At 31.1% G+C, this 123,084-nt stretch overlaps 9 long non-coding RNA genes and 5 pseudogenes across 9 annotated transcripts; 8 read left to right on the forward strand and 6 right to left on the reverse strand.

The window, feature by feature from the left end:
- The window catches only part of LOC132932517 (cholesterol 7-desaturase nvd-like), a 16,426-nt pseudogene extending 15,330 nt beyond the window's left edge, over nucleotides 1-1,096 (forward strand).
- Nucleotides 1,097-2,640: 1,544 nt separating this feature from the next.
- LOC132937373 (uncharacterized) lies at nucleotides 2,641-5,226 on the reverse strand. Its single transcript, XR_009663664.1, has 7 exons — nucleotides 5,173-5,226; nucleotides 4,263-4,391; nucleotides 4,118-4,195; nucleotides 3,829-3,909; nucleotides 3,253-3,757; nucleotides 3,069-3,182; nucleotides 2,641-2,999 (listed from the first exon to the last, which is right to left on the reverse strand). It is a non-coding gene; the product is annotated as an uncharacterized LOC132937373 (long non-coding RNA).
- Nucleotides 5,227-8,919: 3,693 nt separating this feature from the next.
- On the reverse strand, nucleotides 8,920-10,286 carry LOC132941168 (uncharacterized). Its single transcript, XR_009664141.1, has 5 exons — nucleotides 10,121-10,286; nucleotides 9,677-9,813; nucleotides 9,358-9,451; nucleotides 9,155-9,291; nucleotides 8,920-9,090 (listed from the first exon to the last, which is right to left on the reverse strand). It is a non-coding gene; the product is annotated as an uncharacterized LOC132941168 (long non-coding RNA).
- A 14,980-nt stretch (nucleotides 10,287-25,266) lies between these two features.
- LOC132934098 (uncharacterized) lies at nucleotides 25,267-25,945 on the forward strand (annotated as a pseudogene).
- A 2,493-nt stretch (nucleotides 25,946-28,438) lies between these two features.
- LOC132936094 (cholesterol 7-desaturase nvd-like) lies at nucleotides 28,439-70,703 on the forward strand (annotated as a pseudogene).
- Nucleotides 70,704-70,939: 236 nt separating this feature from the next.
- On the reverse strand, nucleotides 70,940-76,646 carry LOC132935266 (uncharacterized). Its single transcript, XR_009663200.1, has 9 exons — nucleotides 76,477-76,646; nucleotides 76,351-76,392; nucleotides 75,901-76,080; nucleotides 75,371-75,561; nucleotides 73,679-74,934; nucleotides 73,103-73,607; nucleotides 72,895-73,031; nucleotides 72,707-72,804; nucleotides 70,940-72,641 (listed from the first exon to the last, which is right to left on the reverse strand). It is a non-coding gene; the product is annotated as an uncharacterized LOC132935266 (long non-coding RNA).
- Nucleotides 76,647-83,201: 6,555 nt separating this feature from the next.
- On the reverse strand, nucleotides 83,202-85,816 carry LOC132936857 (uncharacterized). Its single transcript, XR_009663549.1, has 7 exons — nucleotides 85,641-85,816; nucleotides 85,442-85,563; nucleotides 85,301-85,359; nucleotides 84,929-85,021; nucleotides 84,726-84,862; nucleotides 83,996-84,234; nucleotides 83,202-83,931 (listed from the first exon to the last, which is right to left on the reverse strand). It is a non-coding gene; the product is annotated as an uncharacterized LOC132936857 (long non-coding RNA).
- A 650-nt stretch (nucleotides 85,817-86,466) lies between these two features.
- Nucleotides 86,467-91,569, forward strand: LOC132951684 (uncharacterized; annotated as a pseudogene).
- Nucleotides 91,570-92,619: 1,050 nt separating this feature from the next.
- Nucleotides 92,620-93,237, forward strand: LOC132933946 (uncharacterized). Its single transcript, XR_009662962.1, has 3 exons — nucleotides 92,620-92,730; nucleotides 92,811-92,915; nucleotides 92,976-93,237. It is a non-coding gene; the product is annotated as an uncharacterized LOC132933946 (long non-coding RNA).
- Nucleotides 93,238-94,073: 836 nt separating this feature from the next.
- Nucleotides 94,074-95,595, forward strand: LOC132933544 (uncharacterized). Its single transcript, XR_009662900.1, has 3 exons — nucleotides 94,074-94,178; nucleotides 94,266-94,366; nucleotides 95,497-95,595. It is a non-coding gene; the product is annotated as an uncharacterized LOC132933544 (long non-coding RNA).
- Nucleotides 95,596-96,433: 838 nt separating this feature from the next.
- On the forward strand, nucleotides 96,434-97,099 carry LOC132934294 (uncharacterized; annotated as a pseudogene).
- A 6,053-nt stretch (nucleotides 97,100-103,152) lies between these two features.
- On the forward strand, nucleotides 103,153-104,113 carry LOC132933571 (uncharacterized). The gene is made up of 4 exons (XR_009662903.1): nucleotides 103,153-103,275; nucleotides 103,340-103,590; nucleotides 103,679-103,901; nucleotides 103,966-104,113. It is a non-coding gene; the product is annotated as an uncharacterized LOC132933571 (long non-coding RNA).
- Nucleotides 104,114-106,523: 2,410 nt separating this feature from the next.
- On the reverse strand, nucleotides 106,524-114,078 carry LOC132935265 (uncharacterized). The gene is made up of 14 exons (XR_009663199.1): nucleotides 113,926-114,078; nucleotides 113,590-113,841; nucleotides 113,383-113,535; nucleotides 113,130-113,307; nucleotides 112,548-112,685; nucleotides 110,923-111,159; nucleotides 110,165-110,284; nucleotides 109,848-110,080; nucleotides 109,420-109,781; nucleotides 108,015-108,174; nucleotides 107,762-107,944; nucleotides 107,307-107,540; nucleotides 107,096-107,235; nucleotides 106,524-106,907 (listed from the first exon to the last, which is right to left on the reverse strand). It is a non-coding gene; the product is annotated as an uncharacterized LOC132935265 (long non-coding RNA).
- A 5,956-nt stretch (nucleotides 114,079-120,034) lies between these two features.
- LOC132933564 (uncharacterized) lies at nucleotides 120,035-121,236 on the reverse strand. Its single transcript, XR_009662901.1, has 3 exons — nucleotides 121,171-121,236; nucleotides 120,612-121,086; nucleotides 120,035-120,090 (listed from the first exon to the last, which is right to left on the reverse strand). It is a non-coding gene; the product is annotated as an uncharacterized LOC132933564 (long non-coding RNA).
- Between the last annotated feature and the right edge of the window lie 1,848 nt (nucleotides 121,237-123,084).

Below are 123,084 nucleotides of genomic sequence, written 5' to 3' on the forward strand. Positions count from 1 at the left end.
TGTTTTTCAGAACAAAAATCGGACAATGTAAACTAACTTCAAATTTGTTAAAACCTAAGGTATTTTGATCTAAAATTAACGGCAGTAGCGAGGCCTCTCAACTGTGGTACATTATTGTGGGTAGGTATGTTTGATCCACTCATTATAATAATATATTGTTGTATATTCTGTACAAAAATAAAATATTATGATAGTATAATTATTATTGTACACGTCGTATAAACCTAACACTATGAATTGTTTTGTAACTTTAAAGTTCTATTTAGATATAATATAAAAAATTCAACTAATGTAGGTGTCAATAAAATTAGGGCTAATTCAATAAATGGTATATTTTTCCAAATAATTAATAACCAATTTATATATTGACCATTATGTAGGTAAGTATCTAATTATTAGGTAATCAATAAAAATTATGAATCCTTATATTTTTAAAAATTCATCATAAAGATGGTTAGGGAAAAGTATTTTTCATCCAATGAGCAACTTATTTGCGGGCGTGCTTGACCAGTTATGGTATTATATTAATATGTTTATTACATTTGTACATCTATAATACACAACATGTTTATTGTTTATTTATTTCAGTAATACACATATTTGTTTTGCGCTTGAAAAAAAATGTACAATGGCAATACTAAAATATTGAAGTATAAATTGTTATTGCCTTATAGATTGGTCCTGGATTAGTGATTTTAAATTTTAAAACCAGTTTTGGGCCCATAAAATTGGTACAAGTTGTCACACCAGTCGAGCCATTGATTCAAAAAGTTGTACATCGTATCTACTGTCCAGTGTATTTGTCACTGTATGCTTCAATAGTTTTATTTATGAAAGCTCCGATGGTTGGTTTAGTCAGTTTAGTGTTAATTACTATTGTTTTATAATTTTCACTAATGAATACTAAATTATTATGTATTTTGTGTTGTTACAGTTCGATAGAGATGTAGTCATTTGGAACCACAAGAGTTACATTGAAAAGCCTTTAGTTTCAGAACAAGAATCAACACTCTTGGCACATAGAAAATGGTACAAACAATTTTATAGTGCCAATAGTATACAATTTAGTAACAGAGAGGAAACAATGGATTGGTAAATTAATATATTAATTTTGATTTAACATAACTGAAAAGTATTACTAAATACATATTATATAATATAGTATTATAGGTATAAAATTATAATAATAACTTTCACTTTAAAAATTTTGTCAAATGAAAAAAAAAATTATTATATAATGGAAATATTTAAATATACATAATATAATATTTATCACTTGAAAGGTTATGTTACCTTTTTTAGCCATGTTAATACTCTCATTGTCATCTAAATTTTCTAATAATGGTGTCAGAACTTCCAAACACTTAAGATGGTGTTCATTTAAAAGAATCAATCTAATCAGTTTTAAAACAATTAGCTACAATATTACTAGCGCATTACTCCCAAAGTCCTGAAGTCCCGAACACTGGTCGTACTACACACAATTTTAGCCCTGCTTTAGAGTATAGACAGTATAATTTTACTAAACCAATTTGACTAATATTAAATTAATCATTACAAATTACAATACCAATAAAATTATATTATATTTTATTTTCCTGTCAATTGCTTTTGAACTATATATTCCATAGCATATTTTATTTCTATGAAAATAAAAACTAAAAAGTGGGTAAGCGGATGTCGCTCTGCTGTACAGTAGGTTAAAAGTGGGTCAATGTATAATGGATTGTATTTAACTAGAATTCAATGATAAAATATCATTGTATAAGAAAAACGATTCTGAGCGGTGACGGTTTGTCAGTCTGGATATTTGATATTATTATTATTTATTATAGCCTGTTAGTTAATTAATATTTATTTTTATTTATATTTTATTTATATTTTATTTGTTTCTATGGTGATAAACAAAACGCAAGAAATTAAAATTCCATTTTTAGCGGTCTTTCGTAATTTGTTGATGGTTTTTCTCGTGGCATAATTAATATCACTCAACGTTTGCGAAGATTAACATAGGCAAACATTGTGTTTACAACAATATGACATAATATTTAGAGGCAAGTGCCAACCCTGTAGGAAAAAAATAATATTAAATTAAAAGGTGGGCAAGTAGCTGTCACTCTTCTATACAGTAGATTACAAGTCAGTCACCATAACGAATGGTGTTAAATTTGAATTCAATGATATAATATCATTGTATAAGAAAAACAATTCTGAGCGGAGAAAAGTTGGAAACTGAGTATATCTGTAAACAGTTCGAAACAAGTCAACAATAAACATATTCAAAATTAAAATTCCACAACTGAAACAATTGCATAAAAGCAATACAAAATTGATTTACAATACAAACAAATGAGTTAGTTGTCGAAATATGCAGCCCAAAAGTTCACAGTTCAAATCGTTATGGTCATGAAAAAATTCTGTGCTCACTCAGCATATCATACTATCACCCAGAACAAATATGTAAAAGCATACAAATTTGCGCTCTAATCATAATAAAATGTAAATAAAAAACTTAAAACTTAAGTTAAAAAGTTTAAAGCAACATATTGATCATAAGATTACTTTTAAAGTTTTTTGATATCCATAGATGACTACAGTCATATCTTGTATTATATTCAAATTTATTTCTTCTCACTCACTTAAAATTTCTTATTTAGTATGTACAAAAAACTACTACAAGTATAACAATAAATTACAGCACATTAGTCATATATCTCTAAATTTTGAATTACAATTAAGCTATAAATACGACAAGTATGAAAACTATGATGGTATAACTAATAAAGATTTTAAATACTTTTTTCTGTAACTATAAAATTTAAAAATAAAGTTTTCTTATAATTATAAATAAGTCTTAGACATATAGTTTTATTCAAAAAGATGATTCAGAGTGCAATTGAAGGTAATTGGTGTTTGCTTAGCCTTCTTCCAAAGAAGTTTGTCTTTTCTTGTTGAGAAGTAAATTCCATAAATGGGAACGGGTTTGACGACCAGTAAACCTATAATTTACATATCCAATAGTTACAATATCACAAATTTAAAATTGGATACTCGAGTGATAAACTTACATAAGTGTGTGTGAATTAGACATTATTAAGTATCTAAGGCTTTTCTGGGTGAATTAAAATCATCAACTGCAAGGTCTCCATATCCTTTACACATCGTCGGAAAAACACAATATTCTGAAAATGTCAAGTTATAAAAATTATATAAACACAACAGAAATGCATGATAATGTTAAATTAATTTTACTTCTTAGATAAGATTTACTAGTCGTGCTAAGAGCAGTACTACCAGTGTTGCTGTAAAAATGATTACCGCCATTATTTCCTACTATTTTCGTTTTTTGGAAATCTATATTTGTGAACAAATTAGCAAATTAGACTGACCATATATTATTAAGAAATATAAACAGTACAACTAAAAATGAAAATGAAAATGAAGGTAATGTGACAAAGCGATATATTGGATGTTTTACTAAAAAGAATACACTTATGAATGATGATTTTGTTCGAAGACATATGATTACAACTCTATACGAATGTAGTCGGTAATTCTGTTCAAATTTTAAATATCTAATCGAATGATTCAAATGTCGGTGAAAAATAAAATAATATTATGTTGTTGTGGTTAAGTTAGGTTATCACCACAATACAGGAAGTGTATATCTATGGTCCCCTTGCTGCGGTTGGTGATACCAAATTCTTTATAAGTCTGTTCATTTTCTTCTAACTCATCGTTGGAGAAACATTATTTTCTGAAAATGTCAAATTGTATAAAATATATAAATACAACAGAAATTCATGAATTATGTTAAGTTAATTTTACCTCTTGGATATAATTTATTAGTCTATGCTGCACCTGAAGTAAAATCTGGGGACCTCCCATGCACATCACCAGTGAGAAGTTCTAAAATAATTTAAATTACAATTAAACTATAAATACGACAAGTATGAAAACTATGATAGTATAATTATTAAAGATTTTAAATACTTTTTTCTCTAATTATAAAATTTAAAAATAAAGTTTTCTTGTAATTAGAAATGAGTCTTTGTCAAATAGTTTTATTCACAAAGATGATTCAGAGTTCAACTGAAGGTAATTGGTGTTCACTTACTCTTCTTCCAAAGAAGTTTGTCTTTCCTTGTTGAAAAGTAAGTTCCATGAATGGGAACAGGTTTGACGACCAGTAAATCTATAATTTACATATTTAATAAAATTTGATATTTCATATTGACATGATCAATAATTAATATTCATACTTTGTATGCATGTAGGACACCTCGATTTTTTTAAAAGCCACATCTTTATCAGCAACATCTTCTTTATCATATATCATTATATGCTCATGCCAACCACTCTGACAGGTGAAGCCAGGTTTGACAAAAAATCTAGTACAATAGTTACAATATTACAAATGATAGGTGTGATAACAGCTGAATGTGGTTTTTGATACAATTGATTAGAACAAGACACATGCAAAATATGTGTGTAAACTCTAAAAACATTATAATGAAAAAATATGAGACACTGTTATTAGTAGGTATTTGGAAAGTAAATGTTTAAATTTTTGAACAGAGTATTTATTAATTAAGATTTAATTTTACTATTAACATTGAAATCTAGTAATAACCATTGCATGAAAACAACCGTTAAGTGTAAGTCACATCTACTAAACAACAATACATAGACGATGGACCTGAATGATAATAAATGAATGAAATAAACAATTCATATTAACCTGTACCAATAATTAAGGTGTACAACTTAATAGTTTGTATCTATATGAAAGTTTAGATGTTCATATTGTTCACATGATTGCACACTTCAATAGAACTTTATTTTGTATCAAGTTGCCACTTACTGGCAATGTCCCAAAATACGGTTCAATTGTCATAACAAACAGATCAATAGTTACAAGTTCTAAAATAATTTTTTGTTTCTAAAAATAAATGCAGTTGATATATTATCAACATTATTATCAATTAGGTATGGAATTCGTTAAAATGACAGTAAACAAAAAAAACTTATACTTTTAATGAGATTTCATTAAAATATCTTATCTTCTATAGTTAGCTCAAAAGAATAAAATTGTATGGTGTATAGAAAATGCTAAAAGAACTGTTTTATACCCAATGTATTTAAAAACACCTATGAATTTTCAATTTTTACCTGTCATCCAACTATATATACGTTCCTTACAAAAATGATCAAACTAGTTACGTGTTTCTTTGCAATTTAGATATGTTGAGGCCATCATCTGTGTTATTTAAATTGGGTTCTTGCTCAGCAAAATTGTATTGCCTAAAAAATTAAAACTTTGTTAAAAAATATGTCAATGCATCATTTGTTTTCTCTCTTTGAATAACAAGCAACATGAAAATGTGAGTACAGTAGATCCAATTTTGTATTGTTAGTTTTAATATTATAGGTGATATGACATGATATTATAATCAAACTTAAAGACAAAAATATTTTTTAAGGAACCTTATAGAGAACCACTAAGCACTTATTTGTATTTTATTTTTGAAACAAGTTATGAATATATTAAGATATTAATAAATAATTATTTATTTATCAATTTATTTTGACTAAACAGGCTGAGGCTTTTCTATATCCAAATATATGTCCACTCACACAGTTATTGATATTATACAATGTCTATTTTATATAATATCAATTATCTCGTGAACTGGTAGGTATGAGAGTTTAAAGCACACTAAAATAGCTTTAAAATAAAAACCTATTAACAATATTCTTACCCTTAAGTTTCATAATTCGCTCCAATATTGTATGGCTTCATAGAAGTCGGTAGAATTATCTTCATGAAAGTCAACGTCTGAAAAATTGTCAGGATATTTGATCGACTTCCTAGTTGCTTGTATGTGGTGCATCGTATATTTCAGTTTGGAAAATATAAGTATAATCCACTGAATGAACTAAAAACGATTATCTATTAAGTAACTTTCGGTTTTGGCAAACATTTAAAATTGGATACTAGAGTGATATACTTACATAAGTGTATGTGAATTAGACATTATTAAGTTTCTAAGAATTAAATTCATCAACTATATGTCTCCAAATCCTTTATTTGTCTGTTCATTTTCTTCAACCTCATCGTTGGAGATACCCAATATTCTGAAAATGTCGAGTTGTAAAAAATATATAAATACAACAGAAAATCATGAATTATGTTAAATTAATTTTACCTCTTAGATATAATTTACTAGTTGTGCTCAGAGTAGTACCAATGTTTCTGTGAATTACTAAAATGTATTTTACTTCTCTAGAAATTAGCCATCTATGCTGCAGCTGAAGTAAAATCTGGAAACCGCCTCTATACACAACAATCAGATCACCAGTGAGGAATTCCAAAATAATTTAAATAACAATAACTATAAACACAAAAAGTATGAATTTAAAAATAAAGTTTTCTTATAATTATAAATAAGTCTTTGACAAATAATTTTATTCACAAATACGATTCAGAGTGCAATTGAAGGTAATTGGTGTTTGCTTAGCCTTCTTCCAAAGAAGTTTGTCTTTTCTTCTTGAGAAGTAAATTCCATGAATGGGAACGTGTTTGACAAAAAGTAAACCTATAATTTACAAATTTAATAAAATTTGATAGTTAATATTACTTTGATCAATAAATGTACATACTTTGTATGTATGTATGTATGTATGTAGGACACCCCGATTTTTTAAAAACAGCCTATCAGCAACATCTTCTTTATAATATATCATTATATGCTCATGCCAACCATTCTGACAGGTGAAGCCAGTTTTGTCAAAAAATCTTGTACAATAGTTACAATATCACAAATGATAGGTGTGATAACAGCTGAATGTGGCTTTTGATACAATTGTTTAGAACAAGACTCATGCAAAATATGTGTGTAAACTCTAAAAACATTATAATGAAAAAATATGAGACACTGTTATTAGTAGGTATTTGGAAAGTAAATGTTTAAATTTTTGAACAGAGTATTTATTAATTAAGATTTAATTTTACTATTAACATTGAAATCTAGTAATAACCATTGCATGAAAACAACCGTTAAGTGTAAGTCACATCTACTAAACAACAACAGATGGACGATGGACCTGAGAGATATAAGTTATAAATAAATATGATATTATGATATTACATTTACTAAACAATTATATTAACTAAACAAAAATGTGTGTAGATTAGACCTCTGGGAAGAAGATGGGCTAATTTAAAAAGTGTTAAATTTGTTTTTTTTTTATTCATCGGATTTTAGTATGGTTGCGTTAGGCTTTTGTATTAATTGATTAAATTAATCCTTCGTAGGTGGAATTATAGTTTATAAATTATAATTTAGCCTACCTGATAATATACCGCTGCGGACAACAGAAAAGTTAAGATACATTTTGAACACCATACACCATACATCGAATATTAAATAACAAATTGAACGAAGTTTGAGTCATATAGAATAGGTACATTTAACGGGCAACGAATTGCCAGCAGGATCAGCTATTTTTTATAAAATAAACAGTCCAAATATAATATAATTAACCAGTACCAATAATTAAGGTGTACAACTAATTAGTTATATGAAAGTTTAGATGTTCATATTGTTCACATGATTGCACACTACAATAGAACTTAATTTTGTATCAAGTTGCCACTTACTCACAATGTCCCAAAATACAGTTCAATTGTCATATCAATAAAATTAATAGTGATGAGTTCTAAAACAATTTTTTGTTTCAAAAAATAAATGTAGTTGATAACCGTATATTATCAACATTATTATTGTAACGTACCAACTACTTCAGCTCAATAATGGAAGTATTTTGAAATAATTAAGAAGTTGAATGTATGAGTTATGTATATTTATTTGTATTTTAACGTAAATATTCTAAGTCCAAAATAATTAACTAATAACTTTGGTAAACGAGATGTGACTTAATAATTGACTTAGTGGTTTCTCTGCTGGTGCTCGTCTGATGGACACTTGTCCATCGACGTACTTCGTCGGTTATTCCTAATAGCTCCCTCCTATGGCATTTTAGTATAAAAACAGTATATCTCTGCGTACTCCTGAGGTCACCTTTAGACGTCATTCGTATAATTATTATTTTTATTATTTTAGGAGTATATATTTTGTACAAAGTCATGATCTTTTACGCTTATTAAATTATTCGTTTTTCCTAGAATATGGATAATGCGTGCATATACTTATCACGTGTTGTGCGGTACCGTTGATGTTATTACTATTAGTCCTGTACTCCTATCGATGTAGGCTTTCCGGGATTACTGATATTACTACTATTAGTTTTATCGATGTATCCCGCCCGGAATTACGTGCTCCCTGCAGCATTTATGTCTATTATTGAATATATCATTATTATTATTAAATACGTAGTCACAGCTCGTTACATTATCAATTAGGTATGGGATTTGTGAAAATGACAGTAAACAAAGATAACTTATAATTTTAATGTGATTCCATTAAAATGTCTTATCTCCTATAGTTAGCTCAAAAGAATAAAATTGTTTTAAAAATTGTATGGTGTATAGAAAATGCTAAAAGAACTGTTTTGCCCAATGTATTTGAAAACACCTATAAATTTTAAATTTTTACCTGTCATCCAACTATATTTACGTTCCTTACAAAAAAGATACTGAAGGCCAAAGAAAAGCACTAAGCATTTATTTTTATTTTAGTTTTAAAACAAGTTATGGATATTTTGAAATATTAACATATAATTATTTATTTATCAATTTATTTTGACAAAAACAGGCATTTCTATATTCAAATATATGTTCAATCACACAATTATAGATATTATACAATGTGTCCCGTGAACTGGTGAGTATAAGAGTTAAAAGCACAGTAAAATAGCTTTAAAATAAAAACCTATTAACAATATTCTTACCCTTAAGTTTCATAATTCGCTCCAATATTGTATGGCTTCATCGAAGTCGGTAGAATTATCTTCATGAAAGTCAACGTCTGAAAAATTGTCAGGATATTTGATCGACTTCCTAGTTGCTTGTATGTGGTACATCGTATATTTCAGTTTGGAAAATATAAGTATAATCCACTGAATGAACTAAAAACGATAAACTATTAAGTAACTTTTGGTTTTGGCAGACAGTAATATGTAATATACTTACATAAGTGTATGTGAATTAGGCATTATTAAGTTTTTAAGGATTGTCTGGGTGAATTAAATTAATCAACTGTAACGTCTCCAAATCCTTTATTTGTCTGTTCATTTTCTTCAAACTCATCGTTGGAGAAATATAATTTTCTGAAAATGTCAAGTTGTATAAAATATCTAAATACCTAATTCATGAAATATATTAAAAAACCTTACCTCTTAGATGCGATTTACTAGTCGTGCAATTTAAATATGTTGAGGCCCTCTGTGTTATAGAAATTAGATTCTTGCTTAGCAAAATTGTATCGAACTAAAAATGAAAACTTTGTTAAAAATATGTCAGTGCACCATTTGTTTTCTCCCTTTGAATAACGAGCAACATGCAAATATGAGTACAGACAGTACAGTAGATAAAATTGTCTTCATGTTAGCTCTAATATTAGAGTGATAAGACATAATATTATAATCAAACTTAAAAGCAAAATTATTTTTTAAGCATCACATCTAAAATTGGATACTTGAGTGATATACTTACTTAAGTGTATGTAAATTAGACATTATTAAGTTTCTAAGGATTTTCTGGTTGAATTAAAATCATCAACTGTAAGGTCTCCATATCCTTTATTCGTCTGTTCATTTTCTTCTCACTCATCGTCGGAAAAACACAATATTCTGAAAATGTCAAGTTATAAAAAATATATAAACACAACAGAAATGCATGAATAATGTTATATGAAATTTACTTCTTAGATAAGATTTACTAGTCGTTCTCAGAGTAATAGCAGTGTTGCTGTAAATTATTAAAATTTATTTTATATTTTTATTTTACTTCTATATCCCAGACAAGTGGTTTGGATTATGTTTCATGACAGCCTCTAACCATAATAACTACTTATAATCACTGATTGTAAAATGATAACGATAACCCATCACCCTGTATACTCTCTCCCATAACGAATCTCCTGACTGAAACACTTACCTGGCCGTCATGCATGTCTTGAGCATTTGTGCAATTTTTTGTCTGCTAACGACCGGTAACGAGTAGCAACATCACGCTCCACCCTCGCAGACATTGTTCGGTTCTGGAGACAACACAGTCGTCTACCACCGCAGCGGCACAGCACAGCACGACCGACACCATCATTCGAAACACAATTTTCTGAAAATGTCAAGTTGTAAAAAACATATAAATACCTAATTCATGAATTATGTTAAATGATTTTACATAGAAGCTATTAGTCATGCTCAGAGTAGTACCAATGTCGCTGTACATTACTAAAATTTAGTTTACTTCTCTAATCAGACAAATGGTTTGGATTTTGAGAGCATTGTTTACAATCAGTAATTGTGAAATAATCCGCAGATACTATGCCAGATAGAAATTGGGATAATCATTTAATTTGAAGATGTTTAGCCATTATTTCCTTCTATTTTCATTGTTTGGAAATTTATAGGTGTGAACAAATTAGCTAATTAGACTGACTGCATATTATTAAGAAATATAATCAGGACAACTAGAAAATAATACTTACAAATTAAAACTAACATAATGTGGCTAGGCGATACTTCGGATGTTTTACTAAAAACAATACACTTAGGCATGGCGATTATGTAATAATATGTATGAATAGAACTATTAGAATTCTGTACGACTGTGGTCTGTATTTTTGTTCAAATTTCAAATAATTGCGATTCGCGAGTTCTTCAAACGTCGACAAACGAAAAAATAATAATATTATGTTTTTTTTTTATTTGATAACAATTATTACTATCATAGTTCGTGGTACATAGTGATAAGTCACAATGATTATCAATTGGTGGTTACTTCTCGCCGGTCATTGGCGGACATTACATTTTACCAAGGTTACTGCCTGCTCCACGACCCACGATTTAAGAGTTAACACGGGCGTATTATCGTCGCAGTCTTATATAGCAAAATTACGCTCTGTGTAATAGGTTTTTATTTTTTGTGTCTTTGAGCACGATAAGTAGTCGAAATAACTATTCGCTTTTCATCTTTTCCGGAATTATTACGTAAAATCGGTTTCGGTTTTTCGTGTAAGTGGCAGTCAGAGCCGTACTGAGCCATTTTTTTTTATCGTGAGGCAGATTTGAAGCAATGTGCCCCATGGGTTTTGAGATTTACACACTCATAGCTTTTAATATATTTAATACGATTCGGAAAAATCATAGTTAATAATAATTAAATTAAAATACAATAAATTATTATTTACAAATTAATTTTCCTTGCTTTTGTGTCAGCAAATTTGTTAATAACTTCATCATAATCTTCTTTACTAGCGGTTTATGTTTCTATAGAAAGTATGGTCATGCTTGACAATCTCTCCTGAACCATTGTAGATCTTAAGTATGTTTTTATCAATTTAAGTTTACTGAAGCTCCTTTCACATGAAGCTGTTGTGACGGGCATTGAGAGAAAAATCCTTATAGCAATTATTTCAATATTTGGATACGATTCTTTTAGTTTATAATCGTGAATCATTTGTAATAAATCCAAAAACGTTACTGATTCGATACTTGGCAAAATATTGATAAAGCTGCTTGTTTAAAATCTTTAATTTCTTCAACTATTCCCGTAGTATTTATATCTTCATTATATTTTAATCCTCGATCAGCAGCTGCTTTTTGCAAATTGAAAGTACACAAAATTAGTTCACTATTTATAAATAAATGATGTATTGTTCGTACATTACCTGATATGATGTAGATATTAAGCGGGTACCGACCGGGCGAAATGGAAAATAAAGTCATAACTCATAAATATAACATAATAAATACTACCAACACAAATTAGAAAACTATAATAATAATAATAATTCAATAATTGTAATGTAATAAAGGAGAAATGTGTAATCAATGAAGAAATACATTTTATATTGAAAATATAATATAACGTTAACGTATCAGTATTATACAAAAATTAATAATTTTTCTTAAATTAATCAATTAATATTATTGCGCCCCCCAGCACCAGGCACCCAAGGCAAGTACCTCGCTCGCCTCACCCTAGTTCGCCTCTGGTGACAGTACTCTTAGATAAATTGCTGTACCTAGATACTTGCAATTTTCGTTGATTGTTTATAAAAGAATTTAAAACCATAACATTTTCAAGAAATTTTGATTCATGTTGAGCTGTTTATATAGGCATATTTTTCTGAATTGTCGATAAAATTTTTTTTGCTCTGAAGAAAAATTGAGGAAAAACGGGAATTTTTACGCAAAATCTGTTTTCGAGAAAATTGATTTTGGTTTTTGGAGCAACTCAAATACATGACATTTTAACTGAATGTTTATATTAACATTTTCTATACACCATAACATTTTCCAAATATTTTGATTTTTTTTTAGCTGTTTACCAGTGGCGCCGAAGTACAAAATTAAATGTATGGCAAGGATCTCCGACAACCACCCACCCCACCACACATAACCCACTAAGAAAATTTGAAACCCCCTCACAGTCTCACAAACAATTTGCCATCCACTTTTGTTTTATTTTTGATCAGATTTCTCTTCTTTTTTTCAACCAATACGTATGTAATAATATTAAAATAATAATTAATTACCTGCAACGGCTGCAACGATAGTACAAAATACAAAAATATAAACAAAATGCAACCTTTTACATTATATTATAATAGTATACAATACCAATATTGTTATTACTCTCAATGGGCAATATTACTTAATAATTTGTGATCCTATTCCTATAAATTTTCATAATTTTATCCTCCTATAAACCCCCCCCCCCCCCTATCTAAATGTTTTTATGTATGGCAGCTGCCATACATAAACATGGACTTCGGCGCCACTGCTGTTTACGGACATTTACAGTTTCCATTTTTTTTAGTTTTTTTTTCTATAAATATCAATAAAATTTTATTTGTTGGGTAAAAAAGCGTGACATTTTAATATAAGGCTCCTGATATATCGTTCTAATAGCAGTTGAAGAATATTAAAAATACATCGGCACAATTTTTTTTTATAAGCATTATTTTAAAGTTCAAATTTTGACAAATTTTATCAAATTTAAAATTTAAGAATTATTTTGTTGTTAAAAATTTATAAAATGTTCAACTTTTATGGCTAAATAGGTTAAATATAAAGTAAATTATTCACAATAATATCATCAATAATAATTAGTAAATATGCTGTCTGACCGTTTTCGCTCAGAATCGTTTTTCTTACACAATGATATTATGAACTTACTAAACACCCATTATACAGTGACCCACTTGTAACCTACTGTACAGCAGAGCGACATCCACTTACCCACCTTTTTTTATTTCTATTTCACAATAAATATTATATACAAAATTTAAATGCACAACTCAAGTAAATGCAAAAAACCAATAAAAAATTGATTTATTTAGGTTGTTATCTTGGTTGTTTAATCTGTAATTTCCTCCAAATTTGGGCATAAAATAACATAGAATATATAAAAATACTGATTAATATTTTTTGATTTTTGTTTAGAGACTAACTTACTTACCTATAACCTTGTTTTAAGTTTTAAATCCATAGCTATAAATTTGAAAATTTTATGCATTTTTAACAACAAAATAATTTTTAATCTTAAATTTGATATATGTCAAAATTTGAACTTTAAATGCTTATGTAAGAAAAACTGTGACTATGGATTTTCAATATCTTTCAAATGTTATTGTAACAATACATTAAGATCCTTGTATAACATTTTTTAGAGATTTTTTACCCAACGAATAAAATTTTATCAACATTTATAAAATAAAAACCTAAAAAAACTGGAAACTGAAACTTTTATTCGAAAATTGAATATATAAATACGACTCCAGAGGTACTACCCTTGACCAAAATAAAATATTTAAGAGCTGTAACTACTGTCATGCATTACTAGTAATCGTGTTTTTAATTTTTTATTAATTAAATTACATTTTTAAATAAATAAAATCTTAAAAAAGTTGTGAAAATTAAAAATAATGAGTGAATTGTCGACAAATACAACCCAAAAGTTTCATAGTTCAAATCATATGGTCATGAAACAAATTCTGTGATCACTGGGGGGCATATTATCATACCATGAATATGCGAACGCATAGAAATCCACGCTCTAATCACAATAAAATTCAAATAAAAGTGGTAAAACTTAAGTTAAAAAGTTTAAAGCCACATATTGATCATAAGATTACGTTTAAAGTTCTGTTATATCCATAGATATAAAAACAAAATGTGCTCATTGTTTTATATGCCTATAGTTATATCTTGTATTATATTCAAATTTATTTGTTCTTACTCACTAAGAATTTCTTATTTAGTATGTACAAAAAAAAACTGTCACATAACAATAAATTACAACACATTAGTCATATATTCATAAATTTTACTTTACAATTTAACTATAAATACGAAGAATATGAAAAGTATGATAACCTAACCTGTGATAGAATATAAATACATTACATTTTTATAATAAAATTAAAAACTAAAGTTTTCTTATAATGATAAATACCTATGTCATTGACAAAAAATTGTATTCACAAATACGATTCAGAGTGCAATTCCAGGTAATTAGTGTTCACTTAGTCTTCTCTCATAGAAGTTTGTTGTTCCTGGTTGAGAAGTAAGTTCAGTGTGTGGGAACGGGTTTGACAACCAGTAAACCTATAATTTACATATTAAATAAAATTTGATAGTTAATATTACTTTGATCAATAAATGTACATACTTTGTATGTATGCATGTATATTTTGCTACTGAACACCTAATTCCACAACAAAATATTTTTAAATAAATAACATAGACCTACTAGTTCACATACCACATATTACTTCATTGCATAATTGTTTTTGCTATTTATTAATAATTAGTTATAATATATACAATCTAAGAAAAGGATAAGTGGATGTGGCTCTGCTGTACAGTAGGTTACAAGTGGATCACTGTAATGGATGGTGTTAAATTTGAATTCAATGATATAATATCATTGTATAAGAAAAACTATTCTGAGCGAAAACGGTCAGTCAGCCTATGATATTACTAAGTATATTTGATATGATATTAAGATGAACAAAGTAATTTATATATGATCAATTTACGTGGAATCTTGTTTTAAATTTTCAACCCTTAGCTATAAAAGTAATTATTAATTTTGATAAAAGTTATCAACATTTGAACGTTAAATGCTTATAAAAAAAATTGTGCCTATATATTTTTAATATTGTTCAACCGCTATGCAAATATGCAATATATCAGGAGCATTGCATTAAATGATTACGCTTTATTACCCAACAAATAAAATTTTATTGATAACTATTGAAAAAAAACTAAAAAAATTGAAAACAAACAATGTCCATAAACAGCTCAAAAAGAGTCGAATTATTATCAACATTTTATGGTGTATAGAAAATAAAAATATAAAAATTCAGTGAAATTTTCAAGTATCTACAGTCATTCGTTTTTTTTACAATAAAATAAGAAAATCGTTACATGAAATCTAGTGAAAATCAAATGTTGTAATAATATGAATTTCAAACGTTCATAAAAATTTAATTTGACTTTCTTGTATACATATTTGTTTGATAAATATCAAAACTTATGAGGAACCTTGTATTACATTTTCAAATCTTAGATTTAAAAAGGAAATTTTTTATAAATTTATAACTGAAAATACGTTTTTTTTACGAAAAACTGTAACAATGGCTTTTTAATTTTTTTCATCTGCCTTTGAAACAATAACCTAGGAGCCTTCTATAAAATTTTCAAGCTTTTTTACTCAACAGATACAATTTTATTGTTATTTATAGAAAAAAAAAAACTAAAAAAAATGGAAACTGAAAATGTCTGTTAACAGCTCAAAATAAGTCAAAATATTTGGAAAATGTTATGATGTATAGAAAATGCTAATATCAAGATTCAGTCAAAATTGCATATTTGCATGTACCTACTTACAGTCATTTGTTTAAGAGTTGCACTTAAAACGAAAATCGATTTTTTCGAAAACAGATTTTGCGTCCAAATTCCCGTTTTTTCTTAATTTTTCTTTTGTTTTCCATGGCGATTTTGAAAACACCTGGGTAATTTTACTTTTGACATATTTCTTTGTCGGCGCACCGTCAATAATAGCTTAAGAGATGGTACCTAGTATACCTAATATATTTATACTTAAATTATAACGCGATTTCAAGAAACTATATTATCGTAAATAGTATAGGTAGATACAACACACAATGTGTAGTAAGAATTAATGCTAAGCGTGGAATACGAAATTAAAAAGTGTGTACTTAATGGCCTGTATTAACTAGTAACTTTTTTTACAGTTTTTTCTTCATTAATTGAAAAGATATTTGATGTAACATTGGGATATAGATAGAAAAGAATTTTAAATTTACTTATAGATACAATATTTAAAATATTATAAAATAAAAAAAAGGTGGATAAGTGGATGTCGCTCTGCTGTACAGTAGGTTACAAGTGGGTCACTGTAATGGATGGTGTTGAATTTGAATTCAATGATATAATATCATTGTATAAGAAAAACGATTATGAGCAAAAACGGTCAGTCATCCTAAGATGATATTACCAAGTATATTTGATGATATTATTGTGAATAAAGTAATTTATATATAACATATTTACGTGGAGCCTTGTCTTAAATTTTCAATCCTTAGCCATAAAAGATAAACATTTTATACATTTTTAACTACAAAATAATTAATAAATTATAAATTTGATAAATGTTGTCAAAATTTGAACTTTAAATGCTTATAAAAAAAAAATTGTGCCTATGTATTTTTAATATTTTTCAACTGCTATTAGAACGATATATCAGGAGCCTTATATTAAAATTCCACGCTTTTCACCCATCAAATAAAATTTTAATGATATTTATAGAAAAAAAAACTAAAAAAATTGAAAACTGACAATGTCCGTAAACAGCTCAAGAAGTCAAAATATTTGGAAAATGTTATGGTGTATATGAAATGCAATTATAAACATTCAGTCAAAATTTCATGTTCCTACGGTCATTTGTTTTAGAGTTACACCAAAAACCAAAATCGATTTTCTCGAAAACAGATTTTGCGTCCAAATTCCCGTTTTTTCTTAATTTTTCTTTTGTTTTCCATGGCGATTTTGAAAACACCTGGGTAATTTTACTTTTGACCCCCACCCCTCAAAGTACCAACTTAATTCACTTTCCTATCAGAAAAGATACTGTTGAAGAAAATCAAAAGTATTTTTACTGTCCTAAAAGGTAATTGCAAACACAAAAAAAAAAGACCCATCATTGTTGGTGCATTGGGGAGGTCCCAATTCCCAGTATCTAGTTTCCAAAAGAACTCGGAAAAAAAAAAAAGAAATTAAGGAAAAACTGGAATTTTTACGTAAAATTAGATTTTCGACAAAATCAATTATGGTTCTTGAGGTAACTCTAAATCTAAAATAAATTACTTCCGTAACCTAGATACATGAAATTTTAAAACTATTTTGATTCGTGTTGAGGTATTTATTGGCCTATGAAATAGTTGACTATTTTAGAGTTTTCTTAATTTATGTCGATAAAAAATTTTTCGATCCGTCAAATATCTTGAAAATGTAAATACCTACCTACCTACAATACCTTCCTAGTGAGTTTTTGTTAGTGGAAATTAAAAAAAATTCGAGCTTAGTCCACATTAGTTTTTTATAAGCGTCTAAAGTTAGAATTTTGACAAAATTCGTAAAAATCACGAAAATGTGCAAACTATTTTGAATCAGAAATTCATAAAAATGTATATTTTTATTCGAAAAATGAATATATACGATTCCAATTACCAGTTGCTTTACCCTTGACCCTTTTAAAACATTTCAGAAATGTTATATATTACTAGTGTCCAAGCCAACGAATAAAATATTCATAATTATTATATTACCTCGTACCACCACTCCGCCACAGACCGGCTACACACGACATATTAATTTTATTGTCTAATTGAATTATTATATTATTATATTTACCTGCTGTACTAACGCGAAAGCAGCGCAAATTGTTCTTTTTATTATATTATGCGTTGCAGGCGTGAATCGCCTTGTAAGTTGTAAATATCAAATTATATTGTTTCATATATCGTGATCTGGCTCGAACAGCCGGTTATTTTATTATTAGTTTAGATAATATTAAATTAAATTGTTAGCGCCGGCTCTAATGGCCGTTTGCATATTATTATTATTATTATTATTATTATTCATTGTTTTTTTTATATTGTCGGTACAAGAGTGCAGTGTTGTTTATATTCTATATACATATACTATGATTGTGTTGCTGTCCATATTATAATTTTGTTACCAATAATACAACAGGACTTATTTCTCAAAACCGTGTTATTTCTTATTATTATTTTAATTGTAGCACACACACACACACACACACACATACACACACCTATATACACAGATTTACACACCTACCACACTCTAGCACTCACAGGATTTGCTCGGCGACCCTGTCCACTTTCTGTTGAGTGCTATACATAAATACACATCATAGTACAGGTCGGTCGGTGTGTACAGAGTGCGTGGGAAGCATCTGGTGACCGGGCACCACGGACTATTTTTCTACGTACCCGGCCCAATCAACTAGGAATAAATTAATTTCTTATTAATTATATTACATTTTTTTATAGTTATTTCACAATAAACATATTCAAAATTAAAATACCACAACTGAAATTATTGCAAGAAAGGAAGAAAGCAATTAAATATTGATTTATTTAAAATCAGAATGACATGAAAAAAATGTATTCATAGAAATTAGATTTCTTTATCTCATATAGAAAAAAGGTGGGTAAGTTTGGTTAGTGTTGGGTAAGTGGTTTATTTGTTCAAACACTTAACAATATAGCCAATATAGTCATACTGTGTTATTATTTTTATGTTTAGTTAAGAAACAAAATCGATATCTGTGAATCAATCATTTTTCTGAAGCTAGACGTACAAAAATATAACAATATGTATTTTCCCACATGGCGATAAAATTTATTGCATTTCATTCTGTCGAGAATTATCTTTATTACCTATTGGCTATAATATTAGTATGGACAGTCCATTTTATTGATTTCAGTACCCGTCCATTACTAACAGAGTTAACATAGAGTAAACAGTTTACATTACAATTTATAAAAATGGACGTAATTATTTATTACATGTTAAGTGAAAAGGGAAAAATTCTTATAGTCCATAATAATTATAAATGTTATAAGAAACACACCATGACAACAAATACAATTCGCACCCTTGGTACAAGACTGCCACAACTCAAAAAACATAGTTCTGAGAAAATTAAATTGGTTACTTTTAAAGCTTTAGTTTTAATACTTTGCAGTTGTCCATATTACCTGAAGCTTATTATTTTTTATATTAATCTAATTATTTAAATCTCAATCAGACAAAGTAAAATGAGGTTGTGGCAGTTAAGCAATAGGAATTTCGAGTTGTAACGGTATTGTACCGAGGGTGCCATTATTTTTATTATCATAATATGTTTTCGTGTGGGAACTTACGTACGGGTGTAATTTATTTTGTGTGGGGACTTATGTATGTACACCCAGGGATGATTTTTACCTGCCATATCTCGTGTAGGAACTTACATTCGCCCGTATAGTGGAGTGGTATTAAATTTAAACTTATGATATATCATTGTATACGAAAAACGATTCGGAGCGGTGATGGTTTGTCAGCGTGGATATTTTATATATTTTATAAAGTTTCACAATTCAAATCGTTATGGTCATCAAACAAATTCTATGCTCACTCAGCATATCAAACTATAACCCAGAACAAATATGCAAACGCATACAAATTTGCGCTCTAATCGTAATAAAATATAAATAAAAACGTTTGCAAAGTCAGGGATCGGCATGTAAACTTTCTTGATTTTTAATTTTTAGAAATTTATTAACAGATATCACACACAAGCGGTATAACAATTTGAATACAGAAAAATGTCGATTTGAACAGCCCCAAAAAAACCATTTTCATTTTCATTTAGTAAGATAGATCTCCGAAACCAGAGAGCGGATTTCGTTGTTTGGGGTCTTGTTACATTCACATTGGATAGGAGAAGTGAAGTAAGGATTTTCAGAATTTTATCTTTAATAATTAATTCATTAAAGAACAATAATTTTTTTCTTTTTAAATTTAAGATTCCTCATAAGTTAAACAACTTTTCTCAAAAAAAAAATGTCTACAAGAAAGTCAAATTAAATTTTTATGAGCCTTTGAAATTTATATTTTTACAACATTTGATATTCTTTCAACGAGCAACTTGCAAATGTGAGGAGTACAGTTGATCCAATTTTGTATTGTTAGCTTTAATATTACAGTGATATGATATAATATTATAATCAAACTTAAAGAGAAAAATATTTTTTAAAGAACCTTAAAGAGAAGCAGTAATCATTTATTTGTATTTAATTTTTAAAACAAGTTATGGATATTTTAAGATATTAACATATAATTATTTATTTATCAATTTATTTTGACTAAACAGGCTGAGGCCTTTCTATATTCAAATATATGTCCAATCACACAATTATAGATATTATACAATGTGCCCATGAACTGGTGAGTACGAGAGTTGAAAGCACAATAAAATAGCTTTAAAATAAAAACCTATCAACAATATTCTCACACTTAAATATCATTACCTAACCTATGAAACTATTTTTTTTTGTGTCTGTGCACACGATATGTAAGCGAAACAGTTGTTACGTCCCAACCGACGTCGATATATACATCAACGCAGAAATGAAATACGTGATGTACTATGTTTTGATGAATGTTTATTAACCAAGTACAAAATTACAATGTTATAATTTATGGTGTAGAAGAGTGGAGTTACGACTCTATTATAGAATTTAAACTGTGAGTGGTGTTACGGCCTGACTCTGAATGTCCCTAAACCGTCTAATGGTTAGCTCAACCCATACTGTATAACCGAAATTTTATGAAAAATGATTCTGAGCGAAAACGGTCAGTCAGCCTATAATATTAGTATATTACTAAGTATATTTGATATGATATTTAGATGAACAAAGTAATTTATATATGACCAATTTACGTGGAATCTTGTTTTAAAATTTCAATCCTTAGCTATAAAAGTAGGTAATTATTAAATTTGATAAATGTTGTCAACATTTGAACTTTAAATGCTTATAAAAAAAAATTGTGACAATGGATTTTTAATTTTTTTCATCTGTTTTTGAAACAATATAAAAAGTGCATTTTATTAAATATTCAAGCTTTTTTAACAAACAAATACAATTTAATTGATATTTATAGGAAAAAAACTAAAAAAAATTGAAACTGAAAATTTCTGTTAACAGCTCAAAATAAGTCAAAATATTTGGAGAATGTTATGATGTATAGAAAATGCTTATATAAACATTCAGTCAAAATTGCATGTACTTACGGTCATTTGTTTAAGAGTTGCAACTAAAACCAAAATCTTTGCGTAATTTTATTTTTCATGGCGCTTTTGAAAACAACTTACTAGGACATTTTACTTTTGACCCTCCCAAAGTATCAACTAGATTCACTTTCCTATCAAAAAAGACACTGTTGAAGAATATCTAAGTATTTTTACTGTCCTAAAAGGTAATGACCGACACAAAAAAAAAAACAAACATCATTGTAAAATCAATACATTCATCGCTCCTCTCAGAATCTAAATCTTCTATAAAAGTCCTTGATGTCTATATATCTATATGACTAAACATTTTAAAATTAACAACGAAATAGCTTGGATCATATAAAATAAAAATTTATAAAAGCCGAAAATAGGTACCGCACACTTCTAAATTTGCTACTGCACACAATTTTAGGCCCTGGGCTGAGCTCGGTCATGAACTCATGAGACATATTTCGGGTCTCGTATTTGGTATGCTGGGCCACTCGCATCCTTTTGTTGGCTTTACAGGAAATATACGTATGACGAAACCTTCTATACTTCAATTTAGTTTAGGTTTTTCTTATTTTATGTCGATAAATAATTTTTGGATCCGTCAAATAACTTGAAAATGTAAATACTTACCTACCTACAATACCTTCCTAGTTAGTTTTTGTTAGTGGAAATTAAAAAAAAGTTGAGCTTAGTCCACAATAGTTTTTTATGAGCGTCTGAAGTTAGGTTAGGTTAGGTTTTTTTCACAATAACAAATAAAATTTTATTGACATTCATAGAAAAAAACATAAAAAAGTTAAAAAAAATTGAGTATATCCGAATTGTAAATTCACCACAGAACATAACATAAAATTAAAACAAATATTATCGGGCATTTTTTGATATTTTTCAGCTTTACAGCTTTGTAATGAACAATCGATTAGAGATAAAGTTCTGAAAATCTTCACTGCAATTCTCCTATCCAATTAGAATCTAAAAAGACCCCAAACAACGAAATCTGTTCTCCAATTTCAGAATTCTACCTATATAATCCCTTTTTAATGAGTTAGCAACCAACATTCTAGCTATTCTCCTCTCATTAATATTTTATATTATAGCTAGATAAATTACCCACCTACTTATCATTACTGAGTAACATATTTATTATTTTCCTGTTTAACACAGATTCTTGACGTTTTCAAAATTCAGACTTTTTTCATTTCAATTACAATACTCATTTGATTAAAAATCAAGAAAGTGAAATGTTGGTAAGGGGTGTCGCTGCATCGTAGGTTTCAAGTGGGTCTTTAGCTGTATAATGGATTGTCTAAAATTTGAATTCAATATCATTTTTTGGTTAGAGAATAATCTACTTACCTGGAACCTTGTTGACATCATTTTAATTTTAAATATAATAAATGTTGTCAAAATCGAAATTTTAATGCTTATGAAAAAAAATTGTAAATGTGTATTATTAATATTTTTCAACTGATATTTAACCAATATATCAGGAGCCTTATTTTAAATTTTTACGCTTTTTGACCCAACCAATAAAATTTTATATATATTTATAGAAAAAAAAAACTAATTAATTAAAATTTTAAATTGTCCATTAAAACCCCAAAACAATTCAAAATATTTTGAAATATAGGAATTGATAAAATAAACATATGGCATAAATCTCAAGTGTCTATGGTTATTCGTTTTTGAATTATAACAAAATAAGAAAATCGGTACATGAGAAATCGAGTGAATATATCCAATGTTGTAAAAATTTGAATTTCAAACGCTAATAAAAAAATAATTTGACATTCTTATAAATATTTTTATTTTAATAAATCTAGATAACCTTATAAAAAATCTTGTATTACATTTGAAAATCTTAGATTTAAAAATAAAAATTTTTCGAAATTTCATATTCAAAATAATTTGCACATTTTCTTGATTTTTACACTTTTAGTCAAAATTTGAACTTTAAATGCTTATAAAAGAAAAATTGTGACTTTGGATTTTTAATATCTTTCAAATGTCATTGTAACAATACATTAAGATCCTTGTAATAAATTTTTTATTCGACAAATAAAATTTTATCGACATTCATAAAAAAAAACCCAAAAAAAGCTGGAAACTAAGTTATTTTTTATTCGAAAATATATACGATTCTAATTTCCAGTTTTTCTACACTCAACCCAAATGAAATTTTTGAGAGCTGTAACTACTGTCATGGATTACTAGGAATGGTGTTTTTAATTTTTCATTAATTAAATTACGTATTTTTTTTTATTACTATTTCGCAATAAGCATATTCAAAATGAAAGTGCCACAACTGAAATAATTGCAGAACACCAATAAAAAATTGATTTATTTAGAATAAGAATAACATGAAACAAATGTATGTATAAAAATTACGTCGACGGCTATGTTGTGTATTGTCCAATGACGAATATTATTTCGTATTGACTTCTGGAATATATTGATATTGATGACATATTGTTTAGTAATATAGTATTTAGATTATAGACTAGTCATTATAGTATTAAATTTTTCAACATGCCCGGGCATCGTTGTATTGTTCCGGCGTGTACTTCGGGATATGACTCTTGCACTCAAAAACGCCACTTTTTTACTGTCCCTAAAGATACAATCAGACTTGCTCAATGGACAAAAGCTATACCCAGGAAGAAATTTGTAATCAAACCGAAACAATTGGTTTGTGAACTACACTTCAGAGAATCAGACATAATACGTAAAAAAATTATGACGGATAAAAACGGGAAAGTACTTGCAGAGGTTTGTAAATTTGTAATTAAAAATGATCTTATACTTATTTATTAATTTAACTCTATAACTAAATACTAATGAGTATAAAAAAAGGATTCAACTTTTGTGATTGATTTAGATCTTTAAATATTCTTATAACCAATCAATTACCTATTGCTTAATATAGTATTAAAAATAACCTAGGATTTTTAATGCATATTATTTATTGCTTATGGAAATAAATTGTATTTTTAAATTTAACTATTATAAGAGTTGTATTTATTTTTATTTTATTTTAACCTCTAGGTACCTATTTTAATTTAAAATAAATATTTTATTATTGCAATTTTAATTTGTGGTAGGCTTTGTATCAAATACCTAGATTACAAGAAGGAGCAGTACCTTCTATATTTCCAAACTTTATTTTAATTTCTACTCAAGTACTTATAGAAGTGGGAAGTTAACTGATAGTTAAAATCTTGAATTTTTTTTCTGTATTTAAACCTATTAAAGCTTGCTTACTGCTTGTAACCACTATTTACTTTTGGATTGTGAGTATTGAATTTACAATGTGTGTTTTTAAAATTTTTAACATTCAGGTCTTACAGTTTACTCTGAAATGGTTGGATGATTGGGAACAACGAGTTGTTGATAAACTCATAAAGCCTGTACACTTTCTAACAAGCAACACAGCTGGAGGATTGAGAATAACTCTGACTTCTTCAATTCAAATTTGCTGTTATTTAAAGGAGAAGTATAATATGAATTATGTTCTCACTGGCAAAATATACCAAGATTCAGCAGAAGTAAGAATCCCGCTCAGAGAATACCGCTCAGAATCTAAAATATTTAACTGTTACAATTTATATTTTTAGAGATTCTTTGGTACAGTTCGCCAGGCAGGTGGTGCTAACGATCATCCAGCTAAACCAACATTTTTGAAACTGTATAAAATGTTATCAGTGTATAGTGTATTAAAACCTCCAAAAACTGGAAACTGTATTGTTGAGAACAACGAACCTTCCCAAAGTTTAATTAGCTTGGATAGTATCAAAAACATATATAAGAATCCAGAAAAAAATCAGTGTTGGAAACCATTCCTGTAAAATTAGATTTTGCCATTGAACAAGATGACTGGACTATAGATGATGTAGTTGAAAATAGTGATCATGATAGTTTTTTGGCACCAGTAGTTGACTGTGTAATTTATTAGGTAACTGGATATTTATGCAAGCAAGTTTTACGCTACAGTAAATGTGCAGTTTGTCGTTCAGCAATAATACAGTCTAATGTTTCATTTGAACCAGTTGCTCGTCTTACAAACATGAAATCTAGAAGATTTTTATTACACCCAAACTAATATTTTTTTAATTTTATTTGTAAAATAGAAAATTAATTTTGTAAATATTGTATGATGGCTGATGTGTGTGAATTTATCTTAGCAGATTTTTTGGAGAATAATACTTTATATTTCCCTTGCTTTGAACACAGCAAACAAATAATTGCATTTAGTATTAGATATTATATTAATATGAGGATGAGGCAGTTTTCTTACAAGCACAACTCGGATGTAAAGAATTAAAGAAAGATAATATGACTAAAAGAAAAGTAGCAAAATTTACAAAAACTTAGCAATGTACCATGTTATGATTTTGATGTCGTGTTTATTTTTTTTTTTTTTATTAATATGTTTATTATAATTAATTTGATCAAAAAAGTTAATTTTTTATTATTTGTTTTAATATTTTTCTTTTTAATCTCAAGGCTCTAACAAAATTAATACATTATTGTATACAAACCTAATAGTAATAACTAGGGTTCGGATTTGAAGGCAAATGCCTTTCTTTTATTAATCATAATAGAAAAATAATTTTTATACAAAAATGTGTTTCATTTAATTTATTAAACGATGGAACCTTTTTTTTTTGCCTTTTTTTGCCTTTTTACTTATAAATGCCTTTTTGCCTTTTTTTTACCTTTTGTACTTATAAATGCCTATTTTGTGTTTAATTTTTCAGTTGATTTATAATTTTATACACAGCTTGCTTATATCGCTACAAATGGGTTTTATTATTCGCAATATTTATCGATATCGTCTTATCGAGTATTTGGTATTTACTGAAGACAGCCTATCAAAGTACATGGTAGTCAATTTTTTTTTTAATACCAACTAGTTTATTTTGCATGCAGTTTTAATTTTTAATTTGTATTTTTCTCAAAATGTGTGCAATTGAAAGTGTTTAAAAAATGTTACATCAAATATCTTTTCAATTAATGAAGAAAAAACTGTAAAAAAAGTTACTAGTTAATACAGGCCATTAAGTACACACTTTTTAATTTCGTATTCCACGCTTAGCATTAATTCTTACTACACATTGTGTGTTGTATCTACCTATACTATTTACGATAATATAGTCTCTTGAAATCGCGTTATAATTTAAGTATAAATATATTAGGTATACTAGGTACCATCTCTTAAGCTATTATTGACGGTGCGCCGACAAAGAAATATGTAATACTTCGATTTATATATTATATAAAGTGCGTAAAAATGATTGGCTGCAACTTGTTAAAATAATAATATTAATTTAATATCGTCGATAAAGCGTACGGAAATATTATTAAATTCCTTACAAACAGTACGTCTCGAGAACATATCGTGTGCGTAGGTACGTAGAATTTGTGACTCTAACCTATGTATAGTATTAAAATTATCAATTATTAACATGTATGGTAACGGCTCAACTATTCCCAAACGAGTGATAGATTTGTGCGCAAACCAGTACCGCCCAAATGATTAATTATCTTATAATTTATAATTAATATATAAAATATTGACACATTTGTTTAACCTATCTCATTCTCAAAAAACTCGTTATAGTTTTTAAATGATAGAAAATGTACTTATACAAAAAAAAAATTTTATGTTTCAGATTTACATCTAAAAATCAAAAGTTTAAATTCATACTGTATAGTAAATAATACGATACTATCAAAAATCAGTAAATAAGTATTGTAGAAAAACACCATAAACGAAAATATGGCAATTTTGATAAAAGTTTATGTGAACTATATCTCGAATATACAATAATGAAATATTAAATATTGTCATTTGTAATGTATAGTGTATGTGTATAATAATAATTATATTAATGATAATAATAATATAGAAAAAAAGGGGGTAATTGGATGTCGCTCTGCTGTACAGTAGGTTACAAGTGGCTTAATGTATAATGGATTGTATTAAACTTAAATTCAATGCAATTATAATATCATTGTATAACAAAAACGATTCTGAGCGGAGACGGTTTGTCAGTATAGATTTCTATAATGTTATTATTTAATTAATAAATTATTTTTTGTTCGTTGCTGGTTGCTATGGGGATAAACAAAGCGTTAGAAATGAAAATCGCATTTATAGCGGGTTTTTCGTAATTAGTCGGTAGTTTTTCCTGTGGCAATAAATAATTATTGAGAAAATCAAAAAATGACCTCTCTAAAGTACCATCTTGATCTAATTTGCTAAAAGATAAGTTGAAACTATATGTACTATGTGTTGAAATCGAAGCATTCCTTCTGACAGGAATTTTGTATACAGGATAAAAAAAACATAATACATATATTATTAATAATTTGATAATTTATTGCGCACAAACCATAATTTTTGAAATTGGTTATACACATTGAAGTTGTGAAAACTGCTGTAAACATTGGTTTCTGGTGGCATAGCTATGTTTTGAACAATTGAACGACTCTGTATGTCACGAATGGTCTGAATGTACAATTCATTTCTTGATTATGAATAATACGTAAAATATTCTCTTACGATAAAATATGTAATCCAATGAAAAACGTTCATGTAAAAAAAAAAAAACAAAAGGTAAGCGTCAAATAACATATTGAGGTACACCTTTTACCTATCTACCAAAACGCATTCATGCCACCCACAACCCCTGCAGGGGCCTCAGTTCGTAAACACAGGTGGTTTACGCGCGTTGTGCGTGGGTTTCGGCGTGTCTGTTATTTTTTCGTACAATATCTGAATACACAAATTCAGTGAAACATTATAATTTACGTTTAAATATTACAACAATATTCTTTATAGGTAATCAATGATTACTAATCATGGAAAAATCGATGTTTTTTTTTTGGCCGTCTGTTTGTCGGTTCAGTTGGCGCACGATTACTGCTGTAGTGACTGCTGCAAGTACGTGATCGCAGAGTTGGTGCATCATTGGGACTGTGGTACGGTTACCGATTTTTGATCAAACCATTGGACATACAAAGGGTAAACAAATATAGAATGATAATATTACACTGCGTACAGACATTTTCTATAGCATAATATAATACAAGTAGTGGGTATATATAAGTATATAACTGCAACCAGCATAGGCGGAACACTGGGCCACTTTTCCCGATCAATTCAGACATGTAGTCTTATAAATGGTACGGATGAAAATTCAAGTAATAATTATATAAGTATATCGTAATATAATATATAATATTCTATGTTGACAATAAATTATGATTATTTAATGGAATACAGTCAAGCGTAAGAATAACATATTTTATTATTAATAAACTATAATTTATACAATCCTGAGACAATAGTGAAACTGAAATAATACTACAATGTTTATAGTTTTATGTTTTATTTCAATATTTAAAATACTTAACCACAACCGTGTGTTGTAACAGCATAGTATACCTTATAATTTTTTATAAGGCCGGATATTTTTTCCATTTTAGACAGGTTTCCATTTAATACAGGTTGTAAAAAAAAAATTTTCCCCATAGATCTTTATCAAATGTAATTTATTATTTATTATTAATTTATTTATTTCATTATTTATTTATTTATTTCAAACGATTTTCTGGAGTTGAGTTTCTCTAATATGTTTTTAACCTTCGCAGTGTTGAATAAGGTTACCCGTTTACTGACTAGAAATATGAAAGTATCCATATCACACAGATATAATATAGATAAGAAACAGATTATTATCTATATCTGACATCTGTGTCATATTGTGCATAATATATTCTTTATTCAGGTAACGACAGGTTTTTAATTATTAGTATCTAGGTATGATTCCCAGTATTATCTCCCGTGGTAAAGTTTTGGCCATGAGCGAAAGGATAAGCTTACAAAATAAAAATATGAATTTAAAATTTAAGACTAGCAGCAACTTTGATAGACCATGAAAATATTTTTTAGATTTTCTTAAAATCAGCCCATTCAGCCTCCTCAGCCTCCCCTAAATACGACCCTGTATAGACGTATAGTAGTACCAGTAGTCCAGTAGGGAGGTACCTACTGACTACTCTATATATTATTATGGGGCGTGATTAGACTGGGCCGTAGTTCCACCTATGGCAACCTGCAATGTCGTAACCTCAACATTTGAGCCCGCGAGTGATATTTTTAACGTCCCACCTCCATCTGGACAAGTATCCGAGATATCTCAAGTGGGTTCCTCCGCTTGCTGAAATTATTTCATACATTGTTTAAATATTATTACATACACTGTTTATTACTTGTTTTTCTTGAAAACCAAACGAGGTGATAGAAATATAGGTATCATAGCTATGTAATACGTATTATTTTGTGCAAAACCGTCAAAAAAGTAATGGAATTTAACTAATTCAAGTGTCCCAACCTTTTTAATGCCATATAAAAAACATGCAAAAATACTTAGGGTTTTTCGTTACAATTTTGTATAATATATTTATGTAGTGTGTCAGTGTCTAATCATAAATTTCATACACTCGTCGACCGCCGCCGTACCTACTTACACCGCGCATGAACATTGCGTTAGTAAAACTCATACGTGCTACAACACAATTATAATTGTAGACACAATATGTTAAGAACATATTTTAAGAAAATGAAAATGTATGATTTAAATCTTAAAAAAAAAAATGTAATATAAAATATATAATTAAAAGAAAAAAAAGTGTGCACTCTGAGCTCCCTAATAAGCGTGCGGGCCCCGGATGGTTTTACCACTGCTGCAGGGTACTGCGACTGTAATATGATAAGAATATTAAATTGTAATATTGTCACTCTGAAAACGATTCCAATTTGTCGTGATTGATTGGCGAATGAACATTGCTTATATTATTACAGTTTAAATTTATAAAATATGTATGTACCTATATTGTAAATGTTTTAAATACCCAAATAATTTAAGTAAGTTACTTCTGTTTTAGACAAAAGAAATTGGCTGACGTGGGTTACGAACAGCACTTCACACAAGAGCAATGGGCGTCAAAGGATAAGTTACACCTGATACGATCCACGATGAGACTAAGGTAAAAAGGAACGTTGCCGCTAGTCTATCCGAATGGATGGTGTGCGCTCCTGGACTCCGATCAACTCATCGTCAATCAAGTCAAGTACGTGACAGCTCTAGGTAAGTATAATGTTCTATTTTCGGTAACATTTAATTTAAAACGCATCTACACACTATATATAGATAGTATAGACTAAAGCAGGGTATACCTAGGCAGAAATTGGACAAAAAATTTTCCTGTTATTTTACATAAAGTAAATGTTACTAAAAACACCATATTATACGTCTCTAAAAAACTATATTTTAAATTATTCATTGTTTTTATTTTAAAATTATTTTATAATATTCTAAATGGAGCGATGAACGTAATGATTTATTTTACAATGATGTGTGATTTTTTATATGTTTTTTTTTTGTGTGTCATACAGTTTGGAGCAATAAAATTGCTTCGATTTTCTTCAACAGTATCTTGTTCGATATGGGAAAGTGAATCTAGTTGGTGCATTCGGGAGGTCAAAATTTAAAGTAATAAAATAAAGCCTAATTAAAATTCCTAATAGTTTTCAAAAGCGCCGGTAAAAACAGCAATTTATACGCAAAATCGGGTTTTGACAAAATCGATTTTGGTTCTTGGTGTAACTTTGACCGTAGATACATGAAATACTCACTGAACATTTAGATTAGCATTTGCTATACACCATAAACTATACAAAATATTATATTTGTTTGATAAATGGCTATTAATACATTGTTACAATTACGTTTGAAAAATATTGTAATCCAAAGTCACGATTTTTGTTGTAAGCATGTAAAGTTCAAATTTTGACAGAAGGCGTAAATATCATGATAGTATATGTGCAGACTATCTATAGTTGGAAATTCCTAAAAATTTTTCTTACTAAATCTAAGGTTTTAAAATGTAATACAAGATTCCTTATAAAGTTAGATAACTTTATAAAAAAAAAAAAACTATAAAAAATTCAAATTTGTAGGAAATTACATAATATTAAATAGGTAACCAAAAATAACAATTTTAGTTATTTTGTTGTAATAAGTAGGCCAGTGAAGTTATTGCATTAAAAAACTCACTAAATTGATTGCATTATTGCATTAAAATATATTAAAAATTGCATCGAAAAAATTTAACTATCAACAATAATATCAAACATATTAATAAATAATAATAATAAAAATTAAATATGAATATTGTTTACATTATTGCATTACACAAAAAATGATTTTTTAAAGTTTTCTTAGCGATCTTAATGCGATAATCACTCTATAGAAATATTAATAAAATAATAAGTATTACAAAAAATATAGAAATTTACTCACTGCTACCTTTACTTGCTTTTATTTTATATATTTAGTTATATAATCTTAAATGTAAACAAAAATAAAATTATGAAAAATAATTAAAATTACAGTAAAATTAAAAAGTCGCCAAAATTGAATTTATTGCAATATTTTTTTTGTTTAAATTAAGAGTTAAACGAAACATATTTTAATCTCACTCAGCAATAAATATAAGCCTGGATCCACCACTGGTGCAGCGTAGGTTGTAGCTACAAGCTACTATAAATACTTTCGTTTGTACTAACTATACAATAATATAATAACTGGTACTATAAGTATTTGTATAATATTATGTTTATTTTACTCATTTTAGGAGAACATTTCGCAGTGTTTCGTGCATCTAACGGTGACGTCAATATATTAGATGCTTACTGTCCTCACTTGGGTGCTAATATGGCTATTGGAGGAATAGTTAGAGGAAACTGTCTTCAATGTCCTTTCATGGATGGACATTTGACGGTACCAGTGGGAAGTGCGTCAAAATTCTGAACGATTGTTTTAATGGTAAAAATTCCTATACAGATTATAATAGTCGCAACTAAACCTCTAAAATGTCCATAATTTAAAATGCCTCACAGAGCAGGAGTCTCCGGGTTTTGTGGCTCTCGCCTACCGCCGTCCGTCCGTGCCTTAGCGCTGGGCGCTACTTACGGGCGGAGGTGGAGCTAGGACGTCGACGGCTAACCGCCTACGGCCTAGGGTCATCTGTGGACCACCAGCACCGGGCCCCGGGGGGCCCGTACCTTTTCTGAGGGCCGGGATGACTCAGTTAAGTGCCACCTTGGGTACCGGACCTCCCACTAGGTGTTGTGGTTTATGTACTACTATCTGGCGCCTGTCCCACAGCCACCACGTTTCAGCCGAGGTAGGCTCCTCAACCTTGAGGGGAACCACACACAGCTCTGGCTGGCCGTATCTGTGCACGTTGGGGCTCCCCTCTCCCGTGGTACTGACTGGGTTTTTAGTTGATGTCAGTGGATCAACCCGGGGCGTTACCCCTACCACTATTTTGGCTCCCCAGCCGGCTAGTGGTGGGCCTTACGGTGGAGATTCGGGCCAGCGCTTACACGCTAACCCCGGGTCCCCACCAACCCCTCCGTCGCCTGTGACGGAGCCTACCTAGCCTGGAGAAAACCTTCTCTGTCCGAAGATCTTTTGGCCTCGATGGCCTCCCTAGCAAAGCGACGCAGTGCACAGTAGTTTGACCTAGTGTCCAGAAACACCTTGGTCTCACACGGCCATGCGTCCTCGCCTACATGCCTGATGAGCCTTGCTCTCTCAACAGAGAGCACAGGGCATCTGAAGAGCACGTGGTCCACCGTCTCGTCCTCAGTTTCACATCTGCACGAGCCCGTACCCCGCAGGGCGAAAGACTCCAACTTAGAGTTTAAGTCTCCGTGTCCCGTGAGGAACTGGCACACGTATTGATCCACCTCGAGAAGGAGAGCCAGTCTCCATCTTATGTCGGGAAAAATAGCGTGGGTCCAACGACCCTTCACACTATTATCCCACCTATCCTGCCAGATGTCTATAATCCTATCCCACTGGTTGTTCATCTCCTCCTCTGAGTTTTGACCAGTTTTCCTTTTGATCCTAACCACATACCATTGAATTTCCAGATCTAGAGGCAGCTGCCCAGCAACAACCTGCAACGCATCCGTTGAGGTTGTTCTTTATGCCCCTGTTAGAGAGAGAAGGGCCCCCCTCTGCTTGCTGCCGAGGAGTTTATCGCCTTCGTTGTGAGGACTCCTTTTGACCAGATCTCCGCAGCGTAAGTGATACGAGGCAGGAAGACTGCCTTGTATATTACGGCGGAGGAGGACTGTCGGAGACCCCAGTCCGCAGACGATGCCGCTCTAAGCCTACTGTACAGAGAGTTGGACTTTCCGGCCACGCCGCTCACGTGCACCCAGAAATTTCGCCTACTGTCCAATTCGACGCCCAGATACCTAACTGAACTCACGGCCACGATGTCCTCTGTCCCAAAAGGAACATTGAACCCCGGCCGCAGCCCTCCTTTCAGGGAATCGCTTGAGACTTACTTGCCGAGAAGGTTAGACCTCTTCGGCTCGCCCACTCGCGCAAGGCGCCGAGCGTCGCTCTCGCTTTCCCCTGAATTTCTTCAAGATCGGAGCCCGCGATAAGAACCGCCAGGTCATCCGCGTACGCGACCAGTTTGACCCTATCATCCATGTTGGTGACCAACGCCCTATCCATAGATAAATTCCAAAGACTTGGCCCTAACTGTGAGCCTTGAGGACAGCCTCTGGTGAGATCCGCGAAAGCAGTCGCTCCCTCCACCGAGAGCACCGCCCTTCTGCCCGTCAGATAGCTCTGTATGATAGATCTAGTTGCATCAGATGCCCCCAGATCCATCATGTCCCTAATCAGAACGTTCCATCTCAGGTTGTCGAAGGCTCCTGAGATATCCAGAAAGACTCCTACCACGATCTCCTCACTGTTGTCCACCCAATCCAGACACGACTTGATCGCGCTGATTGTGGACTTGCCGACCCTGAAACCATGTTGCTCTGCTGAAAGAGCGCCCCCCGTTTCCTCCTCAAGCCTGTCCACCACCAACCGTTCCAGCACTTTTGACGGTGCCGAAAGCAGGCTGACTGGTCTATATGACTTAGGAAGACTCGGGTCTCTGTCCTCTCCCTTCCTGATAATCACTACCTCTGCTGTCTTCGAACAGTCCGGAAATTCCAACTTCCTGAGGCACTCTCTCAGGACGTTGGTCAGCAGTGAGCCAATGACGCCCCACGCCTTCCTGAGTACCCCAGCGGTAATCCCGTCCAGTCCCGGAGCTTTGTTAGGGGCCATCCTCCAGACAGCCGCCTTAACCTCGGCCTCCGTGACCTCTGGTCTCACTCTTCCTACTCTCTCAGCCTCAAAGATGGGAGCAGCCTTGTCCCTAGGGATTAGGCTCTCCAACAGACACTCGGCCGTTTCCAAAGCCGTCACCGTAAAGGTTCCGTCTTTTCGAAGCACGGCGTTAGGTACCCTACTCTTAGAAGATCCATTCCTAGCCCAACGATAGACCGGGCCCCAGATGTCCGAGTTGCTGGAGGTAGCGAACTTCCTCCACGACTCCATCTTGGCCTTCCTAATCTTTTTCAGGTGCTCGTTCCTGAGCACTCTGAATTGGTCCCTATCCGAGACTTTGTAGTCCATGGTGCGTCTGAAGTTATTGAGGCGCCTTTTGGACTCTTCGAGTCCGACGTCCCACCATGGCGGTTTCATCCTGACGGATTTACGGAAGCGGGGCATGGAGGCCTCCATGGCATGCCCAAGGCACGCGTGAGAGACTCCGCTACCTGTTCGCAACCGCCCACCATGGTCTCATGTTCACCAAGAACTTTCTGGGCCAGAACCCACCTAAACCTATCCCAGTCGGCTTTCCTAACGTTGAATCGACTTTTCCCTACCACGGGTCCCTCCGACCCTGATCCGACGCGGATCTTGAATCTGATGGTCCTGTGGTCGCTGTCGGTGACATCGAGCACTTCCCATTCAGAAACTGAGTTCGTCAGTGAACCCCCTCTCGTCAGCGTAACATCTATGTTCGATGCCCCCATACCCGGCCACTCGTACGTGTCGAGGTGGCCGGGCTCGTTGTGCACCGTCAAGTGTTTCTCCGCGATCAGGGACTCGACGTGGGTCCCCCGGGCTGAACCCGAGTTGTTGCCCGGCCGACTGAACCATTGCGGCCCCGACTAAGCAGCTAGGCCACAGTTGGCGCACTTGACCGGCACGCTCTTGCAGTCCTTGGCCCTGTGGCCCTTGACCGCGCAGGGCCCGCAAGTGTCCACCGTCTGCACACACTTCAGAGCCCTGTGACCGAAGTGCTGGCACTTGAAGCACCTGACTACGTTCACGTACTCCTTCACCTTGCACTTGGTTAGCCCGATGAAAAGGCTCTTTCCTACCAGAGTCTTGAAGGCGCTTGGTCTGACGGAGCAGACCCACCAAACAAGCTCGTACGTCTTGGGCCCCTTCATGAAGAGGGGGACCACGGCCTCCTTGTCCAGACCTAACTCCGGGTTCTGATCCACGATCTGACCCGCGAGCTTCTCCATCGCAATTTCCCTATCATGCCTCACAGAGCAGTGGGAGTTAGCCCACTACAATCCCTATTACCAAATTTACATAATTTTACAAGTTATAAATCTATAATAGTCAATAGGTATTTGAAGACTTTTTAAGCACATTATAACATACTTCATATTAAGTATAAAAATTAAATTTATATGTATACCTAAAATACTCTTTTTATAAATATATAATATTATGATTTTACTGATAAAACTTATGGAGATTCGAGAGTTGCCTACCAGTTATACATAGCCTACCATCTATTTAGAGCTTTTTAATGTGACTGTAACTAGTGTAACTTATTGGTTAAATATTAATCGTAAGCAATCCTTTTTTCATAATATGTATCGTTATGCAAATATGTAATCATTTATAACAAATTAACAATGTCATGATGACCAAAATAGTTTTGATTTTTTTTTTCGGTAAATATTTCGTATTTTAAAAACATAAAATTGATGGTATTTCACTATAATAATGTTAGACCTAAAAAAACAAGGGTTGCTAAATTAGAACTCGGGAGTACTAAAGACTCTTTTGCACCTCCCAAGTTGTGCCAATGCAGATAACAATAAATAGTTTTTCATACCTATACAACTACTATTTACGTACGTACTACGTAGGTACGTGGTAAACGAACAGTATACACATTATTTATAATCTTATATTTTATTGGCAAATTGTATAAGATTTACGGAGACATGATCGATTCTGCCAGTACTTAAAATTAGTTAAAAAATTTAAAAACAACTATTGATTCCGCCAATTCGAAATGTTAAGTCTAAAAATTGCAATTTCGTAGTTTTTTTTTTTTAATTTACAAAGAGGTATTATTTAATAAAATAATTGATAATCACTTGAATAGTAATCATCATTCATAGGTATATTTCTATTCAAACTATCTATATGATAATCATTATTTTACTAAAAAAAATAATTAATAACTAATGAGTAATGAGTAATGAATAGGTATTATGATTTATGAATACAATTCGTGGCATCGATGCCTTCATACGGGCGACTAATGTTAACCCTATATTAATATTTATAAATTATAAGTAACTTCTTAATACAAGTTATTATCTTTAAGGGTCACGGTGCCAGTTTTTTAAATTTTACACAATTCTAAAAATTCAATTTTATATTTTTGTTTCCACCTCAATTATAAGACTTTTCCACTAATCTACTACCCGATTCCTATTTAGGGGTTGATAGGGTGTATTATATCGAAAGAATTACTTTACGGGAATAACTCTCAAGCTTTATAGAATTGTCGGATTTTTATGACTACTTTTTTATCTGAAAGAAGATAGATGACTTCCTATAACCCGCATCGATCTTTGATTTTATATTTTATTTCAAATAATTGTATTAAAAATATTGTATAAAAATGCTTTTTATCTTGTATTTTTTTTAGACATATTATAAAGATTGAGAATAAAATATAGAAAAACAGAGATCGATGCAGGCTGTAGAATATTTCCCTCTAGCAATTAAAAAAAAAATTATGAAATTTGGTTGATTCTACAAGGCATTATCGTTATTCTCACAGAGTGTATTTTTGAACGTACATTTCACCAGCCCCCCTCCCCCCCAAATATAATTTTTGACATTTTTTTTTGCTAAACATTAGTGTGCCATTAGTGTGAATTTGTGTGACTATTTTCAGAATTTGTGCGATACTGGTTTAACCGTAAATTCAAAAATATATATGGGGGGCTGTAGAAATGTTCTCCAGCCCCCCCTCACGAAAAATTACAATTTTCAAAATTTTCTTTTGCCAAACATAAGTGCGTCATTAGTGTGAATTTGTGCGACTACAACCAGAATTCGTGCTACACCCTATACTCGGAAAAATCGTTTTTCCATTTTGAGCATTTCCAACAAAAATAATATAAAGGAGTGATTTAGTCAGTACAATATTTGGTCGTTTTAATATTCGTGTTCTAAAGTTGTTTGGGGTGATTATCTGTGTGTAATAATAATAGTATAAGTATGTCGACAGATCAGTACCTCAAATGTTCGGCAATCTACACTACCATACACCATCAATACCTACAATTATGTATGTGCGAATGACGTAAAATAATAATAAATTATAGTTAAATTATTTAAAATGTAAACTATACCATCCTGGTATCCAGGCTACCGAAATTTCCTGATTTCAGTGACCTCAGGACACAGTGATTCAATTATGTGGAGTAAGCGGGGCGGGTAGAATACGATTGCGCGCGAACCTTATTGGTTTACATGGGAGGCGTTCAAAATCCCGACAATGATAATCCCGAATGGTCAAAAACCCGAAACCAAAATCCCGACAGTCTAAAATACCGACAGTTCAAAATACCGACAGTTCAAAATCCCGAATGGTCAAAAACCCGAAACCAAAATCCCGACAGTCTAAAATACCGACAGTTCAAAATACCGACAGTTCAAAATATCGACAAAATAAAATAATTTTATCTTATCTTATAAAAGTTTAATTTAGTACCTATATTATCTAAAACGCTCAATTACTTGTCCCAAGTCTCAGTGAACGATCGAACATTTCAACTGAACAAACGAGAAAAATTCAATCATCTGGCTTGGTGAATTTATATGGTACAAACGAAGAGTTTAGTTTAAAAATAAGACAAATGCTTGCCCTGGCTTTTATTCCATCTGAAAATATACCTGCAGCATTTGATGAACTTAAAGCGACATTTCCTCCTGAAGCTGAAGAAGTTGTCCAATGGTTTGAAGACAATTATGTACATGGCCGGATTCGTCGCCGAAACCAAAGAAATGGTAATATTATACGCACAGACCCACTTTTTCCGCCCAAACTTTGGTCTGTGTCAGAATTAATGGACCACGGAATTCCTAGGACACAAAATATTGTCGAAGCTTGGCATCGACGTTGGTCAACTTTGGTTGGTAAACCTCATGTTGGAGTCTATACAATGATAGAGGAGCATAGCAACAATGTAATGTATTGCTTGAGTTATTAAAATAAATTATTAAATAATGATTAATGAATACATAATAGTATAAATATAATGTAATAATTACATTATATTACTACAATTATTGTAGTGTAATGTATTGTTTGAGTTTTTAAATGAAATTGTTGAATAATGAACATGATAATATTATGTAAATATGTTTGGTCGGGATTTTAAACCGTCGGTATTATGATTTGTCGGGATTTTAAACAGTCGGTACTGTGACTTGTCGGGATTTGGTATGTCGGGATTTTACATGTCGGGATTATAATTGTCGGGATTTCGACCCAGACCCGGTTTACATTGCGCGTATTAAATACTAAAATACGATGTCACCATTGTACAAAGTTGCCAAATTTAATATAATTTCTAAGATAAATGTCATATTTATACTCATCTTTTATTGTAATGTTGAATTTTCTATCTATTCATTATACATACATGCACTGCAATTATTGCACTAACACGTAAGTAGTTAAGTTACCTAATTTCACTGTATCAGTAATTATAAATTTATCATTATGGATTCAATAAACATAGTACGGTCTATTTTATAAAAAAAAATCGTATTAGTAATTTTAGATATAGGTAATCAATTAATTAACAAAAGAAAATACAACTAGAAATCAGTGTTCTGCTACTTCACTGACGAAATTATATACATTTTATCAACCAATTAAAACATTTTAACTCTATTTCGAGTAACCTGGCAAGACCACATAAATTTTTACTTTCCATTGTATCTTACGCAAAATGTGTATTCTAAAAATCCCCCGTTACCGAGTGGAGCTAGTGAAACTGGCTTCCCCCATGGATCTTATAATTTACAAGCTGACCGATACCGAAAAAAATTTGATATAGTGAGTTCTTAATTAATACAATTTAAATTAAAGTTGTGTCAAATATTATCAATAATAAAAATTTGTTATCGTTTTAAAAGGAAAAATATAGAGAATACAAATACTACGCTAATATTATGTATTTATGTTTAATAAATTCAAATACCTACACAAAACCAATCCTTACAGCTTCAATATAACACTATATTTACCTATGTGTCTTGCGAAAATATTAGACAAATCCAGTATGAATAAACCTACAAACAAAAAAATGCATACCAGGCCAAGCATTGATGTTCTTAGATTTATATCGGAAAAACAATGTTGAGAGCAAGGCGCGCATAGCCGATATAAGAGGTCGCAGTGGATCGGGCACACATTAACTTACTCTGGCACAGGCCCATATAATTATTTTTACTAAGTATCAAGAAAGTATTTATGAATTCATTAGTTTAATTATAAATAACAAAATTAATTTAGCTTAAATTAGAAAGATTAATTACATAGGTACCTACATAATTTTAGAAACCTTATTTTGATTCATTGATATAATATTGTGTTGTCTATCGTTTGTACATTTACATATTTAAATTTAATAAGACCTACCACAACGATTTGTTAAAAAAAATATATATACTGAAAGTACAATAATGTGATATTATTTTCTAAACAAGCATGCAATATATAAAAGGTCTTATTTTGTATCTAAATACATTAAGTAATATTGGTGATGACTGGATATGAAAATTTTTGATTTTGATCCAATTTTAAAATTGAATATTTCGACTTACCTGGAAGACAGCGCAAAAATTTATGGTGGCAAAAGAAAAATTTGCAAATTGTAATTTTTTCCATAAGGGGGGCTGGGGAAATGCTCAAAATGGAAAAACGATTTTTCCGAGTACAACGGGTGTAGCACGAATTCTGGTTGTAGTCGCACAAATTCACACTAATGACGCACTAATGTTTGGCCAAAGAAAATTTTGAAAATTGTAATTTTTTCTATGAGGGGGGGCTGGGGAAATGCCTAAAATGGAAAAACGATTTTTCCGAGTACAACGGGTGTTGCACAAATTCTGGTTGTAGTCGCACAAATTCACACTAATGACGCACTAATGTTTGCAAAAGAAAATTTTGAAAATTGTAATTTTTTCCTTGAGGGGGGCTGCGAAAATGCTCAAAATGGAAAAACGATTTTTCCGAGTATAACGTATGTAGCACGAATTTTGGTTGTAGTCGCACAAATTCACACTAATGACGAACTAATGTTTGGCAAAAGAAAATTTTGAAAATTGTAATTTTTCGTGAGGGGGGGCTGGGGAACATTTCTACAGCCCCTCATATATATTTTTGAATTTACGGTTAGGCACAAATTCTGAAAATAGTCACACAAATTCACACTAATGGCACACTAATGTTTAGAAAAAAAAAATGTCAAAAATTATATTTGGGGGGGGGGGGGCTGGTGAAATGTACGTTATTTTTGAGGACAGAATGGCATCGGCACTGGGCGCCTTAAACATAAAAAAGATATTCTTTGTAAATATTTTTTTTTTTTATTATAATATTTTCTGTATTCTGCGAACTTATAATAATTATTATAAACTGAAAATCCGTAATAAACAAAATATTTTTCTGGATAATAGAAATACTCAAAATTAACTTATATTAGGAAAATAAATAAAAATATGAGTTGATTTTAAGTTAATGTAGAGGCAAATCAGTTAAGTTAAAGTTAAGTTAATTAAAACACTGAACTAGTAAGTTAGGTTAATAAGTAATTAAACTCGTTAATGCCCAGCCTTGATAAAAATTAACAACTATATAATTATTATTTTATGGGCATACATAAAATAAAAATGTAGGTATGTATTTAACGTAATTTATTTTTGATTAGTTAACAAAGTTAAGGAGTAGGTAGCCTGAAGGGCGGCTACACGTTAATTCGGTACTGGCGAAAGGAGGAATCGATAGGTTGTTTGACTATAGCTAGGTACCTACTGATGGAACGAAAAGTATAATTTACTAATTTATCCATTAGGATTTGTAAGGATTAAAATTTCCAAAAAAAACCTGGGCTTTTTCCCGTTTTTTTTTTGGAAAAATTGAGAAAATTTGGTTTCATTTAAAATTTTATTGTATCCCGCTAATGATATTTCTGTTACGTATTTTCCTAATAATTAATATTGTCATTACTCATTTGTCACTCGTGCGCTGCCTATATTTATCTACAACTTACAAGTAATATTAATTATGTAACATTTAAAAATGCAAGTGATTTCAACTCTTCCACATAAATACCATTTGATATGTAACTAAGTTATTTTTAAAACAAATATTGAAATATCTGTATTAATATTTTTAATAGTTTAATTTTACATTTTAATACAATGATACATATTGATAACCGTATGGGTACAGGTTTTCTTATCAATTTTTTAAGATGTTTTTTTTTTACTTGGATTATTTTAATTTTTAAGCGTAAATACAACTTTTTAAATTTCCAAAAAATTCGGTTTTTTTTTTAATTTTCCGAAAACTTAGGTTTTTTTCGGAAATTTATTATTTTCATATTCTCTAGGCCAGGGGTTTTCGAGGGCCAGTTAAAATTTAGCATTTAGTTAATAAATAATGTATTTATTTTTGTGATAAAAATACAGTTCAAGCTGTTTTAAGCTATTATTTAATATAACAGGACATAGGTATTGTTTGGACGACGACGTAGTCACACACTGTAATCACGGTTTGATAGGGCTTCCGAGTTCCGATAGTCGCCGTAACACATACTCTCTCTCGCAACTTTTCTGTACCGCGTAGTGTGTGTGTGCCGTGAACAACGGACGCGACCAAGTCCGCGATCGAATACCGAATGTACCGAATACCGACCTAATAGTAGATCCATTTTTGACCGTGGCACCGATACCAGATTTTTGTGTAGTGCGTACCGACACCGTCACCCCGTGGAAACCGTCACCCCGTGGAACACTTCACCGTCTTGTTCAACAACCCCGTTCAGCGTCCAAAACCAGCAGTCGCCATCACGGTTTTATATACAATTATTTTATACCTATTTATAAATTCCTATGTTTGTTTTATCTTATAAGTTTTTAGTATTAATTTTGTGTTAGATATTTATTATTATTTCCACTTGCTGGCCAGCACTATTTTTTGTGCCCCCATACCATACGTAACTGATTTTGTTAATAGTAGTCCGTCGACAAATATCACGGCAAACTTAAGCACCGGTTGTTATTTTATTTCGTTAAAACCTATAGAGAACATTTATACAGTCCACTTATACCAAACAAACAAAACAGGTATAATGTTAGCCAGTTTTTTTTTAATTTGGTACCTGCTCTTGGAGAACAACTAATACGCAGTGTTTTCAAGATGGAGATTGGAGACCAATTAATGTTATATCATTACCAATTAACGATATTTATTCTTTAAAAACGTCATTTTCAATAGTTCATAAAAATAAATAAAAATATATATTATGTGCAAAAAGCCAGCGTTAAAAAAAATGTTTGATGGTTCAGTTGCTTTCCCTCTGTGGGCCGGATTTGGCCCGCAGGCCGCCTATTGCCGACCCCTGCTCTGGAAAAAAACAGGTTTTCTTATCAATTTTTTAAGATGTTTTTTTTTTACTTGGATTATTTTAATTTTTAAGCGTAAATACAACTTTTTAAATTTCCAAAAAATTCGGTTTTTTTTTAATTTTCTGAAAACTTAGGTTTTTTTCGGAAATTTATTATTTTCATATTCTCTAGGCCAGGGGTTTTCGAGGGCCAGTTAAAATTTAGCATTTAGTTAATAAATAATGTATTTATTTTTGTGATAAAAATACAGTTCAAGCTGTTTTAAGCTATTATTTAATATAACAGGACATAGGTATTGTTTGGACGACGACGTAGTCACACACTGTAATCACGGTTTGATAGGGCTTCCTAGTTCCGATAGTCGCCGTAACACATACTCTCTCTCGCAACTTTTCTGTACCGCGTAGTGTGTGTGTGCCGTGAACAACGGACGCGACCAAGTCCGCGATCGAATACCGAATGTACCGAATACCGACCTAATAGTAGATCCATTTTTGACCGTGGCACCGATACCAGATTTTTGTGTAGTGCGTACCGACACCGTCACCCCGTGGAAACCGTCACCCCGTGGAACACTTCACCGTCTTGTTCAACAACCCCGTTCAGCGTCCAAAACCAGCAGTCGCCATCACGGTTTTATATACAATTATTTTATACCTATTTATAAATTCCTATGTTTGTTTTATCTTATAAGTTTTTAGTATTAATTTTGTGTTAGATATTTATTATTATTTCCACTTGCTGGCCAGCACTATTTTTTGTGCCCCCATACCATACGTAACTGATTTTGTTAATAGTAGTCCGTCGACAAATATCACGGCAAACTTAAGCACCGGTTGTTATTTTATTTCGTTAAAACCTATAGAGAACATTTATACAGTCCACTTATACCAAACAAACAAAACATTTGGTCCTTCGGGCCGGATATTATTATATTCTAAGTGATTACCACTTACCGTTAAAATTCGAAAAACCTTAATAATTAGTATAATACTATAATATAAAATTATACGGATTATTTGAGAAATAATATAGGCATTTGTGTTATTAAATTATTACGTAACACGATAACCAATTACCGAAAAAAAAAAAGTCCGTGTGAACCGAACTGCGGATGGACTTTGACCCGATGATAAAGATTAAAAATATTTACAAACATACATGCTATTATAATTAGTGATCGCAATTAATATAAGGTCAAGTTCATAAGCAATATTATTAGTAACGTAAGTAGGCCATTGAGTGTACTAATATATTCGGTACCGTATACACCGTAAATAAACCGTATACACCGTGATTAAAAAAAAAAAGAAAGGGTTTTCGGTGTAATCTATCACTGTAGATCTAAACTATATAAACCAAACTAATTCACTACCATGGGTATTTATGAAGAGGCGAAGATTCGTCTTAATGACATTCAAAACCGAATAAATAGGATACGTGCAGCTGGAGTTGCATTAGAAAATGAACCGACCAATAAGACTTCATTAACAAAGTTCCGAATGATGTATGCTACCGTCCAACGTTTGCAAGAGGAGTTCGAAGTTCAAATGTCAATTATTAATAAGCAACTCGGAAAACCTGAAAAAGAGCAAAAACCGGAAGACAAAGTATGCTCACCCGACGAGCTTCGTGAAAAATTCGAAGAGGCATATTTTAGTATCATGATCGTGGCCGATGAACACATACCTGCAAAGAAACTTTTAGGGCAAAATGCAGATGAAACATTTATTGAATTGAATAGCTCAAGGAAGAATACACCTAACTTTAAACCTTGGGAAAAATTGTCCATCCCACGTTTTACGGGCGACCCTAAGCAATATATGGGTTTTCTTAATACGTTTGATACGGTATCGTATTTAGAAGGTGAACCGCTGAATCTGATTAACAACTTAATGCTCAGTAACGACAATTACTTTTTAGCATTGAAAATACTGAATAATCGCTATTCAAATCGTCGTGTAATTGCAGAGAGTCATTTCAAGCAACTCTGGGAGATGAAAAAGGCAGTATTCAATGATGAAAAGTCTATTAGACAAATGTTAAACCATATATCAGAGTCAACCGGTGCATTAAAAAATTTAAATTATGCCACGGATCTATGGGATCCGATATTACTGCATCTGTTTCAACAAAAGTTGGATGGACAACTACGAGCACAGTGGGAACTGCTTGTAGACACCAATGAGGATCAAAGCGTTACCGAATTTTTAACATTCCTAACTAAGTTCTGTAATGCAGCATCAGCAGGAAGTCAATCTGAAGGAGGGCGGGAAAAGTCAAAAACCACATCCCAAACCAAGACTACTGCGTTACATACAGTTCAATCAAATCAAAAACCGACTACGACAATGCGAAAAGTAAAGTACGAAAAAGGAAGTAACTATTCGTGTCAGGTGTGCCAGTCGAGACCTGGACACTTGCTGATTGCGTGCCCAGTCTTCAAAGAAAAAACACCTAAGGACCGACATCAAATCATAAAAGAGCTGAACCGCTGTTACTTATGTTTTAGTGAACATAGAATTGCTCAATGTAGTAATACTAGGGTGTGTTCAGAATGTGGTGGACGTCACCATTCGTTGTTACATTTAAGAACCACGGAGAGTGAAGAGCAACCGGTGACCGCAAACACGACTATGCTTTCAGCTGCTAATGAAAGACCTGACCGCTGCCGTGTGCTTTTGTCGACCGTAGCTATTCTTGTTCAAGATGTTAATGGTGATTACCAAGAGTTTCGAGCTTTGTTAGACGGTGCCAGTGAAAGTAGTTACATGACGGAAGTTTGTGGAAGGAAACTAGGTTTAGCACGACAGAAATGTAATTTAGTGGTTCGAGGAATGTCTGACGTGCAGGTAGCATCTATTAAGTCTCACGTCAATTTAAACCTGCGCCCCATAAGAAGCAGTACTCCTGAAATAAACATCAATACTTATGTAGTTCCTCGGATAACAGGGTTATTACCATCAAGACGCGTATGGAAAGCCGAATGGCAGCATATAAAGGGACTTGAGTTGGCAGATCCCAGGTACGACGAGCCAATGCCAGTAGACATTTTACTCGGCGCTGATGTCGTTCCCTATGTTACTCGAAGTGGTCGTAGAGAAGGTATAGGGACGGAGCCGGTTGGGCTTGAAACTGTGTTTGGATGGACACTTATGGGAAACACTGGAGCTACAACCATGGAGACAGCCAACACATTCGTAACTGCATTGGAGGAGATTGATTCAACACTACGTCGTTTTTGGGACCTGGAGGAACTACTAAAAATCCAGCATCAGACCCCCGAAAACATAAAATGCGAGGAGTTATACATCGACACAACTACAAGAAAACCAGATGGTCGATACGTGGTGCATCTTCCATTCATACAAAACCCACCACATCTAGGAGAGTCCCGAGCGATGGCCACGCAGTAGTTACACAAACTCGAAATCCGACTAGAGAAGTCTGAAGAACTCCGTCAGCAGTATTATGTAGCCATGCGAGACTATCTCGATGCAGGTCATATGAAACCAGTTGACTCAACTGAGACTATGACTTCACACTCCTACTATACTCCACACCATGTAGTACTTAAGCCCGAGAGTTTAACTACAAAAGTACGGGTGGTGTATGATGCGTCTGCAGTTACTTCCAATGGAAAATCTTTAAACGATTGTCTATTTCCTGGACCCAAACTTCAACAAGACTTGTCGGGGATTTTAGTACGATTCCGATTACATTCCATAGTATTCACTGCAGATATAAGGCAAATGTTTCACCAAATCGCTATCTGTTGCCGCCGCAACATAACAACAATATTATTTTTATATAGTTAATTATCACTATTCACTGGTCATTGAAGACAGCTGTTCTCACACACACATACCACCTTATTTGTATTGTTTTATTTTCGTATTGAATGTTTTTTGTGAGTTATATAATATGTAGATTAAACGTTATCGCACGCCGCCGCGCCGTCTATGCAAATATTATTTAGCACGGCCGCCGTGAATCTGCCCGGTTTTGTACGTCTTACCGAGAACACCGACGTGTGTCAACTATTTTTTATTATATACGTATTAATTGTATTATTTTTTTCTTTATTATTGTGAGCCATAAGGGCAATACTTATTTATTATTTTTTATTGTATGTGCGTTAATCGTCGAGTATATGTCGCCGTATCGGCACAACCATACCCTTTATTATTGTGAGCCATTAGGGCAATCATTACACTATTATTTTTGTCATTTACGTGTATTGTACCCCTACTATAGCACAGGACCAGCTAGCTAGTCTGCGCTCCACAAACTGTGAGTTTTATCATTATTTTTATTATTATTTATTTATTATACACATTTAACTGTTGGGCCAAAAGGGCTATAGATATTTTTTATTATTATTAATTTGTTGGCCAGAAGGGCCGCATATTATTTTATACAAGCTTCAGCTCAAATAGCTGCGTCAATATATTATTATTATTTCGGTTGGCCATAAGGGCCGGTTATTTATTATTATTATTATATAATTTTTATACATTTGTGTTACGGTGAGTTTTAATATATAATTTGTACTGCTATTATTTCAATTTGCGTATTATACAGCAACTTAATTACCAGAAACCGTGTTACCATTTTATTATTATTTGTTTTATTGTACACATACCCACATACATACACATATTAATACACAAATACACATAATACACAACAAGCACTACATAGCCGACAGTATTTGCTAGGCGATCCCGACCACTACAGTTCGAGCTATTACAACACTACACACCAGCTAGTCCTCCATTCTATATTTTTTAGACCTAGGTGTTAGTGGCGTAAAAAAAGGGAGTTTGGTGTCCGGACTCGTATATTATTATTATATACTCCGGCCCGTACACTATCACTAGCGAACACCATGCATATCAGCGACTTCTATATCGTTTTCAGCCTACAGATCCAGTGCAAGTGTTTGAAATGACAACCGTAACGTTTGGACAGCGTTCCTCGCCCTTTTTGGCCATTCGAACCCTCCACCAATTGGCTGCAGATGAAGCCGCAAATCATCCAGAAGTTCAAAAGGTAATACATACCGATCTTTACGTGGATGATGTAGCAGCTGGAACGAAATGTGAAGAATCAGCTTTTCAACTGCAGCAAGATTTAATTAATGTGTTCAAGCGAGGAGGCTTTGATCTACGAAAATGGTCTAGCAATTCCATTGCTCTGCTTGAATCTATACCACCCGAACACCGACAAACCGAGGCAGTGACCTTTGATGAGCCAACATCAGACTATACAAAAGTACTTGAGTTAAAGTGGGAACCCAAAAATGACACGATAGCTTACCAGTATCAACCTAACCCGGTGAGGTATAGTAAACGAGCGATTTTGTCCGAGATTGCTCGCATCTATGACCCGATAGGTCTTTTGACGCCGGTAATAACCAACCTAAAACGGTTAATGAAGTATTTATGGGCACTAAGAATTGGTTGGAATGATGATCTGCCAGTAGTGGCCAAGGATGCTTGGACAAGATATCATGATGAGTTGCCTTTTATTGCCTCAGTATGTGTGGCCCGGCGGATTACCGTCGAGGATGCTAACTACGAACTCCATGGATTTTGCGATAGTTCGGAGAATGCCTACGCCGCCGCTGCTTACCTTCTAGCACGCACATCTAACGCACAGATCCAAGTTCACTTATTAATGGGGAAATCTAAAGTGTCTCCGGAGAAGAAACTGTCGATTCCTCGACTTGAACTTTGTGGGGCACTACTATTAGCACGTACGATCGATTATCCCCGTTCTAATCTGAAATCATTACCTATTAACCAGTACTATGCTTGGACCGACTCTATGGTGACTCTTGCCTGGATCAATACACCATCAGCTAATCTTAAAACTTTTGTTGGTAATCGGGTTGCAAAAATCCAAGAACTTACTTCACAAAAGATATGGAGGTACGTTCCATCGGCACAGAACCCCGTAGATTGCGCATCGCGTGGTCTTACACCCAGCGAAATTGTTGACCATCCTCTGTGGTGGAATGGTCCGACATTTCTTCGACAACCATTGGACACTTGGCCACAACAAGCAAATATGTCAGATACAGATCGTGTCGAAAATCATTCTGAAGAAAAGTTGATTACCTTACTAGCAACTGCTACACCTACACAACTAGACGAAAATTGTGTGATTCTTTACGCGTCATCCGAACTTTCTAAGGTTCTCCGTTTGGCAGCTTATTGGTTGCGACTACGTCAACGATTGGGTAGGCCGCCCAGGGTGCAATACCAAACCAATCGCCCAAGTGCGCAAGAAACGAGAGATGCGTTACAGGCGTTAATACGATGGGTCCAGCATATACACTTCACTGAAGACTGGAACTGTCTTAGGCAAAACCGGCCTTGTACACCCAAACTTCGCATGCTTGGCGCATACTTGGATCTCGACAATGATCTCATCCGCGTTGGAGGACGCTTGAAGAACTCTGACTTGCCGTATGAGGCAAAACACCCGATACTACTCCCAAAACAATCGCAATTAACCATTTTATTGATCGACTATGTACATAGTATTCATTGTCATCCCGGACCACAAACGACGCAGAATATTCTACACCAGGATTATTGGATCTTATCGGCTCGTAGCGTCATACGTAAACGACTACACCAGTGCATCCCTTGTTTTCAGGCGAAGCCAAAACCCATGAACCCTATGATGGGAGCGTTGCCTCGAGCTCGTGTTGCAAGTATCAAAGCGTTTGCACAGGTAGGAGTTGACTTTGCAGGCCCTTTTTGGGTAAAGGCCGCTTTGTTACGACGAATTCAAGCCACAAAAGGTTACCTGTGTATATTTGTCTGTATGGCAACTCGAGCAGTTCATCTCGAACTTGTAAGCGATCTAACCACGTGCCTGTTTCTATCAGCCTTTAATAGATTCAGTAGTCGACGTGGTAGCTGTGAAACTATATATAGTGACTGCGGCACTAATTTTGTGGGTGCGAAAAACTACTTGGAGGTAATACAGAAATTGATTAAGTCCGACGAAGTAGAGAGAGGTCTTGCGACCCACCAGATAAAATGGAATTTGAATCCACCCGCTGCTCCACATATGGGTGGTCTATGGGAGGCAGTAGTAAAATCCGCTAAGACCCTCTTACATTGAACGATCAAAGAACAAATTCTGACCTACGAAGAATTGAACACCATCTTTCACCGAATTGAGGCAATATTAAACTCACGTCCATTAGGTTCCATGTCATCAGATCCTAACGACCTCCAACCACTAACCGCTGGACATTTTTTAACTTTAGAACCAATCGTTACCATGCCGACGCCAGATACAATTAAAACCTTACCAAAGCTGGGACTTCACCAACGCTGGAAACTAGTCCAACAACTGCAACGACATTTTTGGGAAAGTTGGCAGCAGGAATACTTGCATACTATTCAAACCAAATCCAAATGGAATAAAATTGGAACCAACCTGGCTCTAGGGGACCTTGTAATTATTAAGGAACCAAATCCACCCCTCACATGGAAAACGGCTCGAGTGGTAGAAGTCTTCCCAGGAGAGGACAAAATAGTTCGAGTCGCCAACGTCCGGACCACAGAGGGAAAAATTGTAAAACGTCCAGCGGTGAAACTGTGTCGCTTGCCATTAACTTTTGAAGGTAACTAGGTACCTTCAATGGGGGCAGTATGTTTAGACGACGACGTAGTCACACACTGTAATCACGGTTTGATAGGGCTTCCGAGTTCCGATAGTCGCCGTAACACATACTCTCTCTCGCAACTTTTCTGTACCGCGTAGTGTGTGTGTGCCGTGAACAACGGACGCGACCAAGTCCGCGATCGAATACCGAATGTACCGAATACCGACCTAATAGTAGATCCATTTTTGACCGTGGCACCGATACCAGATTTTTGTGTAGTGCGTACCGACACCGTCACCCCGTGGAAACCGTCACCCCGTGGAACACTTCACCGTCTTGTTCAACAACCCCGTTCAGCGTCCAAAACCAGCAGTCGCCATCACGGTTTTATATACAATTATTTTATACCTATTTATAAATTCCTATGTTTGTTTTATCTTATAAGTTTTTAGTATTAATTTTGTGTTAGATATTTATTATTATTTCCACTTGCTGGCCAGCACTATTTTTTGTGCCCCCATACCATACGTAACTGATTTTGTTAATAGTAGTCCGTCGACAAATATCACGGCAAACTTAAGCACCGGTTGTTATTTTATTTCGTTAAAACCTATAGAGAACATTTATACAGTCCACTTATACCAAACAAACAAAACAGGTATAATGTTAGCCAGTTTTTTTTTAATTTGGTACCTGCTCTTGGAGAACAACTAATACGCAGTGTTTTCAAGATGGAGATTGGAGACCAATTAATGTTATATCATTACCAATTAACGATATTTATTCTTTAAAAACGTCATTTTCAATAGTTCATAAAAATAAATAAAAATATATATTATGTGCAAAAAGCCAGCGTTAAAAAAAATGTTTGATGGTTCAGTTGCTTTCCCTCTGTGGGCCGGATTTGGCCCGCAGGCCGCCTATTGCCGACCCCTGCTCTGGAAAAAAACAGGTTTTCTTATCAATTTTTTAAGATGTTTTTTTTTTACTTGGATTATTTTAATTTTTAAGCGTAAATACAACTTTTTAAATTTCCAAAAAATTCGGTTTTTTTTTAATTTTCTGAAAACTTAGGTTTTTTTCGGAAATTTATTATTTTCATATTCTCTAGGCCAGGGGTTTTCGAGGGCCAGTTAAAATTTAGCATTTAGTTAATAAATAATGTATTTATTTTTGTGATAAAAATACAGTTCAAGCTGTTTTAAGCTATTATTTAATATAACAGGACATAGGTATTGTTTGGACGACGACGTAGTCACACACTGTAATCACGGTTTGATAGGGCTTCCTAGTTCCGATAGTCGCCGTAACACATACTCTCTCTCGCAACTTTTCTGTACCGCGTAGTGTGTGTGTGCCGTGAACAACGGACGCGACCAAGTCCGCGATCGAATACCGAATGTACCGAATACCGACCTAATAGTAGATCCATTTTTGACCGTGGCACCGATACCAGATTTTTGTGTAGTGCGTACCGACACCGTCACCCCGTGGAAACCGTCACCCCGTGGAACACTTCACCGTCTTGTTCAACAACCCCGTTCAGCGTCCAAAACCAGCAGTCGCCATCACGGTTTTATATACAATTATTTTATACCTATTTATAAATTCCTATGTTTGTTTTATCTTATAAGTTTTTAGTATTAATTTTGTGTTAGATATTTATTATTATTTCCACTTGCTGGCCAGCACTATTTTTTGTGCCCCCATACCATACGTAACTGATTTTGTTAATAGTAGTCCGTCGACAAATATCACGGCAAACTTAAGCACCGGTTGTTATTTTATTTCGTTAAAACCTATAGAGAACATTTATACAGTCCACTTATACCAAACAAACAAAACATTTGGTCCTTCGGGCCGGATATTATTATATTCTAAGTGATTACCACTTACCGTTAAAATTCGAAAAACCTTAATAATTAGTATAATACTATAATATAAAATTATACGGATTATTTGAGAAATAATATAGGCATTTGTGTTATTAAATTATTACGTAACACGATAACCAATTACCGAAAAAAAAAAAGTCCGTGTGAACCGAACTGCGGATGGACTTTGACCCGATGATAAAGATTAAAAATATTTACAAACATACATGCTATTATAATTAGTGATCGCAATTAATATAAGGTCAAGTTCATAAGCAATATTATTAGTAACGTAAGTAGGCCATTGAGTGTACTAATATATTCGGTACCGTATACACCGTAAATAAACCGTATACACCGTGATTAAAAAAAAAAAGAAAGGGTTTTCGGTGTAATCTATCACTGTAGATCTAAACTATATAAACCAAACTAATTCACTACCATGGGTATTTATGAAGAGGCGAAGATTCGTCTTAATGACATTCAAAACCGAATAAATAGGATACGTGCAGCTGGAGTTGCATTAGAAAATGAACCGACCAATAAGACTTCATTAACAAAGTTCCGAATGATGTATGCTACCGTCCAACGTTTGCAAGAGGAGTTCGAAGTTCAAATGTCAATTATTAATAAGCAACTCGGAAAACCTGAAAAAGAGCAAAAACCGGAAGACAAAGTATGCTCACCCGACGAGCTTCGTGAAAAATTCGAAGAGGCATATTTTAGTATCATGATCGTGGCCGATGAACACATACCTGCAAAGAAACTTTTAGGGCAAAATGCAGATGAAACATTTATTGAATTGAATAGCTCAAGGAAGAATACACCTAACTTTAAACCTTGGGAAAAATTGTCCATCCCACGTTTTACGGGCGACCCTAAGCAATATATGGGTTTTCTTAATACGTTTGATACGGTATCGTATTTAGAAGGTGAACCGCTGAATCTGATTAACAACTTAATGCTCAGTAACGACAATTACTTTTTAGCATTGAAAATACTGAATAATCGCTATTCAAATCGTCGTGTAATTGCAGAGAGTCATTTCAAGCAACTCTGGGAGATGAAAAAGGCAGTATTCAATGATGAAAAGTCTATTAGACAAATGTTAAACCATATATCAGAGTCAACCGGTGCATTAAAAAATTTAAATTATGCCACGGATCTATGGGATCCGATATTACTGCATCTGTTTCAACAAAAGTTGGATGGACAACTACGAGCACAGTGGGAACTGCTTGTAGACACCAATGAGGATCAAAGCGTTACCGAATTTTTAACATTCCTAACTAAGTTCTGTAATGCAGCATCAGCAGGAAGTCAATCTGAAGGAGGGCGGGAAAAGTCAAAAACCACATCCCAAACCAAGACTACTGCGTTACATACAGTTCAATCAAATCAAAAACCGACTACGACAATGCGAAAAGTAAAGTACGAAAAAGGAAGTAACTATTCGTGTCAGGTGTGCCAGTCGAGACCTGGACACTTGCTGATTGCGTGCCCAGTCTTCAAAGAAAAAACACCTAAGGACCGACATCAAATCATAAAAGAGCTGAACCGCTGTTACTTATGTTTTAGTGAACATAGAATTGCTCAATGTAGTAATACTAGGGTGTGTTCAGAATGTGGTGGACGTCACCATTCGTTGTTACATTTAAGAACCACGGAGAGTGAAGAGCAACCGGTGACCGCAAACACGACTATGCTTTCAGCTGCTAATGAAAGACCTGACCGCTGCCGTGTGCTTTTGTCGACCGTAGCTATTCTTGTTCAAGATGTTAATGGTGATTACCAAGAGTTTCGAGCTTTGTTAGACGGTGCCAGTGAAAGTAGTTACATGACGGAAGTTTGTGGAAGGAAACTAGGTTTAGCACGACAGAAATGTAATTTAGTGGTTCGAGGAATGTCTGACGTGCAGGTAGCATCTATTAAGTCTCACGTCAATTTAAACCTGCGCCCCATAAGAAGCAGTACTCCTGAAATAAACATCAATACTTATGTAGTTCCTCGGATAACAGGGTTATTACCATCAAGACGCGTATGGAAAGCCGAATGGCAGCATATAAAGGGACTTGAGTTGGCAGATCCCAGGTACGACGAGCCAATGCCAGTAGACATTTTACTCGGCGCTGATGTCGTTCCCTATGTTACTCGAAGTGGTCGTAGAGAAGGTATAGGGACGGAGCCGGTTGGGCTTGAAACTGTGTTTGGATGGACACTTATGGGAAACACTGGAGCTACAACCATGGAGACAGCCAACACATTCGTAACTGCATTGGAGGAGATTGATTCAACACTACGTCGTTTTTGGGACCTGGAGGAACTACTAAAAATCCAGCATCAGACCCCCGAAAACATAAAATGCGAGGAGTTATACATCGACACAACTACAAGAAAACCAGATGGTCGATACGTGGTGCATCTTCCATTCATACAAAACCCACCACATCTAGGAGAGTCCCGAGCGATGGCCACGCAGTATTTACACAAACTCGAAATCCGACTAGAGAAGTCTGAAGAACTCCGTCAGCAGTATTATGTAGCCATGCGAGACTATCTCGATGCAGGTCATATGAAACCAGTTGACTCAACTGAGACTATGACTTCACACTCCTACTATACTCCACACCATGTAGTACTTAAGCCCGAGAGTTTAACTACAAAAGTACGGGTGGTGTATGATGCGTCTGCAGTTACTTCCAATGGAAAATCTTTAAACGATTGTCTATTTCCTGGACCCAAACTTCAACAAGACTTGTCGGGGATTTTAGTACGATTCCGATTACATTCCATAGTATTCACTGCAGATATAAGGCAAATGTTTCACCAAATCGCTATCTGTTGCCGCCGCAACATAACAACAATATTATTTTTATATAGTTAATTATCACTATTCACTGGTCATTGAAGACAGCTGTTCTCACACACACATACCACCTTATTTGTATTGTTTTATTTTCGTATTGAATGTTTTTTGTGAGTTATATAATATGTAGATTAAACGTTATCGCACGCCGCCGCGCCGTCTATGCAAATATTATTTAGCACGGCCGCCGTGAATCTGCCCGGTTTTGTACGTCTTACCGAGAACACCGACGTGTGTCAACTATTTTTTATTATATACGTATTAATTGTATTATTTTTTTCTTTATTATTGTGAGCCATAAGGGCAATACTTATTTATTATTTTTTATTGTATGTGCGTTAATCGTCGAGTATATGTCGCCGTATCGGCACAACCATACCCTTTATTATTGTGAGCCATTAGGGCAATCATTACACTATTATTTTTGTCATTTACGTGTATTGTACCCCTACTATAGCACAGGACCAGCTAGCTAGTCTGCGCTCCACAAACTGTGAGTTTTATCATTATTTTTATTATTATTTATTTATTATACACATTTAACTGTTGGGCCAAAAGGGCTATAGATATTTTTTATTATTATTAATTTGTTGGCCAGAAGGGCCGCATATTATTTTATACAAGCTTCAGCTCAAATAGCTGCGTCAATATATTATTATTATTTCGGTTGGCCATAAGGGCCGGTTATTTATTATTATTATTATATAATTTTTATACATTTGTGTTACGGTGAGTTTTAATATATAATTTGTACTGCTATTATTTCAATTTGCGTATTATACAGCAACTTAATTACCAGAAACCGTGTTACCATTTTATTATTATTTGTTTTATTGTACACATACCCACATACATACACATATTAATACACAAATACACATAATACACAACAAGCACTACATAGCCGACAGTATTTGCTAGGCGATCCCGACCACTACAGTTCGAGCTATTACAACACTACACACCAGCTAGTCCTCCATTCTATATTTTTTAGACCTAGGTGTTAGTGGCGTAAAAAAAGGGAGTTTGGTGTCCGGACTCGTATATTATTATTATATACTCCGGCCCGTACACTATCACTAGCGAACACCATGCATATCAGCGACTTCTATATCGTTTTCAGCCTACAGATCCAGTGCAAGTGTTTGAAATGACAACCGTAACGTTTGGACAGCGTTCCTCGCCCTTTTTGGCCATTCGAACCCTCCACCAATTGGCTGCAGATGAAGCCGCAAATCATCCAGAAGTTCAAAAGGTAATACATACCGATCTTTACGTGGATGATGTAGCAGCTGGAACGAAATGTGAAGAATCAGCTTTTCAACTGCAGCAAGATTTAATTAATGTGTTCAAGCGAGGAGGCTTTGATCTACGAAAATGGTCTAGCAATTCCATTGCTCTGCTTGAATCTATACCACCCGAACACCGACAAACCGAGGCAGTGACCTTTGATGAGCCAACATCAGACTATACAAAAGTACTTGAGTTAAAGTGGGAACCCAAAAATGACACGATAGCTTACCAGTATCAACCTAACCCGGTGAGGTATAGTAAACGAGCGATTTTGTCCGAGATTGCTCGCATCTATGACCCGATAGGTCTTTTGACGCCGGTAATAACCAACCTAAAACGGTTAATGAAGTATTTATGGGCACTAAGAATTGGTTGGAATGATGATCTGCCAGTAGTGGCCAAGGATGCTTGGACAAGATATCATGATGAGTTGCCTTTTATTGCCTCAGTATGTGTGGCCCGGCGGATTACCGTCGAGGATGCTAACTACGAACTCCATGGATTTTGCGATAGTTCGGAGAATGCCTACGCCGCCGCTGCTTACCTTCTAGCACGCACATCTAACGCACAGATCCAAGTTCACTTATTAATGGGGAAATCTAAAGTGTCTCCGGAGAAGAAACTGTCGATTCCTCGACTTGAACTTTGTGGGGCACTACTATTAGCACGTACGATCGATTATCCCCGTTCTAATCTGAAATCATTACCTATTAACCAGTACTATGCTTGGACCGACTCTATGGTGACTCTTGCCTGGATCAATACACCATCAGCTAATCTTAAAACTTTTGTTGGTAATCGGGTTGCAAAAATCCAAGAACTTACTTCACAAAAGATATGGAGGTACGTTCCATCGGCACAGAACCCCGTAGATTGCGCATCGCGTGGTCTTACACCCAGCGAAATTGTTGACCATCCTCTGTGGTGGAATGGTCCGACATTTCTTCGACAACCATTGGACACTTGGCCACAACAAGCAAATATGTCAGATACAGATCGTGTCGAAAATCATTCTGAAGAAAAGTTGATTACCTTACTAGCAACTGCTACACCTACACAACTAGACGAAAATTGTGTGATTCTTTACGCGTCATCCGAACTTTCTAAGGTTCTCCGTTTGGCAGCTTATTGGTTGCGACTACGTCAACGATTGGGTAGGCCGCCCAGGGTGCAATACCAAACCAATCGCCCAAGTGCGCAAGAAACGAGAGATGCGTTACAGGCGTTAATACGATGGGTCCAGCATATACACTTCACTGAAGACTGGAACTGTCTTAGGCAAAACCGGCCTTGTACACCCAAACTTCGCATGCTTGGCGCATACTTGGATCTCGACAATGATCTCATCCGCGTTGGAGGACGCTTGAAGAACTCTGACTTGCCGTATGAGGCAAAACACCCGATACTACTCCCAAAACAATCGCAATTAACCATTTTATTGATCGACTATGTACATAGTATTCATTGTCATCCCGGACCACAAACGACGCAGAATATTCTACACCAGGATTATTGGATCTTATCGGCTCGTAGCGTCATACGTAAACGACTACACCAGTGCATCCCTTGTTTTCAGGCGAAGCCAAAACCCATGAACCCTATGATGGGAGCGTTGCCTCGAGCTCGTGTTGCAAGTATCAAAGCGTTTGCACAGGTAGGAGTTGACTTTGCAGGCCCTTTTTGGGTAAAGGCCGCTTTGTTACGACGAATTCAAGCCACAAAAGGTTACCTGTGTATATTTGTCTGTATGGCAACTCGAGCAGTTCATCTCGAACTTGTAAGCGATCTAACCACGTGCCTGTTTCTATCAGCCTTTAATAGATTCAGTAGTCGACGTGGTAGCTGTGAAACTATATATAGTGACTGCGGCACTAATTTTGTGGGTGCGAAAAACTACTTGGAGGTAATACAGAAATTGATTAAGTCCGACGAAGTAGAGAGAGGTCTTGCGACCCACCAGATAAAATGGAATTTGAATCCACCCGCTGCTCCACATATGGGTGGTCTATGGGAGGCAGTAGTAAAATCCGCTAAGACCCTCTTACATTGAACGATCAAAGAACAAATTCTGACCTACGAAGAATTGAACACCATCTTTCACCGAATTGAGGCAATATTAAACTCACGTCCATTAGGTTCCATGTCATCAGATCCTAACGACCTCCAACCACTAACCGCTGGACATTTTTTAACTTTAGAACCAATCGTTACCATGCCGACGCCAGATACAATTAAAACCTTACCAAAGCTGGGACTTCACCAACGCTGGAAACTAGTCCAACAACTGCAACGACATTTTTGGGAAAGTTGGCAGCAGGAATACTTGCATACTATTCAAACCAAATCCAAATGGAATAAAATTGGAACCAACCTGGCTCTAGGGGACCTTGTAATTATTAAGGAACCAAATCCACCCCTCACATGGAAAACGGCTCGAGTGGTAGAAGTCTTCCCAGGAGAGGACAAAATAGTTCGAGTCGCCAACGTCCGGACCACAGAGGGAAAAATTGTAAAACGTCCAGCGGTGAAACTGTGTCGCTTGCCATTAACTTTTGAAGGTAACTAGGTACCTTCAATGGGGGCAGTATGTTTAGACGACGACGTAGTCACACACTGTAATCACGGTTTGATAGGGCTTCCGAGTTCCGATAGTCGCCGTAACACATACTCTCTCTCGCAACTTTTCTGTACCGCGTAGTGTGTGTGTGCCGTGAACAACGGACGCGACCAAGTCCGCGATCGAATACCGAATGTACCGAATACCGACCTAATAGTAGATCCATTTTTGACCGTGGCACCGATACCAGATTTTTGTGTAGTGCGTACCGACACCGTCACCCCGTGGAAACCGTCACCCCGTGGAACACTTCACCGTCTTGTTCAACAACCCCGTTCAGCGTCCAAAACCAGCAGTCGCCATCACGGTTTTATATACAATTATTTTATACCTATTTATAAATTCCTATGTTTGTTTTATCTTATAAGTTTTTAGTATTAATTTTGTGTTAGATATTTATTATTATTTCCACTTGCTGGCCAGCACTATTTTTTGTGCCCCCATACCATACGTAACTGATTTTGTTAATAGTAGTCCGTCGACAAATATCACGGCAAACTTAAGCACCGGTTGTTATTTTATTTCGTTAAAACCTATAGAGAACATTTATACAGTCCACTTATACCAAACAAACAAAACAGGTATAATGTTAGCCAGTTTTTTTTTAATTTGGTACCTGCTCTTGGAGAACAACTAATACGCAGTGTTTTCAAGATGGAGATTGGAGACCAATTAATGTTATATCATTACCAATTAACGATATTTATTCTTTAAAAACGTCATTTTCAATACTTCATAAAAATAAATAAAAATATATATTATGTGCAAAAAGCCAGCGTTAAAAAAAATGTTTGGTGGTTCAGTTGCTTTCCCTCTGTGGGCCGGATTTGGCCCGCAGGCCGCCTATTGCCGACCCCTGCTCTGGAAAAAAACGGGTTTTTTTTCTGAAATTTTCATGAATTTTTTGGTCCCTATGGATTTGTGATACTTGTGAAAAACGAAAACGCTTGCCCGTGCATGGTGCAATACGCCTCCTTGGTTATATGAACCAAGTGGCTGTCGATTGTCGATATTTATACCTAATCCTGCCCAATAAATGAGTATATAGTTGGCTAATCTTTCTACACGAACCGTTCTTGAGAACCGGGTTGTTGGACTAATAAAAATATAGTTTTCTAAGTTATATTTTACAGGTCCTAGAAACTTATGACCTGCGTTCATAAACTAACACAATCGAATACGACTTAGCAACGTATACAATAATTTATTTATTTATTAAATGTCAAAAATAGTTATGTTATTATACAATGCCTTAAACCTGTTGTTGAGGGTAGTTTATCGAAGATCACAGGAGTATCGGAGTATGATTTGAAGCAATATTGATTTATTACGATTTAATATGACCGCAGACCGATATAGTCTCTACTTCGCGATTCTAACTCGACTGACTGAAAATATGAAAATAATGAATAGGCTCGTACTCTACGTTCCTGTGTTCTGTCTAAGTAGTATACATTTGTATGTTCACAGTCTTTTTTTTTCACCGCTGTAATTTCACAACGTTCAAGTGAGGATGTCCCCCTTAAACACAATGATTTTACCGTAACAAAAATCACGGGGAGATTTCACACTCGTTGTCCACTTATTTGCCGCTCACACAAAAATATTTACCGTGTACCCACTAAATGTTTTTTTTCCAACAAACCTTATTATAAAAACTGAAATAATAATTACTACATTCACATTTTTTTTTCATTTATGTTGGATTCACTGTAATTTATCTAATTAATGAATGTCCGTATTTTTTTTTAATTTATATACTTTTAAGTTATAAGCTTATCATTTTTTTATATTCAGTTACTAATGATCCGTCGTTTAGTCAAAGTTGCGTCTTAATTTACTTTATTTTCTCAAAGTTTCATTAAATTGTTTTATAAGTTCTTCAATTTTTTCAAAAATGAATTTTCAAAAATGCTCAAATAATTTTCAATTATTAGTTTATCGTATACAAAGTAATCCGACCGCGGTTCTTCCAAAATTTTCTTCGTTTTCATCAAGATTTAAAACATTCAAATTATTCCCGTCAAATACTTCTCAAAATAAATATACATTGTCCGGATGTAGCTTAAAATATTCAGGAGTGGATGATGTCGTGGAATGCTTTTGTTGTGGACTTATACTTCATAATTGGGAAAAGCTGGACGATCCATGGATTGAACATTGCAGATTCAGTCCAAGATGTTTATATGTATTATTAATGAAGGGTAATTAGTATGTTCAAAACATATTGAGTAAATATTGTAAAACCAAAGAAAATTCTGGATGAACCGCGGTCGGATTACTTCGTATACGATAAACTAATAATTGAAAATTATTTGAGATTTTTGAAAATTCATTTTTGAAAAAAATAATAACTTATAAAACAATTTAATGAAACTTTGAGAAAATAAAGTAAATTAAGACACAACTTTGACTAAACGATGGATCATTACTAACTGAATATAAAAAAATGATTAACTTATAACTTAAAAGTATATAAATTAAAAAAAAATACGGACATTCATTAATTAGATAAATTACAGTGAATCCAACATAAATGAAAAAAAAATGTGAACGTAGTAATTATTATTTCAGTTTTTATAATAAGGTTTCTTGGACAAAAAATGTGAAATCTCCCTGTACAATGCTATACGGTAAATATTTTTTGTGTGAGGGGCAAACAGGTGGACAGCGAGTGTGATATCTCCCCGTGATTTTTGTTACGGTAAAATCATTGTGTTCAAGGAGGACATCCGCACTTGAACGTTGTGAAATTACCGCGGTGAAAAAAAAAGACTGTGAACATACAATTAATGTATACTACTTGTCTATTCTGTAAATTCAGCGAGTGTGACGTAAATGACGAGTCAGTAATCTGTGAATCGTTACAACTTACAATGTGTACACAGGATTGTCGTCGATGGCGGCGTCGGTGAGGAGTTGGGAGTGTTGCGAAGCCAACGGGTTCGTGTTCATGTGGTACCACGCAGAGAACGATGTGCCATCGTGGCGGCCGGCCAGAGACGTCGAGGCGGCAGGCCGTGGGTGGACGTACCGCGGCCGCAGCGAGCACTACGTGAACGCGCACATCCAAGACATCCCGGAAAATGGAGCGGACGTGGCCCATCTGCCGGCGCTGCACGGCCACATGGCGCTCGGTGGCCAGTACGCTGCGCAGGCCGACCGGTCGCTGTGGAGGTGGATAGGCGTCCACGAGTGGACGGCCGCGTGGCGGGCGGATGGCTCCCGCGGCCGGCACGTGGCCACGCTCGATCTGCAGCACGGGCTAGTGGTGTTCGGCAAGTTTATCGTTTTCAAAATGGATGTGGAAGCGCAACAGGTAAGTACACGCCTAGTACCCAAGGCTGGGCATTAACGATTTAAAAAGTTAAAGTTAAGTTTAAAAGTTTATTTTATTTTAACTTTTTAACTTAACTAATTACTTTTGGCTTTTCATTAACTTAACTGTTGACTTACTAAATTTCTTTTTTAATTAAAGTGAAAATGACGAATTAAATTTTCATTTTAAGAAGTAATAATTAAGTTCATTTATTTTGTTTTTAATTTTATTATATTTCACTAATTCATTTCAAATAATATTTACCGTGAATTGTTTAAAGTAAAAAAATTATATGTATGTATGAATATAACTTATATGGAAATACTCTATAATGTATACAGTATAGCTGGTGGTCTAATTTAGTTTTGGATTGGAAACAATTTAAGTACGCTAGCGTTGTATAAACAAATTAACTTTTTTTTAACTTAATAAAAAGTTAACAAAAAGTGTGTATTAACTTTTAACTTAACTGAGTTAACTGATATAGTTAATTTAACTTTTAACTTTTTGTTATTGGTGCATATTAACTTACCTAAACTGAGTTAAAAAAAATATTTGACTTGCCGAGCCTTGCTAGTACCTTTATAGCTGGTATTGAGGCAGGTTTTAGAAAATCATATTTTAGAATGCTGAGTTTTAGAATTCCAAGTTTTAGAATCACTGTGTTTTAGAAAATAAAACTTTTATAATTTCAAATTTTTAGAAATATTTTTATTTTTTTTTTACTGTTTACTCGTATATAAAATGTTTTTTTAATAATTCTTTAATAAAAATTAATTCTAATACCTAATTCTATAGTAAAAAACTAATATAATAATTGTTAATATTTAAGATTGTTAGCGCAATAGCTCTCATAAATTCATCTAAATAATAATTACTAATTAGAATAATCAACTATGCGTTTACATATTTGCAATAAGTTATTATTCCGTTGTAACAATTGTAAATATAAATATGTTACATGACACCTATGTATATAATACGAACTCTACTGTATATACGATTAACTGCCGACCGATATATTATTAATATTAAAACACATACATAATTGTAAGGCCTATGGCCAACGCACACAATGTATTAGTAAGTTAGTTCGCTGTGCACCTTAGACCTCAATACACACTACGATTACCGGACTCCGTATGACTACGATACAGTTACATAGTATAATAGGACATAGTTGATATAGTTGTGAGTATTAATATTTGTAAGTGTTTAGTAGACAATAAAACATAATTATAACTAAAAAGGAATCCTAGTAATTTAAATATATTTAAGATCCTGATAACTACATATCTGCCCCTGGCTACGGTATTTATATCTATAGGATCCTACGATTCTCCCTGGATATCTTATATTTAACTGGTCGTTCCCCCGACCACGTTACACCGTGTCGTTAATTCGTATATAGATTGTAATAGTCGCAACTAAACCTCTAAAGTTTCCATAATTTAAAATGCCTCACAGAGCAGTGGGAGTTAGCCCACTACAATCCCTATTACCAAAATTACATAATTTTACAAGTTATAAATCTATAATAGTCAATAGGTATTTGAAGACTTTTTTAAACATATTTTAACATACTTCATAATAAGTATAAAAATTAAATTTATATGTATACCTAAAATACTCTTTTTATAAATATAATATTATGATTTTACCGATAAAACTTATGGAGATTGGAGAGTTACCTACCAGTTATACATAACCTACCATCTATTTAGAGCTTTTTAATGTGACTGTAACTAGTGTAAATTATTGGTTAAATATTAATCGTAAGCAATCCATTTTTTCATAATATGTATCGTTATGCGAATCATCCATTAATTATAAGACTACGTAATCATTTATAACAAATTAACAATGTTATGTCATGATGACCAAAATAGTTTTAATTTTTTTTTCGTTAAATATTTCGTATTTTAAAAACATAAAATTGATGGTATTTCACTATAATAATGTTAGACCTAAAAAAACAAGGGTTGCTAAATTAGAACTCTGGAGTACTAAAGACTCTTTTGCACCTCCCTAGTTGTGCCAATGCAGATAACAATAAATAGTTTTTCATACCTATACAACCATTATTTACGTACGTACTACGTAGGTACGTGGTAAACGAACAGTATAGACATTATTTATAATATTATATTTTATAGGCAAATTGTATAAGATTTACGGAGACATGATCGATTCCGCCAGTACTTAAAATTAGTTAAACATTTTAAAAACAACTATTGATTCCGCCCATTCGAAATTTTAAGTCTAGTAATTTAAATATATTTAAGTTCCTGATATCTACATATCTGCCCCTGGCTACGGTATTTATATCTATAGGATCCTACGATTCTCCCTGGATATCTTATATTTAACTGGTCGTTCCCCCGACCACGTTACACCGTGTTTCATTGTACTTTTTTCTCTTGAAATACTTGAATACTTTATATTTCAGCCAACAATTTATAATAATTGTATGTAACACTACGTAGGTATTTGGTACGATGTACGGCACTGGTCAACTACTTTTTGATATTTCTCGTATTCGATCAGATATAAAATAATCACATATTATATCAATAAAGAACTCTATCTTAATTCTAATTCGATAATAGTTGGCAATATCAATCAAATAGAAACTTGATAACGATTATTGAGTAACAAAACATTATATATATAAATATTATGTACCTATTCTGATATTTCCCGTTTCCCAATCAAACATAAACTATTATTTAAAGTGGCTTTAAAGATATTCCACGTTTTTGGTAAGAATACGGGTTTAGTTTTTCTTTAATTTATATTCATATCGGCACCAACTCTCTTATACGAACCATTTACATTATATGTGATATCGAAGTAATTTAATAATTCATTCGCTACAGGGATAATAGTTTGTTTTAAAAACTAAATTTTCTGGTAAACCCGTTCAAGGGGAAGGAATGCCAGACCATCAGTCATAGAACAAAAATGACTAATTTTGTTATCATTCATAATATACGTTGTTTGTAAACCTAACTCCTGGACCTTACGAAATGTACTCTGGCAAAGATGGTAAAAGCACCCTCTAATAACTAATTCTTAAAACATTATTAGCCGCTGTAATTACTGCCTTTTCAAAATCTTGACTTAACTTAATAATTATTAAATTTGAAACTTTTATTCCGTCGGACTTTTTTTTCGCCGGATTTTTGTTCGGGGATTCGTATATATTAATCGTGTAACTACATTATAAATACGACGTATTCGTAAAATTTACGTATATTACCATTCTAAGTATTTTGATAATTTAAAAAATAAAAGTTTGTGATAATAACTAATACCAATGATTGGAAGGTCTAGACCAACCTTAAAAACAAGTAATACTTTTTCAAAGCCAAAGTCTCGTTTATGAATCTCATTTTCTCATTTGAGTTATAAGTATAGCTTAAGCAATATTTATTTTTAAGCATCGAAAATTAATAAAATAAGAACCTATGAAATATTTTTAATTTGAGTGAGTAATGCTGTGGTTAGTTTTCAATATTCATGAATACTTTCAATATAATATGTAATAGCACAGTTTAAATAATTTATTTAAGTGGTAAACAGGTGCCAATAACGCTATAATTTAAAAATGAAATACCTTTGTTATAATTAATCGAACATGGGTGTTTCTATGCATGTTCTAGTTTTTGATATAAATAGGTACCTATCCATATTTGTAATCGCTAAAAGATTTGATAATTAAGTTATTTTCTGATGATAAAATTTAATAGTACCAATAACTGTACACTTGACCCCATATACATTCCTTATTTATACACAATTCGATAACAGAAACAAATTAAATAACATTCATAAAGAAAAATGCTAAGAGAACCGCCTTTACCTTAAAAGCCTTAACATCTTGCCCTGACTTAATTACTGAAAACTCGTAAGTTGTTACCTATTAACACTAATAATAGTCTAAACCAATTGGCTATTAATATAATATGCATAGATATTAGATAGGCACATAATATATTAGTACCTATATTTTTATACCTAGGTACTGGTTATGTGGATAATGAATATACATATTTAATACTAAAAATATTCTTGTAAAATAATGTAAAAATGTAAGTGTAGTAAAAAATTGTACAATCAAGTAGGTATATAACATGCGTGTGATGTGTTATAAATTATCATTAACTGTGCGTGTGTATGGACATAATCAAATCATCAATGCATAATAGACAATAGTTTTTTTTTTTTTTAAATATTTATTAGAATATAAACAATCTAAACATGTAAGTACAATAAGCTTATGTGCTAAGAGAAAACATGGCATGAAAAATTGAGTAAGAAGCCGCCCTCTGCCGACACTTAGCATGAATTATTTATATATATGTTTTGTTTTATTTTTATTTTTATTTTTATTTTTTTTGCAATATGTTGAGATTAAAATGAATATATACATGTAATGAACATAGTATATTTAAGATTTATAATTGTATTAGGTCACGACACCATTTCCTTTTTAGCCTGCGCCTTGGATTCCCTGGGAGGGTTAGAGAGGAGAGGTTTTTAATAAGAGGATTTTGGTGGGATAGAAGTCGTGTGCGGGAAGCGCAAGTAAAATGATTGAGCTTCTTCATTGATGGTTTTTAAGGGAAAATCATTATGCAATTTTAGGTTAGAAACGTATGGTGGTGCATTGGACAGACGACGAAGAGATTAGACAATAGTAAAGATAATGTTATTAAAAACTACATGTTTCGTATTTTCTCGTTTAAGTTAGCGGTAAAACCAACAATGCCTACCGATATATGTATATAATATTATATAATTTAGTTTTTAGTTTTAGTTTTTCTGATTTGAAAAAGGTACATTTATTGATTTTTTTATTAGTTTACCAAAGTAAGCATTGATTCATAAAAATCCTTAAATATGCAAAAAAAAAATTAATGTATATCTATGATTCCATGCCATACAAAATTAATTTTACATTAATATGGGTAGGTATGTTTGATCATTATAATAATATATTGGTGTAGGAAATGAAAGAGCTGATGCACTTGCCAAAGAGGCTACTGTGTCACAAAATGAAACCCCATGCCAAGTTTATTCAATAACCGACATCAAACAAATAATTAAAAAAATAATTCTCAATATCTGGCAAAACCAATGGAAAACTTCTAACGCCAAATTGAATGAAATTAAAAACCACATTCTCCCTTGGCCAAACAACACACTCACCAGAAAAGAAGAAGTAGTTATCAATAGGCTCAGAATAGGCCACACTGGATTAACCCACGCCTTCCTAATGAAGAAAGAAGACCCACCCATGTGCCCGACTTGCAACGATCCCATGACAGTTAAACACATCCTCACCGACTGCAGAAAGTACGAATTACAACGTCAAAAATTCAATCTAACTTACCATCTCGCTGAAAACCTCAACATCGATACCCTAACCAACGTTCTCAAATTCGTAAGGGATACTGAACTTCATAAAGAAATTTAATATATATTATAAGTATAATGTACCTACCATATTTAATGTAACTTATCTATTATTAATATAAATACTAAGTAATTTTTTTGTAGCCAATGGGCCATTGGCCCATAGTTGCCGAGGCATTTGTCACAATAAAAAAAAAATAAAAATAATATTGGTGTTGTCGTCGCCGCGACAATGTGAGTACCCACCGACCGACCGCCTCGCACACGCACACACAGTCGTTATTGTTATAATTTGTATTAAATGTTTTTTGTGAATTATTGTTATGTAATATGCAGATTATAAAGCTCGTTATCGCATGCCGCCGGGTCGGCTGTTTAGTTATGAATAGAGCGCGGATTTTTATGCACTAAAAAGTATCAAAATATGCCATATAATATGCAGTAAAAATCATGAAAATATGCAAAAAATATGCAGTAAAAATCATGAAAATATGCAAAAATATGCAGTAAAAATCATGAAATTCATTTTTTTTATTTATTTAAAATTTTACAAATTAAACTTCTTATAACAATTAATTACTTAAATACTAAAATATTAAATACTTATATAAATTTCTCTTTAAATTTTTTTAATTTTATTTACTATTAAAATGAATGATCATATGCATTTCAAGTTTTTCTTCAGTGAAGCTATGACGTTTATCAGTTAACATATTTTTAAATACTGAAAACGAACGTTCGACGTCAACCGAAGTTGTTGGGGCATATTTGAAGCAACTTATTATTTTCGGGTCTTGATAAACATCTTCGAGCTGAACGTTTTCGCCTGATAGTACTGCATTTATTTTTCGTAGAATTTCTAGACCTTTATTTTTATTGGAAAGCTCATTTAATTTTGTAGTATGTGTTGCACCTTTTGGCCCAGGAATAGAATTAATTTTTTCTTTGATTTCGTCAATTATTGAAAAATATAAAAAATATAGAAAATAAATAAACAAAATTTATTTCTATTTGTATAAGTACTAAACTGTTTTTAAGTGTTGATCTACCTGAGACTTCCTCTCACGAAAAATAGATTTTCCACAAGGATTACAAAATACTACTTTTCCGTCTGTAGTGAAAACTTCGGTGTCTTGGTTTGCTGAAGAAATCCATCCTCGAATTTTGTTGCAAATTGAACTACTTATTTTCGGCATGTTAACAATTTACGGACAACGACAAACGATGAAACTGAATTTACTGAGTCGGTGGTATGTCGATAGTTGACTGATACAGCAAGAGGTATTAAGATTATAGGTAGACACAAAAGTACATAGTACAAAGTACATAGATTATTTTCTAATCGTCGATGTAACAGAGTGGTATGTCGATAACGACGATAACCGACTTTCATAACTTATGAATCATAATATTTTATTTTTATACAGTATACGTATATTTTTCCAAACAATTAATAACCAATTTATATATTAACCATTATGTAGGTAAGTATCTAATTATTAGGTAGGTAATCAATAAAAATTATGAATCCTTATATTTTTAAAAATTCATCATAAAGATGGTTAGGGAAAAGTATTTTGGATCCAGTGAGCAGCTTATCTACGGGCGTGCCTGACCAGTTATGGTATTATATTAATATGTTTATTACATTTGTACATCTATAATACACAACATGTTTATTGTTTATTTATTTCAATAATACACATATTTGTTTTGCGCTTGAAAAAAAATGTACAATGTCAATACTAAAATATTGAAGTATAAATTTTTATTGCCTTATAGATTGGTCCTGGATTAGTGATTTTAAATTTTAAAACCAGTTTTGGGCCCATAAAATTGGTACAAGTTGTCACATTAGTCGAGCCATTGATTCAAACAATTGTACATTGTATCTACTGTCCAGTGTATTTGTCATTGTATGCTTCAATAGTTTTATTTATGGAAGCTGCGATGGTTGGTTTAGTGTTAATTACTATTGTTTTATAATTTTCACTAATGAATACTAAATTATTATGTATTTTATGTTATTACAGTTCGAGAGAGATGTAGTCATTTGGAACCACGAGAGTTACATTGAAAAGCCTTTAGTTTCAGAACAAGAACCAACATTCTTGGCACATAGAAAATGGTACAAACAATTTTATAGTGCCAATAGTATACAATTTAGTAACAGAAAGGAAACAATGGATTGGTAAATGAATATATTAATTTTTATTTAACATAACTGAAAAATATTACTAAATACATATTATATAATATAGTATTATAAGTATGTAAAATTACAATATTAAATTTCACTTTAAAAATGTTGTCAAATGAAAAAAGAAATTATTATATAATGGAAATATTTAAATATACATAATATAATATTTATCACTTGAAAGGTTGTGTTACCTTTTTTAGCCATGTTAATACTCTCATTGTCATCAAAATTTTCTAATAATGGTGTCAGAACTTCCAAACACTTAAGATGGTATTCATTTAAAAGAATCAATCTAATCAGTTTTAAAACAATTAGCTACAATATTACTAGCGCATTACTCCCAAAGTCCTGAAGTCCCAAACACTGGTCGTACTACACACAATTTTAGCCCTGCTGTAGAGTATATAATTTTACTAAACCAATTTGACTAGTATAAAATCAATTATTACAAATTACAATACCAATAAAATTATATTATATTTTATTTTCCTGTCAATTGCTTTTGAACTTGATATTCATTCCATAGCATATTTTAACTAATTTTATTTTACTTATATGAAAATAAAAACTAAAAAGTGGGTAAGCGGATGTCGCTCTGCTGTGCAGTAGGTTAAAAGTGGGTCAATGTATAATGGATTGTATTTAACTGGAATTCAATGATAAAATATCATTGTATAAGAAAAACGATTCTGAGCGGTGACGGTTTGTCAGTCTGGATATTTCATATTGTTATTATTTATTATAGCCTGTTAGTTAATTAATATTTATTTTTATTTATATTATATTTGTTTCTACGGTGATAAACAAAACGCAAGAAATTAAAATTCCATTTTTAGCGGTCTTTCGTAATTTGTTGATGGTTTTTCTCGTGGCATAATTAATATCACTCAGCGTTCGCGAAGATTAACATAGGCAAACATTGTGGTTACAACAATATGACATAATATTTAGGGGCAAGTGCCAACCCTGTAGGAAAAATATAATATTAAATTAAAAGGTGGGCAAGTGGCTGTCGCTCTGCTGTACAGTAGATTAAAAGTCAGTCAATATAGCGAATGGTGTTAAATTTGAATTCAATGATATAATATCATTGTATAAGAAAAACAATTCTGAGCGGAGAAAAGTTGGAAACTGAGTATATCTGTAAATAGTTTGAAACAAGTCAACAATAAACATATTCAAAATTAAAATTCCACAACTGAAACAATTGCATAAAAGCAATACAAAATTGATTTACAATACAAACAAATGAGTTAGTTGTCGAAATATGCAGCCCAAAAGTTCACAGTTCCAATCGTTATGGTCATGAAACAAATTCTGTGCTCACTCAGCATATCATACTATCACCCAGAACAAATATGCAAACATATAAAAATCCGCGCTCTAATCATAATAAAATCTAAATAAAAACATTAAAACATAAGTTAAAAAGTTTAAAGCAACATATTGATCATAAGATTACTTTTAAAGTTTTTTGATATCCATAGATATAAAAACAAAATGTTCTCATTGTTTTATATGCCTACAGTCATATCTTGTATTATATTCAAATTTATTTCTTCTTACTCACTTAAAATTTCTTAATTAGTATGTACAAAAAACTACTACAAGTATAACAATAAATTATAGCACATTAGTCATATATCTCTAAATTTTAAATTGCAATTACGCTATAAATACGACAAGTATGAAAACTATGATAGTAAACCTAATAAAGATTTTAAATACATTTTTCTCTAACGAGAAAATTTAAAAATAAAGTTTTCTTATAATTATAAATAAGTCTGAGACATATAGTTTTATTCAAAAAGATGATTCAGAGTGCAATTGAAGGTAATTGGTGTTTGCTTAGCTTTCTTTCAAAGAAGTTTGTCTTTTCTTGTTGAGAAGTAAATTCCATGAATAGAAACGGGTTTGACGACCAGTAAACCTATAATTTACATATTCAATAAAATTTGATAGTTAATATTACTATGATCAATTAAATGTACATACTTTGTATGTATGCGTATGTAGGACACCCCAAATTTATTAACAGCCTATCAGCTACATCTTCAATATAATGTATCTTTTCACAGCTCATGCCAACCATTCTGAAAGGTGACGCCAGGTTTGTCAAAAAATCTTGTACAATAGTTACAATATCACAAATTGAAAATTGGATACTCGAGTGATAAACTTACATAAGTGTGTGTGAATTAGACATTATTAAGTATCTAAGGCTTTTCTGGGTGAATTAAAATCATCAACTGTAAGGTCTCCATATCCTTTATTCGTCTGTTCATTTTCTTCTAACTCATCGTCGGAAAAACACAATATTCTGAAAATGTTAAGTTATAAAAAATATATAAACATAACAGAAATGCATGAATAATGTTAAATCAATTTTACTTCTTAGATAAGATTTACTAGTCGTGCTCAGAGCAGTACTACCAGTGTTGCTGTAGAAATGATTACCGCCATTATTTCCTTCTATTTTCGTTTTTTGGAAATCTATATTTGTGAACAAATTAGCATATTAGACTGATCCTATATTATTAAGAAATATAAACAGTACAACTAAAAATGAAAATGAAAATGAAGGTAATGTGGCAAAGCGATATATTGGATGTTTTACTAAAAAGAATACACTTATGAATGATGATATTATTCTAAAACATATGATTACAACTCTATACGAATGTAGTCTGTTTTTCTGTTCAAATTTTAAATATCTAATCGAATGATTCAAAAGTCGGTGAATAATAAAATAATATTATGTTGTTATGGTTAAGTTAGGTTATCACCACAATACAGGGAGTATATATCTACGGTCCCCTTCCTGCGGTTGGCGATAGCAAATTCTTTATTTGTCCGTTCATTTTCTTCTAACTCATCGTTGGAGAAACACAATTTTCTGAAAATGTCAAGTTGTATTAAATATATAAATACAACAGAAATTCATGAATTATGTTAAATTCATTTTACCTCTTGGATATAATTTATTAGTCGTGCTCAGAGTAGTACCAATGTGTCTGTGAATTACTAAAATGTATTTTACTTCTCTAGAAATTAGCCATCTATGCTGCATCTGAAGTAAAATCTGGGGAACGCCTATGCACAACAATCAGATCACCAGTGAGGAATTCTAAAATAATTTAAATTACAATTAAACTATAAATATGAAAAGTATGAAAATTATGATAGTATAATTAATAAAGATTTTAAATACTTTTTTCTCTTATTATAAAATTTAAAAATAAAGTTTTTTTATAATTATAAATAAGTCGTTGGCAAATAATTTTATTCACAAACATGATTTAGAGTGCAATTGAAGGTAATTGGTATTCACTTAGTCTTGCAAAATATGCAAAATATGTGTGTAAACTCTAAAAACATTATGATGATAAAATATGAAAGACAATGTTAATAGTAGGTATTTGGAAAGTAAATATTTAAATTTTTGAGCAGAGTATTTTTTAATTAAGATTTACTTTTACTATTAACGTTGAAATCTAGTAATCACCATTGCATGAAAACAATTGTTAAGTGTAAGACATCTGCTAAACAACTACACATAAACTATGGACCTGAAAGATATAAGTTATAAATAAATGTGATATTATATGTAAAATAAACAATTCATATTAACCTGTACCAATAATTAGGTTGTACAACTTATTAGTTTGTATCTATATGAAAGTTTAGATGTTCATAATGTTAACATGATTTTACACTTCAATAGAACTTTATTTTGTAGCAAGTTACCACATACTCGCAATGTCCCAAACTACAGTTTAATTGTCATAACAATCAGATCAATAGTGATGAGTTCTAAAAAAATTTTTTGTTTCTAAAAATAAATGCAGTTGATAACTGTATATTATCAACATTATTATCAATAAGGTATGGGATTTGTTAAAATGACAGTAAACAAAGAAGACTTATATTTTTAATGTGATTCCATTAAAATGTCTTATCCCCTATAGTTAGCTCAAAAGAATAAAATTGATTTAAAAATTGTATGGTGTATACAAAATGCTAAAAGAACTGATTTATACCCAATGTATTTGAAAACACCTATGAATTTTCAATTTTTACCTGTCATCCAACTATATATATACTTTTATTTCAGAAAAGATACTGAAGTCCAAACTAGTTACGTGTTTCTTTGCAATTTAGATATGTTGAGGCCCTCATCTGTGTTATTGAAATTGGGTTCTTGCTCAGAAAAATTGTATTGCCTAAAAAATTAAAACTTTGTTAAAAAATATGTCAGTGCATCATTTGTTTTCTCTCATTGAATAACGATCAACATGCAAATGTGAGTACAGTAGATCAAATTTTGTATTGTTAGTTTTAATATTAGAGTGATATGACATAATATTATAATCAAACTTAAAGACAAAAATATTTTTTAAGCAACCTCATACAGAAGCACTAAGCAATTATTTGTATTTTATTTCTGAAACAAGTTATGAATATATTAAGGCATTAATAAATAATTATTTATTTATCAATTTATTTTGTCTAAACAGGCTGAGGCCTTTCTATATCCAAATATATGTCCACTCACACAATTATTGATATTATACAATAAGTCTCGTGAACTGGTAGGTGTGAGAGATTAAAGCACAGTAAAATAGCTTTAAAATAAAAACCTATTAACAATATTCTCACCCTTAAGTTTCATAATTTGCTCCAATATTGTATGGCTTCATCTAAGTCGGTAGAATTATCTTCATAAAAGTCAATGTCTGAAAAATTGTCAGGATATTTGATCGACTTCCTAGTTCCTTGTATGTGGTACATCATATATTTCAGTTTTGAAAATATAAGTATAATCCACTGATTTTCCATTTTTTGTTAATCTATATTTTGAAAAAATTAGCAAATTAGTCTGATTAGACTGCTCCCATATTATTAAGAAATATAATCAGTACAACTGAAAATGAAAATGAAGGCAATTGGGCAATGCGATAGTTTGGATGTCATACTAAAATGAATACACTTATTTATGGTAATTTTTTAATAAAATGTATGAATATAACTCTGTACGACTGTAGTCTGTATTTATGTTCAAATTTCAAATAATCATAATTCACTAGTGATTTAAATGTCGGTAAACAAAAAAAATAATAATATTATAGTGGTGAGCCATCACCCTGTATACTCTCTCTCGTAACAACTCTCCTGACGGACACACTTACATGGCCGTCATGCACGTCTCGAGAATTTGTGCAATTATTTGTCTGCTAACGACCGACAACGAGTAGCAACGTCACGCTCTAACCTCGCCGACATTGTTCCGTTCTGGAGACAACATCGTCGTCTACCACCGCAGCAGCACAGCGCAGCACGTCTGACACCTTCATTTGAAACACAATTTTCTGAAAATGTCAAGTTGTAAAATATATATAAATACCTATTTCATGAATTATGTTAAATGATTTTACATAGATGCGATTTATTAGTCGTGCTCAGAGTAGTACCAATGTCGCTGTAAATTACTAAAATTTATTTTACTTTTCTATCTGAGACAAATGGTTTGGATTATGTTTTGAGAGCATTGTTTACAATCAGTCATTGAGAAATAATTCACTAGTGATTCAAATGTAGGTAAACAAAAAAATAATAATATTATAGTGGTGAGACATTACCCTGAATACTCTCTCCCGTGACGACTCTCCTGACTGACTGATCTATAGTTGTGAACAAATTAGCAAATTAGACTGACACGATATTATTAAGATATATAATCAGTACAACTAGAAAATAATACTTACAAATTAAAACTAACATAGTTAGGCTAGGCGATACTTCGGATGTTTTACTAAAAACAATACACTTATGCATGGCGATTATGTAAAAATATGTATGAATAGAACTATTCGAACTCTGCACGACTGTGGTCTGTATTTTTTTGTTCAAATTTCAAATAATTGGAATTCGCGAGTGCTTCAAACGTCGGCAAACGAAAAAATAATAATGTTATGTTGTTATTTATTTGATAACAATTATTATTATCATAGTTCGTGATACATAGTGATAAGTCACAATGATTATCAATCGGAGGTACTTCTCGCCGGTCGGTGGCGGGCATTACATTTTACCGAAGACCGAAACTTCGTGAACGCAGGTTACTGCCTGCTCCACGACCCGCGATTTAAGAGGTAACACGGGCGTTTTATCGTCTTGTCTTATATAGCAAATTTACGCTCCGTGTGATACTTTTTTATTTTTTGTGTCTTTGTGCACGATACGTAGTCGAGATAACGCTTCGCTTTTCATCTTTTCCGGAATTATTACGTGAAATCGGTTTCGGTTTTTCGTGTAAGTGGCAGTCAGAGCCGTACTGAGCCATTTTTTTATCCTGAAGCAGAACTTAAGCAATGCGCCCCCTGGGTTTTGGGATTGACACACTCACAGCTTTTAATATTATTAATACGATTCGGAATAATCTGAAAAGTTGCAATTAGGTTTCGAGGAACAAGAAATAACATTTTTAGCCACAAGTATATAATTTTTAATTATTTAATTACCATCTTCTTATACTATGGTAAACAAATAAATTTGATATTTGCAAATTATTAGAATAATTCAAAATAATAGTTAATATGCTAGCGATTTATGTTTCTATAGATAGTATGGCCATGCTTGACAATCTCTCCTGAACCATTGTAGATATTAAGTATGTTTTTATCAATTATTTAAGTTTACTGAAACTCCTTTCACATGTTACGTCCCAACCGACGTCGATATATTCCTCGACGCAGAAATCTAATGTCCCTAACCGTCTGAAGAGCTCTTGTCCTGGGCTTCTATATATATGATTGTGTCCTTTGGAGTTGGTGGTCGTAGTAGTGGCTAAGTTCGGTCATGAGACAGAGTTCGGATCTCGTATTTGGTATGCTGGTCGACTCTTATCCTTCGTATGGGTGTTGGCTTTCCAGGAAAGATACGTGTGACGATACCTTCTATAGTTCAATTGTTTTTACTACGCTTTTGAAACGACCTCCGCATGTTATATTATACTAATAATTGCCTTATTAGTTATAGTGTCAAATATTATTAGAAACGTGCGGCGCGCAGTACACAGTTAATATATGACTACTTAATACGTGGGTGCGTAACACCTCCTTTCTAAAAAAAAGACTTTATGTTTAAAGGCTTAAACATAAATCTTTAACATTTCCATAGTATGTAGTTATTACAATAGTTTTACAATAGTGATACATTGGTTATAATACATTGATACATAAAATAGTGATAAATTGGTTATAAAATAGTGATAAATTTGGTTAGTAAAATAATAGTTGTTAGTTATTAGTACATTTTTTTTTTTATATAAGTATATAGTCTCTTTTGTTTTACATTTTCTTCTTAGTCTAGTGTTAGTAAATGGTGGTCATATATGTGTAGTTAATATACGTATTCTGTTATTTCGGGCGAAATGGAAAATAAAGTCATAACTCATAAAGATAACATAATAAATACTACCAATAACAAATTAGAAAATTATAATAATAATAATAATTCAATAATTGTAAAGTAATAAACGAGAAACGAGTAATCAATGAAGAAATATATTTTATATTAAATATATAATATAACGTTTACGTATCAGTATTATACAATAATTAATAATTTTTCTTAAGTTAATCATTTAATATTTTTGCGCCCCCCAGCATCAGGCGCTCAAGGCAAATGCCTCGCTCGCCTCTGGTGGCAGTACTCTAAAATAAATTGCTGTACCTAGATACGTGCAATTTTCGTTGATTGTTTATAAAATAATTTAAAACCATAACATTTTCAAAATATTTTAATTCATGTTGAGCTGTTTATATAGGCATATTTTTCTTAATTGTCGATAAAATTTTTTTCGCTAATAACTTGGGAATGTAATACTAAAAAAAAGTCTAGTATAAATCCACAATAGTTTTTTATGAGTGTCTGAAGTTGGAATTTTGACAAATTCTGTAAAAATCACGAAAATTTGAAAATTATTTTGAGTTAGAAATTCATACAAATGTATACCTATTTTTATTCGAAAATCGAATATATATATATATACATACGATTCCAGAAGTTCTACCCTTGACCAAAACAAAATATTTCAGAGCTGTAACCACTGTCATGCATTACTAGGAATCGTGTTTTTAATTTATTATTAATTTAATTTAATTTTAGATTCCGAGTGGAACGATTTTACAATGATGTGTGTCTATTTTTTAACTTTTAATTTTTAAATTAATTTTCTTATTTTCTGCCTGTCATCACAATTTGGGCAGTAACACTGCTTCGTTTTTCTTCAACAGTATCTTGTTCGATGGGAAAGTAAATCTAGTTGGTTAGGGAGATAAAATTTTAAAATTCTCAATAGTTTTAAAAACGCCGCTAAAAAAAACATAAAAATTAAGGAAAAACGGGAATTTTTACGCAAATTCGGTTTTTGACAAAATCGATTTTGGTTTTTGGTGTAATTTTAAAACAAATGAACAATATACATATAATTTTCACTGGTCGTTTATTTATACTATAATAATATTTTGTTTTGTTTTGAACTGTTTAGGAACATTTTCTGTTTCAAATTGTATTAGTCTTTTTTTCTATGAATGTCAATAAAACTTTATTAAGTATATTTGATATGATATAAAGATGAACAAAGTAGTTTATATATAACCAATTTACGTAGAATCTTGTTTTAAATTTTCAATCCTTAGCTATAAAAGTAATTATTAAATTTGATAAATGTTGTTCACATTTGAACTTTAAATGCTTATAAAAAAAATTGTGCCTATGTATTTTTAATATTGTTCAACCGCTATACAATATATCAGGAGCATTGCATTAAATGATTACGCTTTATTAACCAACAAATACAATTTTATTGATAACTATTGAAAACCAACAATGTCCATAAACAGCTCAAAAAGAGTAAAATTATTATCAACATTTTATGGTGTATAGAAAATAAAAATATAAAAATTCAGTGAAATTATTTAATTAATTAATTAATTTTTTAATTACAATCAAATAAGAAAATTGTTACATGAAATCTAGTGAAAATCAAATGTTGTAATAATATGAATTTCAAACGTACATAAAAATTTAATTTGACTTTCTTGTATACATATTAGTGTGATAAAGATCAAAACTTATGAGGAACCTTGTATTACATTTTCAAATCTTAGATTTAAAAAGGAAATTTTTTATGAATTTATAACTGAAAATACGTCTTTTTTACGAAAAAACTATTACAATGGATTTTTAATTTTTTCATCTGCCTTTGAAACAATAACCTAGGAGCCTTCTATTAAATTTTCAAGCTTTTTTACTCAACAGATAAAATGTTATTGATATTTATAGAAAAAAAACTAAAAAAAATGGAAACTGAAAATGTCTGTTAACAGCTCAAAATAAGTCCCCCCTCCCCCCCCCCTAAGTACCTACTAAATTCACTTTCCTATCAGAAAAGATACTTTTGAAAAAATCAAAAGTAATTTACTGTCCTAAAAGGTGATTACAGACACAAAAAAAAAGACACATCATTGTAAAATTAATACATTCATCGCTCCGCTCAGAATCTGAGTCTTCTTTAAAAGTCCTTGATGTCAATATAGCTAAATGACTAAACATTTTAAAATTAACAACGAAATAGCTTACGTATGACGACACCTTTTATAGTTTAATGGTTTTCCCTACGATTTTGCAACGACCTCCGCTTGTTATACTATACTAATTTCCTTATTAGTTATATTGTCAAATATTATTAGAAACGTGCGGTGTGCTATTATACATAGTTAATATATTATGATTACTTAATACGTAGGTACGTAACACAATGCTTCGCTTCTCAACTTTTCCGGTGGGAAAGTGAATCTAGTTGGTGCATTGGGGAGGTCCAAATTCCCAGTATCTATAGTCTCCAAAAGCGCCGGGAAAAACAAAAAGAAATTAAGGAAAAACTGGAAATTTTACATAAAATCCGATTTTCGACATAATCAATTTTGGTTCTTGGCGTAACTTTAAATCTAAAATAAATTACTTACGTACCGTAGATACATGAAATTTTAAAACTATTTTGATTCGTGTTGAGGTATTTATAGGCCTATGAAATTGTTGACTATTTTAGGTTTTTCTTAATTTATGTCGATATATAATTTTTCGATCCGTCAAATAACTCGAAAATGTAAATACCTACCTACTTACAATACGTTCCTAGTGAGTTTTTGTTAGTGGAAATTAAAAAAAAAAGTTGAGCTTAAATCCACAATAGTTTTTTATGAGCGTCTGAATTTTGAATTTTGACAAAATTCGTAAAAACCACGAAAATGTGCAAATTATTTTGAGTCAGAAATTCATAAAAATGTATATTTTTATTCGAAAATTGAATATTCACGATCCCAATTACCAGTTGTTCTACCCTTGTACCAAATAAAACATTTCAGAGCTGTAAATACTGTCATACTAATGTACATTACTAGGAATCATGTTTTTTAATTTCTTAATAATTAAATTAAATTTTTTTTATAATTATTTGACAATAAATATATTCAAAATTAAAATGCCACAACTGAAAAGTTTTTAAGTGGGTTACTGTATAATGGGTGTTTAGTAAGTTTCCACACGAAACATAGCAGGTAAGCCGATACACAATATGTAAGTTCCCTCACGGAAAAAAATTAACCTATACGTAAATTCCCACACGAAAAAAAATTATACCGAACACTAACTTCCTTTTAAATGAATTTAGTCCATAATTTAATATTTATGGTCCATAAATTATTATTTATTTGTATAGGTAAAATTAATAATAATAATAATATTAATAATAACAAAAAATTCAAATTTTATTTGATCAAACACTTCACAATATTATAGCTAATAGTCATACTCAACATTATTGTTATGTTTACTTAAGAAACAAAATCGATATCTGTAAAAATAATTATTAACTGACAATCAATAATTTATTTGAAGTTAGACGAACAACAATATACCAATATGTATTTTCCCACATGGCGATAAATTTTAATACATTACATTCTATCTAGTTATCTTTATTACCTATTGGCTATAATAGTGTGGACAGTCCATTTTATTGATTTCAGTACTCGTTCATTACTTACAGAGTTAACATAGAGTAATCTATTACAAATTATAAAAATGGACGTAATTATTTATTATATGTTAAATGAAAAGGGAAATATTCTTTTAGTCCATAATAATAATAAATTTTATAAGAAACACACTGCGACAACAAATATATGGATGTGTGTTAACACTAAGTGCTGTTCTAAATAATACACCAATAATGTATAATTAGTTGAAAATAAAAATACGTGTTTTGTACCCACGACGAAGAAACTACCTACTCTAAACCAGGAAAAAATAAGTAATTTTTGTAAAAGAAAAGCAGTAGACAGGGTTGTTGAAAAACCATCAAAAATTATCAGACGAGAACCTACACAACATAAAAATGCAGGTAACTTTTTAATGTCTGATATAAAGCTAATTTCCAGAAATGTACAAAATGCTATAGCCAGTTGTTATTCCTAAAATACCAAAGTCAAGAAAAGAAGTTCATAATACTTTGAGTTATATTTATGTAAAAGCAAATAGAGGTGAACATTTTATTTTTGAAAATTACGATTTAAATGAGATTATTATATTTTCATGTGATAATAATATTGAATTTTTGAAAAAGAACTGGAAATAGTTTACATGTATGGCACTTTTAATTATTGTGATAAAAATTTAACTCAACTTTATACAATTCATGGATTTGCTATTTACCAGATAAAACATTGAAAACATAAATTGAATTATTAAAAAAAAATTTAATGTAGTTGGAATAAACCCAAATAAATTTGTCTTAGACTTAGAGATATCAATGCACCAATCAATAAGTATTATATTTCCGACAGCACAAATATGGCGATGCCGTTTCCATTTGGGCCAAGCTTGGTACCGTAAAATTCAAAGTTTAGGGTTTGCACAAGAATTTAATTTTGCAAATGATGAATTAGGAAAGTGGCTGGTACATATATTTGGTTAAGCATTTCTTCATCCAATATAAGCTGGAGTTTGTTTTATAGATAGCTTCATAGCTGAAAAACCAGAAAATAATAAAATTAATTTATTTTGCGATCATTTAGTGACTAATTACATCAAAGATACGAGTAAGCATACTAGTATTTGGGCCAGTGGTTGTTCTGATACAAGCCTTACTACAAACGCTTGAGGAAGTTTTCATTCTGTATTCAGCTCAAATTTTTATCACCATCAGCCTAAGTTATTCAAAATAATAGAAGTCTTAAAATTTTTCAATGTTTAGCTATAAAACAGTGACAATAGATTTTTAATATTTTTCAAATGCCACTGTAACAATATATTAATAGCCTTGTATTAAATTTCCTAGACATTTTACCCCACAAATAAAATTTAATTGATATTCATAGAAAAAAACTAAAAAAACTTTTAAAAAAATGAGTATATCCGTAAACAGTTCAAAACAAGTCAACAATAAACATTCAAAATTAAAATTCCACAACTGAACAATTGCATGAAAGCAATACAAAATTGATTTACAATACAAAAAAATGAGTTAGTTGTCAAAATATGCATCCCAAAAGTTTCACAGTTCAAAATTGTTATGGTCATGAAACAAATTCTGTGCTCACTTAGCATATTATACTATCACCCAGAACAAATATGCAAACACATACAAATTTGTGCTCTAATCATAATAAAATGTAAATAAAAAACATAAAACTTAAGTTAAATAGTTGAAACTAACATATTAGTTATAAGACTTAGTTTAAAGTTTTCTTATATCCATAGACATAAAAAACAAATTTTTTTAATTGTTTTATATGTATAGAGTTACATTTAATATTATATTGTAATTTATTTCTTCTTATTTAGTAAGACTTTCTTATTTAGTATGTACAAAAAACTGCTGTAAATATAACAATTAATTACAGCACGTTAGTCATATATTTCTAAATTTTAAATTACAATTAAACTATAAATACAACAAATATGAAAACTACGATAGTATAATTAATAAAGATTTTAAATACTTTTTTCTCTAATTATAAAATTTAAAAATAATGTATTCTTATAATTATAAATAAGTCTATGACGAATAATTTTAATCACAAACATGATTCAGAGTGCAACTGAAGGTAATTGGTGTTCGCTTAGTCTTCTTCCAAAGAACTTCGTCTTTCCTCCTATAAATTACATATTTAATTAAATTTGATAATTAATATGACTATGATCAATAAATGAACATACTTTGTAGGAAACTTCAAAGTTTTTAACAGCCAATCAGCAACATCTTCAATATGATATATCTTTTCACAGCTCACCATACAGCTACACCATACGGCAACATTCAGACACGTGAAGCCAGGTCTGTCCAAAAATTTGGTACAGTAGTTACGATATCACAAATGATGGGTGTGATAATAGCTGGATGTGGCTTTTGATCCAATTGTTTAGAACAAGACACATTTAAAATATGTGTGTCAACTCTAAAAAACATTATAATAATTAAATATGTGATACAATGATATTAGTAGGTAATTGGAACATAAATATTTAAATTTTTGAGCAGAATATTAATAATTAAGATTTAATTTTACTATTAACATTGAAATCTAGCAATAACCATTGCTTAAAAACAACCGTTAAGTGTAAGTCATCTACTAAACAACAACACGTAGACAATGGACCTGAATGATATAAGTTATAAATAAATGTGATATTATATATAAAATAAACAATTCATATTAACCTGTACCAATAATTAAGGTGTACAACTTATTAGTTTGTATCTTTATAAAAGTTTAGATGTTCATAATGTTCACATGATTGTACACTTCAATAGAACTTTATTTTGTAGCAAGTTGCCACTTAATCCCAATGTCCCAAAAATTTAAGTATAATCCAATGAATGAACTAAAAACGATAAACTATTAAGTAACTTTTGGTTTTGGCAAACAGTAATATGTAATATACTTACATAAGTGTATGTGAATTAGGCATTATTAAGTTTTTAAGGATTTTCTGGGTGAATTAAATTAATCAACTGCAACGTCTCCAAATCCTTTATTTGTCTGTTCATTTTCTTCAAACTCATAGTTGGAGAAATATGATTTTCTGAAAATGTCAAGTTGTAAAAAATGGCTAAATACCTAATTCATAAATTATATTAAAAAACCTTACCTCTTAGATGCGATTTACTAGTCGTGCAATTTAAATATGTTGAGGCCCTCTGTGTTATTGAAATTAGATTCTTGCTCAGCAAAATTGTATCGCCTAAAAAATGAAAACTTTGTTAAAAATGTGTCAGTGCACCATTTGTTTTCTCCCTTTAAATAACGAGCAACATGCAAATATGAGTACAGACAGTACAGTAGATCCTATTTTGTTCATGTTTGCTTTTATATTAGAGTGATAAGACATAATATTATTATTATTTTTTAAGGAACCTTATAGGGGTAACACCAAAACAAGTTATGTATATTTTAGGATTGTTGAGAGTTTATAGCACAGTAAAATAGCTTTAAAATAAAAACCTTTCAACAATATTCTCACCTTTAAGCTTCATAATTCGCTTCAATATTGTATGTCTTCATCTAAGTCGGCAGAATTATCTTCGAAAGTCAACGTTTGAAAAATTGTCAATACTTCAATAACAACTACTTAAATAATAATATTATAGTGGTGAGCTATTACCCTGTATACTCTCTCCCGTGACGACTCTCCTGACGGACACACTTACATAGCCGTCATGCACATCTCGAGCATTTGTGCAATATTTTGTCTGCTAATGACCAGCAACGAGTAGCAACGTCACGCTAAAAGTAGCAAATTAGACTGACACGATATTATTAAGAAATATAATCAGTACAACTAGAAAATAATACCTACTTACAAATTAAAACTAACATAATATGGCTAGGCGATACTTCAGTTGTTTTACTAAAAACAATACACTTATTCATGGTGATTATGTAATAATATGTATGAATAGAACTACTAAAACTCTGTACGACTGTGGTCTGTATTTTTGTTCAAATTTCAAATAATTGCAATTCGCGAGTGCTTCAAACGTCGGCAAACGAAAAAATAATAATATGATGTCGTTATTTATTTGATAACAATTATTACTATCATTATTCCTGGTAATAGTGATAAGTCAGAATGTTTATCAATCGGTGGTACTTCTCGCCGGTCGGTGGCGGGCATTACATTTTACCGAAGTCCGATACTTCGTGAACGCAGGTTACTGCCTGCTCCACGACCTGCGATTTAAGAGGTAACACGTGCGTATTATCGTCTCAGTCTTATATATCAAAATTACGCTCTGAGTAATACGTTTTTATTTTTTGTGTCTTTGTGCACGATAAGTAGTCGAAATAACCCTTCGCTTTTCATCTTTTCCGGAATTATTACGTAAATTCGGTTTTTCGTGTAAGTGGCAGTCAGGGCCGTACTCAGCCATTTTTTTTTATCCTGAAGCAGAAATGAAGCAATGCGCCCTTCTGGGTTTTGGGATTGACACACTCATAGCTTTTAATATATTTATTACGATTCGGAAAAATCTGAAAAGTTGCAATTAGGTTTCGAGGTACAAGAAACAACATTTTTAGCCACAAGTATGTAATTTTTAATTATTTAATTACTATCTTCTTATACTATAGGAAACAAATAAATTTGATATTTGCAAATTATTAGAATTATTTAAAATAATAGTTAATATGCTAGCGATTGATGTTTCTATAGAAAGTATGGCCATGCTTGACAATCTCTCCTGAACCATTGTGGATCTTAAGTATGTTTTTATCAATTTAAGTTCACTGATGTCTGATACTCCTTTCACATGTTACGTCCCAACCGACGTTGATATATACCTCAACGCAGAAATGAAATAATTTATAATTTATTAATTATTTTGTAGTTAAAAATGTATAAAATGTTTAACTTTTGTGGCTAAGGATTTAAAATTTAAAACAAGGCTCCGCGTAAATAGGTTATTTATAAATTACTTTATTCACAATAATATCATCAAATATACTTGGTAATATCATAGGCTGACTGACCGTTTTCGCTCAGAATCGTTTTTTTTATACAATGATATTATATCATTGAATTCAAATTTAACACCATCCATTACAGTGACCCACTTGTAACCTACTGTACAGCAGAGCGACATCCACTTATCCACCTTTTTATAGTCTAGTTCTATCTACGGAAAATGTATATTGAGATGCATCAATTACACATGTAATACACCACCTTCACAATGCCTAAAACATGTGTAAATAATTTTTTCTTTAATACTTAGGTATTCAATATTTACTAAGTAGCTAATTAATTGATTTGAATTTTGAACTAATAACCATAACCTTTTGTATAATTTATCCCTGTCACTGTATTCAGGGAAAGGAGGTTTTATCTATCTGTTAACTATCCATTTTTTTAGTAGACCTATAGAAAATAACTTATTCAAAATGTTCTTGTATGTACTTTGGTTTTATAACTATGTTTTGGTTTCACACAAAGATAAAATATTGATTTTTTATTTCATGCTTATTATTATAAATTAAACAGTGATGTTATTTAATTATCTAGTTACATTGATCTTCGTGCATTATAACATTTTGTTTAAAATATGTTTTATGTCTCCCAATCTAAAGGAATGAAATGATGTCTTCCCTTTTCTGAAATTGTTTAAATTAAAAAACGAATTAACATTTTATCATGGATAATATGTTTTAATTTCGATTCCTTTGATTTTCTAGAATGCCCCGGTTGTTCCAAGCGGGGTTATACCGCCGCCCAGTGCATTTTTGGTAAGAGAGCCGCGGATGCCGCCGCCAGAGACCCGGTTGCTGAGGCTGCCAATAGAGCAGCCAGGGTAGCTTCTGCTGCCAAAGCAGCCATCGCATTGGCTATCAAATTAAAAGAAGAAGCTGGTCTGATTGCTCTGCAGCGGCAGATAAAACAGCCACCACCACCACAACAACAGCAGCAAGAACAACAGCTACCACCAACACAACAACAGCAGCAGCACATGTAATAATATGATGTACTATCATCTAAAATATAAAAACAAAAATGTATTCAGTGTGTTTTCATTTCCTGGTCATCATTATAGTGTATTATTTGGAGTTACTAATTTGTAGGTGTCTTGCAGTCTTGAAAAGAATACTTTTATTTTGTATTCGGAATACATATTCAAATAAATGTATTCAGAATGCGTATTCGAATACTTAAAAAGTATTTGAATACTATTAGAATACTTTCACAACTAGTTCTTGTTAGTTTTTGAATGGTTGATAATTAACATTTATTAATTAATAATTAAAAATACATAGTAATATGATACGGTCGATATGGGCCATATAGGATACAACACATTGGTGTTTATAAAATTAATCATATCATATCATGGGCCAATATTATATTTCGTTCAAAGACTAAAATTAATGTTCATGATTTATAATATGTCTTGTCACAAATTTAAAACTATTTTTCTGGATCAGTAAAAAGTATTTTTTTTATGAATAAAAAATACAAATAAAAGTATTCAAATATTAAATAATATTTAATGATAACGATGTTTAAAATTGAAAATAGTACATACGTTCATCGATATTAGATGGTAGCTTTAATATTTTTAATCTAATATTTGACATTATTAGATAAATAATCAAACGATCAAATAATAATAATTAGCTATGTAAAATAAAATTAAATACATCAATACTTTATAAGATAAAAATTAATTAGAATTAACATTTTTTTATTCACGAAACTTGGCATTAGTCATAAAATTTCATATATCTTGATCAATAGAATTTTTATGATTTCTTACAGTTACTGAAACAAATGTATAATGTAAATACTTATTAATAATGTATTATATTAAATTAATACAGCAAAGGTACTCCCCTACTGAGTTTGGGAACAATTGTAACATTTTCGATAATATTATTTATTTCTAATAAAATACACAAGGCAACAGGCTCAATGCACTATCACATCAACATCAGATCACTTCTACAACACCGCCTCCAACGAGGACGCCCGCATGACCTAATTTATCAAGAAACATAAGCCTCTAACCATTTTTATCACATAACTTAAAATTGTAATAATTTAATTATTGCGTTAAACATGCCAAAATGTATTATTACCTTTCCTACATCTCTAGGTATAGATGGCAAAAGCTAGGAGTACCTTATTGTAAATAAAAAAAAAAAGATATTGCACTCATTTTAAATAACTTATAATCTTTATAAATATGTATATATTAAACATTGACTTTCACAGTAATTCCATAAAATTTCATAAAAAAAAATAAATGTTACAAACGTACCCCATCTTTATTTTGTCAATATTTGAACTTCAAATGTTAATACTAAGAAAAAATTGTACCTATATATTTCTTATATAATAAGATTTCTTAAAGGGAATTTGTAAATACTTTTATTAACAAGATAAAAGCTATTTTTTGTAAATTAATTGTTTTGGTTTTTTTTGCAGGGCGCTTAACCAAGGCACCTTGGAAGAGATTAATATCTCAATTATGAATATGCTGGGAGACTAGGAGGCTAGGAGACTCTAGGACAGGGATGGCAAACCTTTTGAACACTGCGTGCCCAAAATTACCTTTTTTTTTTTTTTTGAGCGTGCCATGAAAAAAATTATATTTTGTTATATTATAATTCGATTGTATAATTAATGTATAAAAAGGTTAGTTTAGGTACATAATAATTTATAATTATAATAATATTGCTTTGTTAATTATTTATTTTTATGTGATTTTTGTTGTTGAACACTTGATGCCAATTTATTGATATTTGGCTTAGGTATAATTAGTAACTTTTAATAAAGTACATGCGGCACTGCATTCATCAGTTAGTCGGTTTCTTAAATCAGATTTCCAGATTTCCAGGAAACCAGTTTCCAGCATCAAATCTTTAATATATTCTCCATCGCAAAAGGGCTTTCCGCGTTTTGCACTAACATTTGATACAGCAAAACTTGCGGCAACAATATTTGAATTGCTACCCACAAACTTCATTAATGTATTTGTCTGCAAATTGTTGTTCTTAATTGCTTGTATAATATACTCTTTTTGTTCTTCTTTTGTTTTTTTCAAAAGAAAATTATGATTAGTTTCATAATGTCGTTTAACAGATGATGTTCTACATACTATTATTGTCGTTGAACATAAAATACACACTGCTTTATCGCCTTTTTTTAACCATACCATAATCTTCAGTTCATGAATTTTGAAATTCTCTGCTACTACAACTACTAACATTTAATTCACTAATTTTTCTTTTTTTTTGTGCAGACATATTATTGAATAATGTTAAATAAAATATAATAATCGCACACGAAACACGAAACACGCACGACGCACTCACAAATTGACAGACGTCGTATTCGTACTGATTAGTGTTTACTCGTTTACTGAAGTAGGTTTATTACTCTCAATAAACGTACGTAAATATAAAATAACAAACGCAATATCGTATAGATAATATTTAGATATTATTATTTTATCTACAGATAAGAATAATAATAATCGTTAATGACCGATAAAAGCCGTATGCTCAAAATATTTTTACCTATTACCTATAAACTATAATACTATATATTATTATATATTATATTATAATAGTAAAAATTTTCGCGTGCCCTCAAAATCTTTTCGCGTCCCTTTTCGGGCACGCGCGTGCCATGGATTTGCCATCCCTGCTCTAGGACACTGTGTGGCCAAAGATGTGCGTATGAGTGCTGGTATCGCCATATATTTCAAGTTAGTGAATAACATAGTTTTATTGATAAAATACCTATCGTTAATGTTTTTAATTTATGTATTCAAATATAATTTAGGAGCATTTATAAGAGAGTTGGGGAAGTGGCGAACTGATGGACCAAACACAAGGTGTTGGCAGCGTAGCATATTTGCAAGAAAATGATCGATTTATTTACTATTTAATTACCAAGGAGCTTAGCAACCAAAAACCAACGTACAATAGTATAACTACGGCTATTGCGAAATTACGTGATCTTATTGTAGGACATGGTGTTAAAAAACTAGCCATCCCACGTATTGGTTGTGGTCTAGACAAATTAGAGTGATCCGTAGTAAGAGGCATTATTGAAAATTTATTTCAAAATGTAGGATGCACAATCAAAATTTGTCATTTTACACATGTAATTTTACTTAATTCAGCCTTCATAACAAGCAATTATATGAAATGAGTTTACTTATGTTTTTATTTTTTACAGAATTTGTCAAAAGAGTCAGAATTACTTTGAGTTCAACATCCAAGTACTATGAAAGTTTTTAGAAGTATCAAGGATATAAAAAGGCGAGCATTTGAAAAACTGAATATTATATTATTTTCTCAGAAAACTACTTTACCAGTGTATTGGGATAAACATTTTCAACCAGTCAATGAAAAATACTGCTTTAAGTCACAATACTATAAAGATTATCAAGCAGATCTTGAAGTCGGTCAGTGTTTATATTACAGCACAATAGAAGCTCATATAATTGTTATCATCACAAACAAAAATACAACAGATTATTTTTCATATCAAAACTTGGAAAAAGGACTTGTACAAATAAAAATGTTGATCAAGAATGATCAGTGGCAGCCAACATTTATTATACATAGAATGAATAATCATATATTTGAAGATCTCATAAATGAAAAAATTGTATCCCTAATATGTTCAGCTTTTTTAGAATTGACTCCATGTTTAATTTTTCAATTAGTAAGCAGTAATTCTTAAACAAACTGAAGTTAACAAAATATACTTTTGTTGAGTTCTAAATTCACGGAATATCATACATGGCATAAATGAACGATTTATGTTGTTTGTATTAATTATTACATTTATTTGTCGTTTTATAATTTGAATTTGAAAATTTTAGTAAAATATAGAATTCAAAGACATTAAACAGTTTCTTTTCTTTTCTTTACGCTTAGTTTAGCTAGATGTAGCTCGCAAAACTGCACCTGGACTAGGGTATGGTCGCATTTGAAATAGTGGTCCTGAAGCTGGTTGTGTCCACCCCTGACTTAGCTTCAACTGTTAAGCCGTCGCTCAAAGAACCCCTAAAAGTATAATACATGGTTCATAAAACTTATGTTAACTATAATTATTTAGTTAATACAATGTATGTATTAATCATATAAATGTAGTAACAAAAATATAATGAGAATACTGTAGTGATCCCACGTACAGTTGAATAGATGTCAGGTATTAACACTTGAGTTACCACCCGGATGTGATTAATATAACAAAATTCTAATCGTTGAATTTTGCTAGTACTAACTATTTATTGTAATGCTGCTAAGCCTTTCTGCCGATAATCATAGTATTGGGTTTTAAATATATATTATTATAATGCTTGCCTCCAGTACCATGACAATACACACTGATTAATCCAACGAATATTTCAATATGGTTTGTTGGTCTGGGGGAAGGTATAAATGAGTACGCTGTCAGATCACTGAAAATACTACAATGAAAAATCATTAGAATTTGTGTATGTAATATGTAGAAATGCTTAAGTAAGTTTACTATTTTATTCAGTATTAAAACAAACTTTAAAAATTTGAATTTTGAAATGTATTGATTTATCTGTTTTGTAGATAGTAAGATTGTATTATCTTAAATCATGATTTTGATAATGAAATCTATAAACATAAAATCAATAAATTGTATGTTCAATATTTGAACTGGTAACCGTCCCTAACCCTAACCGCAATTATATTTAATAATTTGTTATCAACGTTTAATAAACCATGATTATTGATAAAGCAAGTTTTTTTATGTTATTTTTTTTTAATTTGTATAATTTTTTGAAAGTAATTGGAGTCCTGGATAACTACTTGAATATTCATAAAACTGAATATTTTAATGAAATCTACGTACAATTCCCAATAACACACCAGACATTTCAGCTCTTCCATTAACTTGTTTACCTAGTAAGTCATGATTTTGAATATTTTTCTTAGAGATCCATTTATAATAATTATTTAATATAATATTTTTAAATTTTGTATAGGAATACATGATAGTATTGACTACACTTTTTCTCCTAGAACATCAACATAACTTCCTAGTGAAAAATCTAGATATTTAGATTCTCCTTTGGGTTTCATAAGTCCTTGTAAGATTTAATCAAACAATTTTATTATATGATTACTAAAATTATATAAATATGATTTAGATTCTTCAGTTTGGTACGAAGAAATACCCAGAAACGTACGCCAACAATTGAAGAATGAGAAAGAAATTCAATTTTATCTCGCTGTGTGAAAAACATTTACTGTCACCCAGTAGTACAATCTCAAACAATGTGCAACGCGAGAAACCCTTATGGTTTGGTACACAAATTATATGAAACAATTAGTGTTAACAATCTACTTCTCAGACCTACATCTCATAAATCAAGGATAAAATGTGAGTCTATTTTGCAGTCAAAACTTATGATTACAATGTATTTTTAATTATTAATTAACAAATGTTACCAACCATTCAAAAACTGACAAAAACTAGTAGTGAAAAAAAGTATTCGAATATGTATTCTGAATATATTTTTAAAGAACTATTCGAATATGTATTCTGAATCCCTTAATTCTCATTTATTCGAATATGTATTCAGAATACAAAATTAAAGTATTGTAAAGGAATAGCTTTACGTACTCAATTCACGTATTAGTATATAAGTATTATTCTACTCGGAGAGGCAGTTCTCCTTGTGTTGTTATGGTCTATTAGGCGTAACCTCATAGTTAGAAACCACATTCTATTTTGGCAAGCTAATCAAGGGGAGCGGCCAACAACAAGTTACGAAGCGGCAGTTGCGAGAATAACAACTTATTGAACCAGCTACATCCACCTCAAGGACGCCCTGTCCATGCGCAGGATCCATCAAAGGAACCGACATCATATATAGGAGGGCTGGGAACACAGTAAAGACAGATGTACCTGGACCAGCAACGCAGAAGCGACTTCACGCCACTAGCCATATACAGGACGACTACTACTACTACTATTACCACGACGATACTATACATTTCATTTTGTTATAATAAAACATCACATTTATGTATCTAAATTTACTACTATTATTTTCAAATCATCAACATAGTGAATCCCTGAAGGGGCACCACGTAACACTGGCGCTGTCGGTAGGATATTCATTCAAAGGAGGCAACCGTCAAAGGCTACAGTCAACAAGGAGGAATTGATCACTCTTCCAAGGCGACAACTCTGAAGAAGAACCTACACAAAACAAATAAGTCATGTTGCAGCACCATCAAATTCATCAGCATCAAGGAACACCGCTTTATTTGAATCCCTGAAGGGGCAGCACGTAACAGTATTCTTTACAAGACTGACTTTAGGTATTAATAGACAGATACCTAAGGTAACTAAATTTATCTTTTTAATTACTGATTAGGATTATCTATTTAACAAATTTCCACAAATTGTTCTAATCACATTTTTATTTCAGAATTGTAACTTCATCAAAAATGTATTTTGGAGATGTGAACAATTATGATTACCATATTGATTGTACCTTTTATATTGGATTGATTGTTGTTGAAACGTCTAGTGAGTATATTTTTAAACATTCAATATAAATCAAACAAATCAAAACACTTATTGCCGTCCCACTTGAAATATCAGACTGCGGACTGTCAGTTATGCATGAATAAATTAAATAAAAGCATGACTGGTGTGGTTACAAATTGTGTTTTAAAATTATGTCTAGTGATTTGCATACCTATGTAAATGAGTGTTGGAATTAACTTATTTTACAAGTTACTGTAACAAGACTAGTTTGAAACAGCTAATAAAATTCATTAAACCTGGTATCTTTTTGTGGTAATTTCTTAATTTACTCTGTATATATATATTTTTTCATTAATTCCTAGAAGCAATCTCAATAGCATTTTGACAAAACCGTGTACATTTTTTTTTGCATATTAGAATACTACACTTGGTACCTATGTGTTGTGTAGAACATTTTCTTAGAATGCAAGAAATATCTTATAAAGTTATCTAAAATCTGTGATAATAATCTTATTAGATAGGTGCATTACCTGTTGTTTTAAATATATTATTACATACAAATAACTTTTTTTTATAGATATTGTTTGAATATTTCATAATTTCGTAAGTGTTTTTATTTTACATTCACACACATCAGACATTTGTTATAATGGATTACTAAGTAAAACACTAAATTCCGTCCCACTTTGAACCAGACTGCGGACTGTCAGTTATGCATGAATAAATTGAATTAAAAGTCAGATAATATATTAAATGCATTACTGGTGTGGTTACAAATTGTGTTTTTAAACTATGTCAGATGATTGTGATGAAATTACTGTTACCACTAGGTTTAACTTATCTTTTGTTACCTAACCTTTCTGTGTAAAGTAATTTACACAAACCTTATTATATAACGTATTGAGACATACTGTATCAGACATTTGTCACTATCTATTATTTATCTTATTGTAACTTGGGTAATGTTTTTAACTTCTCAATAATTATGATGTAATGAAAATGTTCATAAAAAAGTAACTCAAATAATTTAATTATAATTTTGATATGCAATTTGTAGCGTGCTTTACTCTATAGTCTAATAATTTCTATATATTTTCATTTCTTCATTTCTGACAAAAAAAAACAGTAGAAATCATTGATTTCATAATTATCAATTCTGTCTTTTTTAGGGATGCAATTTATCGCTATCCAGCGGCAACACACAGAACATGACACCCATTCTACACAGTCATCTTCGGGGAGACTTTGGTGCTTATTTGAATGTCGGCTACAGTATAAGCATACGTTTTCAGAATTTTTTAAGAGATAATTTTTTTAATATTCTCTGTACGTTTGAGGATTAAAGTCTAAACTGAACTCAGAACTGTCCATGGTTTTAAATGCGTAGTATATTAAATAAATTCCACAATTAAATGAATCTTTTTGTTGTGGAACGTTTTTTAAAGGGCATAGAATATGTGATAACAGTGGACATTGTTGTCTGTCGTAACCGTACATTACCTCTGATTTCAACATTTTACATACCCGTTTGAAACGAGCTATTGCTAATCGACTCTCTGTGTCATATGGATTAAATGGATCTATGATGTAACACTCTTTGGTTTTGAAATTTATAATAACTACTATAAGTGACGAGTATTAAGTAACCATGGTAGAATAACCGTACTGTCCTGAGTAAAAGTAATTTTGTTATGCACTTCACCAATTTCTCTTTTTTCCAACAGCGATCTTGCATGGTTGACTGATAAAATGTGTGTGTTTTTTAAATCCAGCTTTTTAGCATATGACATCAAACAGATGTTTACAACAAAGTTACACAACCATTCTTCCCCAGACAATGTATCAAAATCTTAGAAGTAAAGGTCGGTCAAGATGTCACAATTTTGTTCTTTATCAATTACTAACTATAAGTAACTATAAGTTCCAACTATATAATTATTATTCTCTGCCATTCGTTTGTAGCATGTCAAATCTTTAGGTAGCATATTTTTGTGTAAATCTATAGATTGCACTGATCGTTGAAACGGAGATTTATGACTGCCAGGTGTCGTAACCGATTTCATTAAAAAAATATCGCCCAATGGCTTACTCAAATCATGTACAACCATGTCGTTGTTAATTGGCTCATCAATAGTGAACCTAGTTTCATTGTCACATTCTATAACCACAACGCTTTTGATACCATCGACCACTTTGGGCTAAATGTTATTTTTATCTGCCATAATGGTCGAAGACTTTGGGATTTTTAACGACTGTGCTTTGAAAGGACGGTAGTTGGTGTGTTGGAGATGTTTGTGTTGTTTTTCTTTTTTTCCCCAACTTTCTGTTTCGTCTAAATGGTTAAGGCTAGACAATTCTGAAATTTTTCTTTTTCCCTTTTTTTTAGTTGTACTCTGTTTAGACTTACTGTCAAAATCAAGCGCACGAGTGCAATTTCCTTTTCTAATATTGTACTTCATTTGTTTGTGTACATTCGTCACACGCTGTCTCATAAGTTTTAAAAACCAGCCGCATTTAAACCTACGGTCGCCTTCTAGTATGTCTTGTTTGACTGTTTTAAACCAAGATTCAACGGTAGCATTACTCTGGCGGATTTCAATGCCATTGTTGACTTTATTATTCATAATAGGTGTCCACAGTGCTAAGAAAGGTACACACTTAGCTATAAACTCGTGTAAATATGATTCGTCATAATATTCATTAATGCTTGTATTTTCAATATTTACAGATCAATTTAAGACTTCAGATTTAACCTGTTCTATGATTGACTGAAATCTACAGAACATCATGGAATTACTCGTGTTGAATTCGCATAGAAATTTATTTATTTCCTCCAAGTGATCCTCATCTTCGTTGTTCGATTCATTTGGGAATTGGTATTTATCATTACACTTGGCTCTCATTGTACTAATGGCATTTTTGTGTCTGCTATACCATAAGGTGACAACAGTATTACTGAAAATATTTTGAACCATTGTTCAACATCTGTCAAACATCTTTTGTGTTAAAAAGTATACATATCCAATCAATAACATGATTTTTTTTGGTTTTTTCTACAGTCTTACGATGGTTTTTCTCAGATTGAAAATATGTGTAGACATGGTTTACTATAATTTTTGTGTAATGATTTGCACATTATATTTATGATGGTGACATTAGATTCGTCGTGGTTATCAACCAATACTCTGTAACACCAGTTAAGGTAGTCGAATATGGAAGTAAAACCATTCCATCCTATACACAAGGCATTCATTTGGGCATAACTGAAATCTGTCACTATATTTGTGAATACTGGCCAAGTCAGTTTGTGTTTCAAAACGAATGCTTTAAAAGCGTTCAGCCATTGTGAAATCGCAACAATGTCGTGGGCTGAACTTATCATTTCAACAACGGGACACGTGACACTTGAGCTTCTAGGTAATGGGACATTAACAACTAGAACATAGTACAGAATCCTTTTGCTGTTCTTGTCAATTTTCCTGACCACTGTACCAGTTGCATCCAAATACCCAGTTACTGGTTTTTGTTTTTTAATCAGATTTTTTAGTATGTCCAACTGCTCGTTACTATAACAGTGAACAGACGGTATGCCGATATGTTTTACAAAGTTGTTTTCTTTGTCATTACACATCAATACAATGTCATGAAAATCATCTTTATCATAATCATAAGCATTTAAGGCCTCTGATTTAATGATTTTTCTGACGATGTCATCTGATTTAATGCCTTGCAAATTAACACAATTCAACTGAGTAGGTGATGCCATGTCAGCAGCGTCCGACCTGAAAGAAAACGCTTTAGTCTTTTTTAGCGCTTCTATGTATAAGTCTCCCTGAAATCCTTTTACGTGGTTCGTGAGACCATTGTCATCTGGATTGTGATGGTAATTTAAACCAGAACTATATACTTTCGCCACAAACTTTCCGTTTTGAGGCTGGACTTTAATTCTAAAAAGTTTACACCCCTCATGGCTATAATACATGTACACATTGCAATGATTTTTAAAATATCTAACACTTTTTGCATTAACAACGCATGTATTGTTCACAGTTCTTATGCGCTTCCTAAACATAATAGGATATTTAGTCTTTTCCAAAAGTTTTTTACCGTTAATATGTGTATATAACAAAAGAGACCACTCTTCACATAAAAATGGACATTCGTCGCTATCGTATTGCTTTGGAAAACAATTTTTTGTTTCCAAAGATAGCACAATACCAGCGTTAACTGGGGTTTTCTTAAAATAGGAATTTTTAAGGGGACTTGGCACAAGTCCAACATTTTTTCTGCATTCCAATTTACTTGGTGTAACAAAATCAGATTCAACCCTTATGCTTTGTGGTAGAATTGGAGCACTACAAGGTATTAGTGGATTTCTTATCATCCAACTGCAATCACTTTGGGGCGATACACTTGTGTATTCAAGTGAAACGTGGTCTTTATGCACAAGTTCAGGCTCTGTGTGATCAGAATATGAAATGCAATTTTCAACACTAGAATTTTCATTAAAATAAACACTATTTGAATTCATATTGTTTGTGTTATCTGATGGATTACACAAAGACACATCAAAGTGTTTTTTAAATTTCCTATACACTTTAGTACGGTTGACATGATTTGCAGCTACTTTAATGTGTTTACATATGGCATTTAGAATTATGCTATTGTAATTTAAGAAATCACTAGACGTATAGTTACAATTTTCAAAAGGTGGAAAAGTGGATGTCGCTCTGCTGTACAGTAGGTTACAAGTGGGTCACTGTAATGGATGGTGTTAAATTTGAATTCAATGATATAATATCATTGTATAAGAAAAACGATTCTGAGCGAAAACGGTCAGTCAGCTTATGATTTTATCAAGTAAATTTGATGATATTATTTTGAATAAAGTAATTTATATATAACCTATTTACGTGGAGCCTTGTTTTAAATTTTCAATCCTTAGCCATAAAAGTTGAAAATTTATAAAATTAATCACAAAATAATTAATAAATTATAAATTTGATAAATGTTGTCGAAATTTGAACTTTAAATGCTTATAAAAAAAAATTGTGCCTATGTATTTTTAATATTTTTCAACTGCTATTAGAACGATATATCAGGAGCCTTATATTAAATTTTCACGCTTTTTTACCCAACAAATAAAAATTTATTGATATTTATAGAAAAAAAAACTAAAAAAATTGAAAACTGACAATGTCCGTAAACAGCTCAAAAAGAGTCAAAATATTTTCAAAATTTTATGGTTTATAGAAAATGCTAATAAAAACATTCAGTGAAATTTTCAAGTATCTACAGTTATTCGTTTTTTAATTACAATAAAATAAGAAAATTGTTACATGAGAAATCGAGTAAATATCAAATGTTGTAAAAATATAAATTTCAGACGCTCATAAAAATTTAATTTAAGTTTCTTCTAGACATTTTTTTTTTTGATAAAGGTAGACAAACTTATGAGTAATCTTATATTACATTTTCAAATCTTAGATTTAAAAAGAAAAATTTTTATGAATTCTCAACTCAAAATAATTTGCTATTTTTCGTGATTTTTCCGTATTTTGTCAAAATTTGAACTTTAAATGCTTATAAATAAAAACTGTGACTAAGAATTTTTAATTTTTTTCATTTGCCTTTGAAACAATAACCTAGGAGCCTTCTATTAAATGTTCAAGCTTTTTTACTCAACAGATAAAATTTTATTGATATTTATAGAAAAAAAAACTAAAAAAATTGAAAACTGACAATTGCCGTAAACAGCTCAAAAAGAGTCAAAATATTTTGTAAATTTTATGGTGTATAGAAAATGCTAATATAAACATTCAGTCAAAATTTCATATCCCTACGGTCATTTGTTTTAGAGTTACAACAAAAACCAAAATCGATTTTCTTGAAAACAGATTTTGCCTAAAAATTCCCGTTTTTCCTTAATTTTTCTTTTGTTTTTCAAGTCGCTTGTGAAAACTACTGGGAAATTTTACTATTGAAGAAAATCCAAGCACTTTTACTGTCTTAAAAGGTGATGACAGACACAAAAATAAAAAAAAACACACATCATTGTAAAATCAATACATTCATCGCTTCGCTGAGAATCTAATACATTTTACTATTGTACTATTCATTTCTGACACATTACATAAATCAACATTGTTCATACTTTCAATACGTTTATGAAGAGATGAAGTTTTTCTATTAATAGCATTTGCTATTGATTTTTTTAAACTATTATAATTTTCTTTATTAAAGATGATATTGCAAATATTAGTTACACAACTGTCAGAAACTGAGACATTTCCAAAATTTAAATTTGGATATTGAGTCTTAACATAATAAGCTACCTCATCCAAATTTTTTTATAAACTCATTTTAAAGCTTATAAATAATTTTTTTCTGTGTCTGAATTACAAATTTATTCCCACTTTTATCTGCCTGAGTAAGACTTCTACGACTTTTTGCTGTCTGAGTTTACCCTCTTCGACAACTAATATTATAACTAAAACTACAACTACAATTATACTTATAACTTTAACTACAACTACCACTGAAAATACTTTTTTTTGGTTTTTTTTTTCTACTTTTTTTGGGGAGTTTTTTTTTACTATAGCTAAAACAACTATTTTTTTTTTTAAATTTTAATTAAAAACTACCATTACTTTTTTTGGATTTTTTTTTTCTACTTTTTTCGGGTTTTTTTTTCAATTACAGCTAAAACTAAAACGACAATTTATTTTAATTTTAATTAAAACTACCACTCCTTTTTTTGGATTTTTTTTTTCTACTTTTTTTGGGTTTTTTTTTTTCAACTACAGCTAAAACTAAAACTATAATTTATTTTAATTTTAATTAAAACTACAACTACCACTACTTTTTTGGGGTTATTTTCTTTTTTTTAAACTACAGCTAAAACTAAAACAGCTATTTTCTTTTAAACTACAGCTGCAACTATTTTTTTTTTTTTTTGGGGGGGGGGAGAACCCCGTTTTTTTTTTTAATTACAAATATAGCTAAAATTAAAACTATCACTAATAATAACTACAACTATTATGAGAGTTGATGTGATGCTGCTGTAAATAAGGTAAGGCTGCTGTGCGGAAATCGTTTGGAAAAAGCAGGACCACAACACCTGAAAAGTTTAAAATAGATAGGTTTTAATTTTTAAAATTACAAAAATATATTATATTCAACAATTATACGCTCCTATTTTAATTCGCCATTGAGCTTGTGAATACTGTGACAATAGCAGACATAGTTATTACAATTAAAATAATTTAAGCATACAAATATTAAATAAAGTTGATTATTAATTATTACAAACAGATACAATGATGTCAAATATATTAAGTGTAGATCAGTATGCTAGTACATAAAGTATGCTAAAAGTAAGCTTAAAAGATTGCTACAGCTAAAAGTATGCTTTTACAGAATAATAAACAACGGTCAGATCGTTTGTAGAAATTTGTCACATCAATTTTATCGGGCATTTTTTGATGTTTTTCAGCTTTACAGCTTTGTAATGAACTAACGATTGGAGATAAACTTCTGAAAATCATCACTGCACTTTTCCTAGACAATGTGAATCTAACAAGACACCAAACAACGAAATCCGTTCCCAATTCCAGAAATCTACCTCGCTAAATGAAAGTCTAGCAAAAAATAACATCTATGAAAAATTAAATAATTTTTTTTTAAAAATTTTAATTCTACATTTAATATCTACTTGATAATCTCTTTTTAATGAGTTAGCAACCAACTTTCTAGCTATTCTCCTCTCATTATATTTTATATTATAGCTAGATAAATTACCTACCTTCTTATCATTACTGAGTTACATATTTATTAGTTTTCTATTTAACACAGATTCTTAAAGTTTTCAAAATTCAGACTTTTTCATTTCAGTTACAATACTTATTTGATTAAAAATCAAGAAAGTAAAATGTTGGTAAGGGATGTCGCTCTGCTGTATAGTAGGTTTCAAGTGGGTCTTTAGCCGTATAATGGATGGTCTAAAATTTGAATTTGAATTCAATATGATATAATATCATTGTAGGTATACAATATGTGTGTAATTTTGGTTATTTATAATATGTAATTTCCTCCAAATTTGAACATTAAATAACTAGATATATATATCAAAAAAAACAACTGTGATTTTTATATTTGACATTTTTTGCTTACAGAATAACCTACTTACCTGGAACCTTGTTGTAAGTGTTCAATCCTTAGCTATAAAATTTGAACATTTTATACATTACTAAAAGTTCTATTCATACATGTTATTACATAATCACCATACATAAGTGTTTTTTTTTTTTTAATATAGCCTAGCCACATTATGTTAGTTATAATTTGTAAGTATTATTTTATAGTTGTACTGATTATATTTCTTAATAATATGGAATCAGTCTAATTAACTAATTTTTTTTCAAATATAGATTTCCAATTTTTTATAAACATTTAAAGTTCACATTTTGACAAAATTTATCAACAATTTGCAAATTATTTTTTAGTAAAAATGTATTAAATGTTCAATTGTATATTTAAGCTTATACTATATAATATGCTTTTATTAAATCTGTTTTGTTTTCAAGCAATAGTTATTTCTTGAAATCAAAGTTAATTATAAAATTAAATCTTAATTAAATATACTCTGCTCAAAAATTTTAATATTTACTTTCCAAATAACTAGTACAAACATTATATCACATATTTTATTATTTTAATGTTCTTTAGAGTTTACACACAGATTTTGCCCGTCTCTTATTTAAACAATTGGTTCAAAAGCCACCTCAAGCTGTTATAACACAATATGCCATTTGTGAATCCGTGACTATTGAACAAGATTTGTTGACAAAGGCTTTACTTGTTAGGATGGTTGACTTGAGCTGTGAAAAGATGTCTATATATATTGAATTTGTTACTGATATGCTGTTTTTGAATTGGTGAATCCTACAGTACGTACATTTATTGACCATACTAATATTAACTATCAAATTTAATTAAATATGTAAATTATAGGTTTACAGGTCGTCAAACCCGTACCCATTTACAACAAGGAAACACAAACTTCTTTGAAAAAAAAAATTGGCGATTACCAAAAAGCTTCAGTGGCTGTTATTAAAATTCCTCAACTATCAACAATGGACATAATTGATGAAGACTTTTAAATAAGTATATTCTGATAGGTACCTATTTCCTATTATTTGTGTACTTATTTTTCCTATATTTCAACACACTACACATCAGAAAGTATATAATAAAAAAGAAAAGTAGGTATTTAAATCAATATAAATTATACTATCATACTTTTCATATTTGTCATATTTATAGTTTTATTGTATTTTAAAATGTTTTTAGAGTTTACACACATATTTTGCCTGTGTCTCCTTCTAAACAATTGGATCACAAGCCACCTTCAACTGTTATCACATATATGTTTGGTGAAATCGTAACTATTGTAAAGATTTTTTGATTAATGCTTAACCTGTCAGAATGGTTGGCATGAGCATGAGCTGTGAAAAGATATATTATAATATTGAAGATATTGCTGATAGGCTGTTAAAATTAGCGGGGTCCTATTGTACGTACATTTATTGATCATAGTAATAATAATTATCAAATTTAATCAAATATGTAAATTATAGGTTTACTGGTCGTTAAACCTGTTCCCACACACGGAACTTACTTCTCAACAAGGAACAACAAACTTTGAAAGAAGACTCAGCGAACACCAATTACCTTAAATTATTGCACTCTGAATCGTATTTGTCAATGGCATATTATTTACCATTATAAGAAAATTTTTATTTTTTAATTTTATTATAAAAATGTAATTTATTTAAATTCTAAATAAATTATACTATTATACTTTTCATATTTGTCGTATTTATAGTTAAATTGTAATGTAAAATTTAGAAATATATGACTAATGTGTTGTAATTTATTGTTATACTTGCAGCAGTTATTTATACATACTAAATAACTAATTAAGAAGAAATAAATTGTAATATAATATAAGATGTGACTGTAGGCATATAAAACAATTAAAAAAATTTTGTTTTTTAATCTATGGATATAACAGGACTTTAAACTAAATCTTATGTTAAATATGTTAATTTCAACTTTTTAACTTAAGTTTTACAGTTTTTTTATTTACATTTTATTATGATATAAGAGCGCGGATTTGTATGCTGTTGCATATTTATTGTTATAATTTTTCAAACGTTCAACTTTCTTGAAGATAATTCTAGCTGCTTAGATGAAGCCATACAATATTGGAGCGAATTATGAAACTTAAGGGTGAGAATATTGTTGATAGGTTTTTATTTTAAAGCTATTTTACTATGCTATAAACACTCATACCCAATTGTTCATGGGACACATTGTGTAATATCTAATTGTGTGGGTGGACATATTATATTTGTATATCGAAAGGGCACAGCCCGTTTAGTAAAAATAAATAATTATATGTTACAATCTTAAAATATCCATAACTTATTTTATAAATAAAATACAAATAAGTGCTTCCCTATAAGATTCCTTAAAATATATTTTTGCCTTTAAGTTAGATTATAATATTATGTAATATCACTAATATATTAAGACTAACGGTACAAAATTGTATCTACCGTACTCACATTTGCATGTTGCTCGTTATTAAAAGAGAGAAAACAAATGGTGCACTGATATATTTTTAAAAAAGTTTTCATTTTTTAGGCAATAAAATTTTGCTGAGCAAGAATTTAATTTCAATAACACAGAGGGCTGCAACATATTTAAATTGCAAAGAAACACATAAGTAGTTTGGACTTTAGTAGCTTTTCGGAAAGGAAATTGAATATAGTTGGATGACAGGTAAAAATTTAAAATTCATAAGTGTTTTTAAATACATCGGGCAAAACACTTCTTTTAGCATTTTATATACATTATATAGTTTTTAAAAACTGTAAATTTACACAATATCACAGCTCGATATCACAATATCCCTTGTCAGTGACTGCGCGTGTATAAGCTGCACTCGTCGCTACGCTCCTCGGCGCCGTCGTTAACCGCTCCAAAATTCGAAAATAAGTCGGGTGCAATACCCGAACTCAGTCTCGTGACCGAACTTAGCCACTACTACGACCACCCACTCCAAAGGAAAAAGGGCGATTCACTCTAATTTTTAAACTACCGATGCTAAATGTGAACTGCTGATCGTAAATTTGCTATACAAGACGGAGACGATAAAATGCCCGTGTTACGTCTTACTTAAAATTTAAATTTAAATCATAGTCCGTGGCCAGAAGTAACCACCAATTGATAATCATTGTGACTTATCACTATGTAGCACGAACTATGATAGTAATAATTGTTATCAAATAAATAATGACAAAATATTATTATTTTTTCGTTAAAGCACTCGCGAATTGCAATTATTTGAAATTTGAACAAAAATACAGACCACAGTCGTACAGAGTTTTAATAGTTCTATTCATACATATTATAACATAATCTCCATGCATAAGTGTATTGTTTTTAGTAGAACATCTGAAGTATCGCCTAGCCACATTATGTTAGTTTTAATTTGTAAGTATTATTTTCTAGTTGTACTGATTATATTTCTTAATAATATGGAATCAGTCTAATTAACTAATTTTTTTTCAAATATAGATTTCCAATTTTTTATTCGAAAATTGAATATATACGATTCTAATTTCCAGTTTTTCTACACTTAACCCAAATAAAATATTTAAGAGCTGTAACTACTGCCATGCATTACTAGGAATCGTGTTTTTAATTTTTAATAGTTAAAATACGTTTTTTTTTATTACTATTTCACAATAAGCATATATATTCAATATTTAAGTGCCACAACTGAAATAATTGCAAAACACCAATAAAAAATTGATTTATTTAGAATCAGAATAACATGAAACAAATGTATGTGTAAAAATTAGATTTCTTTTTCTCATATAGAAAAAAAGGTTTAAATCGTTATGGTCATGAAACAAATTAAATTATCATACCATGAATATGCGAATGCATAGAAATCCGCGCTCTAATCATAATAAAATGTAAATAAAAACGGTAAAACTTAAGTTAGAAAGATAAAAGCAACATATTGATCATACGATTACTTTTAAAGTTCTGTTATATTCAAAGATATGAAAAAAAATGTTCTCATTGTTTTATATGCCAACAGTTATATCTTGTATTATAATCAAATTTATTTCTTCTTACTCACTAAAAATTTCTTATTTAGTATGTACAAAAAAACTACTACAAGTATAACAATAAATTACAACACATTAGTCATATAGTTCTAAATTTTAAATTACAATTAAACTATAAATACGACAAGTATGAAAACTATGGTAGTATAACTAATAAAGATTTTAAATACTTTTTCTCCAACTATAAAATTTAAAAATAAAGTTTTCTTATAATTATAAATATGTCTTAGACAAATAGTTTTATTCAAAAAGATGATTCAGAGTGCAATTGAATGTAATTGGTATTCGCTTAGCCTTCTTTCATAGAAGTTTGTCTTTTCTTGTTGAGAAGTAAATTCCATGAATAGGAACGGGTTTGACGACCAGTAAACCTATAATTTACATATTTAATGAAATTTGATAGTTAATATTACTATGATCAGACACATCTTCTGTATAATATATCTTTTCACAGCTCATGCCAACCATTCTGACAGGTGAAGCAAGGTTTGTCAAAAAATCTTGTACAATAGTTACGATATCACAAATTTAAAATTGGATACTTGAGTGATATACTTACATAAGTGTGTGTGAATTAGACATTATTAAGTATCTAAGGCTTTTCTGGGTGAATTAAAATCATCAATTGTAAGGTCTCCATATCCTCCTTTATTCGTCTGTTCATTTTCTTCTCATTCATCGTTGGAAAAACACAATATTCTGAAAATGTCAAGTTGTAAAAAATATATAAACACAACAGAAATACATGAATAATGTTAAATAAATTTTACTTCTTAGATAAGATTTACTAGTCGTGCCCAGAGCAGTACTACCAGGGTTGCTGTAAATTATTAAAATTTATTTTATATTTTTGATTTTACTTCTATATCCCAGACAAGTGGTTTGGATTATATTTTGTGACAGCCTCTAACCATAATATCTACTAATTACTGAACCTTGTTTATAATCACTGATTGTAAAATGATTACCGCCATTATTTCCTTCTATAATCGGTTTTTGGAAATCTATATTTGTGAACAAATTAGCAAATTAGACTGACCCTATATTATTAAGAAATATAAACAGTACAACTAAAAATGAAATTGAAAATTAAAGTGACGTGGAAAGCCGATATTTTTGATGTTTTACTTAAAAGAATACACTTATGAATGATGATTTTGTTCTAAAACATATAAATACAACTCTATACGAATGTAGTCGGTATTTTTATTCAAATTTTAAATACCTAATTGAATGATTTTAAAAGTCGGTGAACGATAATATAATATTATGTTATTGTGGTTAAGTTAGGTAATCATCACAATACAGGGAGTATATATCTACGGTCCCCTTCCTGCGGTTGGCGATAGCAAATTCTTTATTTGTTCGTTCATTTTCTTCTAACTCATCGTTGGAGAAACACAATTTTCTGAAAATGTCAAGTTGTAAAAATATATAAATAAAAAAGAAATTCATGAATTATGTTAAATTAATTTTACTTCTTAGATGTAATTTATTAGTCGTGGTCAGTGTAGTACCAATATTGCTGTGAATTAGCAAAATTTATTTTTCTTCTCTAGAAATGAGCCATCTACGCTGCACCTGAAGTAAAATCTGGGGACCGCCCATGCACAAAAATTAGATCAACAGTGAGGAATTCTAAAATAATTTAAATTACAATTAAACTATAAATACGAAAAGTATGAAAATTATGATAGTATAATTAATAAAGATTTTAAATACTTTTTTCTCTTATTATAAAATTTAAAAATAAAGTTTTTTTATTATTATAAATAAGTCATTGGCAAATAATTTTATTCACAAACATGATTTAGAGTGCAATTGAAGGTAATTGGTGTTCACTTAGTCTTGCAAAATATGCAAAATATGTGTGTAAACTCTAAAAACATTATGATAATAAAATATGAAAAACAATGTTAATAGTAGGTATTTGGAAAGTAAATATTTAAATTTTTGAACAGAGTATTTTTTAATTAAGATTTACTTTTACTATTAACGTTGAAATCTAGTAATAACCATTGCATGAAAACAACTGTTTAGTGTAAGACATCTGCTAAACAACTACACATAAACTATGGACCTAAAAGATATAAGTTATAAATAAATGTGATATTATACATAAAATAAACAATTCATATTAACCTGTACCAATAATTAAGTTGTACAACTTATTAGTTTGTATCTATATGAAAGTTTAGATGTTCATAATGTTAACATGATTTTACACTTCAATAGAACTTTATTTTGTAGCAAGTTGCCACTTACTCGCAATGTCCCAAACTACAGTTTAATTGTCATAACAATCAGATCAACAGTGACGAGTTCTAAAAAAATTTTTTGTTTCTAAAAATAAATGCAGTTGATAACTGTATATTATCAACATTATTATCAATAAGGTATGGGATTTGTTAAAATGACAGTAAACAAAGAAGACTTATATTTTTAATGTGATTCCATTAAAATGTCTTATCCCCTATAGTTAGCTCAAATAAATAAAATTGATTTAAAAATTGTATGGTGTATAGAAAATGCTAAAATAACTGTTTTGCCCGATGTATTTGAAAACACCTATGAATATTCAATTTTTACCTATCATCCAACTATATTTACTTTCCTTTCAGAAAAGATACTGAAGTCCAAAGAAAAGCACTAAGCATTTATTTGTATTTTATTTTAAAAACAAGTTATGGATATTTTGAGATATTAACATATAATTTTTTATATATCAATTTATTTTAACAAAAACAGGCCTTTCTATATTCAAATATATGTCCAATCACACAATTATAGACATTATACAATGTGTCCCGTGAACTGGTGGATATGAGAGTTTAAAGCACTGTAAAATAGCTTTAAATAAAAACCTATTAACAATATTCTCACCCTTAAGTTTCATAATTTGCTCCAATATTGTATGGCTTCATCTAAGTCGGTAGAATTATCTTCGTGAAAGCCAATGTCTGAAAAATTGTCAGCATATTTGATCGACTTCCTAGCTTCTTGTATGTGGTACATCATATATTTCAGTTTTGAAAATATAAGTATAATCCACTATATGAACTAAAAAAAAAAACCATTTAAAATCTGATACTCAAGTAATATACTTACATAAGTGTATAAGAATTAGACATTATTAAGTTTTTAATGATTTTCTGGGTCAATTAAATTCATCAACTTTAACGTCTCTAAATCCTTTATTTGTCTGTTCATTTTCTTCAAACTCATCGCTGGAGAAATATAATTTTCTGAAAATGTCAAGTTGTAAAAAATATCTAAATACCGAATTCATGAATTATATTAAAAGACCTTACCTCATGGATGCGATTTACTAATCGTGCTCAGAATAGTACCAATGATGCTGTAAATTACTAAAATTTATTTTACGACCCTACCCCAGACAAATGGTTTGGATTATGTTTTGAGAGCATTGTTTACAATCACTAATTATGAAATAATCCGCAGATACTATGTCAGATTGAAATTGGGATAATTTAATTTGAAGATGTTAAGCCATTCTTTCCTTCTATTTTCATTTTTTGGAAATCTATAGTTGTGAACAAATTAGCTAATTAGACCAACTCCATATTATTAAGAAATATAATCAGTACAACTAGAAAATAATACTTACAAATTAAAACTAACATAATGTGGCTAGGCGATACTTCAGATGTTTTACTAAAAACAATATACTTATGCATGGTGGTTATGCAATAATATGTATGAATAGAATTATGAGAAATCTGTACGTCTGTGGTGTGTATTTTTGTTCAAATTTTAAATGATCGCAATTCGCCAGTGATTCAAACGTCAGCAAATGAAAAAATAATAATATTATGTTGTTATTTATTTGATAACAATTATTAATATTATAGTTTGTGGTACATAGTGATAAGTCACAATGATTATTGGTGGTTACTTATAGCCACGGACTAAGATTTAAACTTTAAATTTAAGTAAGATGTAACACGGGCTGTTAGATTTGATCTATCAGAGCAGTTCACATTAAGCATTGTCAGTTTAAAAATTGGAGTGAATTGGCCTTTTATGAAACTATTTTTTTTGTGTCTGTGCATACGATAAGTCGTAGTAATGGCTAAGCCAAAGCCTAAAATTAAGATATTTTGCTACTGCACACCTAATTCCGCACCAAAATATTTTTAAATAAACAACATAGACCTAGTAGTTTACATACCACATATTACTTCATTTCATAATTTGTTTTTGCTATTTATTAATAATTAGTTATAATATATACAATATAAGAAAAGGTGGGTAAGTAGATTTCGCTCAGATGCACAGTAGGTTACAAGTAGGTCACTGTAATGGATGGTGTTAAATTTGAATTGAATGATAGGTAATATTACTATAATCAATAAATGTACATACTTTGTAGGACACCTCAAAGTTTTTAACAGCCTATCAGCAACATCTTCAATATAATATATCTTTTCAGAGCTCACCACCACACAGCTTTGGCAACATTCTGACAGGTGAAGCCAGGTTTGTCCAAAAATCTTGTTCAATAGTTACGAGATATCACAAATGACATGTGTGATAACAGCTGAATGTGGCTTTTGATCCAATTGTTCAGAACAAGACACAAACAAAATATGTGTATCAACTCTAAAAAACATTATAATAATTAAATATGTGATACAATGTATTAGTAGGTAATTGGAAAGTAAATATTTAAATTTTTGAATTAAGATTTAATTTTACTATTAACATTGAAATCTAGCAGTAACCATTGCTTGAAAACAACCTTAAGTATAAGTCACATTTACTAAACAACAACACATAGACGATGGACCTGAAAGATGTCTATACATATAAAATCAAAATTCCACTTAGTCACTGATCGCTGTAACTCAATAACTACGCAACGTACAAACTTGAAATTTGGAATAGAGGTTCTTCTCATATTTTCACCGTGCAATAAGAAAGGATTTGCCAAAAATTCGCATTTTAAAGAGGTTCTCAATAGGGACATTGAAGTTTTATTTTTATTTATTAGTAGTTCCCATTGGTTACAGTCAACAGTTGAAATTATTTGTGTTTATAAGCTTTCATCAAATTGAATTTTAAAAATTGCCTACCAAGGTGATTGGTGAAAGAGTTGTCATTTGTCCGTGATCCGACGTAGTTGGATCACCTACCAGGGTGGCTGAATTACAATTTCTGCAGGCTGCAGCATGGTACACCCAAAAGTAGTTGCACAATCATAATTTTAATAAGATTCGCCTTCTTTTTACGGGTAATAAAGTGCTATAAAAATTAATTTACCATTAATACCACTAGAAACATTTCAATACGTTTTCATTAACCGTTTTTATATTCACTCACCGATCACATAAATAATCGATAAAATTTAAATAAAAAATTATACATATCATCGTCCGAAAAAGAAACAAACAACCAATCACGGGTGCAGTTATGACGGGTCGGCTAGAGGGAGGTAGACCCTAGGCTAACAGCGGTAATTATATAGTCACAATCATAACTATGATTATCATATGAAGAAAAACCAAGTTCGGAGGAAAGGAAATTACTAGTTTACTAGTTTCAACAATTATATATAATAGTCTAAAGTAAATTATGGTTCATCAATACTCAGTAAATCTAACTTCGTACACATTCCTGACATCCTAACATTTGAAATTAGCCATCTATGCTGTATCTGTTTAAAATCTGGGGACCGCCTATGCACAACAATCAGATCAACAGTGATAAGTTATAAAATAATTTTTTGTTTCTAAAAACAAATGTAGTTAATAACCGTATATTATCATCATTATTATCAATTAGGTATGGGATTTGTAAAAAATATAGTGAATAAAGAAAACTAATAATTTAAATGTAATTCCAAAATGTTTTTATCCCTATAGCTATCTCAAAAAGAGTAAAATTGTTTTAAAAATTGTACAATGTATAGAAAATTCTAAAAGAACTATTTTGACCAATGTATATGAAAACACCTATGAATTTTCCATTTTTGAATTTTAAATTTTTACCTGTCATCCAACTATATTCAATTTCCTTTCCGAAAAGCTACTAAAGTCCAAACTAGTTATGTGTTTCTTGGCAATTTAAATATGTTGCGGCCCTCTGTGTTATTGAAATTAGATTCTTGCTCAGCAAAATTGTATTGCCTAAAAAATGAAAACTTTGTTAAAAATATACCAGTGCCCCATTTGTTTTCTCTCTTTGAATAACGAGCAACATGCAAATGTGAGTACGGTAGATACAATTTTGTACCGTTAGTCTTAATATATTAGAGTGATATTACATAATATTATAATCTAACTTAGAGGCAAAAATATATTTTAAGGAATCTTATAGGGAAGCACTTATTTGTATTTTATTTATAAAACAAGTTAGGGATATTTTAAGATTATAACATATAATTATTTATTTATTAATTAATTTAATTTTGACTAAACAGGTTGAGCTGTTTCGATATACAAATACGAGTCTAATATGTGTCTACGCACACAATTAGATATTATACAATGTGTCCAGTGAATAAGAGGGTATGTTAGTTAATAGCACAGTAGAGTAGCTTTAAAATAAAAACCTATCAACAATATTCTCACTTTTAAGTTTCATAATTTGCTCCAATATTGTATGGCTTCATCTTAGTCGGTAGAATTATCTTCAAGAAAGTCAACGTTTGAAAAATTGTCAATACATTGGCTCAAATTCCTAGTTTCTTGTATGTGGTACATCATATATTTCAATTTTGAAAACAATAAGTATAATCCACTGTATGAACTGAAAACGATAAACCACTAATAATTTTTGGTTTTGGCGAACATTTGAAATCGGAGACTTAAGTAATATACATACATAAGTGTATGTGAATTAGACATTATTAAGTATCTAATGCTTTTCTGGATGAATTAAATTCTTCAACTTTAACGTCTCCAAATCCTTTATTTGTCTGTTCATTTTCTTCAAACCCATCGTTGGAGAAATATAATTTTCAAAATATACAAACACCTAATTCATGAATTATGTTAAATGCATTTTATCTCTTAGATACGATTTACTAACCGTGCTCAAAGTAGTACCAATGTTGCTGTAAATGACTAAAATGTAATTTACTTCTCTATTCCAGACAAGTGGTTTGGATTATGTTTTAAGACAGCCTCTCTGACCATGTTTACTAGTTTACTGAGCATTGTTTACAATCATTAATTGTGAAATGATTACCGCGGAATCTATGCCAGGTAGACATCGGTATAATCATTTAATTCGAAGATTTTTAGCCATTGTTTCCTTCTATTTCATTGATTTTTTGGAAATCTATATTTGTGAACAAATCAGCAAATTAGACTGACTCCATATTATTAAGAAATATAATCAGTACAACTAGATAATAATACTTACAAATGAAAATTAACGCAATGTGACGAGGCGATACTTTGGATGTTTTACTAAAATGAATACACTTTCGCATGATGATTTTGTACTAAAACGTATGAATAGAACTGTGTACGACTGTAGTCTGTATTTTAGTTCAGATTTCAAAGAATCACGATTCCCGAGTGATTCAATAAACGTCGGCAAACAAAAAAATAGTAACATTATCATGTTGTTATTTATCTGATAACAATTATTACTATCATAGTTCGTGGTACGTGATAAGTCAGAATGATAAGAATGATTATCAATTGGTGGTGACTTCTGGTCGGCGGCGGGTATTAAACTTATAATTTATTTAACTTGGTGTCTGAAATACATCTGATTTCTGGTAACATACTTATTAATTTAACCGTTACTTTTAGGCTTTGACAGTTTTCTATCGAAAAAAAACCTGTGGGGGTTGTAACACCCAAAACCTCCCCCCTGCTTTTAAATACCACTTACCATGTAAGTGAGGTAGTGAGGTAACTTTTATAATTATTTTAAATCACTAAAAACAATAAAAGCCTATGTGTGTAGAAAATTGAAAAATATTTAAAAATGTTTGTAGTATTTCACATGTTACGTCCCAACCGACGTCGATATATACATCAACGCAGAAATGAAATACGCGATGTACTAGGTATGATGAATTTTTATTAATGTTGTACAAAATTACAATGTTATAATATTGTATTATGGTGTAAAAGAGTGGTGTTACGACTCTTAAAATAGAATTTAAACTGTGAGTGGTGTTACGACCTGACTCTGAGTGTCCCTAAACGTCTGAAGAGCTCTTGTCCTGGGCTTCTATATATATATGATTGTGTCCTTTGGAGTGGGTGGTCGTAGTAGTGGCTAAGCTCGGTCATGAGACAGAGTTCGGGTCTTGTATTTGGTATGCTGGTCGACTCGCATCCTTAGTATGGGTGTTGGCTTTCCAGGAAAGATCAATGGCGGATCCAGGGCTTAATTTTGGCGGAGGCATGGAGGGGGTGAAAGTACAAAAAGTATATACATTTGCTACAAAATTGGCTAAACACAGTGTAAAACAAAGGGAAACTACGGCGATTGAGGGGGACAATGCCTCCTTTGCCCTCCCCTGGATCCGCCACTGGGAAACATACGTATGACGACACCTTCTATAGTTTAATTGTTTTTCCTACGATTGCAACGACCTCTGCTATTGTTATACTATACTAATTGTCTTACCTATTAGTTATAGTGTCAAATCACTCAAATATTATTAGAAACGTGCGGCGCGCTGTACATAGTTATATATTATTACATAAAAACAGTAGGTTATCAACATCAATTAGAATATAATTTATGTAACAAAATAGTTTATAGAATATTCAAGTTTTTACAAAAAACAAATTTAATTATGTTTAGAAAATAATATTGGGTTTGTTAAATAAACTGTTATAATTTATAATATTATATTATATGTATATTATTATGTATTCTGTAGATCCTTTTAGTTATATTTATTAAATAAAAAATAACTAACTAATTCTTTAAAATCCGATTTATGATTATGATAATCAGTTTAATTTTTTTAATATCTTAACTTATTTTAGAATTAAAATAAATAACAATACATATTTAAAATTATTAATTTTGCTGATATGTATAGCATATACTTACACCTATACTTAATTATACCCATAATATTATTATAAAATATAAGAATGGTAGTAATAAACTGGTTGAAATTTTACAATAACACAAACACAAAAAAAACAAGCCATTGACATTAGAAAGGTTTACGTAGATTTGATTTTCATTATATACATATACGATCATCAAAAACTGATGAATCGACAAATAATTGATATAGAGCGCTCGCCACTCAAAAATACAATTAATATTATGTGTATAAATGCAGACATGCAGTATATGTATAAATATATAATGTAAATATCAGTCATCACGCATTCGCACCAAAACAGTGATAAATCTTCAAAACAGGTAAAATTTCAATCAATTTAAATAAAACTAACCTTAATAATATTTTCTTAAATTGTAAAAAAAGGAGTGGTGTTTGAACACGATTTATATTGTTATTTTTAAATATATATATATAATATTTAAAATGTTCCATTAAAAGAGAGTGGGGTAATGTAACGTATGTTACATCATTACGTTTATTTTATAAGCATCATAATATGCACAATAGTTATATTATGCGTTGACTATAATATATTAAGCCCTTCCGGTTTATGTGCCACTTATAATATATTTTATGATTGTAAGGCTCCGGCCAATATCGCTACGTAAGAAAAAAGTAGTTCTCCGCGATTCCATAACGCGCGTACAGAACTCCGTACAATCCTACATTTTTGGTAACTTTGTTCGTAGATCGTAAGTAATGATAAATTTGTTTGTATTAATAATAATTTAGATCTGTCGTTATATATTTGTAATATTAAGATCCTGATACATTTCGTGCTCCCGAGCAACGGTAAAAATATATTCAAAAGAACTAATTTCTTCCCTGAATATCTTATATTTAACGGGTCATCCCCGACCGCGTTATAATATTATGACAATATTCTATAAATTACGATGCTCTTACTAGTTGACTTTTCAGTAGGTATTACAGTTAACAATATTGTATTTCAATAGACACAACATAGAATTTTTTAAATGTTTGATGTACCTGCATGTTTAGTTATTTTATATTAAGGCAGGTACTTAATTACTTTGTATTGACCCATAATCATTTAATCTTTTTTTTTTTATAAAAAACTTGTCCATAATATAAAAATAAAATAAGTAGGTAACTTAAGTTAACGGAATAGGTAACTAGTAAATTTAAATGATTAATGTTTGTTATTTCTACAAAACTGAAGACATGTTATAAAACTTGGGACACACGTATTTTATCATTTAGGGGACACATTTTGATTTTCATGGGACACAGTATTTTAGCCCCTGATTTAACTGTATGAAAATATTATTCCTAATTTTTAGTAACACCTATTTACCAAGAAAATGATTATCAATAATATCATTATTGTTTATTGTCGACGACGATCGATGACAGTTTGGGATATCCAAATATATACCTATATAGTTTTAACCTAATATATTATACCTCAGTAGAGAAAAGTTCATTGTTGTGGTGGAACTATCACTAAAAAGAAACTAACATGACTGATCAGAATTTTGATTATTATGAGGTATTTTAAAAGTATTTGAGTAATTACTTAAATACTTTTTAAAAGTATTTTTTACAACACTGCAGCGATTTATGTAACACGGGCATTTCATTGTCTCCATCCAGTGGTGTAGGTACAGATTATTAATGGGGTGGGGGGGGGGGGGGAAATGTTATGATGTATAGAAAATGCTAATATAAACATTCAGTCAAAATTGAATGTAGGTACCTACAGTCATTTGTTTAAGAGTTGCACCAAAAACCAAAATCGTTTTTTTCGAAAACAGATTTTGCGTATTTTTGCGTTAATTTGTTTTTCATGGCGCTTTTGAAAACAAGTGTGAAATTTTACTTTTAACCCTCCCAAAGTACCAACTAGATTCACTTTCCTATCAGAAAAGATACTGTTGAAGAAAATCTAAGTATTTTTACTGTCCTAAAATTAACCTATAAGTAAGTTCCCACACGAAAAAAAATTATACCGAACACGACCTTCCTTTTTATTGAATCTAGTCCATACATTATTATTTATTTGTATAGGTATAATCGTATAAAATAACTAATAACAATAATATGAATATTATGAATAATAATAAAAAAATATTTGTTCAAACACTTAACAGTATAGCCAATATAGTCATACTGTGTTATTATTTTTATGTTTAGTTAAGAAACAAAATCGATATCTGTAAAAATAATTATCTGTGAATCAATAATTTTTCTGAAGCTAGACGAACAAAAATATATCAGTATGTATTTTCCCACATGGCGATACAATTTAATGCATTACATTCTATTTAGAGTTATCTTTATTACCTATTGGCTATAATGTTAGTATGGACAGTCTCATTTTATTGATTTCAGTACTCGTTCATTACTAACAGAGTTAACATAAAGTAAACAGTTTATATTACAATTTATAAAAATGGACGTAATTATTTATTATATGTTAAGTGAAAAGGGAAAAAAGGACTTATGTATGTATACCCATGGATGATTTTTACCTGTCATATCTCGTGTAGGAACTTACATTCGCCCGTATAGTTGATGGTATTAAATTTGAACTCAATGATATATCATTGTATACGAAAAACGATTCTGAGCGATGATGGTTTGTCAGCGTGGATATTTTATATTATATTTATATTGTTAATAGTTATTAATCATTATTAATAAGGTAGCAGGTAAGTTGAATAAATATTATAAAACAAAAACAAAATAAAATCGTTATTCTTGGTTATTTAATATGTAATTTCCTCCGAATTTGAACATAAAATAGGTAACTATAAAATAAAGACCATGGTTTAGTTTTGCGATTTTTTGGTTACAGAATAACCTACTTACGTGGAATTTTGTTGGAAGTATTCAATGTTTAAATATAAAACTGTGACAATAGATTTTTAATACTTTTCAAATTCCATTATAACAATATATTAAGAGCCTTGTATCAAATTTCCAACCCATTTTACACAACAAATAAAATTTTATTAACATTCATAGAAAAAAACATAAAAAAGTTTAAAAAAACGGAGTATATCCGTCTACAGTTCAAAACAAGTCAACAATAAACATATTCAAAATTAAAATTCCACAACTGAAACAATTGCATGAAAGCAATAAAAAATGGATTTACAATACAAAAAAATGAGTTAGTTGTTGGAATATGCAGCCCAAATGTATTACAGTTCAAATTGTTATGGTCATGAAACAAATTCTGTGCTCACTTAGCATATCATACTATCACCCAGAAAAAATATGCACACAAGTTTGTGCTCTAATCATAATAAAATGTAAATAAAAAACATAAAACTTAAGTTAAATAGTTGAAATTAACATATTAGTCATAAGATTTAGTTTAAAGTTTTGTTATATCCATAGACATAAAAAACAAAAATTTTTAATTGTTTTTATATGTATACAGTTACATTTTATATTATATTGTAATTTATTTCTTCTTACTTAGTATGTAGAAAAAAACTGCTGCAAATATAACAATAAATTACAGCACATTAGTCATATATTTCTAAATTTTAAATTACAATTAAACTATAAATACGACAAATATGAAAACTATGATATTATAACTAATAAAGATTTTAAAGGGGCCGAGCGGTCCTAACGCGACGGTTTCGGCACGGCCGGTCCGAGTTCGATCCTCGACCACCGGGCGACATTTTTTCTCCGTGCAAGTCACAGTGTCCGGGGAACAAGTGCTGCCATCCCCCACCCGGGCCCAAATTAAAAATTCTGCCAAAACAAATCACGAGTAAACAAATCTACAGTACCCCCCCCCCCCCCCCCCTTACAGTACCACAGGCTAATGACCTGAGTAGTTGAAGCCTTAACCCAAATAAAAAAAAAAAAAAGAAAAGATTTTAAATACTATTTTCTCTAACTATAAAATTTAAAAATAAAGTTTTCTATATAAATATAAATAAGTCTTACACAAATAGTTTTATTCAAAAAGATGATTCAGAGTGCAATTGAAGGTAATTGGTGTTCGCGTAGCTTTCTTACAAAGAAGTTTGTCTTTTCTTGTTGAGAAGTAAATTCCATGAATGGGAACGGGTTTGACGACCAGTAATCCTATAATTTACATATTAATTAAAATTTGATAGTTAATATTACTATGATCAATAAATTTACATACTTTGTATGTATGCATTTATGTATGCAGGACACCCCAATTTTTTTAACAGCCTGTCAGACACATCTTCTGTATATATATCTTTTCATAGCTCATGCCAACCATTCTGGACAGGTGAAGCAAGGTTTGTCAAAAAAATCTTGTACAATAGTTACGATATCAATAGTTCGATAAAATTGGATACTTGAGTGATATACTTACATAAGTGTGTGTGAATTAGACATTATTAAGTATCTAAGGCTTTTCTGGGTGAATTAAAAATCATCAATTGTAAGGGTCTCCATATCCTTTATTCGTCTGTTCATTTTCTTTTAACTCATCGTCGGAAAAACACAATATTCTGAAAATGGTAAAGTTATAAAAAATATATAAACACAACAGAAATGCATGAATAATGTTAAATTAATTTTGCTTTTTAGATAAGATTTACTAGTCGTGCTCAGAGCATTACTACCAGTGTTGCTATAAATTATTAAAATTTATTTAAGATTTATTTAAGATTTACTAGTCTCAGCAAATGTGAGTACAGTAGATTCAATTTGTATTTATAGTTTTAATATTAGAGTGATATGACATAATATTATAATCAAACTTAAAGACAACCTAATAATATTTAAGGAACCTTATAGAGAAGTACAAAGCATTTATTTGTATTTTATTTTTAAAACAAGTGATGGATATATTAAGATATTAAGATATAATTATTTATTTATCAATTATTTTGACTAAACGGACTGAGCCCTTTCTATACCCAAAAATGTGTCCACTCACACAATTATAGATATTATACAATATGTCCTGTGAACAGGTAGGTATGAGAGTTTAAAGCACAGTAAAAATAGCTTTAAAATAAAAACCTACCAACAATATTCTCACTCTTAAGTTTCATAATTTGCTCCATTATTGTATGGCTTCATCTAAGTCGATTGAATTATCTTCATGAAAGTCAATGTCTGAAAAATTGTAAGGATATTTGATCGACTTCCAAGTTACTTGTATGTGCAGCACGACCGACACCTTCATTCAAAACACAATTTTCTGAAAATGTTAAGTTGTTAAAACTATATAAATCCCTAATTCAAGAATTATGTTAAATGATTTTACATAAATGTGATTTATTGGTCGTTCTTAAAGTAGTACCAATGTCGCTATAAATTACTAAAATTTATTTTACTTCTTTAACCAGACAAATGGTTTGGATTATGTTATGAGAGCATTGTTTACAATCAGTTATTGTGAAATAATCCGCAGATACTATGCCAGATAGAAATTGGAATAATCATTTAATTCAAAGATGTTAAGCCATTATTTCCTTCTATTTTCATTTTTTAGAAATCTATAGGTGTGAACAAATTAGCTAATTAGGCTGATTCCATATTATTAAGAAATATAATCAGTACAACTAGAAAATAATACTTACAAATTAATACTAACATTATTTGGCTAGGCGATACTTCCGATGTTCTACTAAAAACAATACACTTATGCATGGCGATTATGTAAATAATATGTATGAATAGAACTATTAAAACTCTGTACGACTGTGGTCTGTATTTTTGTTCAAATTTCAAATAATCGCAATTCGCGAGTGCTTCAAACGTTGGCAAACGAAAAAATAATAATATTATGGTTTTTTTTTATTTGATAACAATTATTACTATCATAGTGCGTGGTACATAGTGATAAGTCACAATGATTATCAATCGGAGGTACTTCTCGCAGGTCGGTGGCGGGCATTACATTTTACCGAAGTCCGAAACTTCGTGAACGCAGGTTACTGCCTGCTCCACGACCTGCCATTTAAGAGGTAACACGGGCGTTTTATCGTCTCAGTCTTATACAGTAAATTTACTCTCTGAGTAATACGTTTTTATTTTTTGTGCACGATAAGTTGTCGAAATAACGTTTCGCTTTTCATCTTTTCCGGAATTATTACGTAGAATATGATTTTATTTTTCTAATATTAAAAATTCTTAGTCACAGTTTTTATTTATAAGCATTTAAAGTTCAGATATTGACAAAATACCGAAAAATCATGCAAATTAGCAAATTATTTTGAGTTGAGAATTCATAAATTTTTTCTTTTTAAATCTAAGATTCCCCACAAGTTAGATAACATCTCTCAACAAAAAAAAAATGTCTACAAGATAGTCAAAATAAATTTTTATGAGCGTTTGAAATTTATATTTTTACAACATTTGATATTCATTCGATTTCTCGTGTAACGATTTTCTTATTTTGTTGTAATTAAAAAACGCATGACTGTAGGTATTTGAAAATTTCACTGAATGTTTATATTAGCATTTTCTATACACGATAACATTTTGAAAATATTTTGACTCTTTTTGAGCTGTTCACGGACATTGTCAGTTTTCAATTTTTTTAAAATAAATAATTATTTTGTAGTTAAAAATTTATAAAATGTTCAACTTTTAAAGTTAAAGATTTAAAATTTAATACAAGGTTCCACGTAAATAGGTAAATATATAAATTACTTTATTCACAGTTATATCATCAAATATACTTGGTAATATCATAGGCTGGTTGACCGTTTTCGCTCAGAATCTTTTTTCTTATACAATGATATTATATCATTGAATTCAAATTTAACACCATCCATTACAGTGACCCACTTGTAACCTACTGTACAGCAGAGCGACATCCACTTATCTACCTTTTTTGATAATACATATGTAATAATAATAAATAACAATAATTAACAATAATAATAATACAAATGTAATACAAAATTCCTCATAAGTTTGTATACCTCTCTCTAAAAAAAAATGTCTACAAGAAAGTAAAATTAAATTTTTATGAACGTTTGAAATTCATATTTTTACAATATTGGATATTCACTCGATTTCTCATGTAGCGATTTTGTTATATTATTGCTATTCAAGAACGAATAACTTTAGGTAATTGAAAATTTTTACTGAATGTTTATATTAAGATTTTCTATACAGCATAAAATGTTGACAATTTTTTTACTCTTTTGGAGCTGTTTACGGACATTGTCAGTTTTCAATTTTATTAGTTTTTTTCTATAAATATCAATAAATTTTTATTTGTTGGGTAAAAAAGCGTGAAAATTTATTATGAGGCTCCTGATATATCGTTCTAATAGCAGTTGAAAAATATTAAAAATACATAGGCACAATTTTTTTTTATAAGCATTTAAAGTTCAAATTTCGACAACATTTATCAAATTTATAATTTATTAATTATTTTGTGATTAATTTTATAAATTTTCAACTTTTATGGCTAAGGATTGAAAATTTAAAACAAGGCTCCACGTAAATAGGTTATATATAAATTACTTTATTCAAAATAA

The sequence above is a fragment of the Metopolophium dirhodum genome, chromosome 1, assembly GCF_019925205.1.
Source record: "Metopolophium dirhodum isolate CAU chromosome 1, ASM1992520v1, whole genome shotgun sequence".
In the NCBI taxonomy this organism is placed as follows: domain Eukaryota; kingdom Metazoa; phylum Arthropoda; class Insecta; order Hemiptera; family Aphididae; genus Metopolophium; species Metopolophium dirhodum.